Below are 120,065 nucleotides of genomic sequence, written 5' to 3' on the forward strand. Positions count from 1 at the left end.
ACTGATTGCTTACTAAAAAAATCAAGCTTGGTTACTACAGCAGCTATGGATCTGAAGCACTGGTAACTCAGACAGAATTTTATCTGCAGTGTGTGTGTGTGTCTCTATGTGTGTATATTGGGGGAGGTTGCTCACTGAAAGTTGCTGATTGTGTTTGTCAGCATGGTAATCAGATCCATCCCTCTTTCTGGTCAGTGTCATGAGCTGCTCGATATATCAGGAAGTAAATATTCATTGGTATTGTATCGTATTCAGGTGTGTACAAGGTTTCACACATGTGTGCGTGAGCGTCTGTGCTATAATGGTCTCAGTGGTGACCAGAAAAATGCTGATAAGCATGTACGTAGTTTGTGTTCACTGCAGTGGTCTAAAATAGCTGCAGCGCACAGGACATTAATATGCATCAATGTGTAACAAGAGTATGTCTGTGCACGACTGTAACTGCTTCAGAACAGCTTCTAAATCTAGATTATTTTCATCTTCTACTTATATACTAGTCACTGAATTTTGCTGAATGCTTTTAAACATGATACATGCATTAAAGCAAGCATTAGTTGCATAATTAAATTAATTAAATCCAAATATATATCCAAGCATATGTGCTACATAGACAAAAAAATGAATCTGTACATACATTCCACTGCAGTTTGCATTTGAAATGAACATTAGAGGCAGTAAAACACCAACAACCTTTATTCTTTTTGTAAAAGCAAACTAAATGTCGCCACATAAATGCATTTCCGATGAGCCTGAGTTGCATATATGACATGATGTGGATTTGAAAATGTACTGCATAGAATGTATGATGGAATAATAATGATAACTCATAAAACCTACTCTTTCTCCAGCTGCTGTTTTTTTTTTTTTTTTTTTTTTTAAAGTTTCCAGTCACCACCAACATTTTTTTGGTATCATTTTCACAAAATTTCCTGGGCCCCCAGGATATTTTGTTGTACGAATATCTGCAATATCTCCTTAAAAATAATAATTTTATATTACATTTATGTATTTTTTTTTAAACACTTGAAAAGCAACATTTTGAACAAAAAGCTGAGAAAATAATGTTTTTGTCAAAGACCATGTCCAGATTGGATTCAGATTGATAATCAAAACATAGATGGCGTAGATTGAGTCCATCAGCACCCTCAAAGCTTCACAGTCCTAAACCACTTCCTGGCTCGATATTACATTTAGAAAAGTTTTGATTTATATGCTGGATTCTGCTCGGATTATTTTACATGTGCAATGCCATAGAAGAACCATTTTTGGATCCACAAATAAAAACATTCAGTCAAAGGTTCTTTAAAGAACCGTCTCTTATATAATCTGAAGAACCTTCTTTCTCCTAAAAGAATCTTTTGTGAAACAGAAAGGTTCTTTGGATGTTAAAGGTTCCTTATGGAACCATTTAGACAAAAATGTTCCTCTATGGCAGAGGTTCTCAACTCTTTCCTGGAGAGTTTACCTCCAACCTTGTTCAAACTCACCTGCCTGTAACTTTCTATTAATGATGAAGAGCTTGATTAGCTTGTTCAGGTGTGTTTGATTAGGGTTGGAGCTAAACTCTGCAGGAAAATGGACCCTGAGGGCAAGAGTTGAGAACTCCTGCTTTTTATTACGCTGCTTGAGGTACTGTTCAGAATTCAAGTATCCAGGGCGTCACTAAAGGTTAATGCTCTATTGTGTTGGAAATATCCCTCAACCCTAAACCTAACAGATAATGTTAACAAATGCAAAAGTGATATAAAACTACATTTGTTGATGTCGCCATGCTATTTTATCTTCCTTATGTGGATTTAAGCTGTTTTGTCAAACCGGAGTTTCACCAGATTGGTACTGGAGCTCTTCATCACTCAAGTGCAACGCCGTATGAATTAGAAAACTCATGCATATAAAGCTGTATATGTGATGATAGCGTTCAAACGTATCAGTTTTCAAATTGCACAGAATGGTTTTGAAGTCATAACATAATGTTCTGCAAGCAATTGTGTGAAAATTTGGCTTTATTAATCAAAACTCTATACCTGTAAATCATGTCAAAAGGAATAAAAGTTGTCAGAGTTACTGCATCTAGTGCTCATTTCAACTGGAAACTGCAGTGATTCATACATACACTCTTAAAAATAAAGGTGCTTCAAAAGGTTCTTCGAGCGATGCCATAGAAGAACTATTTTTGGTTCCACAAAGAACCATTCAGTCAAAGGTTCTTTAAAGAACCATTTTTGCTAACCTTTTTATAATCTGAAGAACATTATTTGCCACAAAGAACCTTTTGTGAAACAGAAAGGTTCTTCAGATGTTAAAAGTTCTTTATGGAACCATTTAGACAAAAAGGTTCTTCTATGGAATTGTGAAGCACCTTTATTTTTAAGAGCGTATAGGTAAGGTTTTTTTTAGTATTGCAGAAATTTATATAGAGGCATGTATTTGCAATGAGCATGTGTTGAATGATGCAGTTGAGTTAGTCTCCTCATGCTCTCAAAACACTTCATTATTTGAATATATTTATGGATAAATATCACTAAAGCTGTTAACCCTGCTGAAAAACAAACTGCTAAAACCAGCCTAGGCTTTAAGCTGGAAGTAGCTGGTTTTAGTCCTGTACCTTTGTTTTTGTCCAGTTTTCAAAAACTTCAAATGTTTCAAATCAAAGTTTGTACTGTTGTGATTTAGCTAGTAGCTGTTTGGTTTGGTTCATGGCTTATAACACTTTCAACAAAGACTTTTAAAATCACTATGGAGAAAAAAAATGAATGGAAAACATGCTTTTTGACCAACACTGCTGAAAATGAGGACGTTTTTTTCTTTGACAAAATGAAACCAATCAATAAGATGCCTTTAGAAAATAGGGTTCAATTTCATGCTGACTAAGTTCTTAAGAACACAGTGATAATTCATGTTAGCAAATGTTTTTAGTTGGTGCCAAAACTGCTGCAATGCAATGTGATGCTATGCACTCTTATCCGATTTAGACTGTGAAAAAGTTCATGTTGTACAGCAAAGCGTGTGTGTGTGTGTGTGTGTGTGTGTGTGTGTGTGTGTGTGTGTGTGTGTGTGTGTGTGTGTTGTGTGCGTAATCCGTGGAGGGAAAAACTGTAAGAGGAGAACAGCTGATGGATGGGCTTTAGGATGGCTAGAAATGCTCTTCATACTGTATACATACAGGCCGTGTCAGCAAGGTCAAAAGAACTGCAGATGAATGCTTAGATAGAGATGTGTTTGGATGAAAAAATTTGATTTGTATTATTATACTGAATATGCAAGTATTATTGTCTGTGTTGCTGTTTATTTTGAATACAAAATGTATATGGTACTGTATGGTGTTACTTGTATATTACATTTATGTAATAAGAAGGAGAATTGACATATGCACGGAGCGTTCTTTAGAACTTCCGCATAATGATAAGCCAGCTTGTAAACTTCCACTGAAGCTTTATATGTGCTATATATAGGTGGACACTCTTGAGATTCCTCTACACTCTTAAAAATAAAGGTGCTTCAAAATGTTCTTCAAGCGATGCCATAGAACTATTTTTGGTTCCACAAAGAACCATTCAGTCAAAGGTTCTTTAAAGAGCCATTTCTTGCTTACCTTTTTATAATCTGAAGAACCTTATATAGCACAAAGAAACTTTTGTGAAACAGAAAGGTTCTTCAGATGTTAAAGGTTCTTTATGGAACCAGACAAAAAAGTTCTTCTGTGGCATCATGAAGCACCTTTATTTTTAAGAGTGTACTGCCTCGTTCTTATCCGAAACTTCGAAAAATAATGATTGCAACATTGTAAATAATGATAGCAGCATTAACATTCAGTTTCATATTATTTAACAACATATCATTTAAATCCCAGGAGAGTACCTGCAAATTTGTACATTTAAATGCTGACAGCTAAACACTATCATAACGTGTTTAGGCTAACGTTAGCTAGATAGCAATACTTTTCTTTAAAGACATCATAATCGTATTCTTGATTATCAGTAACTTGCCTTCATAGTCATGAACTAATTTTTTTGAATCTTGTAATATTTTAAAGCCTTTATTATTTTTTAAACTCTACAGCTGTGCAATAAAATTCACTTTAAAGATTCACTTTTCATTCATAAAGACGACATGGAAAAAAATGTCTTTTCACGGAAAACGTCTTTATAAGATGTAAATGACATGAAATGACCCATCTAACCAGAAGATGGCAGCAGAGGATCAATCATTGGCTGCAGCTGCCATTTCAACTCCCTAGTTTTTTCAAGACATCTTCCTTTTCGATTTATTATAAAATTACTAGTATAATAAATTGTAGTACTTTCACTGCACTTATGCATATAGTATAGCAAGTATTTTAATATTATTAAAATAAATAAGCTCAGACACAAACAGCCTATAAGGGTGAATTATTTAAATACTTATATATAGTTTACTACGAATTAAGTTAAATATTAATGGTATAAGAATTAAATAATGCACTCAATATGAATTTGAAATATTTGATATAATTTAATAACTACATATTTTAAGCTTTATCTTGAACTGTAAAAGCTATTAAATAGCCTTCATTTAACCAACACAAACGTGTTACTGCTGTAGTTTTGTTACTCTGAATTTAGTCTGAATCATTTGATGCACTTTTTTTTTTTTGCCATTTGTCAGACGTTTCGTTTGGTTATTACTGTCAATCATAGCAATGACTCGCACATATTTAGCCGATTTACTCGCATATTTTTTTAAACTCGCATTTGTCATTCTTGAAACGGTATACATGGACATTTGCTTAGACAAACAAAACTTTTCTTCAACTGTGAATGGATTATGTAGAGAAAACGAGCAAAGTACACTCCTATTACGGCACACTACATTTGACCAGAAATTACTTGTCTAAAACAAGGAAGTAATCCGTGCATATGGTCAATTGTGCTAAAAAGTGATCAGACTTTAAACTTGATTTTTAACAAGATGGTTGAAAAAAAATTCTCATAAATGTGCACTGATTGAGGGACTCGATACCTATAGACCAGAACATCAATGAGACTGGATGGGTATTTTTGTCTTGAGCCAGTTAACAGCCACCTGGAACACCCTAGAAACCACATAGAAAAGCACTAAAACACTTAAAACACCTAGAAATTTCTGGCATACACCAGAACACCTTTAGCACTGTTGCACTTTTGTTTTAGAGATTGTAGTAATTTAAAATTATAATCCAGTACTTTACATTGTGTTAGTCAACACATAAAAATAAGTGTACTTCTTCAAAGCATGATGAGAGATTATTAAAACATAACTTTTTAGATAAAACATTTGATTTTATATTATTACAAAGTGCACTTTTTGAAGTGTGTTAACAAACTTGGTCTTCATGGGCACCTAAACAGCCTTGTATTTAATTATTATTAAACTATCTGTGACAGTTTTTTAAAAACACATTCGGTACAATTAAACATTTCTTTTTCACAAAGGTTAGAATGGATGTCAACCACTCATACTGTTAAAAAAATTATATTTTATGGAGTTCATAAAGATATTTATAAAGTGTGTGTGTGTATAACGTGTGAATATAAAAGCGAGTGTGAGAGAGAGAGCGAGGCTGCAAAGCGTTTGTTAAGACTCTAGAGCGAGCACAAAAGAGGTAGTCTGAAAGGCAATTATGATGCTCTGACATGAATAATACCAAGGCCTCTCATGCAAAATGGGAAGGAAAGATGAAAATAGGCTCTGAAAATCTGTGCATTGGTTCTTTGTTACTGTCTATTCTTCTGCCAATGTTTTATCATGCTAATGCCCCGTCCGATAAAAATAGTTTGGGAAAGACGGGCTTCCCTCATGTAAAAAACAAAAAGTGTGAGAGCTCGATTAGGGTGTCGGGGAGGGTTCGCGCGCCTCTGTAAGTCACTGATAACCCATAAACTACTGCTGTAGGAAATTCCTCTCATCCTCTGTCAGCAACTATTTTCTTTCTTCTAACAGAACCATCTGCTCTGGTAGGATTATACAGCTAATTCTGTGTAAACACTTTCTTTTTATAGAAATCGTATCGTATAGTAGGTCCTATATATATATTCTGCAGGTATATTGTTATTGTTTGTCTACGAAAGTCAGCATTTCCTAAAATAATATAATTACAGCAATTTTTGGTGCTTAAGTGCAAGGTTACCCCTAACCGTATAGGTTTCCCTTGATATATATATATATCTATATCCATTACTGTTTTTCATTTTTAGCTTTACTTTACAATTTCATTTTAGACTTGTTACACTTCATTTTTTATTTTATGGACACATATATAATCAACTATATAAATGACTACCATTCAAAACTATACTCTAGTCCAAGTCTAGTCCAAGGCTACATTTGTTTGATCAATATTTTTATGAATTTTATTACATTTTAAATTTATTTATCTAATAATTTTCAGCAAGTGATGAATTGTTTAGTTGTGCTGCTTAATTTTTTTTTGTTGAAATGTTTTTTTTTTTTTCAGGATTCTCTGATGAATAGATAGTTCAAAAGAACAGAATTTATTTAAAACAGGCAGTTTTTGCAACATAGTAGTTGTATTTACTTTTAATACACTTTTGATCAATTCAATGCATCCTTGCTGAATAAAAGTATTAATTTACTAACAAAAAATTCTTACTCTTAAATATTTTATATATTTGTCTTTAATAAATGTAGGAATTTTAAAAGCAATGAGTTATAAATATTGCTGACGTTGTCTAAAAAGTTTCATTACATGATGGTCATCTTTAAGAAAGCAATCAGAACAAAAAAGTTCCATGTGACTTTGCTATATTCCAAGTTATTTGATACGATAGATTTGAGAGATAGCTTTGTCCACTGATAATCTTTTCCTTCAGTAAGTGGTTAGTTGATTTGGATCAATCCGTTTGTGAATAAATCATTCTTTTGTGCCAGTTCTTTAAATCAGACTGATCTGTTGGTAGTTATCCAATTTCAGACTATTTTCAGACTAGTTGATCATCCTAGAAACACGGATAACTGCAACTGTTAATTTAGATAATTCTATTCTATTCTATTCACTATTAACACGTTTTTATTAGCATGCACACTGAAAAAAACAATAAGCAAATTTACTTATTTTTTTATTTTTTTGAAAGTTTTTGCATGCATATTTTAAAAGTAAAATTTAAGTATGGAATTAAGTAAAATCTACTTAACTAAGGTAAGTAAAATTAGCAAAGGAAATAAGTAAATTTAACGTGCACAGATTAAGTTTTAAGAGTAATTTCTACTTAATTATTTTAAGTTTACACAGTCCTCAATTACAATTCACTCAGCCACGGTTTGTAAACTTTACTCAAACGTCATAGTACTGAAAAAAATGACATTAAAGCATGTGGTTCACTTACAAATATGTACGTAATCGTTACTAACCAAACTTCATTACTTGGCAGATGATACACAATGATAGTAACAATCAGTGAATAGTTTTTGAGTATGAATGGGTCATTTTGAGTAGAAAATGAACTTTAGATGGTATAAAACAGCAAGTTACTTAACCTAACAACAAAAGCAACCATAAAACAGTGTAAATACATCTCGAAAACAGCAAAAAAAAAAAATCCTTATTAATTATTCATGCCCAAGTGCATGATGGGAACAACGGGATCATGACTTAAACAATCTTTGTAAAAATAACAAACAATTGCATTTAAAATATACATAGAAGTTCAAATTCTACAAGCTTAAATTGAGTACTAATATTGAATTTATTTATTTTTCATTCTTGCCTGAACTTAATTATTTAATGTAGAAATTACATTTGTTTTTCTGTATTATTTACTTCATTTTTATCAGTGCATATTACTTAAATATTGGCTGTTTATTAGTGATTATAAAGCACATATTAATGCTTTATTCACAACTGAACAACATCTACTGTCAATAAGCAGCAAATAAGGAGTTTATATAGAGAACTCTGTTAATTAATAGTGAATATGTATTCCCTAATCTAAAGTGTTACCAAATTTGTTTTGTTGGCATAAATCAGTCTATTCGGGTGGATTCAGTGATGTTAATATTTTTGACTTGAATAAAGCCAAATCATTTAGACAGTACTATTTTTTTATAATACTAAGAATTTCTTGTCATATGTGCCTCTGTTTGAAGTCTTGAAAGTTGGAATATCTAAAGGCAGATGGGAACTTATATCAGCTCTCTTTGCTTTCTCCTCCGCCGTCTGTTTGTGAGCTCGCTGTACCTCTGAACTGTTTGCTGATGCAGTGAGTCTGCATGGAGCTGGCAGCTTCCACTACTGAATTATTCATTAGGGAGAAATCTGACGAGCCCCTCCCCCATTATCTTATTATAAACCTTGTGCATCTTGTCCACTCTTTGACTAATATTTAAACACTCTCAGAGGTACAAAAGCTGTCACTGGGGTAGCACCTTTTTATGTAATATCTATGTCTTTAGATACTAATATGCTCCCTTTTGGGATAAAAATATACGAATATGTACCTTTTGGAAGTGACAGCTTTTCTACCTTTTTTCCTGAGCATTAATCTATCTATTAATGCTGTGCTCATGGTTTATTGTTGATTTATTATAATGCATTTACAGAAGGCATTAGAAGATATTTCTGAAAACCTGTAATGCGATGTACAAGTCTTATGAACCACTTTAATGATACTTGTATGGTGGTTTTGCATCTTCTTGAAAGCTTTAGTCGTAATTACAAGTAAAAGCAAGACCAGGACAATATTAACTTTCACAATTTGTCTCCAACAACGACTTTTTTCAGTGAAATAACCCTGAAGGACTAAAGTGATTGCAACAGTTCTTAATTCCAGTAAAACCGTGATTTATCAAGTAGTTGATCCTGATTAATTGGAGATTTGTTACCCTGGTTCACAAAACCTTAAGTAGCATGGGTATATATAGCCAAAAATACATTATATGGGTCAAAATAATCAATTTTATGCCACAAATCATTGGGATATTATGTAAAGATCATGTTCAATGAAGATATTTGATAAATATATCAAAACTTAATTTCTGATTAGTAACATGCATTGCTAAGAACTTCATTTGGACAACTTTTCTCAGTATTTAGATTTTTTTGCACCCTCAGATTGCAGATTTTTAAATAGTTGTATCTCGCCCAAATATTGTCCTATCCTAACAAACCATACATCAATGGAAAGCTTATTATTCAACTTTCAGATGATGTATAAATCTCAACTTCAACAAATTGACCCTTATGACTGGTTTTGTGGTCCAGGGTCACATATGTACCACCCAAATGCATAGTGCACACTAGTGATGTCCTGTTTGTGAACAAATCATTCTTTTGAACCAGTTCTTTTAGTGTACCAGAATAATTCCTGACTACCAGGAAAAATGTTTTAAGATTTTAGTATTTTTTCCATGTCATTACATTGTTTAGAGCTTAAGAAAAAATATATATATAAAATAAACATTTTTGAAAAATGATATTTTAATCATATGTCCTCTGTAGAGGACACAGAACTTAAAAAAATAAATAATTAAAATAAAAAGACATAATGGCAAGATTTTTGTTTTAACCACAAATCATTTTTTTTTCATGCCAAACTTTATATAAAGATAATTCTCAACTATTTTTTAAAAGATATAACAGAATGATTTGATAAACCATTTTTCTTTATGCAAAATGTGTGTAAAATGGCCATGAACAGGTTTTCCCATAAACAATGCATCTATAATTTGCATATTAATGTGTTTTTGGGGAAACATCAATTTCATAGCAATATTGAAATATAATTTATTTCCCTATTCACTTGTTGTGTTTTCCAAAATGTGTAATAAACATGCAGCAAGTCCTGTGTCCTCTACAGTGGACATGCATGAAATTAATCTCCTGTTTCATAACAGAAAGTCATATTTTAATTTGAAACCCCATACCATTTTCCTGAGATCTTGTTTTAGGAGAAACAATATGAAAATTATTCAGATTTAAATGATCATTACAAAATATGATCATTTTCCATAATGGTGTTAAATGTGATCACTAAATTAATGTCAGCCATTTTTAATAAACCAAGGAAAGGTCATGGTCAAACTTCCAAACATTTGGTATCTCTGAAAAGCCCTGAATGTGTTCTGTACAGGACGGCCAGACTTAAAATTGTGATGTGTAAGGTCTCAGAGAAATCACTGAAAACGTATGTCCTCTACAGAGGACAAAACTCCATAGCTGGTAGTCGGGAGGATAACCAGTTTACCAGATCAGACAGAAACGTCTGAAAGAGTTCACGGCTCGAGCAGCACAGATCTACAAGTTACTTAATCAAAACTCACTTTAGGTCATCTGACAGTCACTTCGACTGGAAATAAGCCACAATAGTGACGTATCTGATCCTATAGTGCTGTTTTTCGGCAAATCATTCAGCATACCAATTCCTTGTTTTAACTCAGACCGAAGACCGATGAGCTGGTGATATGCAAATGCATGAATTCAAAACTTGAATAAAGGGAAGATTTTTTTCACCATTATTATTATTTTTATGGTTTCTAATGATTTGCTATTAAGGCTTTATTCACTTTATATGCTGTAAACATGTAAAAACATCCATATTTCACTTGATTATTGGGTGCTTTAATAATATAATTGTGTATGTGATGCCATTGTGTGATTACATAAATGAATCATTGGTGAATCAAATCATTGAAATGAACTGTCCGAAAGAATCAGTTCACAGAAAAGAAACTGAGTTCCAATGCACACAGAAGGTGATTAGTGAACTGCATTAACTTGGAGAAATGATTTGTGAAGTCTGTGTTACAATGTTACTGGTACACTCTCATTGAAGGACCCTTTTTGTCTAAATGGTTCCATAAAGAACCTTTAACATCTGAAGAACCTTTCTGTTTTATAGAAGGTTCTTTGTGGTGAAAGAAGGTTCTTCAGATTATAAAAAAGGTAAGAGGTGGTTCTTTAAAGAACCTTTGACTGAATGGTTCTTTGTGGAACCAAAAATGGTTCTTCTATGGCATCGCTGTGAAGAACCTTTTAAAGCACCTTTATTTTTAAGAGTGTAGTCCATAAGAGTCAGAGGGCTATTGGTATTGTTCTCTGCAGAACAGATGTTGCTGACTCTGTTTCTCTCTCCCTAAATAGCTCACATGATAGTTATAGTCCCTGTCTGGGGTCTAGACACTAAAAATGTTGTGTTATTTTTAAACTTTTATTTTGCTTTTCTTGTCTTTTTACAAAAAGTGTTAAGCTTTAACTTTTGTAGAAGAGCAGGTAAGTTTGTATGAATGAAAAGGAAATGATAAGACATTAAAGAGAGAAAATTACAGTCATTAGCCCTGTGGGTTATGCTTGACTCGCATCAACTAATATGAAAAATGAGACGAAATGATGTGTATTTTTGCTAAATTACATACCACTTGACTGAACTTGAGCAATTTCAAAGTCATTTTTCTTGTTTGTTTGTTTTGTTTTGACAAAGTTCAAAACATTTTTACACTAGGTTAAATTAAAAAGGCAAAATGATCTTTTTTATCTAGATGCTGACCAAATGACTGAATTAAACATTCAGAGAGTGTATCTGAAGTTTGAGAAACTCATTTTTACAGTGTTTTCAGTAATTTTTTTCATCTTTCTCAGCAGAGACAACTGTAAGTAAATCATTTGTTAAATTTAATACAGTTTGAACATGTCAACTATAGCTCAACTCATGGTGTGAATTTGGGTCTACAGGGATTTTGAAGTATTAAAACCACCTGGAGATATTGCAGACCTCATAGCTTCTATGTTAACACCTGTTCTAAAAAATGATGATTGCTTTCATTTAAAGCCATATAAGTTATTAAACACAGAAAATGCTTCTACTCTTGCTTACTTTTTGTACCCAAAATTGAGAAGCCTCCACCATCTTTTATAGCAGAACATCAACATATCCCTTCCTCGTGTTCTGTTCTCTCATTGACCTTATTGGCTGACTGTGACCGTCCTTTGCTACAGTCTGCAGCGTAAGAGAATTTGGGTATTTCGAGTGACTTTCTGTTGAGAAATGCATTGTGTGTGAATATGTTGCATAAAGGTTACGAATGTGTCATAGAATGGAGCCTTCATTGGCAAAACCGAAAAAACAAATACAAAAACAAAGTTTTTGTGTATTTAAAGGCATCAGAAACATCCTACTTTCAAAAGAAAAAAAGTCACACTCATTAGTTTTCTTCACACATCTCATAATGTCACTCTAGTGCTGTTATTAACTCATTTAAGAGGTTTGCATTTAAAGGTTAGTACCTAAAAATTAAAATTATGTTGTCATTCACTCACCCCAGTGTTCTATCATTTATAAAATGAATTTAATTGCTAGTTATCAAAAGTTTTATGGTTGTTTTTTTTCTTTTCATGATCTTTACTTTGGTAGTGCTCTGCATTTTGCAGCTGAAGCTTCTTCCATGTTTTGCGTCACTCTTAACATGAATCTCCTAAACATGTTAAAACAGCAACATTTGCTGCTGCAAAGGAAAAAAGTCATTAAACTAACATTTCGGTCCACAAAATATTTATGGTTTTAATACTTACCCTGATACCATTATTCTAACAGTATGTACAGTATGTTCTATGGCTTTCCTAATTTAAGGGGTTTGTGGACCACTGTTAAGAAAACATTTCGTTCTGCTCATGCTAGAATCCTATTTAATTTCAACCATCGCTGTAATGATAAATGTAATCTAAACTATTGCGAATGAGAAGCATCTGCTATATGACAAATAACCCAGGCAGACACAGATATGGTCAATCAGCCTAGTCTTGTTGTTTTTATGTAGATATTCATATGTAACATTTACAGGTGCAAAAACATACTTTTTGTACATTTGGGTAGATTCTGAAATCGTACTGTAAAATATAGACGTACTGGTAGCATTTAAAACATGAGCAGTATTGCATATTTAACAGCTATAGAAACATTAAATATCTTTAAATCCTTTATATCATAAATACATTACATTTTTTACAGCTTTATAGATGTATTTTTGATCCATTACCTAAATGCAATCACTTTTCAAACAATATAAAAACAGATTTAAAAACATTTTTTTAGTCACAGCATGTTCAGAAAACGTAAATATTAAAAACAAAATAAATATTACAAAGGTAATGGATAAACTATTTAATAGTTTATTCATATTTGACTGTTTTACATTTTAAGATTTTAAATGGTTAAGTTTGTTCAATTGTCTTGTTTAAAAAATGATTGTCTTGTTAAAAATGATTAATCACAAATACAATATAATTGACTAGTAATTAATGGAATAGTTCCATTAATTAAATATTGATCAATTAAAAAGGTCTGTAAAAAAATGCGTAAAATATTTACCTTTTAGATGCTTTTAAAATTACTTTTAAAAGTAACGCCTTACAATATTGTGTTGCTCCCTTAAAAAAGTAACTAATTGCAGTACTTAGTTACTTTTATGCAAAGTAATGCATTACTTTTGCATTTCTTATCTGGGCTGGGTTTGCTTGTTTGTTTTTAATATGCAAAGTTCTATTTTCGGCAAATGTAAAATCCTTTTCTTATCAAAAGTGAAATGAATGAGCCTCAGGCTGAAGGAAATGTAAATTCAAAAAGCTTATACAAACCTTTCAGCTGTGCTGCCATTCTGGATTGCATAGAAAATTGAAAAACTGGATGCAAGAGAAGAAAGTTCACTGTAAAAAAACAAACAAAAAAACATTGTTTTGAGTAAACTTAAAATAATTTGCTACCCTGCTGCCTTAAAATTTTAAGTTCAGTCAGCTCAAATAAGTTTAGTCAACTTGAAATGTTAAGTTGTACTAAGAGACAACTTAGATATTTGAGTTGACTTAACAAAAAAATTGGCTTGTTAAACTTAAAAGCTGGGTAAGTTACCTGGCTGCCTTAATAATTTTAAGTTGAATCAACTCAAATATCTAAATTGTCACTTAGTACAACTTAAAATTTTAAGTTCAGTCAACTCAAAAAAAAGTTTAGTCAACTTGAAATGTTAAGCTGTACTAAGAGACAACTTAGATATTTGAGTTGACTTAAAAAATGGCTTGTTAACCTTAAAAGCTGGGTAAGTTACCTGGCTGCCTTAATAATTTTAAGTTGAATCAACTCAAATATCTAAATTGTCATATAGTACAACTTAACATTTTAAGTTGACTGAACGTTTTCGAGTTGACTGAACTTAAAATTGGCAGCCAGGTAACAAATTATGTTAAGTTGAAAATAGTTTTTTAACAGTGTTCAACACGTCTTCTCCATCACAAACAAAAGAAAAAACAATAAAATAATAGAATAATAGTAGGAAGATGATTACAGTATATATTCTCAGAGGGGAAAAACACAAAGGAGATTGCAACTCTTTCTCATAGAATGTATTCCTTTGTGAACGAGAAATAGTTGAAACTTCAACCTAAGAATCTGAAGTGTCCTCCCCGGATTTGTTTGTCTCTTTGTTCTCCTGCACTTTCCTCTCATTCTGCCTCTCTTGTTCATGTTTGTCTGCCTTCTCTCATTATATGATCTGACTAATTCAAGCGTAGGCTCTTTTCATTCATGTTAAGCGATAGATGGGACTCTTTTCTCTTCCAGCTCTGTCTCTCTCTCTCTTACTGTCGCTCTCTCTGTATCTGTCTCTCGTTCTCTCTCTTTATCTCAAGAGTGTGAAGATTTAATGGCTTCTTGTGTTTATGTCGTGTGTCCTTTTAGGCCCACGTCGTTCATCGCTGGCTAATCGATCAGGACAATAGTGTGAGCTCTGAGCTGCCGGATGGCCAGGGAGTGTGGCACTATGATGAAACAGTAAATATCTGCAACATATATCTAAATTTTTATTCTCATATATACGTATATATATCTATATACATATACATATTGTATATGGACATTATCTGTCACTAGATATGCTTCTGTCATTGTTGTTAGTGTTTTTGGTGTAGTGGTTCTAATTTCATCCGCATTTTTTCTTGTGAATTTAATTTCGGCACCATAAAATTTTATATGTAACATTCAGTTTAACAAAACTGTGGTTTTATTTGAGAGTTTCGTATTACTGTTTGGTGTTGGGCTGGCTTTTTTTAAGTGACGGTAGATGTGGTAGTGGTCCAGACTGGACAAGTTTTTGTTGTTGTTGTTGGTTTCTTTGTTTATTTTATGAGATTTTTTTTGGTTGTGTTCAGATTTGAGTTCTGTTTTTGTGATGTGTGGATTATTTTTGCGTTTATCAGTGTACTCACAGCATAAAAGAGTCCACGGGCAAAAAGAAATTACTAACACATCACTTTTAACATAGCGTAGACTGCATACACGGTATGGGTAGGATACAATAAGGCTAAGGCAAATGAACCTATTTTTCCTGTGGGTTCTTAAGTGTACTTTTCACATGTTTTGATGTGTTACTCACAAACACTTTATCATGTGAACACGTTTGTATCCAGACACCTCTGCATGCACTGATGTGTTGATGTTCATACACTATCCATGTTGTGCCGAGAGCTGAATCTGAGTGGTGAGTGAGGTTCAGTTTGTTTCATCTGTGTTGGTGTTTTTGTGCTGTGATGGTGCTCATTTCATAGTGTGTGTGTTGTGCTGTGGATTTGATGTTTAGTGTAGTGTTAGTGTTTGTGTTTGAAAACAATGCTTTGACTATCTGTGACTCAGGTAAGTCTTCAGCTTTTCTACGTATTTGTCTTAATGAAAAGAGGGCAACTTCTGAATCATGGTGGGATTTTAGAATAGTTTGCATAAATATTATTGCTGTTTTCATGAGCTCAAGGTTGTGGAGAGTGGGGTAAGATGTGTCACTGGTGGATGTTTTGCTGTCCTCTAAATCTGGAGTATAAAATTTTTGTCAAGTGAAAGCACTAGGGATGCACCGTAATGAAAATTCTTGGCCGAAGCTGACCAAACACGGTTGCCAAATTTGTTCACCATATCATAAATTAAATAGCCAATATTCGATTTTTACAGTTTTGTCTTGCTTTTCAAAAAAATAAATTGCAAAACAATTTAAAAATATTTATTTAACACTGAACATTTTTTACATTCTAGGAGACATTATAGCTTACCAACAAAGCACAATTTAACTTAAAATTAATAAGTTAATAATAAAATAATATTTTTTTGGCCATTTTTAAGACCCTTTTCTTGAATCAGGCTTGTGTTTTTAATGTGCAAATAAATGCAACCTTGCTGAGCAAAGGAGAATGTAATAAATGTATTAATAGAGCTGTTGTAATGATTGTTATTATTATTTATGTGCTACTTTTTATTTTGTTTTACAGAACAACAGTAAAATTACAATACATTTTTTTTTTTTTAAATGGCCAAAGAATATTATTAATATTATTGATTTGCTGCTTATTAATAGTTAGATAGTTGTTAAGTTCAGGTATTGAGTAGGATTAGGGATGTAGATAAGGTCTTGTAGAATAAGACCTTAATATGTGCTTAATTAGTACTAATAAATGTCTAATATTCTAGTAATACACATGCTAATATTCAACTACTTAGGAAACTGTAAAATAATTACCGTTTTTATTTATGCTAAAACGTACCATTTAGACGTATTTCAACATTTAAAACAAAAATCGCTATGTTGCTTAGCTAAAAAAAGTACAATCTTTTTGTATCTATTCTATCATTATCATTTTATCATTTAGATTTTCAGACCCCTTAACCTACCCCCAAACATAAACCTACCCGTTTTATCCAGAATATGCATTTTTATCATTTTATCTATAAGCGATTTAGATTTTTAGAACTCTTAACCTACCCCCAAACCTAATCGCACCCGTTTTATAGTGTTATTGACCAAAATATGCAGGGAAATGACCACTTTAGTAACTATATTCTAAACATTTGGATTATGAATAAAATTGATTCCTTTTGTAATTGTAGATATGTTGCGTTTTTGGTGTATTTTATGGTTCTATTTTCACTAACAGCATGGCTGAGAAAATGCCTTTTGTGTCAAAGTAAATATTACATAAGTAATGGTTAAACGGTTGCAGAAATGTTATTAATTTTAAGGGTTTAAAGTGTAGTCTTGTTTAATATTATGTCGGCCTATTCTTCGAAATGAGATAATTTCATATTAAGTAAACGAGAATAAACTGAATAATAATAAAATTAATGCCACAATTTCAGTATTCATAAGGATTGATTTTTAGGTCAGTATGACATCAATATGTCAGTATTGTACATTAAAAGGCTGAAAATACATAAGTATTTGTACATTTAGATGCTGTAAATACATCAGTATTGTGCATTTTAGTGTCTCTATAAATGTAAGTAAATGTATGTTTTGTAGAACCACATTTTACGTAAAATACATTTCCTTTTTCATGAGATCACCTTAATGTAGGATAGTTTATTATTGTTATTTTTTGTAAATATGCATGTTATAGATTAGGGCTGCACGATTAATCATGATTTACGCCTCTGAACGCTCCAGCTGAACGCACGTGATGGAGATTTACTACTAATCAAAGTACCGGCTTCATTGACTAAACGCGCCTCACAACATCGTGCGATTAATCGTGCAGCCCTATTATAGATGGTTTATTCATGGTGTCAGTTAATCACAGACATGCTGACATTTATTGATGTGTATTTGTTTTACCTCTCATTTCTCCTTGTTTAGAGGACAACTTTCCACAACTTGACACATCTTACCCCTTCATTAAAATCCCTAAATGATCTATCCAAACAAGCATAGTACACAAAATGCAAAACATTACGACAGGTTTTTAGAGGCTGGAAGATGTCTACACTGGAAGTGGGTGATACGAGAAAACTAAGGCAGTTCCATAATTATCAATGACACAGTTTGTTCACACTGCAAGTGAGGTGGTGTAATGCACCTGGGTTGTTTACACATAACATGTTTGTGGACTTGTTTTAGGATTATTGCATTCAATTATGAATGTGTGATGGAAGTGTGCATCTTCCTGTAACTGGTCAACATCCACATTTTAAATGGTTACGCAGTATAAACTTTTAAGTTCAAATCAGTCTGCAGTTTGCCAGTAATATAATATTATAGAAGCGGCATGTATAAAACCTGATATTAAATAGTTGGCAATTAGTCCACAAGAGAAAATAATAGTTGGATTTATAAAAATGACCCTGTTCAAAAGTTTATTCATTCTTAATACTGTGTTGTTACTTGAATGATCCACAGCTGTGTTTTTTTGTTTAGTGATAGTTGTTCTTGAGTCTCTTGTTTGTCCTGAACAGTTAAACTGCCTGCTGTTCTTCAGAAAAATCCTTCACGTCTCACAAATTCTTTGGTTTTCCAGCATTTTTGTGTATTTGAACCCTTTCCAGCAAATGACTGTATGATTTTGAGATCCATCTTTTCACACTGAGGACAACTGAGAGACTCATATGCAACTATTACAGAAGGTTCAAACACTCACTGATGCTCCAGAAGGAAACACAATGCGTTAAGAGCAGGGGGTGAATACTTGTTGAACTTAAAGATGAGGGTAAATTTAACTTATTTTGTCTTCTGCGGAACATGTAAGTGCTTTTTGTAGCCTCTGAAGGGCAGTAGTAATGGAAAAAAACTGTTATTTAGGCAAACTAAGAAAAATGTAAATCTCTCCATTTTGTTCAAAAGTGTTCACCCCCGGCTCTTAATGTATTGTGTTTCCTTCTGGAGCATCAAACAGTCATTGTTGGAAAGGGTTGCTGGAAACCAAACAGAAGAACAGCAGGCAGTTTAACTGTTCAGGACAAACAAGGGACCCATTAACGACTATCACTAAACAAAAAACACAGCTGTGGATCATTCAGGTAACAACACAGAATTAATATGCAAGGGGATGTAAACTTTTGAACGGGTTCATTTAAAAAAAGTTAACTATTATTTTCTCTTGTGGACTATATGTAAACATCTTTTATGTGAAAAATCTTATTCAGGTCAGTACTAAATAAACAATAACATGCATTTTGTATGATCCCTCTTATTTTGGTAAAATAATGAACATTTTGACGATTCTGAAAGGGGGGTGTAAACTTTTGACCTCAACTGTAGGTTTACGTTTCCGCTACTGAATAAAAAATAAAATATGGTAACTGTCTTTTTATTTCACAATTTTCTATAGAATTGTGATATATAAACTAATTGCAAATTAAAAAGTCTAGTTCTAAGAAAAAAGGAGTGACCACTAAATAAAAAATAAAATAATTAGGTCTGGCATTATATTTAAAAAACAAAGTAAGGTAATTGCAATTTTTTACTTTAAAATTCTGCCTTTTTTTGTCTTGCAAATCTGACTTTTTTTCTTAGAAATAAGAGATGTAAACTCGCAATTCTGAAACAAAATTGGTTTTATTTCAGAAATGCATCTTTATTTCTCAGAATTGCAAGATAATGTCTTGCAATTCTGAGTAATAAAGTCGCAATTCTGAGAAAAAAGTCAGATTTGCAAGAAAAAAGTTGCAATAACCTTGTTTTATTTTTTAATTCAGTGGCGGAAACAGGCTTTCATAAGTTTTATATATATATATATAGATAGCATAGGATGTGTCAACGTCTCAAAAGTGCTTTGTCAAATACCTGCTTGCAGTTATTAGACACAATTTTTGTTGCACTGCAACAATTAAGTTATTTTAGCAGCATTTATCAAATGCTTAATTACTATGAATTTTAGTTGTTTTTACTGTTACATCAAAGCTTCATAATTTTATTATTATATAAATTTTCTAACCATATTTAAATGGTTCTGGCAATTATTGTATTGTGTGTAAAAATTCTACTGTAGGCTATGCAAAAAATAAATAAATAAATACAGTAGGGTACAAAGTAATTCACCTACTTTATTGAGTAAATAATCTGACGTCCTAGGATTTTTCATTGCGACAATGTAGATAAAACATTGGTCACTTCCAGTGTAGACATGGTTTAAGTCTGTATACAAATATTAATCTGCTCTGTGTTTTCCTGTGTATGTGTTTATTTGACCAGATACTGCTTCTAATAACACAGGTATAAATGTTGATTTATCAAAGTATTACATTTCAAGTTCTCTGATACTCAAGTCAAGTCACATTTATCAAGCAATGTCATGTTTTCTTGCTCAGATGTCTCGAAAATGAATTTACTGTTTGCTTAGGTTCAGTAAATCACTCTTAATGGATAATTATGATTTACATACTGTGTGCAATGTGAGCTGTATGAGTGTTTTAATGTTTGTGTTCGTCTGTGTGAGAGTTGTTCCTTTAGATAGTATGTAGTAAACAATTTAATACACCTGAAACCGCTCATGGAAACAGGGCAGTGAGGAAAAAATGCTATCCAAATCCCTTTTATCTGCCTTTTGCCAAGATATCAAACAGAGTCCAAGTATTAACTGATGTACCCTGCGGAAGCACAGCTTAGAAATGTACAGATCCTTTCAACAAGAGCTGAATTTTAAATGACAAAAGGTGTGTAACAAGTACACTTTACAAATACACAAACGTTCAGAATAATTACACATTTGTAATAATGAAGTACAATTAAAAATATATTAACTTTAAATTAAGTTCAAATCAAGTAGTTTATATATGGTTCATGTTAGTCAACACATCAAAATGTCTACTTCTTTAAAGTATGACAAAAGATAATAATTCATAATGACTTGAAGTGTGCTTTAAAGAGAAATGTTTAATTTGACATTATTGCAAAGTGCACTTTTTCAAAGTACACTACAAGTGCACAATCAATACAATTAAGTGCACTTCTTTTTCACAAGGGTCTAAACTAAAAGTCAAAAACATCACAATTATATGCTTTTGATATTTAAAAAATATTCAACATTCAGTGCTCAACATTTCTCTTCTGAATGATTAAACTCCCTCATTCATTTGAATGAGTTTGAATGAGAAATGAAGGAAACAGAAATGCCAAAATTTACTTTTTTAAGATCTAGGAACTGGAATAAACGTAATAGACGATAAAGGGACAGACAGGCAAACAGACAGATGAGCAAATCCAACGATGGATTTCACAAGGGCAGTTGAGGACAGATAGAAAAATAAATTTTGAGGAAGGTTCATGAGAGATTTGCGCAGGTTGAAGCACACCGTTTGGCAAGTAGTGTTTGTATTGTGAAAATGCCTCTTATCTTACATTTGTTTAATTTAGCTGTTGTGTGGCCCAGGCCAAATGTAAGTATTCCCACATTATCATCCTTGTTGGTGCTGAAACAAAATGCCTGTTAGATTTCACAGTTTAGGTATGGATTGAGGTAAGTGGCTGGAACATTATCAACCATAATTTCAGATTTTAGAGGTTAATTATGGTTTTAATTGAGGAAAAGGAAAGGGTTGAGCCTGCAGGTGATTGATGGGAATGTTCCGAGAATCCACTAGTAGGCTGATCCAGGATCTATGTCCTGCTTAGAATCCAACATCAAGGGAACCAGATTTAGTAAGTCAGCCATGATCAGGAAGACAATGCTGCAGTCTTTAACATCCCATTATTTAACCCTGGCTTTGAATAGGCCCCATTTGTCTTCCAAGGACTGGATGTTAACTAGCAGGATACTTGGCTGGAGTGGTTGCTACGCCTGGACCTCAGCCTTGCATGCTTCTGAAGCACCTCCCATGATGTTTGTTTGTGCATTGGTCGCTTTTACTGCTTTTATTCTGCAGAATCTCTTCCGGAGTAACCTAGTTAATGGAGTTGTTGCTGTAATCCAGTGCTAAGGAGTATTTGATAGTGGTTGTATGTCAAAGCAGCATGTGGTACAATGAAGTGACAGCAGGGCCGAGGAGGATTCCTGTCTGTAGTCATGACTTTCTTGATTTATCACTTTTAGCCTTGGCTAACCTTCAGGCTGATTCCACATCTGAAGCCTTTGTTCTATTGGAAGACCATGTTCAGACCATGCTGGACTCATACAGTCTTAAATCTTGCCCAGGAGGGTCATTATCCTGCAGAGTTTAGCTCAAACCCTGATAAAACTCACCTACACTCCTAAAAATAAAGGTGCTTTAAAAGGTTCTTCACAGCGATGCCATAGAAGAACCATTTTTGGTTTCACAAAGAACAATTCAATCAAAGGTTCTTTAAAGAACCATCTCTTTCTTGCCTTCTTATAATCTGAAGAACCTTCTTTCAGCACAAAGAACCTTTTGTGAAACAGAAAGGTTCTTTAGATGTTAAAGGTTCTTTGTGGAACCATTTAGACAAAAAAAAGTTATTTTATGGCATCGTGAAGCACCTTTATTTTTAAGAGTGTACCTGTGATTTTCTAGGGATCCTGAAGACAATCAGACATTGACATCCATGGCAAGATTTGATGAACCCTACTCTAAAGAGATGGATCAAGATGTCCTCAAAGTACTTGAAAGGAGCAAGTGCAATTAATTTCCAACTTTCAGCTCAACCTTGCATGATTCCAAGTGGGCCCAAAACCTGGGGTAGATTCTGTTGTATTCTCTGTCCCAAGGATGGAACTACCACACATTTAAGAAAGTGTATGGATATTGAATTGGGACGACAAGGGGTGAAAGAAGCATAGAAGAGGCCATCTTTGTCAAGCTGGAGTAATCATTCCTAAATAGGGGTTCAGTCAGCTGCGGGCCAGTCTTGCTCTTGCAGGGACACCTGCAGAGTTTAGCGCCAAACGCGATTATACACACTTTAAACCAAGGTCCTCAGGATTACTAGAAACTTTAAAGCAGTTATGTTGCGACCAGGATCTGGATCTCCAGGACCAGGAATGGACACCCCAGGGTTTGGTGAACAACAGCTGATCAAGACACTCAACTGAAGACAGTGGAATATAGGAAACAAAAACCACTCTATGCCAGCCACCTAAAAGGTGCTAGGAAAACATGAAGGCAAGAACATTTTTGAAGATGTTAACCGCAAATTTGTTTGCTTTTTACGACTTTGAAGGCACTTTCTGGACTCTACATTCATGCTTCCACCCAAGAAACTCCACCTGAGCCTTTTTGCATCCACTTCCTAGTATAAAGATGAACATGGAGGAAATTATCATCATGCATAATAAGTGCATTCTGGATGTTGGGATTCGCAATTATTCCTCTGACCATTAACTGATCACTCCTTACCAGAACCTCAGAGAATGCTGACATAGTGGATCTTGATTTTCATGGTTTAGCTTCATATGTTAAACCTCTGGGATCAACAGATGGTAAAAATGAGGCAGAGGCTAGGGTTTGTTCTATAGGACCTAAGTAGCTTCTAGAAGGGTGCAGAAGTAATGTATTGACTGCACATTTCCAGAAAAAAATTAGCAAAAATTGTACCTTTATAGGTACAACAGCTTGTCGCTAATGCAGTGCCCTTAAAAGGACAGCTTTGTATCTTATCTACCCCTAAAAGGTGCATGTTAGTATCTTAGGATAGTGAAATGTACTCTTAAGGTACTAATGTGTGCCTTTTAGGGGTAAATAAGGTACAAAGATATCCTTTTGAGGGTATTACCCTAAAGACGAGATCTTCCCATGAAGGTGCTATTTTTGCACACTGAGTGTGGCTAGTATGTGGGATGCATATGGCAGACCGTTGTCCAGTGTGGTGCTAAGGTTCTTGGCTTTATGTGGGGAAATGACTGTGCTGTCTATGACGAGCTCTTGGCGAGGATGTTTCTTGGCCGGGATGAACAGCAGTGTGGTTTTCAGTAAATTCCACTTCAGATGATGGGCATTTATCCATGCACAAATACATTTCCAGGTGATAACTTCACTAAGTGATTTAGTGTGAAGGCAGATTACAGTTGATGCAAGTACTGATCCTGGTGGAACACAAAGTTGGTATATATGGAGATGAAGAAGATCCTTTTCATGGTATCTGGTTAGTTCTGTTGTCTACTTCATTAAGAGTAAAGAGGATGATTTGGTGTTAAATGTTTACATTGTTGACTGTTGCTGATAGATCTAAGAGAATGCAGGAGTGATGACAGGTTTGTCTGTACTAATCATTTTATTCAGCTCTAAAAAAATCATATATGGTTAAAAGTATTTGCATATGGATAGAGATGATGAAGGTGACAGTTCAATGGTCTACAAAAGTAACTTTTATAGAAATACTAGTGAGTTGGGGACACAGTCATAGCTTCTTCCACTGCTGCTTCCACTAGTTATGCATGGCTAATGCAGCACCATCTAGTGGCTCTTACTGCTAAGTGCCATCAATTTCCTATGTGTTTTTGGTATTTGCTTATTAACATGCAGTTTAAGTAACAGCAGACTGGTAATGCCATATTGTAAAGATAATTTCTGCATTTCTAAATATTTCCCCAATAGTATTTCAATTCCAAGTTCTCACTGTTCACTAAATGTATTTTACTCATGTTTAAGACATTACACTATTCATTATAGTTTGATTAATAACAAAATGACAAAATGACAAAAAAATAAACAGGATACCTGACAGGATGGGATCTAAAAAAGTTGGCCACTGTTCAATAAGGGACTGAGAGTTGTAAAATGTTAGATTACTGTATGTGCACTCTCACAAAAAAAAGGTACAAAAGCTGTCATTGGGATGCTGTCGCAGGTATACTTTTGTACCTTGTTTACCCTTAAAGGGTGTATATTAGTACCTGAAAGGTACATATAAGTACTTGATAGGGAAATGCTGTTAAAATTACTTATAACAACTTTGTTGAGATAACTTAAATGTCTAACTTAAACTAAAATGGTTACCTAAACTTAGAATTTTAAGTCTTTTTTTAAGACTTTTTTTTTAAAGTCTTTTACTTATTGTAATGTTGAATTTTAAGTTGTGATAACTAATCGCAGTAATCATTAGTACCTAAATAGTACAGCTTTTGTACGTTTTTTCTAAGAATGTGGTTTATTTTTAAAGTGTCTGTATTTATACAAAAGAAAAATGTCAAATATATTTGAATGTAAGGAAGAAGCTGTCTAATATCGATATTGCCAAGAACATTTCAGCTTGAGAAAAAAGGAAACACCTAATGCGTTATAAATAACAAACTCTTAAACTCAAATACATTTTTAGACTATTGAATATTCTTTACACTATTTTTAATGTGTTCACTGCAATTATACAAAGAAGTACAGAGTAACTGTATTTAACATGTACTTACAATTACTATTTAGGGTTAAGGTTTGCTTTAGGGTTTAGTTTCTTGAAATTATGCATGCTTAATAAAACTGTTATTACTATGTAATGACATAAGTCACAAATATTATGTGCAAGTATATTTTCAAATATTTTTCCATCCTTTCCATTTCAACTTGAGAAAAAAGGAAACACCTAATGTTTTGTAATAAAAAATCATGGTTGTGGTATTGATAGTTGTTCACTTAATTCCAAAGGCAAGAAACACATTAAATTAAAAGTCTGAAGTGGTGTATTGTTGTAAACTTTTATTTACAACTTAGATATTTTTTTTCTCCATGTATTTATGAATGGGTCATAAACAGTGTTGGGGAAAGTTACTTTTAAAAGTAATGCATTACAATATTGAGATACTCTCTAAAAAAGTAACTAATTATGTTACTTAGTTATTTTTTATGGAAAGTAATGCGTTACATTACTTTTGTGTTACTTTATAAATCTGGGCAGGGCTTGATTGTTTGTTTTTAATATAAAAAGTTCTATTTTTGGCAAATGTAAAAGCCTTTTCACACCAAAAGCCTTTGAAGTAAAGTAAATTGACGTCTGTACAGTAGACCACAGAAGAAAAAATGTAATCTCTTCAGCAATAAAAAAAGGAAAACAAATGTTAGATTATCTTAAATAATTTTTGCTTATTAGTACGGATAAATTGGATCATCGAAGGTCGGCAGCAAAGACATCGGTTAATAAAATGAGATTAAATACATAAAGAATATTTGTATTTAACATTTAATTATTGCAGATTTGCGTTGAATTTCACTGTTTTTAATAATTTGGAGGAATGCTGTATCTGTTTTTTTAGTGAGTGAGATGAATTAATGCATGCTCGCATTTATTCTAAATCTAAAGTAACATCTTACTCACAATTTCTCTCAACATGGGGACAGGAGAGCTTTTAATCAATAAATGAGGGGAAAATAACTCAGATATTTTCTTGTCAATTAAAAAGTAATGCGTTACTTTACTAGTTACTTGGAAAAAGTAATATTATTACGTAACTCGCATAACATGTAATGCATCACCCCCAACACTGGTCGTAAATATATACTGAAGAGTAGGAATAGCTCTTGTTATTTCCTTGAAAGAATCAAAGACGAGTGCTTTGAATCACCTCTTGATTCCTGAGTCACCTCAAAGGGCCGTGTGATTCACTGCCATTGCAATAAATCCCCTAAACAGGGAATCGCCATAGGAATCCCAGCTTCTCACTAGGAAACTACCAGATTTGTAATTGATAACCTGATCTCTAGATGTAGTCTTGCTCCATCCACTTCTGCAACACACATTTATTTGGATGCATGTTGTTGGCGTAGATGTGCTTTTCCCAGCGTGGGCCTAGGAGAGAGAAGACGGAGGGGCCTTTTCAGGCTGGGAGTGACAGATCTTTTATTGAAAGAGACTGGGCCCCCTCACACACACACACACTCACCATGCCCTCCCCATCCGTGTCTGGGCCATTGTCACCAGGCTTGGTACTCCTGAAGTACCCCCTACCCCATCCCTCCAAGGGTCTTTGTCACTGTAAGTCCTTCTGCAGACTGAAACAGTGCCAAACCTCACACACACACACACATAATGTGTCCTTTTCCCAAAGGCTCATTCAGAAAAGCCCTTTGCTTGTCAGAATGCATCGAGCAGGTCTGCGCAGATCGAGAACGCCCGACGGAATGGAAAAATGGGGAGAGAGAGACTTACGCCATTATCTAGTTTTGGGTAGAAGTGTAAGTGTGTGTGTGTGTGTGTGTGTGTGTGTGTGTCGATATTGACAGCATTCCTCTGGAGATAAACCCTCTGGCCTCAAAGCCCCCAGCCCCACCCAGTCCCTCACAAGTCTGTATATGTGTGTATGTGTGTGTGCGCGCAGGGGGAAAGGGGCAGTGCCCGGACCCCTACACCCAGATAGTGTAACACTGGAAAGCAGTGAGGCAAAGACCTAGAGAGAGAGAGAAAGAGAGAGGGTGTGCTGGGATGCCAACCAAGACCATCATTTGTGGAGTAAGTACTACTTTCATGAAGGTTGCTTCATCTACTTTGTTGTTTTTGTTAGTTCTGCAAGATTCGGGAAACTTGCTCATCCTTCCAGTTGATCTTTACCTCAAAAACTGTATGGAAATATATTTTGGGGCCACTCGAGATATTTCTAAGGCTGTTTTGGTGACACTTTATTTTGCTGTGTCCTTGTTACTTGTTACATGCATTTACTATTGTAATAACAATAAATAATGCATAATTATGCAACTAGCTACTTTAATGTTACACTGCAATTACACCAAGACGTACTGAGTAATATTAATTAATACCATGTTTTTACTATAGGGTTAGGGTCTACTTTAAGTTTTACTTGCTTGAAATTATACATAATGTGCTGTTATTACTACAGTAAATGTGTTACCGAAATGTGACTACACTTATAGATGTGTGGCACCCATGGGAGAATCTGGTATTTGAACCTCAACCCAATCTGTTCATATTTTTAAAGTTTTTTAAACAGAGAAATGACAGAGAGATGAAATTGCATTGTTGCATAATATCCTACCAAGTTGTTAAAACATAATGTTGTAGAATGAAATTCACTGCAAAAAATGCTTATCTTACTTAGATTTTTTGGACTTTTTTCCAGCCGAAATATCTTAAATCAGGAAGGATTTTTCAGACAAATAAAAATTGTCTTGTTTTCAGAACAAACAAAAAAACAAGTCCAAATGAAGTGTGTTTTTGCTTGAAACAAGCAAAATAATCTAAGTAAGAAAAGCATTTTGCAGTGTTTAAGAGGAAACTGTATTGTTGCGAAATGTCCTCTCAAGTCACTTAAGTTGTAACATGAAAATTTAACTGGTTTTAAAAGTAGTATTAACATGATTGCACCTACATAAGTGATTCATAAGAGTCAGATTAGGTATAAACAGCTTCTAAAGATGTACATTTTCATTCTTTACATAATGTGCTAAGGGATATAAAATGCATTGGAAATGTACAGAACATGCATGAAACTAAAAAGAAAGACTAAAGACTACATGAGAGAAAAATGTAAATGGAGACTTTTGTATTGTGCATTCAAGATGCACTTTGTTTTGTGATTTATGCAGCTGTGACACAAACAGAAACAACTTTGCACTTGGTTTATAAAGTGCTGATCAAGGCACAGAGAACCTCTAAAAGATATATTGAAAGTTTCACCTTTGTTTTTACAAGATTAACAGGAAAATGCCCATGAAATATGTCCTCTGATGTAAATTTGTCAAACTAAGTGGCATCCCCAAACAAATGCTTTGATCTAAACCGTTTTTGCCATTACTTTTAGATGACAAGGTGATTTCATGTTCACTGCAGCTATACTTCATCGCACAAATGTTTAACCAAGTCTATTAAAGTCTGTTTTGTATTGTATTTCATATTTTAAAATGTATAACCGTGTTATTTTGTGAAATGTTTTTTTTAGTTAAGTATGTTTATCAAGTAAAAAATGCTACTTGGTTTGATATTTTGTTATCAAATGCAATGAGATTTACAGATTTTTAGATGTAGTTTAGATATGCAAATACATTTTTAGACAACTTTAATGTGTTCACTGTAATTACACAAAGTACAGAGTAACTGTAATTAACATGTACTTACTATTACTATTTAGGGTTAAGGTTTACTTTAGGGTTTAGTTTTTTTAAATTATGCATGCTTAATAAATACTGTTATTACTATGTAACGACACAAGTCACAAATATTACAACTATTATGTGCAAGTATGTTTTCAGCTATTTTTCCAGCAAATTATAATTCAGGTTCTCGTTGTTCATTTAAAATTCAGTTGCAAACACCACTGCAAGCATACTTTCTCAACTGTTTAATATTTGCATATTTGTTTTTAATCTGTGCGCCATCTTATATAATGCAGACATAGTCAGTGAAACATGTCTTCTTGTGTTCCTGTGCATGCATAAAACTAGTTATTTCGCAGGTTTCTCAGTTGGTTTATATGTTAAGTGATACTTTAGCTCTCCACACCAATGCATGCTTTTATAATCCTGAATAATAATCCTTTTATGATCCTGAATAATGAGCCCGAAATGCATCGGGTGCATCATCGGAACTTCCAAGGCAACATGCATTTTGTTCAGCAACTGCGGTTTATGTCTCAGTCAGGATTTAAGTATGAACATACTAATGCATTTACATGCATGAGCTGAATTTTATGGAGTTGTGACGTAGAGTCTCATTGACTGTCCCTCTGTGGGAAACGCACATCACCAACTGCTCTCATATGAGCGGCTGTTGTTTGCTATGCAAGCACAGTTATTGTGATGGATCGCATTCTCCCTGTGTGTGTGTTTCTCAGTGGAGGTGAGTTAAAGTCTGGCTCCGTCTCTCTCTCGGATGCAGTCATAAACACACACACTGCAGTGTTGCGTCTCAGTGATGATGTCATCCTGTCTGCTGCAGTACTTCTGCTCTCAGAGAAAGGAGGAAAGCTGGGGCTGGGTGGAGACATGCTTATTTATCTTTTTTCATCATATTATATGAGGTTTTATTAACCGTTACATTAAGAGTCATTTGCGTTTTGCAAGATTATTCATTGAAAGCTTTAGAATTCACAACGAGGACAGCACTGCATCATTCAAATAAATGATAATGTTTATTTTATATCTACATTACTTCTTTTGAGACGTTAGGATGTCATTTGCAAGACAGCCTATCAATTCTAGCAGCCTGGCTATTGAATCATACAATATTAATAACTCGTCTAAGGTTCAGATAGCTGTGGACATTCATTCTTTATTTATGCTTTATTTTATCAAGGCAGGTTTTTAGTTTTTTTACTGAAAGGGTTCAGAACTGCGTCTTTTGCCTTGTTTGGTTTGTTCTAGTGGCATCTATAGCGGTATGCTGTATAGAGGTGTGGAGAATATAGCAAGCCAGAGGCAAAGAATTAGGTGTGGTCTACATGATCGCCTCCAGTGCCTTATCTGCTGCAAACACTCTCATGTGCAGTGACCTCACATTTTACGCATGTAGAGGACTCCGAAAATGGTTCGGAGTTAAAAAATGCATTACTGAAAAAGGTAATAAAAAGCGAAACCAAAAATCTAGACTAAAACCTATGCCTTAGAAGAACAATTTTGTCTAAATGGTTCCATAAAGAAGCTTTAAAATCGGAAGAACCTTTCTGTTTCACCAAAGGTTCTTTGTGGCAAATAAGGCTTTTCAGATTATAAAAGGTAAGCAAGAAATGGTTCTTTAAAGAACATTTGACTGTATGGTTCTTTGTGGAACTAAAAATGGTTCTTCTATTGCATCGTTTGAAGAACCTTTTAAAGCACCTTTATTTTTAAGAGTGTATCAGGATAAATAACTAAATGCAGTCTTAAATGCACACATTATTACAACATAGAGTCTTCAATATGCAGCAAAGTACATACTTTTAGATTAAAGTATACATTATTGTTTAAAGGTTTTAAAGTCAGAGTTTGAAATGTTTTTAAAAAAAGTCTCTTCTGCTCACCAAGACTGAATTTATTTGATCAAAAATACTGTATACACAGTAATATTGTGAAATATCATTACAATTTAAAAGAACTGTAAAACGTAACTTATTTCTGAGATCAAAGCTAAGTTTTAAAATTCCTTTCTCGTCTTCAGTGTCACGTGATCATTCAGAAATAATTCAAATTTGCTGATTTACTGCTTAAGAAACATTTCTGATTATTATCAGTGTTGAAAACAATTGTGCTGCCGGATATTTCGTGGAAACTGATGCTTTTGGTTTTTACAGGATTCTTTGATGAATAGAAAGTTCAAACAAACAACATTTATTTGAAATAGAAACATTTTGTAATATTATAAATGACACTTTTGATCAATTAAATGAATCCTTGCTGAATAAAAGTAATAATTTCTATCAAAGAAAGAAACGCTTACTGACCCCAAACCCCTTTAGTGTAGTACTCTGAGCTAGAGAGATGGGGGAGAAAAATTGTGCTCCTAATTCTTAGGAGGTCACTAAGTCGTCCCCATGCCAACTCACACTTTGTTGTTGTGCGTGCTTGTCCGTGTTTCCATGTAGTTGTCAAGTATATTTGATCAGTGAACCAGCCCTGCTGCTCGTGAAGGTACACACTCTCACACTCTCACACATTCCCACCGCCGCCACCACAGCAACAACACAACACACGCAATCGAAGAACATCTGAGTCTCAAGGACATGGAAATCTGTCCAAATGCACTTAAGCCACAGAAGTGATTGAATCCAGATCTAAAGGAATTGTTCTATATAAATTGCTTTTTAGAAATCATCTTGGGCTGAAAGTGTGAAAACCTCTTTCAACACTGAGTGTGTTTTTCAGACAGAAGAAATCATGGAATGGTTCATTTCTTGCCTAATAAAGCATCTTAGGACTGGGGTGCCAAACTTTTTTTTGGCTGTTGTTCGCTGAACCCAACAACAATCCCCAGGATGTATTGTTTTGAGAATTTCAGTAAAGGCTTTATGAGCGATTTCAAGCCTGAAACATGAAGAAAGGTTAGCTGAATGTGACACTTTGTTTCAGGCTTGAAATCGCTCATACAGCCTTTAACCTGTAAATAAATATGATGAATTTCACAACATTTTTATTTGCCTGCTTATAAATAGTTATGTTAATTTTAATTTCATTTTAATTTAGCAATGTCATTTCTGTCACAATCTCTCTGCATTTCCTTCCTGAACCCCTAGTTGGGAAACACTGGCTTTGAGCATCAAAGTATGATGGAGAAAATGTGCTTTAGTGTTATTAGGTAAAACAAACTTTGTCTTAACACATAATAATGTGTAAAACTATGTAAGCCTGTTTCTGCCACTGAATAAAAAAAAGGTAATCGCGACTATTTATCTTGCAATTTTTTCAACGAGTTGAGGTTTTACCAGCAGCTAAAATATTAACTTTTCTCTGTCTAGCCATTGCTCCGACCTTTCTTACTCTTTCCTTTTGCAGTATTGAAGTCTATGTCTGTTTCCTGAGATCATCTGAATATATGTGTACTTTAGGTTGACAAAATTCTTTCTCATACAGGAAAAAAACCCTGAAAACAGTATGTTATCTTTGTACTCAGTTGTGTGTCACGTAAATATGTTTTGTGTATGTATCTACTGTTGAAAAGCGTGTGCTTCGGTTTGTTTTAATTTTCAGTGTTTTCTAGTTTTCCCCGTGTTTTGTTGCTGCTGCTGTTGTTGTTTTACTTCAACATCAGTCTTTAAAAAAATCTTAATTTCACCAAATTTTTGTCACAATTGTTGTCTTACTTGACACTCCTCATATGAGAGATTCTGTGACGTTACAACAGTCTAGTGAAGTCTACGGAAATTCCGATGGCTGGCCAAAAAGCATATAGTTTTCATGATATAATGAAGAAAATCTAACTCTTTTAAATTCTACCCTCCTGTATTACTTCCTGTATTTTTCCTCAGGCTGACGCTGCCACCAGTTTCCTCCGTGCAGCACGCTCAGGTAATCTGGAAAAGGCTCTCGACCACATCAAGAATGGCATCGACATCAACACGGCAAATCAGGTAAGACTTCCTCAACTCCCTGTTCTCCTCAGGAGTCTGATTAATGGTTCGATTGAGTCACAGCCAGGCTTCATTCAGGGGTGAAATGTCTGTTTGCAGAAGTGAATCTTCTTACAGATAAACAGCTCGATCTCGAAGGGCGCTCTTGAAGACAAAATGTGAAAGATGTGCGATTTCTAGACGATAAATCTAGCGCACACAAGGCCAGATGACACCAGGTCATTGCGCTCACTTCATTAATTCTGTCCTCAAACTCATAAAAATAAAACTTCCAAAAGGGGGGTTTCACAGCAGTGCCTTAAACAAACTATTTTTGGCACGCCAAAGAACCTTTTAGTGAACAGTTCTTAACAGAACCACTTTTTAGTTGTGGAATCATTTGAAGAACCTTTTCCACTATAACAAACCTTTTGTGGAATAGAAAGTTTCTATATTTTTAAAAATAAAGGTTCCATCCAACCTTTTTGTCTAAATGGTTCCATAAAAAAGGCTGGACACTGCAGGTGAATGGGGTAAAAAAAAATTAACTAATAGTTATGACCTTACTTACCCAGTTGATTGATTACATTGATAATTGCAAACATTTTTTGTATTATAAGTTTTCTAAAATGTTATGTTTAAATATGCATTATTTAATGAAATATGTGCTAATTTGCATACATTTCTAGAACAAAAAAATGTATAATTTATGAGGAATGAAATGTATAAAATCAAGCAAATTATATATGAACAAATCCTTCTGTAAAAACCTTCAGGATATAGACAGGAATAAAAATGTAAAGTTTGGTGTGTGTAAGAGCTACTGAAGTGGAGATTTATGGCTCAGTGTAGGAGAAAAACTCATTTTGAGAAAACGGCCTTTAAAAATATGTATTGTAACTGAAATCCATTGACACAAATAGATAAAGTGCTATAAAAGGAACACTTAACAGTGTCTTTTCTTTCAACAAATTTGACATGTGCATGAAAAAACAGCATTTTTGCCTGCAGTGTCTCCCCTTAACATCTGAAGAACCTTTCTGTTTTACAATAGGTTCTTTGTAGCAAATAGGGTTCTTCAGATTATTAAAAGGTAAGCAAGAAACGGTTCTTTAAAGAACCTTTGACTGAGTGGTTCTTTGTGGAACCAAAAATGGTTCTTCTATGGCAGCTTTATTTTTAAGAGTGTAGTGTGAAGAAAACTTTTAAATTCCGAAGAACCTTCCAAGGATGTTGCATGTTCTTCATGGAAGCATCAATGCTAAGAGTTTTTATTTTAAAAGGGTAGGAGAACTGCTTGTCAGAAGTACCTCAACCTATAATGGGAGTGAGATCCATATTCTCTTGGATTTTGCTCCAGAGATGGTAGGGAGGTGCAGGGAAGAGAGTAATTTCAGCACAAGCCAGGTGTTTGGTATTGAACGCTTTTTCCAACAAAGTTGGAAAAAAGAGTGGAAAAAAGAGTTGGAAAAAAGAGAGCCTTTCAGTGCCACCGAATGTTAAATTCTTCTTTCATGCACATGCTCAATTGAACTCAAGTTGCTTATTGTGCTATGTAAGGGTTTGCATCGATGGTGTGATTTTAGACATTCATTGCAAGTCTTTTCACCTGATATTTGTGCTAAAGAAGCTACTTTACCTTAGAGGACCTCTAGGGGTTAATGATTGGGAATAATTCTCTGTGTTTCCGTGTCTGAAGTGTGCACGGACATTATTGTGTGTACAGTAGATGCTTTCATGTCCATCTTTTCTTCCTTTAGCCTGTTTGTACACTGGCATGTCCTGCTGTGTGGTGGGCCTGCATCAGACCGGCAGCAGTTATTGAGATGATAATGACCTTTGATTAATGACTGCATGTGTTGTGAGTGGTGACTTCAGCGCTTTGCTCCATTTAGCCGTCATACCAAAGTAAACGTGTGAGCAGGTCCACAGATCTCTGGAGAGTGACCCAGTCTACATGCACCGCTTAGCTTTTTCAGAAATCTGCTGCCTGAACCTTGAGCTAGGACACATATACTTTAAAAAAAAAAAAAAAAAAGTCCAAAATTTCATATGCGTTTTTATTTTATTGTTTTCGTATTTGTTATCCTTTCCTATGAGAATGCTTGCTACAGATGCGAAAACACAGAAAATCAAACCTGATCCGAAATGTTCTAATGACGGACGAAAGTTTCTGAGGCAGTGTGTAAACATGACGTCAGGTTGTATTTAGTTTTTAACATGCAAAAAATTCAGAAGAGAATTTTGGACTAAAAATTCTTAAAGCAAGATACATTTACTTGTGTAAGATAATATGACTTGAATTTATCTTGAACTAAATTTATTTTTATTTACTGTATGAATAAAATGTTTTGCTGTCTTTTTTTAGCAAAAATGTAACAATTTACAAGAAAGACATGCAATTTGTCAGTGCAGAAGAAAAACAAACAAAGACACTATGGATATATGCTCATTCTATATTTCCTAACTAAATGTATTGTCTAATAAATTATATTTACATTTTTATTTAATCATTTAGCAGATTTTTATCCAAAACAGCTTACAAATGATGTAGAAGCAATTAAACCTGCAAAATAGTCTAATGCAGTACACACAGCAAGCCTTTTTTTTAATAATAAACAAAAAGAACTAGTAGATAAAATAGAAACAGAATAGAGAGAGCTAGTGTTAAAAGGTTAAGTTATTATTATTATTATTATTATTATTACTTTTAATAATAAATAAAAAGAAAACAAGGTAGATGAATCAAAGATACATTATCTTATATATATATATATATATATATATGTATATATATATATATATATATATAAAATATTCTAAGTACACAAAAAACGTGTTACTTTAGTATCATTTAAAATATTACAATAGTATACTATCATAGTTTTTATTGATATTTTGAATTACCTTTTTGTTTTCATATTTTAATATTTTTAGTTTGAATTTTAGCAATTTTGTTATTTTGCTTATTTAATTCTTCTTTATTCTCCTTTATAAACATTACTACTAATCCTAAAATAAACATTTTAGCTTTAGTACAGTTTACTTTTTATTTATTTCCAATTTTAATGTTCATATTTTTGTATACCAAAATAGTGTCTTTCTGTCTGTATTCAATATATTTATTTACATCACAGGGGACTAGCAACGTGAAATGAGACATACTGTAAATGTCTATTTACATTTACTGATAAATGACTGATGCAAAAGAGTTAATTGGCATATGCAAGTCAGTGTTGTTTTTGACAACCATCTTAGATTTAGTCTTAGTCTTTTGGACTAAAATGCTTCTTAGTTTTAGTCAAATTTTAGTCACTTCTATATGTGATAGTTTTAGTCGACGAAAAGTCAAAAAGGTTTTAGTCTAGTTTTAGTCGACGAAAAGTCAAAAAGGTTTTAGTCTAGTTTTAGTCAAAAAAAGGGAAAAAAGTAGTCTTTTAACAAATTAATGTAGGTCAGTAAGTATTTTGCTGTTGGGTAGTGTCACTTATAAGTTCTGAAAATAGCAGATCTATAGTTCAACACAATGTGAGCTTCCGGATCGACTATTTTCACCAATAATTACAATAATGAAGGAATGTTTTAGAACATAAAAGACAAACACGGATGGAATGCTAAAACGGCTTGCCATACTAGTATAGCAAAGAGTATTTAATGCTAAAACGGCTTGCCATAGCGTCAGATACTTTTTAAGTTTTAATTGGCATGCACAATAAGCGGAAATGTCATGCATTTTAAACGTCTGACGGACCACCCACTAACATTTTCGTCTATTCTCGTCTCGTCAACGAAAACTCACACACGTCTCGTCATGTTTTAGTCATCAACGAGCCATTTTTATCTCGCCATCGCCTCGTTATCGTCATGAAAAAAGTGGCGTCAACGAAATGATTTCGTCATCGTTGACGAAAACAACACTGATGCAAGTTGATCCTGACATCTTTTCCAATGACAGAAACACAGAGTTTGACATCTCCACATCTCCAATATATTTGTTCTGCAGATGCAGCTTTATAACATTTCAGCATTTCTTCATCCATCCATTCTTTTTCTTTGGCTCCTTGGTTTGTTTCTTTGAGTCACGTTGAGATGGGGTGAGTGGTCTCTACACTCAGAGGGGATAATATCAGCAATGTGAGAAAGGTCCAACCTCACATGTCCTGTGAGGCTGAAGGAAGGCTGTGTGAGGTTAGACCTATCCCACATGGCCCGTATTCTTCCCAGCAGAGAGACCACCGGCCTGCCATCCACCTAAATCACCACCATCATAATCATCACCATCCATTGATGTTTTTTGACAGTGCTCTGTGTGTTTTGTGAGAGTGGGAGTGATCTACAAACCCCAGCATCCCCATTTCAGTCTCTTTGGGACGTCACAAAACCGTACTGTTTGATTTAAGATCATAAATCACCTTCAGAGTGAGTCTGCTCTGATGTCTCTTTCCCTTCACAGAATGGACTCAACGGGCTGCATTTGGCCTCGAAAGAAGGCCACGTTAAAATGGTGCTGGAACTACTGCACCATGGTATTGTTCTAGAGACCACCACAAAGGTAAGATTTAGAGCTACAGTGGCCTTCTAAATGCTAAATGCCATTGCATTAGATGCAGCATTTTGAAAAATATTGTGCTTGATTTGGAGTACACTGGTGTGCATTCAATATAATTAAGCACACTGCTTTTCACAAGAGAATGCTTGAATTCGGAAATAAAAAATGCATGTGATTAGATGAAACACTGTTTTCTCTTATAGAAAGGAAACACTGCTCTTCACATAGCAGCGTTAGCTGGACAGGAGCAAGTGGTCACAGAGCTGGTTAACTATGGAGCCAATGTCAATGCTCAGTCTCAGGTGAGCTAATAATGGGGTTAGGTACTGAGTTGCTGTATAATATTCAACTATCTGTGAGTATTCACCTAACGCACGGTATATAATGGGGTTTATGTGTTTTCTTCTCCCCAGTTGGATGTTTTGTAGATCATTTGAACAGTTGAGTGTTTTTGCATGTATGCAGTGTTGCTGTCTAAGCTAAAAATCTGTCTGCCTCCATTGTCATCTGTGTATTTGTGTGCTTGTGTTAGTTTGGTATTGTATCTGCATATGTGTGTGTTTATGTCTGTCTGTAACAGAAGGGCTTCACTCCTCTCTACATGGCTGCACAAGAAAATCACCTGGAAGTTGTGAAGTTTCTGCTGGATAATGGAGCTAATCAGACCATTCCAACTGAGGTAACAATGTGAAATAAAGAAGTACACTTTAGCATGCCTTTAAAAAGAGCGTGTGTTATTGGAAGAATATACTTAAGAGGGATAGTTTACACAAAAATAAGAATGCTGTCATCTTTTACTCACCCTTCCAAACCTATATTGAACACAAAAGACGACAAAAAAAAACTTTCTTTGTGTTCAACAGAAGAAATTATTTTAATTCAGGGTTGAAACAACAGTAAATAGTTTCATTTTTTAGTGAAAAATCACTTTAGATGCTAAATAGACTCTTTAATGAATGTTAATTGAAATTAAATGAAAATGATTTAAATTCATGGTAAATGCAGTTTAGAGTGATTTTTTTTTGTCCCAGTACACTGTAAAAAGTTTTCACCAGATTCAACTTAGAAACTTAAGTTTAGCAGCTGCCTTAAGTTTTTAAGTTAATTCAGCTTAATTTTTCTTTTTTTTAAATTTTAACTTACTACAATAAAAATGAGTTGATATAACTTGTGAGTTGAAATGACTTAAGTTGATTTAACTTAAAATCTTAAGGCAGCTGCTAAACTTAAGTTTTTGAGTTGAAACTGGTGAAAACTTTTTACAGTGTAGGAATTAAGTATATCCAGCCTGGTCTCATTGTTTATACGTTTAGAGGCACAAAACGTAAATTTTTATTGATGCTAATACGTACAATTTAGACATATTTCAACGTTTAAAACGTAAAATATTTACATATCTTTTATTTCATCAAGATACTCGTATCAATGCCTTTTTAAAATCATTTTATTAATAAGATATTTAGATTTTTAGCCCCCTTAACCTACCCCCAAACCTAAACCTAGTCATTTTATAGCAAATATACATTTTTATCATTTTATTAATAAACGATTTAGATTTTTAGCTCCCTTAACCTACCCCCAAACCTAACCCTACCCATTTTATAGCAAATATACATTTTTATCATTTTATTAATAAACGATTTAGATTTTTAGCTCCCTTAACCTACCCCCAAACCTAAACCTATACCCATTTTATAGCGAATATAAAATTATATAAAACGTGCCTGACCAAAATATGCAGGAAAATTACTATTTTAGTAACAATATAGCATAAAAATATTTTTTATAGTCGCCAATCCTACTCCTACCTCTGTCTCTGCGGTGTACAGTAATAAAGAGAAAACATGACAGACAGAAAAGTGCAATCGCAATCACTTATTTATTGCAAGAATGTCAACAGCCGTGCCAAAAAGTAATCCAAATGACGACGCGTTTGCAGCCGCAGTCCTCTCTGGCGGAATACAGTAGGTTTGTTTGAGATTAGGGATGGGCATATCGATCTTAAAGTATCGATATATCGATACTGATGCGAGTATCGAAAGTATCGATACTCAAATTAAATAGTTTTATTTACCAGTGATTTTGTTTATTTAACAAAAAGCAAGGCGTACAATGTACATTGAATTGGATGTTAGGGAATAACTGTGCATGATATGATTTTCCTACTTATCTGAACGCACGCAAATGTTGCAAGACAGAACCAATCAATCACAGAGAGCATTCACTCACTTCAGACAGTGCATTCAAACAGGGCTGGGTTTCCCAAAAGTATCATAAGAAAGCATTGATGCTTTTGGGAACGGCAGCCCAGAACAATGCTTATCAGAGGACAGAAGATAAAAACATGTTTGAGCTATTTCACAATAAACAAACTGAAATTGTAGCCTATGTAATTTGTGCAATTACATTTCTTTAAATTAACACTTAAAGTTCATTGATCATGCTTTGTAGTAATGTTAATATTTCAATATTCATAATTACAAATTCGAATAATGATGAAGCTGTAATTTAGTACATTTAAAATATTAAGTTGTAATATTACACTTAAGAAACAGTACACTTTATATGTTCTTTAGAATGTTAGTCATGAAAGTGGACTCTCTTTAAGTACACTTAAGTGACCTTTTATTTCAGTAGTTTTCTATTATTTGCAAGCATTTTTTAAACATGTACTTTTAAGGTATAAAGTACACTATAAGTGTACAATCAATACAGTTAAGTGGGGTTATTTTTGAGTTGGATCATACTTTATTGCACCAAAAGCAATCATTTAGAATGTTAAGACAACATCTTTAACCTGTTATTTTCTCACAGGTTTATTTAAATATGGATGTTCATGCAAAAAAAAAAAAAAAATCTGAGAATGTGTGTCTTGTGTGTTTGTCTTTCTGTCAGGATGGCTTTACCCCTCTTGCTGTGGCTCTTCAGCAGGGCCATGAGAATGTGGTGGCCCTGCTCATCAACCACGGTACTAAGGGCAAGGTCCGCCTTCCCGCACTGCATATCGCTGCCCGAAACGACGACACCCGAACTGCCGCTGTGCTTTTACAGAACGACCCAAATCCTGACGTCTTAAGCAAGGTTTGTGTACACCTTTTTGTCTTGTTCTTTTCCTAATCAACTGGACATCTAGTAATAAATAATAATAAAGAATATAAAAGTTTAGGGTGAGCAATGTTTTATTTATTTATTTTTTATTCAGCAAAGATGGATTAAAGCAACTGTATGTAGTTTGTGTATTTTTGCGACTGTGGAGCCTTCTACAGTTACGTGAGTGAAATTCATTGTCATGAAGATCCCTGTAGAAATTACAGTGAATAACTTTATATATGCATTTGCTTCCTGCTGTGAAGCAATCTGACCTTTCCGCAGAATTTCAATTTGCCTTTTTAAAAGACATTTTATCATCAGAATTACTTTAAAAACAGATATTTCAATGTAAGAAACTTACATACAGTAACTTCAAATTTATCAAATGTGACAGGAAAAACATTAATAATATTACAAAAACTAAAAATAGATTTAAATTCAAATAAATGCTACAATGAACAAAATCCCTTCTTCCAAATATCTCTGAAACGTATTCAAATATAGAATCTTATGAATAGAATACAGAGAGCAACTTTAGTTGTTTAGATAGAGGGAAAGAAGATACAATTCTAATTTCTACATTTATTTATTTTTCAGACACTGTTCTTTAAAAAAAAAATAAGTATGCACTATATACAAACCAACATTTGGTTTTCAACCACTAAAAATATGTCATATTCAACTATCTGAATATGGAGCGTCATTGAGATCCCCACATCTCTGGTACTGAACGACGTAGGACTTTGAAAATTAAGATTGTAAAAGACGAGTTTATTAGGAATTAAAATCTAAAATCCTATTGTGATATCTTTAACACTTCTTGAGTTATAAGCATGCAAACTGTGAAAAAATAATATTTATAGCACTCAGGCATGTATGTTCAATGCAGTTGTCTTGACAGAAGGAAACAAGATACATTTCTAGCTTCAATATTATTTGTTCTTCAGACATTCCTTTTTTTTAAAAAAAAAGAGTATCAGCTGAGTCCAGAGTGACCCACTTTCTGAAAAAGTGTACAATTTAACGATTTACTCCTGGAGCCATTGAGATTACAGTATATCGGGAACTGAACCAAATAGAGCCTTAGAAATGAAGATGCCAAAAGAAAAGTTTGTTTAGACTCAATATCTAAAAGGGCATTAAGATATTTTTAATATTTCTTGAGTTATAGGCATGCAAACTTTGGCAAAAAAAACTTGAAAAGTGCTGTATCCCCATTTGTTTGAATGGTCACCATTGCACATAATGCAACGAAGATAGCTAAAGTCAACAGATTTTAATAATACAACTATCAATCTCTGTGTAAAAATAACAATATATTACTGCTATCTTTCTGTAGTCATTTTTTTTGTAATTTGGCTCTGAATCTAAGGTGAAAATTGCCATTTTGACCCCTCTCTACAAAATAGTGGATTACTCAGTAAATATTCATCCATGACATATATTATTTTGGCTTTCATCACTATACTGCCCTCCAAAGGCAAAGCGCAGTAACTACACATTTGGTCAAAATTGAGTTAAGGCTTAAAATGGACTTTGTGACATCTGTTTTGTCTTGTGGCAAAGTCTCCTGGTTAAATTGTGTCCCGTTTCAGAGAAACAAGAGTTTTTCAACAGAATTTCAACATGTTTGACTAGCTGCTGTAAAAACTTTAAAGGCATTTTTCTCAGTTTCAGTGTTGGCGTAGTTACTGCACTCTGCCTTTGGAGGGCAGTATACATGTCTATCTTTCTTTAGAAAGAAATATTAGCAAAAATTTGAAGCATGGACCTCTGGTTGAGTTGACATTGAATGCCGCTATACAGTTTACAGAGTTTTGCAAAGATAATGAAGCAGCAGAATAACTGTATTTTACAACAAACAAGGCAAAGTGTGCTGGTTGCTAACTCAGTTTCCCATGATCCTCTGCAGACAGGCTTCACACCACTCCATATCGCAGCCCACTATGAAAACTTAAATATCGCCCAGCTACTTCTAAACAGAGGAGCTGATGTGAACTTCACACCCAAGGTCTGTCTTTTAAACATTTCTACACTGATCCTCTGTCAGTTCTGTGTACACTTATGTTCAAACTAGTGTGGCTTTCTTTCAGAATGGGATCACACCTCTACATATTGCATCCAGAAGAGGAAATGTCATCATGGTCAGACTTCTGCTGGACCGAGGAGCAAAGATCGATGCCAAGACAAAAGTATGGTATAAAGCTACAATTCTAAACTTTAATGAGAGAGAATTTGTTTACACATTTGTTGTTTGCTTGTTGTCTATTTTTATCACAGGATGAGTTGACTCCTCTTCACTGTGCTGCCAGAAATGGCCATGTGAGAATAATTGAGATCCTTCTGGACCAAGGAGCCCCGATACAGGCCAAGACCAAAGTAGGCATACACCCAAACGACAAATAGCCACAAATACATTCGACACTGAGTCCATTCGATTTTTATTTTGTCTTCTAGAAATGAGTAGTTTCATAATTGCAACAAGGAAAAAAAATCACCAAATTGAAGAAGAATTTGATAATATGTTAATCTCTGTGATTTGGCTTACTTAAGTCAATATAAGAATTTTTAGATTTTATTACATTAAATTTTTTGAAAGGTAATGCATCATACAAGAAAAAAATTCAAAAAGTCACATATCTTGACGAAATAATTATTGTATTGAATATTTAATATATTAAATATAAAAAAATTGTAGTTGACTGAAATGCTTTATAACTTTTTTTCTTGTTATTCATGACACTTTGGTTCCCAGTTGTGCAAATGTAACAAAATGCATTCATTAAAAACAAGAATACATTAAATTGAATTACATTTAATTTAATATTTATGTAGTTGAATTACATATAAAATATTAATTCATTTAGAATTAAAAAAAAACTTACACTAGCTTCTCTGTTCTTGTTGCATTATATCTATCTATTTTTAGGCCTCTAACACTAGCTTGCTTTTTCTTTTTTTTTTAATTGTATTTATTTTCTTTTTATTTATTATATAATTTAAAGAAAATCCCTGGATACGTGTACTGCGTTAGGCTAAATGAGAATTGTTATAGCGCTTTATTAAGCATGTTATTGCTTTTTTGATGATTTTGATTGCTTCCTTTGTACTATTTTTTAAGTCGCTTTGGATAAAAGCGTCTGCTAAATATCTAAATGTAAATGGATTACTCAGATTTAACCTAAACAAACTGAATGTGATAATGTTTCTCAGTCAGGGATCAGTCGTGTTGTACAAAAAAATTAAACGGGTAAGAAACAGTAAGATTTCTGCAAAAAAAAATCATGGAATAGTTTATTAATAACTTTTGCATCTATTTAATTTTATTTAAATAGTCATACTTTCAAAATGCATTTCAGTTAAAATATATTGAAAAAAATGTATTTAGTGATGATAAATATATAAGCCTGGTTATTATGCATTTAAAACACATTCTGTTTATTAGTAATACTATAGAAATCTTAAATGTTTCATTTATGCATGACTGACAAATATGCATCACCTTAGGTGTATTATTTTATGTTAAAACTGTGCAATCCAAACCGATGAAAATTTTATATGCAATTCAAATCTTAAAGTTAGAAATATTTTCAATAACCTTAAAACACATCGGAAAAGGTTGTGTAAGACAAAGCACATTATATAATTAAAAAGTAAAAAAAAAAAAAGGATGCTTGATTGCCATAAATTTGAAAGAAAATGCCATTGGCAGCTCTAAATGTTCCCATATGTCCACTGCACAGAATGGCCTGTCTCCAATACACATGGCAGCCCAGGGCGATCATTTGGACTGCATCAGACAGCTATTACAGTACAATGCTGAGATTGATGACATCACTCTAGACCACCTGACCCCACTGCATGTGGCAGCACACTGTGGACATCATCGCGTGGCCAAGGTGCTCCTGGATAAAGGAGCCAAACCAAACACGCGTGCTCTGGTTAGTACACAACTAATGCACACACAATTATTTACCCTGTTGTTTTGGAACCCTGTTGTCTGTTCACTTACAAATAAATGTCTGTCCACTCATGACATGCTTAGAATGGCTTCACGCCACTCCATATTGCCTGCAAGAAGAACCACATGCGTGTAATGGACCTACTATTAAAGCATTCTGCGTCCCTGGAGGCTGTAACAGAGGTGAGAAACAGGATCATTTCAAAGTGTTATATTAATAACATTGTGCTTTATTAAATTAAATTCATATATTTGTAAAAGTGTTTAATTCTTAAATTCTCATCAGTATTATTGTAATATATTTCACTGATCTCCAAGAGTGATTGTATTTGTTTGCTGTGTTGGGGGATTTTTTAAATTGTTATATTTGTAGCAATAACCAACAATACATTGTATGGGTCAAAATGATACATTGTTCTTTTATGCCAAAAATCATTAGGAAATTAAGTAAAGATCATGTTCCATGAAGATTTTTTGTAAAATTCCTACTATAAATATATCAAAATGTAATTTTTGATTAGTATTATGCATTGTTGAGAACTTAATTTGGAGAACTATAAAGGTGATTTTCTCAATATTTTGATTTAATTGCACCCTCAGATTCCAGATTTTCAAATAGATGTATCTCGGCCAAATATTGTCCTATCCTAACAAACCATATATCAATAGAAAGCTTATGTATACATCTCAGTTTTGTAAAATTTAACCTTATGATTCAGGGTCACAATTTACAAAAAGCTACATCAATCAAGAGAGAACGAAGAATATACAGGGATTTATGGAGGGAAAAAAAAAATCTGTCTTCTTACATTAACAGTGTTAAACAAAGGACAATAGTTTGAGTAGTTAGTTGTCATATTTGTGGTTAAGAACAACTGTCATTGAGATAAATGGGAATGCTAATAGATAGCTTACTCCAGATAATATAGACCTCTTTGGAGAAATGGACAATTAAGACAGGAAGCAATAAACAAACTTACAAAGTGCCCCCAAAACGGATACAATGCTCATTTAAAAGAGTGTGAATTCATTTCACTTCAATAACAATATATATATATTTTTAAAAGATATCTTTACCTGAAATTTTTTTTTTCTCACTCTCTGGCCATTCAAGATGTATATGAGTTTTTTTCTTAATGTGATTTGGAGAAATGTAGCTTTCCATCACTTGCTCACCAATAAATCCTCTGCAGTGAATGGGTGCCGTCAGAATGAGAGTCCAAACGTCTGATAAAAACATCACAAGTAATCCACACTACTTCAGTCCATCAGTTAACATCCTGAAAAGTAAAAAGCTGCATGTTTGTAAGAAACAAATCCATTGTTAAGATATTTTTAACTTCAAACCATCACTTCCTGTTAAAGTACAAGGCATCTATATACATTATATTGCTTTCCCTGAATCAGGAGAGCAATATCCACAGATGAAGCACCGTTTACAAGCCAAAACAGTTTTAAACAAATATGTGTGGGGGTTTTGACATGTTTAGTTCTTTCTGTTTGTTTGCTTTCTGTCCTACAGTCAGGATTGACCCCACTGCATGTGTCCTCCTTTATGGGTCATCTGAATATAGTGAAGATACTGATGCAAAAAGGAGCTTCACCACACGCCTCAAACGTGGTAGGCAATATCAACAGTTATGGTTCAATGAGGCCATGTAAACAAGGAATCCCACACTTTTACTGCAAAATGAATATAAGATGTTCTGACTGGAAGATATGCTTGTATAGTATGTGATCATGTACCTGGATATGAATGTGTGTTTGTAGAAAGTGGAAACACCGCTGCACATGGCATCTCGAGCTGGTCACTGTGAAGTTGCTGAGTTCCTGTTGCAAAACGCAGCTCCAGTGGACGCCAAAGCCAAGGTGATTTTCATGTGTTTTTTGTATTTTAGTTTGACATTTAATTACATTTTGGTTTACTGTTTTTATTTCTTAAATGTGGTTTAATGAAAGCTTAGCTAAGCAAAATGAAAAAAAAAAAAAATGTAAAATGCATTTTTATAATAGTCTAATCAAAAAATCATGGTTTAATTATGTTTTTAATTAGTCTATAAAGAAAATAACACTCTCCATGGAACATTTAAATAGTTGATATTTATATAGTAAATTTGTATGAATATTTGAAATAATATTTTCACTTGACACAAGAGTGGTGATGTGCAAAATACATTCTGGCTAGCTTTCCTGAATGTAGAAAGTATTATTTTATGTATTATTTAGTTTTTTAGTTTTTTTGCCAGTACAAACTGAACATATGAAGCACTAAAACATTAACATTATATACATCACAATAAACCCCAAGAGCTTTAATATTTCATATTCTACTGTTATATTGTATCTTATTTAGTTTTAGTTTATGGTAAAATTATGTTGTAAAAAGCCAAAAACTGTTATTCTGACGTACATTAAGTAACATTTTCCTTATGTATAAATAAAACGGCAACACTTTCTACGAATCCCCTATTCGTAGGGTATTTCTAAGGCATTATAATGAATGCATAATGCATTATAAAAACGTATAATATCTTATATCATATTATGAATAATCATAACAATTATAATACCTGATTATTTGAGGTTATAACTTTTAAAAAAATATGATTATTTATAACACACAATGGTGCAAGATATGAGACTTATAATACGTTATAACTATGAGGAGGTAATCTTACAAAGCTATAACCTCAAATAAGTAAAAAATTACAATACATTAAAACTGTTTTTATGAATGCTCATGAGATGATACAACATATTATGCATTATGCATTCATTATAATGCCTTAAGAATACTCTTATAATGTATTATAAATGCCGGCTTCATTTTAAGAATGATATATGGTTTTTAAAATTAATAAAGCCCAAATCCTATGCCTTGTATGAATTTTAGTGTGTCTTTAGGTAAATAAATATTTTTAATTAATAATAAATCAAAACATAAGGCCTGAAATATAGATATAAAATGACAAAAAAAAATAAAAAAAAAAATAAAACGAATAATTTGGCTGTAACAAGTGAGGATTATTTTTTTAGGCAGGTTCAAAGTATTTTTTGTTTCAGTTAATAAAAGCATCACTTTCACTTCCATCAGGATGACCAGACGCCGCTACACTGTGCCTCCCGCATGGGCCACAACGAGATGGTGAAGCTGCTGTTGGAGCACAAGGCCAATTCCAACTCCACCACAACAGCAGGACACACTCCTCTGCACATCGCTTCCCGTGAGGGACACACACAAACTGCCAGCATCCTCCTGGACAAGAACGCCCAGCTCACCAAAATGACCAAGGTACAGTGCCGCACAAATCCAAAATCACCAGCCTGATGCATCAAAGTTGTTAATTGTCTAAAACTCTGTGTTTGATTGGTGCCATGCAGAAAGGCTTCACTCCGCTTCATGTAGCATCCAAATACGGGAAGGTGGATGTAGCAGTGCTGCTTCTAGAGAGAGGAGCCAACCCAAATGCTGCAGGCAAAGTATGAATCAGCTGCACACATGCATGTATTTATATGTGTTTACAGAATGTTGTTCTGTCTGATGAGATGTTAAAAGATAGCATTAGTAGCTGACCAAAAGTCATTTTGGCTTAACAAGCAAATAATTGATATTAAATGAGTAACTATCATTTAATTACAATTTAACATGTGAGATATTACTATACTTACATAAAAACATTACTTCTGTCCCTGTCCTTTGTCGAGGCTGGTTGACTTTGAAACTTAGAATCTTAAAATGTCCAAATGATCTATAACCTGCTTTGTGCGAAAGCACACTTTAACAAACTTTTTAAGAGTACTTATTATGGAAAGATATACTTAAAAGCAAAATGAATATAATGGTTTTAGACAATTAATGGAATGTTAATTGCAATAAAATGAATATGTATTAAAGTTGAAATTTATATTACATGCAGTTAGCTGAACTTTTGTTTAGCTGAGTGCTTTTAAAACCACTTAAGTACATCTTTATATGCTTAAGTACATCTTTTTTATGCTATTATTTTATTAATAGTATATTACTATGTATTAAATATAATAAATATTGTATTAAAATATCAAAATACAAATGTGACCCTGGGCCACAAAACCAGTCATAAGGTTAAATTTTACAAAACTGAAAAGTAAAATAAATAAATAAGCTTTCTATTGATATATGGTTTGTTAGGATAGGACAATATTTGGCTGAGATACATCTATTTGAAAATCTGGAATCTGAGGGTGCAAAAAAATCAAAATACTGAGAAAATCACCTTTAAAGTTGTCCAAATTAAGTTCTTAACGATGCATATTACTAATCAAAAATTACATTTTGATATATTTATAGTAGGAATTTTACAAAAAATCTTCATGGAACATGATCTTTACTTAATTTCCTAATGATTTTTGGCATAAAAGAAAAATCAATAATTTTGACCCATACAATGTATTTTTGGCTATTGCTACAAATATACCCCAGCGACTTAAGACTGGTTTTGTGGTCCAGGGTCACAAATAGCAAAGATATTACACAATTTAATTATACATTTTGTATAGTATATTGTAAGTATACATTTGTACTAATGATTTAGAACATTTAAATGTATTAAGTAACACACTGCAGTTAAAACCAGTTAGTCAACACATCAAAATAAATGTACTTCTTTAAAGCACAACAAACGATTATTAAAACTTACTTTAAAATTACAAAGTGCACTTTTAAAAGTCTACTTAGTTGTGTTAATAAACAGTCATGAAAGTGCACACTTAAGTGGCTTTTTGTTTAAAATTTTAATACATTTGATTAATAATATATTATCTGCAAGTACTTTTTAAAAAATACATATTTTAACACTAGCCCCTGGTTCACAGACAAGGCTTAAGCCTAGTCCTAGGCTGAAATGTCTCAGCTGTTTCAACTTGCACGAACTAAACTAAAAATATATCAGTGCCTTTGTTTTGTCTCAAGATGCACACCAGTAAAGTTTTTTTCTAAGCACATTTATAAAAATTACTTAAATGTCCCAATCCTGGCTTAGTCTAAACCCTGTCTGTTAAACACTATTTTATAAGGATAGTAGTATTTATTTTATCATTCTTATCTATTGCTATAGGTTGGACTCACACCATTGCATGTGGCCGTCCATCATAACAACCTTGATGTAGTCAATCTTTTGCTCAGCAAAGGCGGATCACCACACAGTGCCGCTCGGGTATGATGCTATTTATCACTCCACTAAACACACTGATAACACTCTCAGTCTTAATTATTATTTTGAAGCATTTTATTCCAGCCACAAAGTGTGTTAACCCATTGCTCTTTTTCTTTTCTGATCAGAATGGCTATACTCCGCTCCATATTGCTTCCAAACAGAACCAGGTGGAGGTAGCGAGCAGTATACTGCAGCATGGAGCTTCTGCCAATGCTGAGTCATTGCAAGGGGTCACACCATTACACCTAGCCTCCCAAGAGGGCCAACAGGACATGGTGTTGCTGCTTATCTCAAAGCAGGCCAATGTAAATCTAGGCAATAAGGTAAGATTACTATACTTCAATTTTTGCGCCCTTTTTTTAAAAAAGCAAAGTAGGGCTGCAAAACGATTAATCGCATTCAAAATAAAAGTCCGTTTACGTAAATAGTAGTTTATGTATGTGTGTGTGCGGTGTATATTTAAGTACACACACCTGTATGTATATATTTAAAAATATATATTGGTATATATATATATATATATATATATATATATATATGTTTGTGTATTATATATACATACACATAATAAATATACACAGTACACATACAGTATGTAAACAAACTTTTATTTTGAATGCAATGAATTGCGATTAATCATTTTGCAGCCCTAAAGCCAAAAATAATTTTAGTGATGAAAAGAGCAAAAACAAAGCAAATCTACAGTGTCTTGAATACCAGTGTTTGGCAGCAAAAAGATGTTAAAGAAATCATATAATGAGGATTCAGATTTCTACTTTTTAAGATTTTACATTTAAGATACATTTAAGATTTTTGAAAAGAATTGAATGTATTAAGTAAGTTACACTCTCAGAAAAAAAGGTACAAAAGCTGTCACTGGGCCGCTACCTGTCCAAAAGGTACACTTTTGTGCCTTGTTTACCCCTAAAGGATGCATATTTTAAGGTACAAATTATTATCTGAAGTGTACATATCAATAGCTTTTGCAAAGGTATCGCCCCAGTGACATTTTTTTAACTAATCCATTAATGAATGTTTGCTAATAAAATTATTGTAAAGTGTCATCATTGTCTATTTAGATTTTAAACATCTCAAAAGTAAAAAGTGTATAAAAATTGAGATAAAAAAAGCTACATAATACATGTTTGTATGTAGTCTAGAAGTTTAAGCAATTGAGAATAAAGTCCATTGTGAATAGTCAAAGCAAGTTTATATATATGGCACATTTTATACACAGTGTTAATTCAAAATGCTGTACTTAATGAATTAAAATTACCATAAAATAATTACAACAGATGCATAAGAAAAAAAATAGCTATAGCATGCTATATCCTTTTTTTATGTAATTACACACGTGTTTTGTCTTTCGTCAGAGTGGTCTGACTCCTCTTCATCTCGTGGCTCAGGAGGGGCATGTTGGGATTGCTGATATACTAGTGAAACATGGGGCGTCTGTCTACGCTGCCACACGAGTAAAAACTCCAATCTCTTGTTTTTTTTTTCTTCATGATGATGAACATTAACATTAATAATGATTATCAATGTTGATTCCTCTTCAGATGGGTTACACTCCACTTCATGTGGCTTGTCATTACGGCAATATCAAGATGGTTAAGTTCCTCCTACAGCAACAGGCCAACGTCAACTGCAAGACAAGGGTAAATTAAATTTTGTTTCTGCTTTGTTCAGTTTTGTTTCCTTTTTAAAGCTTTAGACTTTGTCTCAGATGTTGTTCCTTGAAATCTTATTGCATGAAATAAGAATGTTGATATTCAAGCACAACTTTCATAACAACAATGCACAGATAATGTACTCACCCCCTTGTCATCCAAGATGTTCATGTCCTTCTTTCCTCAGTCGTACACTGTAAAAAAAAAAAAAAAAGAAAGAAAAAAAGTTGTTTCAACTTAAAAAAGTAAGTGTTCGTGCTGCCCTAAAAAAGTTTGTTTACTCAACTCAAATATCCATGTTTTCATGTAGTACAACTTAATATTTCATGTTGACTAAACGTAAAATTTTAAGGCCGCATTAACACTTACTTTTTTAAGTTGAATCAACTTTTTGAAACTTTTTACAGTGTAAAGAAATTGGTTTTTTTTGTTTTTTGAGGAAAACATTTCAGGATTTCTCTCTTTATAATGGATATGGATGGCGCCCCGAAGTTTAAACTTCCGAAATGCAGCTTAAATGCAGCTTCAAAATGCTCTAAACGATCCCAGTCGAGGAGGAAGGGTCTTATCTAGCGAAACGATCGGTTATTTTCTAAACAAATTGACAATTTATATACTTTTTAACCTCAAATGCTCGTCTTGTCTCATCTCTGTGCAGCACATGCGAAGTCTGTGTGATTCAGGTAAATACAGTTAGGGTATGTCTAAAAACTTTTTCCCTAACTTCAAAATCACCAACGAGATGGGAGTTTTTAGACATACCCTTACTGCATTGACCTGGATTCTACTGACTACACATTCACTGCGCAGAGACGAGACAAGACAAGCACTTGAGGTTAATAAGTATATAAATTGTCAATTTGTTTCGAAAATAACCGATCCTTCCACCCTTCCTCCTCGGCTGGGATCGTTTAGAGCATTTTGAAGCTGCATTTAAACTGCATTTCGGAAGTTCAAACTTCGGGGCGTCATCCATATCCATTATAAAGAGAGAAATCCTGAAATGTTTTCCTCAAAAAAACACAATTACTTTACGACTGAGGAAAGAAAGACATGAACAATCTTGGATGACAAGGGGGTGAGTACATTATCTGTACATTGTTGTTATGAAAGTGAACTACTCCTTTAAGATCTGAAACTCTGGAGGAGACACGTGGAGCAAGAGAAGCAGGAGTATTTATTTGCTCTTCATTTGCAGTTTAAGAGAAAGAACAGACATGTTTAATAATCTCATCTGTGGTTTTCTTTCATATGGGGTCTGGCTGTGAATCTGTGCTCTTTTTGGGACTCTTAGATGGGATATACGCCGCTACATCAGGCTGCTCAGCAGGGCCATACGGACATCGTGACGCTTCTCCTCAAACATGGCGCACAACCAAATGAAATTACGTCTGTAAGAGCCCAGCCTTTTTTTTTTTTTACTTATTATCATCATTTTAAAATTGTGAAATGCACACAAAAACATCTGTCTCCTATAGAATGGCACATCAGCTCTTGCCATCGCAAAGCGCCTCGGATACATCTCCGTCATTGATGTGCTCAAACTGGTCACTGAAGAGACAGTCACAATGGTGAGTTACAGATTTCAGAACGTTAACCTCATACCATAAATAAATAAAGGCTATTTGTAAGAAAGTATCGTGTTGTAATAAACATTTTCCTTCAAGACCACCACAGAAAAACATCGCATGAGTTTCCCCGAGACAGTTGACGAGATCTTGGATGTGTCTGAAGATGAAGGTAAATACAGCTCTCTTTTTAATGTCATGCTCTGTTTGAGAGTTTGTTTTCCTTTTAATTAAAAGACATAGAATAATTTAAGCTCTTTAAATGAGTGGGCATTTAAAGAGCATCCTGCTCTTGGTTTTTCTAGGAATTGCACAGCTAACGTTAGGTATGAATTTCCCTCTTTCTTCTTTGTGCGGTGGCCATTGTCAGTGACTTCATCTAAAGCACACACACAAACAAACAAACACATTCATTCTCTGGTGCACTTTAAGAATTCTGATTAATGTGTCATTAGCATGTGTGCATTGATGTTGATAAGCCTGCTTTTATTCCTGAAGGTATCTAACTGTTCCAAAGCACTTAACTCTCCCACTAACCTGCTACATCTCCTTGTTCATTTTTTCTTCTGGAGCAGCACAGATTTATTTATAGCTATAATGCACTGTGGTATACATGTAAAATGCAAAAATGTGTTTATTGTCCAGTAACTTATTTATTTATAAAGTTGCTAGAAGAAGTTATATGAAATCAGGCTTTATATTATGAACAGCACTGTATTTCAGCTCCTGGTGTAATTACAAAGTTTAAAGGTGTGTTTGCATAATGTCTTGAAAATGCTTCACATGCATCCAGACTCTCACAAGGATGTGCATCACATGGCTGCCTTGTGCAAATCCAATGCAAAATTTAAGTTTCATCATTCAGTATATATATCCTGAGTATATACATTTGCTATATGCAATGCATTTACCATATGTTTATATAGACTAGGCACACAAACATACTGCATACAGGTACAATATGAAAGACTCTTAAAGTACGATTGAAGCCTGCTTGACCTTATTGTTTTTGAGCTGTTTCTGCTCCACTAGTTATATTGTCTTTGTTTGCAAGACAACGTCCCAAGGGGATGATTTATAAAGACCTTAATGGACATGATTAAGATTAATCTCATTTTATTTGATGAAAACGAGTACAGTTTAGGTATGACAATGCATTTAGCAGCGTGATATCAGTGGAGGCATTGTGTTTTGAAGGTCAAGCATGCCTCTGAATTGCAGTTCATTAAATATGATATAAAACACTCTCACACACAAAAGGTTTCTCATTAATTTGCTTTGATATGTTTTGTTGCAGTATGTTCATCACAAGTCTTTCCCTTTTATTTATTCTCACTCACTTGCAATCAATGTTGGGGGAGTTATTGCAAAAAGTAATTAGTCAATACCAGTGTTGGGAGTAACGCATTACAAAAGTAATATGTTACAGTAGTTTATTACTTTTTGCTGTAACGCGGTAATATAACGCATTACTAATACAATTTGGGTAATAATATTACTCGTTACAATCTCAGTAACGCAAGTTACATCAACATATTTTAACTCAACATTAATTTGTGAATTAAAAAAAGTCCACAAGTAAAATATTTTGTCTTCCTGTTGCTGGAATTCGATGGTTGAGATGACTGCAGAGACGGATTCTACATTTATGAGATGGACGCACTCCCGTTATGGAGAAACAGCACGAGTAACTCCTAGAAACATCTAGACTGGTGCCAGTAACACTAAACTAATGATGAGAGCTGCGGAGTCGGAGAAGAGAAAAAATGACGGACGAGCGCATAAGCAACAAAAATTAAGCTAAAAATGACTAAATCTGTTTTTATTAAATCATAGTCCGCATATAAAATGGATGAATACGCGAAATATATCTGATTTTCAAAACGAAAAGACTGAGTGACATATGCTGCTGAGTTTGGTTCACTTTTGTGTGGAGTGGCGCTCTACGAAAGTTCACGGAAAGGAAACCAAGATGACAGAAATAAAAGTAAACACACTGCAGTTATAAATGATCTGTATGACCAAAAATGACGGAGTTATTCCGCTATTCGATTGCCCCGGCGCCTCACGCACACACAGCGTTGCAAAAGTTGCAGTCTGTTAATTATAAGAATAAAATACAGTCACTGGTCAAATGAAATAGTGCGTACTGCATAGTATCCGTGCCGTCAGCCTGAGCTCGAGCCAAACACATATTTGCTCATGTGAGGAGGATGTTTTATAAGCGCGTTAAGTACAAATCCTGGTTTACATAATAGTTTAGCATTCAAATACATCACGAATATGGACACATTTAATTGGATTGATGCAGAATGAGAGAGGTAGGCTGCACGAGAACAACACCGTTTGTTTTTAGTTTCGCTTTTACCCTCATTCGTTTTGGCTTGTTTAGCAACTTGTATTCTTCATTCTTGTTTTGTTCTGAAAACCATTTAAAATAGCCTATAGGCTATTCATTGTGTTTAATGATTGTACATTATAACACTTCACTTTATTTACCGGTGTTATTTCTGAAAGTATTAATGAGTTTTGTGCTTATCTGTGTTTAACCTAAACTACAACGTAACATTAATAGACATACCGGTAGGCCTACCTAAATATGTTTTTATAATTTTATGCTAGCTATCCTAAACTTAATGTATTATGAGCAGCTATAAACTTTTTTTTGGCATTTTATAATCTGTGGATATTTTGATGAAAGTAACTCAACAGTAACTTAAAAGTAGTGTAACGCATTACAATTTAGTGACAGTAATATTGTAATATAACTAATTACTATTAAAAGACAGTAACTAGTAATATATAATGTATTACGTTTTGGAAGTAACTTGCACAACACTGGTCAATACCTACTAATTACTTTTTTTCATAGTAACAAAAGACATTCGAACAGTAATCACGTCAAACAACTTTTAGCAGATGGACAAGCAGAAGGTTACCAAATTGTCCTTTCAGTTCTGTATTTTTAATAGAAACTTGCTCACAATTATTTTACAGGTTTTTCAACAAGCTGAAAAAAATCGTCACTTTAGTGTTCAATAAGTTAAGGTTTTAAATGAAAGTAATAGCACAAAAGTAATTGTGACGATGATTACTGAAAGTTATCTCACCGCATTACATTTCTGCATTACTCCCCCTTTTTTAAAAAAAGTACTGTGGCAGTACCATTGTACAGTGATGGTTATACCATTGTACTTTGGTGTTTACATAGTACTTGTTAGTACCATCATGGTGCTACTGTCATCACATATTACACTCACTCAGCAGCTCCATATTGTCCAGTCAATATTCACTCAGCAATCATTTCCTGTTGACAGCATGTTCAACACCCTTGTACTAAGTCGTCTTCTCTTTCTTTCTCTTTTCATCCCTCGTTGCGGCAGGCGAGGAGCTACTGGGAAACGATGGTGCCAGGTATTTGAGGATGGAGGACATAAAGGACCATGATGAGGATTTCCTTTCCCCCAAGAATGTTCTAGAGTACGAGGGAGAGTTGCAGTGATGATATTGAAGATCTATCAGATTTAACAAGAAGACATTTGTATAAAGTAGAGAAGAATATTGGTCAGAAAGAAATTACCTAAAATATTTCAAACTAGTTTGCGTAGAACAGATCAGAGCCCAAATTGAGGAAAGGCCACTGAGATGAGTTTTGATGGGACCGGAGAACTGTCATTTACAGATTCCTGTGTGTCAGACTTATTTCTAACATTTGTATTTCTTAGGAATCATTCCCCTGCTCTTCCAAGGATCCCATGTGTGTCTCCTGAAACTGTGCTAAAGGAACATGAAATGGACCAGGTAAGCATGTTTGTTTTATTGCTTTTTTGTTTTGTTTTGTTTTTTACGCATATCACGTACTATGTACTTAAATCTTAAAATTTTAAAAGTTTGGTGTGACTACGTTTTTTCTTTTTTTACTTTTATTCAGCAAGGATGCATTAAATTGATCAAATGTGACAGTAAGTGTCACGATGCAGGCAGGAACACACGAACAACGACGTAAATAAAAGACGTATATTTAATAAATCCAACGGAATACAGGCAGACACAGGAACACCAGGGGAAAACATCCATATAACATTAAAGACCGACAAGAGTACTGGGAAAACACACACCTTAAATAGACAGACTAATTACAAACACAGGTGCAGACAATAAGGGAGAAACCAAAAACACTCAGAACTGCGGGGGGAAAATGGAAAAAACCAACAAGAAAGTCCGGGGGTGTGACAGTAAGGAGATTTATATCACAGAAGATTTCTATTTTAAACAAATGCTGTTCTTTTCAACTTTCTATTCAAAGAAGAATCCTGGAAAAAAATAAAGTACATCATGATTTCCACAAACATTTCAACATTGATGATCGTAAATATTTCTTGAACAGCAAATCAACATATTAGAATGCTTTCTAAAGGACCATGTGACACTTAAAACTGAATTTTTATTTTTTTTTTTTTTGGTTGCACTTTAAAAGTTCCCAGAGACACAGCTGGCAGCCTTAATTTTTAGTTTATAATGTGTCGTACCAGAAAACCTTTGAGGGTGTTGAACAAAAAAGCATAATATCATAAAATGTTTGATCAGAAAAACTGAGAAAAACCTGCAACGTACAGCCAAAGACTTGCAAGATGACCCAATTAAAGGAGGAAAAATATTTCAATGCAGAGAATAAGAGAATAAAACACTAAACAAGTATGGCCTTCATGTTGAGGCATCTTGCCGAATACCAGTCTTGACCAAGAATAACAAAAAGGCCATCTTGAACATGCTAAAATTAATTTGGATAGACCTGTGGAGTGATGTGATCAAACTGGAACTTTTTGGACCTATGTCTGATGCAAAAAAGGCAAAATTTATAAGCAGAAGAACACCATCTCAATAGTGAAACACTGAGGTGGACCAGTCATGTTATGGTGTTGTTTTACTGTATCAGGAAGTGGAAATCATGACCGTTTGAAGGATATCATTGATTCTTTGAAGTATCATGCCACTTTGGCAAGAATTGTGATGCCTTTGGTGCAAAGACTGAAGCTGATGATCAATGGACTTTCCTGCAGGACAATCATCCTAAAGTATACATCCAAATCTACTTGGGTTTGGTTCAGGAATCAGTCATAGAATGTTCTTGAGTGGCCTGTTCAGTCTCCAAATTTATTTCTCATTGAAAATATGTTGTTGAATTTGAGGAAAGCAGTGGGAAAGTGAAAACCAAAGATTATCAGTGAACTGAAAGCTTTTTCAGGTGAGGAATAGGCCAAAATTGCAGTAGAGAGCTGACAGAGCACTTCCAAGCAGCGTTTATTGGTGGTTTTAAAGAATAAAAATTCTGCACCAAATTTTAATTTTGTGGGCTGAATAATTTTGAACATGAACGTTTAGAGCCAATCTTTTTTTTTTTTTTCATTATTCATCAACTTACTTTCTCATATTCACTTAAATTTGTATTAATAAACTTTCTCTAATAGTGTACTGATGCTTTGGTAAATTGTTTTCACAAAATGATGTTCTCTGCAGCAAAATGTCTTGCAGGTCAAGGAGGTTGAATAATTTTGATTGCAACTATATATATATATATTAGGGCTGGGACACGATTAATCGCGATTAATCGCATCCAAAATAAAAGTTTATGATTGCATACTGTATGTGTGTGTACTGTGTGTATATATAATGTATGTATAAATACACACACAAACATGTATATTAAAGAAAACTGAAAATAAAAATTAAATTAAAATAAATAAAATATTTATAATTCTATATATAATCTAAATTAAATACAAATATAACTATCCACACTTAAAAGTATTTTTTAAAGGCTTTACATGTATGTGTGTGTATTTATATATACATAATAAATATACACAGTAAACACACATTTAGTATGTTAACATAAACTTTTATTTTGGATGCGTGTCCCAGCCCTAATATATATATATATATATATATATATATATATATATATATATATATATATATATATATATATATATATATATATATATATATGTATATGTATATATGTATATGTATATGTATAATATTTGTATTTACACATATACAGCAGCACACCCCACTTCCATTGCCAAAGGAGTATGATGAGGATTCGCTGATCCCCAGCAGCCCGGCCACAGAGACATCAGACAATGTCAGTCCGGTAGCGAGCCCCATCCACACCGGGTTAGGTTCCTCCCTCTGCCTAAAATATTTGTGCACATTCTGGCATGAAATTGAAATATCATGCATGAATTGTGCGTTCTCATTGTGCTTATGGTTCTGCAGGTTCCTGGTGAGTTTCATGGTGGATGCTCGTGGCGGCTCGATGAGAGGCAGTAGACATAACGGCCTGCGTGTCATCATTCCTCCTCGCACATGTGCCGCTCCAACGCGTATCACCTGCCGCCTGGTGAAGCCGCAGAAACTTGCCACGCCACCTCCTCTGGTGGAGGGTGAAGGTCTTGCCAGCCGCATTATCTCTCTTGGGCCAGCTAGCATGCAGTTCTTAGGGTGAGGAAACTAGTTTTGGTAGAAAACAAGTTTTTGACAAACCAGAATCGCAGATTAACAAAACTCCTAATGCTCCTGAAGGCCTGTGATTGTGGAGATTCCCCATTTTGCGGCACTCGGTCGGGGAGATCGGGAACTTGTGGTCTTGAGGAGTGAGAATGGATCAGTCTGGAAGGAGCATCGTAATCGTTATGGTGACGAGGTTCTAGAGACCATCCTCAATGGCATGGATGAAGGTTTGTGCTAATTCTTGCTTTACTGACTATTTACAATATATATGAGCAATGTCACATGAGTAGACCATGGGCACAAGGCACAACCCTGCTGTAAAAAGCTGGTCAGTAGGCTGGTTTTAGAGGGGTTTTGGACACTTTCCCAGCCTGGGAGACCAGCTAAAACCAGCTACTTCCAGCTTAAACCAGCTTAGACCAGCCAACCAGCCTAGGCTGGTTTTAACTGTTTTTTTTTCAGCATGGAATACAGTCCTATCTCATGTCTACGAGTGTGATATTGTGTTTATACAACAGTTCGACGGCACGAATGTATAAATGCATAAAATAACAGAACTACTTCCTTCTGCTATGAAATTAAATCTAAAGTTGACAGTTTAATAGCTGAGCCCAAGCCTCCATTACTAATTCAAAAATGTCAGTCCAGAAACTAATAACAAAGGAACATTGAGTTGCTTCATTGAAGGCTTATGTACTACTGTTTTAAAAGCTCACTGTATTATGTAGAGTATTCTGAGAAACAGATGGACTGGGCGAGTGTGATTACCTGCATTTAAAACAGCAATCATTCTTCAGATTGGTCTCTTATTCACGATAAACATTAGATTGAATATCTGCTGAGGAAAGCGTTATCTTTGTTGTAACATCTCTTATGTCGCCATCTAATGGCAGAACAATGTAACTAAAATCATCACAAACACGCACACTGTTTCTCAATACTGAACAGTATTATTAAATACTATTATTTATATAAAATGGTATTTATTGAATAGCAATATTTAATAAACAACAACAACAGCCATCATAAAAGTTGCTAGGCAATTCAGTCAAAAGTACAAAGGCAGCGCTCTGATATATAGCACTGAATTGACATAAATTTGCCAAAACTATCTTTTCTGGAACAAATAATAAATTAAGTAGACCAAAGACTACCATTAGATCAACCCAAAACGAATTATATTTCATGCGTAACCACTACAGAGACAGCAGTAAATTCCAGAAGATCTGGCCGAGGTGAGGCGCTCTCGTGCGGATTTATGAGTGCAGAATGGCCACGATCCAGAGCTATAATGAAAACGCAAATTTTCAAATAGACGTTATATTTATTAGTAAACTGCATATTTGAACTATAAACAAGTGCATTCTCTCCTAAAAACCTCTTAAAACTACATTTTGTGACACAAAAACAGCATTATTTATGAAATTACAGTGGATTTGGGTGTCCGCCATGACACTCGCTGTAAGAAGTAACGCAAGCGAAGTGACATGATTACAAAAGTTCTGATATCTCTCAAATATCACACTCCTATAAGCCAATCAGATTTGAGGACCAGATAGAACTGCTGTATAAACAGTAACATTTGCTGTTAAAGGTCATGTTGCACTCCAAAAAGAGAGAGAAAAAAAGGAGTCTTTTTAGTGTAAAAACAAACTACAGTAATGTGAATCATCATGCCTGGGTAAATTAAAAAATCTTAAAAGTGGTATAATTCTAATTTTGAGTTCTAATGACTCAAAATAATAAAATGCTAATCAATTGGGATTACAAATAATTATTATTTATATTAAAAGAATTTGGTGGAGGCTAAAAATTACTAGGGGCTTCAATTTCTATATGTAAAATATAACTTATTTGTTTTCTTTTGATCTCTCAGACATGATCTTAAAGCAATAGTTCACCCAAAAATGAAACTGTGCTAAAAATGTTGTCAATTTCAGGCCATCCCAGATGTAGATGAGTTTGTTTCTTCATCCGATTTAGAGAAATGTGTCATTCCATCACTTACTCACCAATGGATCCTCTGGAGTGAATGGGTGCCGTCAGAATGAGAGTCCAAACAGCTGATAAAAATCCAGATGGAGTCCAGCCCATCAATGAATGTCTTGTGAAAAGAAAAGCGTGTTTACAAGAAACAAATTCATTATGACTCTCATTCTGACGGCACCCATTCACTGCAGAGGATCCACTGGTGAGCAACTCATCTACATTTTAAGTGGCCTGAGGATAAGTATATTTTCAGCAAATTTAGATTTTTTCTGAACTATTCTTTTAACAGTCTTTGCCATGTTTGCATAAATGTACAGTGTTCATTCATTTGGAGAGTTGTTCATTTATTGTCTTTTCTCTGTTGACTGCGCACTTTAGACCTTGAGAGTCAGGAGGAACTTGTGAAGAAGAGGATCAGGCGGATCATCTCGACCGACTTCCCGCTCTACTTCGCGGTGGTGTCCCGCATCCAGCAGGAGAATGATCTGATTGGCCCAGAAGGGGGTTATCTCACCAGTAAGCTGGTGCCTTTGGTCCAGGCCAATTTTCCTGAGACTGCCGTCACCAAGCGTGTCCGTCTCGGACTGCAGGTGAGATGGGAGGATGATGATGAGGAAGATGTGATGGAAAATGGAGGAAGCTTATCTCCTGTGTACTACCATAATGTATCTGACAGCTTTTAGTTTTTTTGTTGTTGTTTTCCTGTTTGGTCATGAGACATCAAACATGAGGAAACATCTCATCTTTCATCTTTCAAAATGCGTTATGGGCTCAGCACATTTAAGGTTCCTTTGGCATGTGAATGAATGTAATTTTGTAAGTTGCTTAGGTCTCGATGATGGTAAAAATGAATGATGAAGTATGGTAAAATACGGCACGGTGTGGTATCTTTATACTTTCTTCTTAGATAAAACATAAGCTATTTATACAGATGAATATACGTTTGCAGCACGGTAAAAAGTGCTAAAACAATTTGAAAATGATTGAAAGTTTGGTTTGAATGTATGAAGGTAATGGCAGGTTTTGATTGACGGAATTTGACGGAAGTTGAGGATAAAAGACATGAAAGCAAGTTGAAGCTCAATAAAACTGAGTTTTAATTGGATGATGAACATTTTCTGTACTATTACAACTATCTGAAGCACCTTATAAAAGCAAACTTTCATCATAAGATCTTACTGAGTTACTGTACTACCTTTTGAAATTCTAAAAACTTTATTTTTTAAAATTTAAATGCAGTTTTATATTTTAAATATCAAAACCTAGAACTTAGAATGAAATGACTGTGCAGGACTTTTTTTTTTTTTTTGTTTGTTTCTTTTGCCCTGCAAGTGTAACATTCAGCTCATACCAAAGCTGTATTTTACTTGTTTTAACCTACCATTTGTTTAATCATTTATATCAGTTGTTACATTCTTGTGTTGCCTTATTTTTGCTTTTTCTTTCTTTTTTTTTTTTGTGAAAAGTAACCTAATAGTCTAATCATCTAAATGTTTTGATAAACTTGATCAGTTCTCATCGTGCTGAATTATAAATGATTCATTTACCAATTTTTTCCATTTCTGGATGTCAGAAAGTCATGGATGGCATAAAATGAAATTGATCTTAACAGTTTGTATATTTTGTCACAGTAACACTCAGAAGTATCTTTCAAATTCTCATGAGATGTTTCTCATTATTCTTGGAAGATTTGCAGCAGGATTCTCTGACACTGACCGCTGATTCCTAACAAAATGTTAAACTCTGGACCATGACACTCTATATAACAAGCTCTGAGAAAGACTTTCAGTTTAATGTTGTTTAATTCCTCCTTTCCCGATTCAACAGTGTCTAACAAATATGTACATGTTATTTATAATTCATAAAAACGTGAGAACTGGCCAAGGATTTGAATACTTTGAATTTAATGTAGTCAAATTAACATAGCACTCCTGACTCAAATTGTAATTGGCTGTAAACAAGTGATTATAATGAATTACACTCAAAGATCTTCAAAAGCTTTACAACTATACAGGGTCATTTTGTCATGTCTGTGTCTTTTAGTTTCTACTGCAAGCAAATTAATTTTGCACCAGCTTTTGGTTCAGTAATGTTTGTAACTCTTTTTCCATTAATAAATAAGTCTGTTTGACAAGCTAAATTTGGTGTCTTGAATTACATTGTGCAATAATTAGAAAATGGAAATATGTTAGGATATTTTCTGTCTATTCTTTTTTCCTGATTTCTCTCATAAATCTTCCGTTCATACATGAATATACCATTGCTGACACTGCCATATCTATTTTTTCTGAGTCTCATTCCATGTTCTTCTCTTTCACTTTTGCTCTTCCCCACCCCTATCTTTTACTTTATGTTGTACCCTTCTGTTACTGTCTTTTCTCCTCCTCAATCCTTGGCACTCAGGCCCAGCCAGTCCCCGATGAGCTGGTGGCCAAGCTTCTGGGGAACCAAGCCACGTTCAGCCCTGTGGTGACAGTCGAGCCTCGTCGGCGCAAGTTTCACCGTCCCATCGGCCTGAGGATTCCACTGCCTCCCTCCTGGAGGGAGAGTCCGCGGGACGCCGGCGAGGGCGACACCACCAGCCTCCGCCTGCTCTGCAGCGTCATCGGTAAAAATCAGCCAAACATTTTTGCATTGAAAAAAATACTTAAAAAAATACTCAAAACACCTAAACATCCTTTTAAGCAATTTTGTGCTAATTTATTTTAGGTTTATTGTCTTATCCTTTTAGAAAATCTGAAATATTTCCTTCTTTCAGGTTCATGCAATTATAAATCAGTTTTGTTATATTTAAATAAAACTATTAAAAATTAGTTTTTGTTTATTGAAATAAAAAAGTAAATATAAAAAAAATATGAAACTGACTGAAATAAGATGTTTTAGTACAAGTACTAAAATTACTAAAACTAAAATAAAAATAAATTAAAGCTAAATATGAATATAAAAAACAAGAACGAAATTTTAAAAATGAAACTAAAAAATCTAAAAATACTCCTTAATTCTTAAATAAAACTATAAAAAATCAGTTTTTGTTCATTGAAATAAAGTAAATATAAAAAAACGATGAAACTGACTGAAATAAAATATTTTACAACAAGTACTAAAATTGCTAAAACTAAAAAAATTAAAAAAATTAATTAAAGCTAAATATGAATATAAAAAAACAAGAACGAATAAAAATGTCAAAAACGAAAATTTTAAAATATAAAAATACTCCTATTCTTAAATGAAACTATTAAAAATTAGTTTTTGTTTATTGAAATAAAAAATAAATATAAAAACTTTGAAACTGACTGAAATAAAATGTTTTTAGTACAAGTACTAAAATGAGTAAAACTAAAATAAAAATAAATGCAAGCTAAAAATGAATATGAAAAAACAAGAATGAATAAAAATGGCAAAAATGAAAAAAAAATACAATTTATTCTCAAATAAAATTTATAATAATAAAATTAAAAGTTTTGTTTATTGAAATAAAAAATACATAAAAACTACGAAACTGACTGTACAAGTACTAAAATTACTAAAACTAAAATAAATTACAGCTAAATATGAACAAACAAGAATGAATAAAAATGGTTAAATGAAAACTAAAAAAATATAAAATATAAAAATATAAGCTAAATTGGCATATCATTTTATATACTTAGCTTAATAAAACATGAAAATGTAAAAAATAATTCAAATATATGTATAGGAAATGGTAATGTAGAGTGTTTTTTTTATATATTATTTTTAATGTTAATTATTTTATTTACATTTAAAAAAACAGCTTGAACAAAAACTAGAATATCATAGAGTTAGAATTGGAAGCCTGTATTTATAATGCACTAGATGAAGCATGTTACGTTGTTATGTTACGTTGTTAAGTCATCTGGTGCTATAATGCATCATACTATTAAAAGTTATAACCACAAATAGGTAAGTATTTTAATGTAATAATAGTACAGCAATAATACCCTTATAATACACCATAAAAACAATACACCAGAAAAAAAAATGTGTTGCTGCTAGTGACACAGAAATTACATTTTTCAACAAACAATGATGCACTAGGTTTTTAAGGTTAAAAAAATTAATTTATCATCATTTTAAAACCAAACTACCCAGAATTATCAAATAGGGCTCCCGAGCAAGATTCATTTGTAAGCTCCTTTAAAAGTTTATTTCAGTTTTTAATTTTTATCTACACCTCATAGGTGGCACGGCTCCTGCCCAGTGGGAAGATATAACTGGCACCACCAAACTTCTCTATGCCAATGACTGTGCCAGTTTCACCACCAATGTTTCTGCTCGGTATGTACCATAACCTCTACATCATAGGTTAAGTTATTTCAGAAGATGTCATTGTGTTTCGTTTTTATAGCAATATGTTATTATTCGACCTTGGTCGTATTAAAAATCTGTTTTGCTATCTCACAGTTTCTGGCTGGCAGACTGTCCCCGTACGGCAGAGGCAGTGTCCTTTGCCAACCTCCTGTACCGCGAGCTGTCAGCCGTGCCGTACATGGCCAAGTTTGTAGTTTTTGCAAAGATGAATGAAGCGCGAGAGGGTCGACTTCGCTGTTATTGCATGACTGATGACAAAATGGACAAAACCCTGGAGCAGCACGAGAACTTTACTGAAGTGGCTCGCAGCAGAGACATTGAGGTCATATGATAGTGTGTTACATACTTCATATGTGACTCTGGGCAACAAAACCAGTTATAAGTAGCACGGGTATATTTATAGGAATAGCCGAAAATTCATTGTATGGGTTTTCTTTTATGCCAAAAATCATTAGCATTAGTAAAGATCATGTTCCATGAAGATATATTGAAATTTCGTATCACAAATATACCAAAACGTTTCGATTAGTAATATGCTTTGCTAAGAACCTCATTTGGACAACTTTAAAAGCTTTTCTCAATTCTCAAAAGATTTTCTAAATATTTACACTGTAAAAGGTTTTCACCAAAAATTTCAGATTCGTCTGACAATAAAGTTATATCATATCATACCAGATTCAACTTAAAAACCTAAGTTCAGCAGCTGCCTTACGTTTTTAAGTTAAATCAGCTTAAAACTACATCATTTAACTTATTACAACAAAAATTAGTTGATATAACTTGTGAATTTAAATGACTTAATTTAAAACTGGTGAAAACTTTTTACAGTGTAGTTTTTTTTTTTTTCACACCCTCAGATTCCAGATTTTTAAATGTTGTATCTTGGCCAAGTATCTCCTATCCTAACAAAAACCATACATTTACATTTAGACATTTAGCAGATGCTTTTATCCAAAGCTACTTGCAAATAAGGACAATGGAGGCAATCAAAATCAACAAAAGAGCAATGCTATGTAAGTGCTATGACAAGTCTCAGATTAGCTTAATGCAGTATAAATAGCAGGGTTTTTATTATATAGTAAATAAAAAGAAAACTGATAGAATAGAAAAATATTAGAGCAAGCTAGTGTTTTTTCTTTTTCTTTTTTTGCTAATTGTATAAAAAAGATAAAAAGAACACAAAAAGAATAAAGAATGTTTTTTTTTTTAAGAATAGAAATAGAATAGAGAGTGTTAGAGTTAGAGAGTAAAATAAAGACGGAAGAGATATGTTTTTAGCCGATTCTTGAAGAACTCTGATTGAATCGGGTTGGAATAAAAAGTCTGTGAAAGTGATTTTGTGCCTCTTTGGGATGCCACAATACACTTGCAGAATATAAGCTTCTAGATGGCGCATAAGTCTGAAGTAATGAATTTAGGTAAAGGGGTGCAGAGCCAGTGGTGGTTTTGTAGGCAAACATTAATGCCTTGAATTTTATGCGAGCAGCTATTGGTAGCCAATGCAAATTGATGAAGAGAGGTGTGATGTCCGTTCTATTCGGCAGCTGCATTCTGGATCAATTGTAAAGGTTTGATAGAACTGGCTGGAAGACCTGCCTAAAGAGCATTGCAATAGTCCAGTCCCTGGATTGAACAAGGAGTTGTGAAGCATTTCGTGATGTTGAATAAAGCAAATCTGCAGGACCGGACAGTTTTAGCAATGTGGTCTGAAAAAGTCAGCTGATCATCAATCACAACAGAAGGTTTCTGGCTGTTTTTGAAGGAGTTCTGGTTGATGTGCCTAACTGGATGGTAAAATTGTGATGAAACGATGGGTTTGATGGAACCACAAGCAGTTCTGTCTTGGCAAGGTTTAGTTGAAGGTGAGGGTCCTTCTTCCAGCAAGAAATGTCTGTTAGACAAGCTGAGATGCGAGCAGCTATCGTGGGATCATCAGGATGGAATGAGAGGTAGAGTTGATTGTCATCAGCATAGCAGTGATATAAAAAGCCATGTTTTTGAATGACAGAACCTAGTGATGCCATGTAGACAGAGAAGAGAAGTGGAACAAGAACTGAGCCCTGAGGCACTCCAGTAGTTAGAAGTTGGGACAATGGAAAGCTTATTTATTCAACTATTTATTTATTTACATCAATGGAAAGCTTATTTATTCGGCTTTCAGTTGATGTGTAAATCTCAATTTTAAAAAAAATGACACTTATGACTGGTTTTGGGGTCCAGGGACACATATAGACAGGGGAGACCGGTGGCAATTGTAACACACTCAATTCCTCCAATCAGAAACGAGCTAGAGTGATGACACTTGATCTGCACATGCTCAGTAGGATTCTCTCTCTGTCTGTCAAAAAGAAGCATGATCATTTCACCTCAGCAGAACTTTTAAACAAAATACTGATTTTGAGGTTTAAAACGAACTTTTTAGAGAATTGTTCTGAATTTAAAACTTACATAGATTTCATCTTTATTGATAAAGCAAATTAACATGAACAACCTATACTAATATAAGTGTGGCAAGCTAGCATGCAAGGTTTTATCATGGTTGCATCATTGCAAGCACCCTGTTTTTCTGTGTTGACATTCTTTACTGTTTGAAAATGAATCTATTTAAATGTAAATGTAAAACCACATTTAAAAATGATTCATGTTACACATTAAACAATGTGTTGCTTTTTAATCTTTTTAAAGACATAATTTTAACATGATCTCATTGAGTTAATGGTAACACTTTACAATAAGGTTCATTAGTTAAACATGAACTAACCATGAGTAATACATTTGTTACTGTATTTACTAATCTTTATTAACATTAGTTAACAGAAATACAGTTGTTCATTGTTTGTTCATGTTAGTTCACACTGCATTAACTAATGTTAACAAAACTTTAATAATGTATTAGTAACTGTTGAAATTAACATTAACAAAGATTAATAAATGCTGTATAAGTGCAGTTCATTATTAGTTCATGTTAACTAATGTGGTTAACTAATGTTAACTAATGAACCTTATTGTAAAGTGTTACCGAGTTAATATGTGTTAATATGTCTATCTTGTACCATTTCATTAAAGTTTGGTTAAAGATTGTTCTTGACTCATCAGCTGATTAATGTATTTGAGAAAATATATATTTTGCACATTTAAAATAATAATTGTGCTCTTAAAAAGCATATGCACAAGCAACAATTTGAAAAAAATCAAGTAACATTATTAGATACTACAGCAGTAAAGTGATTATTTTGTTGTAGGCTTTTATTTGAGATACAGTAGGTTAATATGACAATTGCCCATTAAGGGGACAATCGTAATACTTTGACGTATTGCACTTAATTTAATATTATAGTCTTGTCCTTATTAGTGAAACTATATGAATTGTATTATTAATTAGTGCACCTATAGATATTTCATATATCAAAATATGGCTGGTATATTTCAAGTAGTCTGTGAGTTTTGAAGGAAAATGTAAATTACAATTGCCCCCGGTCTCCCCTATATGCATAATGCACGTATTGTGTCTTTGCCTATGTGTTTTCAGCAACTGACATTATTTCTACAATAAAATATCATTTACAGGTAAACCTAAAACAACACCAATCAAATTTAAACTAAGAGTTTTTATTCTGACATTACAGAAGTAAATGTGATGTTATTGATGTTTCATGCTGACTTTGCTAGATACAATCAAATGTGATTGATACATGTTTAATGTAAGCTTCATCTGCTGTAAGCCTAAATCTGCTGGCTCTCGTGCGTTGCGTAGGTCATGGAGGGAATGCCGCTGTATTTGGAGTGTTCAGGAAACTTGGTTCCCATAAGGAAGGCGGCTCAGCAGCCCCGCTGTTTCAGCTTCCAAGCCTTCAGAGACAACAGACTGCCTGTGTCTGTCAAGGTAAAGTCATCACACTCATTTACAATACATTTTCATTTTATTTTTTTCCAAATGAGATTCTTACACCCATAGTGAACTAGGTCATAAAATGTAGATTCAGATTTTTATTTGTTATGATGCAATTATTCCATTGGTTAAAGTATGTTGCCTTAAAAGTAAAATTCAAAGCATGAATGAGTTTGTTTCTTCATCAGAGCAGATTTGGAGAAATTCCATCACTTGCTCACCAATGGATCCTCTGCAGTGAATGGGTGCCGTCAGAATGAGACTCCAAACAGCTGATGAAAACATCACAATAATCCATCATTACGATGTTTTTAACCTCAAACCATTGAGTCCATAATCCATAAAAATGCTTCCTCCAGTGAAGAAGTCCATCTCCTGTTGTCTCTCACATTAAAATCCACTGATATTTGTTTAGAGCTGTTTTGGACTCTTGTGAGTGGTGCATATTTTTATCAGCCGTTTGGACGCTCATTCTGACGGCACCCATTCACTGCACATCCACAGAAATAGAACTTGGACAATGAAGAAACAAACTCATAAAAGGGACATGACAGGGGAGGGAATAATGATAGAATTTTCAGATAAACTATTCCTTTATTGAAAGAATTTATCTGTGAAATTTGTGGATACTTTTTCTACTGCCTTCAGCTAATCTGAATTTTCATTTTAATATATTATAAAATATGCTATTGTTTTACATATGCAAAAAATATGTGAATATTTACATACAAAATTAAAATAAAAAACTAAATCTAACACAAAATATGAATGACAACAGGAAGCCATGCTTGACTAAAAGGGAAATAAAAATGACCTCATGCCTATGGGAAAAACATGAAACATTGTTTTTTTTCCCCCGATCATTTAATATTCTTGAACAAATTATTGCCTGTATCATCACATGTTATTGGCAGTGCTGGGCAGCGATTAATCACAATACATTTTATATATATATATATATATATATATATATATATATATATACACACACACACACACACACACATACACATGCATGTATATATTTAAGAAAAATATGGAAATTTTTTCAAAAATATATACTGTATGTGTGTGACTTTATCTATACATAATAAATATACACAGTACAAACACATATATAATTGTGATTAATCATTGCCTATCACTAGTTATTGGTATTTCCACCTCTTTCCCTTTTCCCTAGGTGAGGGACAGCAGTAAAGATCACTCTGGCTTCTTGTCTTTCTTGCGCAAATCAACCAAATACGAAGACAGTCAGCATGTGTTGTGCAACCTCAACGTTACCATGCCGCCATGCATTAAGGTAACAGGGCAAATGTTGATAATCACTGTTCTCACATCTCCTACACAAACAGATGTTCATATTGTTAAATCTAACGCTGTGTGTTTATTCCTTTATAACAGATTATAGGAAGTGACGAGCGAAGGAGAACTCTGACTCCTTTGGCTCTGCGGGAAAGATACAGTGCTCTAAATGAACCAGCCATGGGTAAGATTGCTGCCACACTGACATCTCCTGCATGTTAAGCCCCCAGATCTCATACAACCTTTGCCTGACCCTGCTTTGAATAAGATGTGAGCTGCAGCATCAGATTGCTGAACTCTTGAGCCAATGATGGTCTGGTTTCTGCAGCATCACTGAGCGCCATGGAAAGGACGGAGTTAAAGATGGCTTTAATAGCTGAACAGCTAGGCCTGAGCTGGGCTGGTGAGTGTGTGGGTTTGGATGCACTTCTTCTTCTTCTTCTTCGCTTAACAAGCATAATGCTTTACTGGTCATGTCTTGTCAAGGCATATCTGAATGTTATTTCTGTGCTACATACATACAGAATACAAAATGTTTTGACAAGTCATTTACTTTAAGGTCCAAATTTACCAAAGCTCAAGAACATTTCACATTGTCTAGCGTGTGCAGATGAGAATAAATATTGACTTCCTTTGGCCTAATTTTCTGGCTTTACAAAAAATCATTTTGCACAAGCTAAACTTTATCCATGCTAGAGGCTACATATGGGGGCCCATTCATGCAACGAAATAATCAGTTGAGGAATTAATTGACAAATCAATAATCAATTGAAAAATTAGGAAATCTATTCTATAAGCAGATAAATTGTTAACATTTAAAACAGACAGAACATGCAGTTATAAAACAATTATTGATTTTAAACATTGTATTGAAGCAGATGAATTGATTATTTTAATATTTGCTGAATTCAATGTCATTATTAACTAAAAAATTACACACAAAAATACAAAATGTGGCAACGACGTGAGAATTTAAAGCAGGCATGTCAAATCATGTCATATACTTTCATATCATATATGCAAATAAATGCACATTTTTCTTATTTCACTGCAATTCCATTGCCTGCGGTCTTTGTCAATACAACCGCTGTCTACACATAATTTACATATGCAAATTTAAACACTTGCATATTTATTAAGAAAATTGTCTCTGGTTTAACACTAGAGCATAAATACAGCACTACAGCGTAAATCTATGAAGAAAAAAGAAAATTAATGTGCAGTGCTTTCAACATGTTAGCTTTGTCCACTTGTTTTTATTTTGACACTAATTACTGATTCATAATTTGATTGTTAAATCATTTATTTTTGCTTTATGTATTTGTGTATCCACCAGTTTATCCAATTCATATTCGATTGATTATTGACTTGTCAATTTATTAGAACAGTAGACCTTTTATTGAGTGGCACAAATTTGGCGCTTATACTTATTACATTATGATTTAATCTGAAATGAGCCACATATTAATTCATGCCAGGGCATAATGTATCATATCTAATTCCTGTGCAGAGTTGGGACGTGAACTGCAGTTTAATGTAGATGAAATAAATAAGATCCGTGTGGAGAATCCCAACTCCCTCTTAGAGCAGAGCTCAACACTGCTCAACCTGTGGGCCGCTCGAGAGGGGAAGAGAGCCAAAAGTGAGTGCCATAGAGTCCATTCACTATAATTCTAAGAATACCTAAATTATTTGCGAGCAAATGTAATCTAATTAATCTGTCTCATGTGACGTAACTGTATGAACATGCTGCCATATTTGTTGCTATAAGTATCAGCATGCTTTTAACGTGCAGCGCTGTAGGATTCAACAAAGGTTTCAAAACTGTTGTCTTGCTGCGCTTCAGGCCTTGCCCTTATCATGCAGTCTTTTCCCTCTCACCGTCCTTCTACCTTCCCACTTTTTACCACAGCTTTCCATGCCCCCCCCCCCCCTCCCCCCCCCCCCCCTTTCTAAACCCTGATTAAGAGATTGGGATATTACATCTATTGACTGTTTTTGCTGAAATCTCAGTGATTGGGTTGGAATACATCCTAGTTAAGAAAGTATAAGTTCATGCACAGCTTCAATGAGAAAATCATTTACATTCAATAAATACAGGAGGAGTGTAGGAGAACCCTAGAAAAATGCTTGGCACACTATGGAGAACAATCTGCTTTTGTGATTTATGCGTTTTCCTGAGGAAGAACTGTGGTTGAGATCTGAGCAGGACAATAGTTGTCAGTTCTCTCTGTGGGAGTTGTTTCCTTGTATGACTGCACTTGAAGATCTTTAAGCATGCTTTTAGGCAGTGAGAATTGCCTACTTCTGTACAAAGCTGGCCAACAGCCAAATTCTCATTCAGAATTTTGCTCTTCAAAGCTTCGCTCTTCAAGCTCTTGATTGCTCAAGCTCTTGATTGCTAGTGTGTCAGGATACAGTTTATAAAACAAAGAGGAAGCGCTGAGGTAGTCATTCAGCTACCAGAATGTTGTGTTTGTGATCTTTGTAAACTACGTTCATTTTGGTCTATTACTCTTAACTTAAATTATTGAGAAGTTACATGCAACAATAATTGTTTTGTGTAGGTGCCTCAGCCACTTCAGCTTGCTAGAAGACTGTGCTCTAGCTAGAGCAAAACATTCCTCATTTACAATGAGTGCCATCGCACACAAAGCATGCCGCACAACATTGTCTTGCCCAAATGTGTGCGGCAATCATATTGTGAGGAAAGATTCGCACTAGTTGTGGACTTATTGCCGGGGACTGTTCCTGGAACATCCCTAACAGTGCACATTTTGTATTTCTCCCTAATCAAACACACTTGACTCAGGTCATCAGATCATAGAGACTCCAAGACCTGAAATGGGTGTATCAGACAAATGAGACAATCAAAATATGCAGTGTTGAAGGGCTGATGATGGTGTATTCCTGCCCAGTCCTCCTGAAGAGGATGCCAGTGAGTTATAGGTGAACACAATGAGGTTTCCCTTCTTCGAAGCTGGGGATTTGTTTATTGCTGTCTATGACCAGCCTGCTGAGGGCATAGGAGTTGAATGGCCAGCTACCATGCCATTCAAAGTTTGCAGGTTTTAATACATTCTTGGTGATGGAGGGTGCAATAAACAGGGGATTTTGGAGTGGCCTAAGTTAGAGCAATCTCTGGATGCCTGTCTGGCCCCTGTCCTGGACATGATCTTTAAAGCCAAGGCATCCTTGGACAGAAAACAACCTAGTGTTTCTGCAACTTGTTGCAGAGCTCCAGGCTTAGGGGGCATATCCTTTGAGGAAGGAAAGCTATAGTTAAAGACTTAAAGTGGACTGAAATACACACAGCAATGAACAACACAATGCACCAACCAAGCTGTGGGTCGTACCATGGGATTAACTATGGCAGCTCAAAGGCATCTGTGACTGAACATCTCAAAGTCAATTGATAAGGACCCTATTGTTCTCATATGCCACATCTCTAGATGGGCATTTTGGTTCAGTGGTGGCAGATATGCAGGCTCACTGTAAATCTAAGAAAAAAGGATGAGACTGTTAGTTGTGTCTTTCCCTGTAGCAGTCTCTTATTTTGGCCCAGTTACCTGAAGCTTAAACCGCCCACCTCAGCACTTGATACCTAACAGGTGAACCCAGGAAACAGTCTGTCTGTCACACATTTAATGCCACAGCACCAAAATGTTCTTCAGTTGTAATGAGTGCCAACATGCACTAAGTGTGCCACACAACACAGCTTTCCCCAAATGTATATGACAATCATATTGTTGAGAAGGACTCACACCTTGCCTGGAACTGGAACAGTTGATCACCGCTCTTAAAACCTCCCTAACAGTGCACATTTTTGTATTTCCCCCTAATCAGATGCACTTGATTCAGGTCATCAGATCATTACTAATTACCTGAAATAGGTGTGACAGACAAATTTAAAATCTGCAGTGTTGGAGGGCACCAGAAACAAATTTGATGAATAAATTGATGTCCCAAGCTTTAAAAGTGGTGTCATTAGAATTGAGTTTTGAGCCTTCTAACTGCCCAAATCAAACCCTAACCTCTCTGATCTGTTGATGGTTGTAGAGGACTAGGCTCAGTGAGCTGAATGGAACTTACAACTGACTCTATCACAACATATTCTTCCCCAGTCCTACTGAAGAGTATGCCAGTGAGTTAGAGAAGGACACAATAAGGTTTCCCTACTTCACAGCTGGGGATGTATTGCTGTCTAACAACTAGGAGTTGAATGACCAGCTACCATGCCATGTTTGCAGGTTTTAATGCATTCTTGGGGATGGAGGATGCAACAAACAGGGGATTTGTGGAGTGTCCCAAGGTGGAGCAATCTCTGGATGCCTGTCTGGGTTGGGTTGAATTCGGCACCTCAGCTACCTCACAAATAGCTAAGTGTGTCAATAATAGCCAAGTGTGACTTGCCTTTGCTACTTGCCTCCAGGCTGAGGTGGGTACAGCCATTGAGGAAGGGAAGCTAGTTAAAGACTTGTAGACTGAAATACACACAGCAATGGATCTTGTCATAAAGAGACAACACAGTGCACCAACCAAGCCGTGGGTTGTGCCATGGAATTAATTGTGGCAGCTCAAAAGCATCTGTGCCTAAACATCTCGAAGACAACTGATAAGGACTCCCTACTGTTCTCATATGCCCCACTGTCTCTAGGTAGGTGTTTTGGTTCAGCAGTGGCAGCTTTGCAGGCTCACTGTAAATCTTAGAAAAAGGATGAGGCTGTCAGTTGCCCAAGGCTTTAACCACCCACCTCATCACTGGATACTTAACAGGTGAACCCAGGCAACAGTCTGCCCATTATGCCTTTAGTGCCATGGCACCCCAAGGGACCTGGGCATAGGGGCATCCGACCATTCACAAGCACCTCAGAGACCTTATGGGTGTGGACTGCCCTCTGAGAAGAAGAGGCATGGGTAGTAATTGGCATGCTCTCCAATTTTTCTCCCTTCCCAGGTTCATGGGGGTATATTAGGCCCTGTCCCATCACTCTCACAAGTTTATGTCAAAATAAAACTTCCCAAAACAAGAACACTGCAGAACTGGTGCACATCCTCTGGGTTCTCAATTTGGAGGGGTTGCATAAAAAGGGTACCGTCTGCAAAATGTTGAGAACTTGACTGAAAGAGAACATCTGCTTACCTAGTGTAACTCTCAAGGGAAGGAGAAAGACAGACCAAGGGATTCCCTGCAACTCCAGCTCTTTTACACCTTTTAATGAGAATTGGCTTACAGTGCAAGTAGGTGGGGCTCCCCAACATTGTTAGGTGAAAATGAAGAGAAGCTTATTGGTCGCATAATAGTCTGCCCAAGATTTCCTCTAATATATGATTGATTTTATGTCTTGATCAAGCTTACGAGATGTTTTTGATTCTCTGCCATTGTTTTCCCCATGATGGTAATAAATATGGTGGCTGTAAAGAAAGGTCACGTGACTGAGACAGATTTAGGCACAGTATCTACTAGGGGTGCAACGGTTCACCTTACTCACGGTTCGGTTTGTATCACGGTTTTAGAGTCACGGTTTCGGTACGGTTCGGTATATGTGCTATGTTTAGTATAGTATAGTAAAAAACTATACTGTCAAATAAAAATAAAGAAGAATAATCTAACTACAAGCAACAGCACAAATAAATACAATTGAGTAAAGATACAAATAAAATAAACATATTTTTATGTAGGTCTAACATTAGTTTTTAGGTACAGAAACTGAAAAAATAATCAAATGTAAAAAAGCATTGCAAATTTTACACTATAAATTAAAGCTTAATCTTTATTAACGTTAACAGCTATTCAATAAAGAGCAGCGAGTGATTTCCTTGTTATTGCTGTTTGATTAATATTAAGAAGTTGCGGTCACTTTGAATGTGCTGATCCAGTGCACTGATACTGAACATTTAGCCGGCTATGTCTGCGAGGATACTTACCAAGACGGGCATTTTGACAAAATTTTTGTGTGAATTTGTCCATTCAAACTCAATACTTAAAAGAGAGCTTAATATTTTTCGCGGTTTTGCGCGCTTCGGATGAGAGCACACACAGATCTTCTCACTGCGCGCGAACTCGCGTCTTATGGCTCTTAAATGTTTAAACTGGCAAAGCTTAAAAAACATTACTTTAAATAAAGATAGCAATGTGTGCTGTTCGGGTCTTACCTACACACGCATGCTGTCAGCACCTGGGAGATGACGGAATCACTGATTGCTCATATTCCAGTATACGGCACTCGCACTGAACAAAAATGGTTTGTCCACGTTGTAATGTATTGGGAAGCCAAAATGTGCATCCATCAACAGAAACATACACTAGTATAACCCTGTTTGTTTTACGTGTTGTTATTTAAAACAAATTTTTTTACAGATGCGTTGTCAGATTTAAGTTAAACCGTGGTCCAAGTGCGTACCGAACCGTGTGTGGAGAACCGTACGGTTCAATTTTTTTACCGAGAACCGTTGCACCCCTAGTATCTACATATTTTGAAAGATAAAGATTTTTACACTTAAGCCTAATGACGTTTTTAAATTACTGTTATTTGGATGTCTTTCCTAATAGTGTCTTGAAATCCTTTGGTTTTGTCAGTGGTGTGTCTCTGTCCTCATCCTTTATGTCCAACTACCCTGTCTTCCCCTTCTCCATTTCTCCACCATCTGTGTGTCTCTCACCACTGTAGTGGACAGCCTGTACGTGGCCCTCAAGAGCATTGACCGAGTGGACATTGTGAACATGTTGGAGGGCCAGGGACCACCAACAGGTCAGCAGGGGGGCTGGGAGCAAGATGCTTCCAGGTCTAGGCATCATGAGAGAGACCATCTATCTCCTGGCATCACAAATGGTAAGAGAGAGACATTGCATTGTGACATTCTACACTTTCTTCACTTGTCCCACATGATCCTTCTTTCCAAGAACTGGCTTTTCCTCTCATCCAGCTGGTATCTTCTGCTCAAACCCTTTTCCCCCTATATTTTGGCCATGAACCTAACATTTCCTCTTCCAATTCTGCTGTCACCAGGACCAGAACTGAAGACACCCCTCCAGAACTATGCCATGTTACTATTCTTTGTAGCCTGTCCAATGTTTTGACTACTTTTGCAGGGAAATGTTTTAAAATTCCTCCAAGATCCTCTGTTCCCATTGAAACTGGGAAATACTTAAGATTAGTAGTAGATGCGCTTGTGTGTTTGAATGAGCATTTAGCATCAGACAAACCACTATTGACTGATTCTAAGGTATTTATTCAGTTAAATGTATATTACTGGGTAAAATATGACTTAAGCTGTGATGGTATCTGTGCCTTATAGTTTACTTGATTCGTAAATGAGTGAAAACATGTTTACCCATAAATCCTGTACATCCACAACAGTTCAGCATAGCTCGTCATCACGAGACTGATACGAAAGAATCATTTACCAATGTTGTCTGTCCACATTTTACTCCAAATTTAAGTGTTATGACCACTTTTGCTTGATATCCACTTAAAGATTCCAGAAAGAGGCATGGTCATATAGATCATATAGAGTCTTCTTATACCGAATTCCATGTTTTCAATACATTTTAGCTAGAGATCTTCACCTGGAAGACAGCCTCTGGTGTAACTGGCTCCACCCATCAGAATTATTTTTGTGATCAAATCAAGAAATGTAGTCCTACCATACAATGACAATTTGGACAACTTTAGAGCTTAAATAACATGTTTAACATCGTGCAACAGATCTTGTCAATGCAGCCTAAGTTGTATTTAACCCCAGTTATATAGTCTGTAACATTTCTGTGCATTATCTACCTGATATATGATGAAATTTGGTTCCTTTTTACCTTTAACAAAGGTAACCTAAATAATTCCAGATATCAGTTAATTTAGTAGCATGCTTCCTGTGTTTTGTGGTACCATTTAACATACATTTTTACTCGTACAGAGAGATACGCTTTTTAATAATTGAAAGCCTTAGGCTAGAGTGAAACATTTTAGCTCTGCAGATGCAAAGGGTCCAGTGTAAAAAATACATTCATTGTCATATTCATATCACCCTGAAGGGACATTAAAGGGGTCATGACATAACTTTTCATTATATTATTTTCCCAGAGGTTCACCTATAATGTATAATGTAAATATCACACATAGAGTAGTCATATTTTAGTAACACATGACCATTCTCCACCTTCTCGATGTCGTTATGATTTAAAGGTGCAGTTATTGTGCTTCTTTTCCTTTAAGACTGTAGTGTAAAATAAGTATCAATACCCCTGCCATAGATTATACAACAATGACCACACATCAGTTAATAGCCAGGCATTTGCTGAAAGCTGAATTTCTTATGTGAAGCATACAAATCTGAAACTTACAGATATGAGACTCAAATATTGGCACTCTATTGAACAGCAGACAGGGTTCTCAAGATGCAGTCTTTAACTGTTAAACACGATCACCACTCATTGCACAAAAATATCAATATAACATAAAAAAAACTATTTAAGAAATAGTGCAGATGGACACAAATTCTGCATGAAGCACCTTTGATAGAACAGAAACTGTAATGCCTGCCCCGCTCTTTCCTTTAATACAGTACTGCACCCCCAATGGCAAACCATGGAGGTGTTGACGTATAAAAAAATAGACTGGAATGTGTAGAAAACAAGTTGTTTTTGTAGCTCCTCATTGGGGAGGAAGTTTCAACAGATCTCAGAGAACTTAATTCCTCATGTCATGACCCATTTAAGTGATATTAGATCTCAGATTAAAAGGATTTAGTTGTTGTTCAAGCATATGCTAAGATTTTAATTGTAATGGATCAGCTTTAAGCAAAGCTTCTTGTTGTGGCCACCAGCCACAACCTTTAAAATCATAGAATTCAGCGAAAGGACATTGCACAACATTGATTTTGATGATGTGAGTAATAGGCTGCATTGCATTAGACACTGGCTGAATAGAGAATTTAACTCTAGTGAGGTGTCTCATTACTGGTTATGCCCCTTCTGTGAATTTCTCAGAAACGCCTTTCATTAAGCCAGACACTTTTACTGGCAAATACAATGCTTGTGTCTAGTCACCCCCCTTTTCCTCGCTTCAATCTTCATTCATAAAAACTTGTTAAGTATGTACTGTAAGGACACCACATGCCTGCACAGGCATTCAATATTGCAACCCCTAAAAGAGAGCCCACAGAGTTATTTCCCTGTCAAATGTGTGTTAAACCACCTAGTGCCTCTTTTAAAAGCTAGATTTCTCCTCTGAAATATGCTAGCGAGACCACTTCCACTATCCAGTGCAAATGTTAATTCTTGGTGATTGGATTCGGCTTTGGGCAGTAAACAATGAATGACTCTGAATTTCATTCCCTGTAAAAAGGACTGCTTCCAGAGAGCAGGTCCACACCCTTAGCATGTGAGAGAGAGACCTGACTATAGCCTGAAACTGTGTGCATGCTTACCATTTGTTTATGCACAGCACCGTGGCGGCATCTAGTGGTGGAGCTGTAAGTAAGTTTATGCACTTCATGCAGCTATCAAGTGACTCACCACTTCAAAGGAAGCAGTAGCTCTCCGCATGTTTTCCCGGTTTGCGCATTATTTTGTTATGCAATGTTATTAAAAACTGTAAGTATGTGGAACTGTGGGACTCAATTGAAGGGCTTTTTATAATTCGTGGGTGCACGGTGAAACCTATTAAACTACCCTCTTTTTTTTCTCACTCCTTAAGTGAGTTGCTGGTTGGTCCTTCAGTGGCACAGCCGTAAACAAGTCTTTGGATAGGATCCCATTCTGACCCAACAAGTTTGCCTGGGGCCTGTTGGCACCTACACAACAATTTGGCAGTGTGATGTGGGAGGGACTGATTAGCTGCTTTTCCACTGTCGGGCCGGTGCTAAGAGCGTGCCTGGTCGGGGCCAATGGCCTCGAGTCTCAAGCACCAAGGCCAAAAGTAAGCTGCGTTTCCACTATCGAGCCAGTAGCCTCGCTGTGCAAACCTAAAGGCCGCCCTTTACACACCTCCTTGGATCAAACGTCACGAAACCCCTCCCCTTTCACCGGGGAGATTGAAAGTAAGTCAGGTAGACCACCATAGTGTGATCATCGAACGAGCAAAATGGAGAGAGCCGAAGCGGCTGTTTGTTTGCTCCTTTTAGTGTTTTCTTGGTGGAAGATAAGGCAGCGAAACCAAGATGCGAAGACGGAGGCATCACGCGTTTACGCCGAAAGCTTATGTTAGCTGCAAGGCTAAAAAAAAGAACAATAAAGTGACGTGGAATGTTGGAATGTTGGTGATGTCTGTTCTGATGCAAGAAGTACTCTGCAACAGTTGTTTATGCAGCAGCAATATTTGTAATATATTACATTAATAAATCACTTGAAAAGGAGCTTTGTTTTTATGACCTACACACAAATCTTTCGTCTAACTTGGTATTACATCAAACTAAATGTTGCATACTATCTACACACTACTACAAAAAATAACTACACAGTTGTACTTCTAGTATAATCTTTTATGCCTTTATTTAGGTACAGATACAGGTACAGTGTATGTTAACATGTTATCCAGGTGTGTTGGTGAGTTTTTGTGGGGTTTTTGGACGATGTAAATCAACTTATACATCAGATCTCAGTTTTATAGGATCTTATTTGCATTTGTCCAAATTTAAATAAGAGTAGATACTAATCAGACATGCGTTTAAATAATGTTTTCATCACATAGTTGTCTGTAACAACAGTTAATAGTGTAACTATTACTGAATAGGACCTGATTTACACAGGACACAAAAGGTGCCCCATCAGATAACCATTTAAGTAATGTGCCCATCAAAACTGCATAGATTTCCATATCAATATCTGCCAAATTGAAAAGAGTCTTCTCTGGGCACCGCTTTGTCCAGTGTGTGTTTTTATGGCTTTGTACTGCGCCCGCAATTTCTTCAACTTGTCTCGAACTTGCAATGTAGTGCGCTGGATATTTAGCTTTGCGAGTTCAGCGACAATGTATTTTATCACGTCTTCGTTTTTGCAGACGCCGTCAAACTGGCGCTGTATATTGTCCTCGGCCAAAATGCTTAGAAGAGCCCTGTATTAGTATTACAGCGAAATGCGCATCTTACCTCAGACACTCTCCGCCTTTCACTTTGACCACGCCTCAAGCCCCAGCTGGCCCGCTTTGGCCCAAGGTTTTCGTAGGGCCGAAAAACCCGGGCCATTGGCCCTGAGGAAGCACCGACGAGGCACGATCAGGCCCCGGAAGTGACAGTGGAAACGCGACTGGCCCTGCCACGCACTAGCACGCCCGCTTTTGGCCCGACAGTGGAAACGCGGCTATTGTGTCTTCCTTGGTAGACAGAGCTGCTGCACAGCCTTGTCATTACTTTAATTCCTTATAACGTTTCAGCATCTGTATCAAACCTGTGCTGAAAATCTCTGTGGGATCTCTTCTTTTGTTTGATAAACTCGGGAGATTAAACCATCACCTTCTCTCCTGTATGATCATGAGGCTCAGGCTTTTTTCCATGGCTCAGCACATCTCTGAAATCAGGGGAAGAGGTCTTTAACAACACCCACTGTCTGATTCCCTTGTGTCTATTCTGGCATGGCAGATTCCTTGTCCTGCCTGGTAATTGGTGAGCACTAAAGTGGAGTTCGAGTCCCTGAAAGACAGTAAATGCTTTGTAAGCCCATTCAGCTATGGTTGACTGCTGTTGATGGGAATGCAGAGCTTGTGGCGTCTGTAATCCTGGCATGCAGGTGAGCTGTTCGATAAAGGTCCTATAGGGGACATGTGGAGAATCCCATTAACCCAGAGCACAGAACTCTCTCGGATGTGCAATTGCTTGTGAAAGGTTTGTCAATGCATGTGACTGGAACCAATCTTTGGAGCACTTTCTTACCTGCTGTTTTTCTGTCTGTAATCTCTTCCTTTCATAGTGAGACTTTGGAGTTGCTGATATGGCAGCACTTATACAAATCCTGTAGATCGACACTGAGGGGAAGTGGGGAAGTAGTACCTTGCTCACCTCCTCAATGCCTTCTGCTTCGGGTAGTGTTTATTTTATTTTTTTTCGGTTGAGTAAAGGAAAGAGAAATAAATTGCTGGGAATGTGCTGAGCAGGAAGGGAAGACTAGGGACGTACTGTACTTGTCAAGCTTGGCATGAGGAGGATGCTTTTCATTATATACCACACGCAGTGCTAACAAAAACCAAGACACTCTGTCACTATTTAGGCATGTTTACACCAAGACAGAGAGTCAAATCAACCTTCATTTATTTAGCACAACTGAAACAAGTTGACCCAAAGTGCTGTACAGATTGAAAAATACCAATACAAGAAAAAAACATCATATTTTAATATCAAGATGTCCCAATAACCTGACAGTAGAGTATGGATGAAGCCGGTTTGCACAACCAGAACTGAAAGTAGCCATATTGTCAGCTCGGCTTGCTTTACTTTGCCATGGTTGGCTTTTCCACTGCAGTTTAGTACCGCTTCAATGTGGATGTGATTATAGACTGATCGTTTTAGTTGTGCTACCTCCTCGTCTACTGACCATGGTACAGCCATTTCTGTTTTCGATTGTGACTGTCTCTTATAGCAAATCATTTAAAGAAGTTGTTTAAACAAATGATACTGTGCTGGCTGTTGCTGACTATTAAAATCAAGCAAGTTTGGTGCCTCGTGTCGCAAATCCGGTGTGACGATTCTTTCTGACCAGTCAGTGATTTGCACTGTTTATATGTCACATTTTAGTATCGGTATGGCTCGTTTGGAGCCTCAGCCGAGGTGGTACAAAAAGGGTTGCAGAGGGTTTCCCCTACTAGCCAGTGCTTTCTTTGTTGCTATAGCCATTTACTTTAAACTACTAGCCCCCAGCTTCTCTGGGACAAAAGCAGTAAGTCATTAAGTCAGTAAGTAAGGAAAGAAGTGGGAAAAGGATTTTCAATTTCTATGTCCTTCCCTTACTAGCTTTTGTCTTATAGACATGTATCTACATCATTGTCTGGGCTGCATGAGTGGCCACTACTGGTGGACCCGAGCAGTGGGTCGAATCGGAATGCACTAAACCCTTGATACCTTGGAATGCCCTATTAAGCCTTTTATTATTAATTTTTTATCAGTTGTTTATGCATAATTTCACAGTTCTACATGTATGCTTAGGTTGCGAAGGAAAACATAAACCACTCCACAAACAAAAATGAGAGTCCATATAAACGTACCCCTCTTCCACTTGCTAAAATGGAACGCACTTTAGAATGGCAGTGGGGATCCCCCAGGAGAAGTGCTTTGGGAAGTTTCTGAGAATGCATCTAAGGTCGTCTTTACACTCGGGTTTGGTTTGATTAAAACAAACTCTGGTGCGATTGCTCTGTTAGTGCGGTTCAAGTTTGAATGCAGCCATCCGCACCTTGGTGCACACCAAACAAGCGGACCAAGACCCACCAATTTAGGGGGTCTCTGTTCACTTCCAAATGAACTCCATTGTGGTTCGACAGAAATATGAAGGCTACACAGACCAAAGACATTGTGATCATATCCTCATGCCTTTTGATTTGCATAGGTCCTGTGTTCTTTTTCTTAAAAATTACAATTCGCTAAAGGGAATTAGGACTAAACATACTTGGTCCAGACACTGATCTCATGACCGAAATGTACTTGGAACTTTTTTGCTAGACACGCAATACAATCCAATAAGTACATTTCACAACAGTTTCCTACAGGAATGAACACTAGAGGTGGTAAAACAGTGACAACAATTGTTTTCGTATACAGTTATGATTACAGCTCCATATGTTTCACTTTCCGTTGTTGATCCCTGCCAAATTACTACCCTACTAATATTGGTAGGTTTAGGGTTAGGTGTGGGGAAGGGCTTAGGATTAGGCAATCATGTAGCGATTTCAATGCAAGGGGATAATAATTTGGCAGGGGGTCGAAAATGGACACAACACCAGATGTAACAAGTTTGGTAACCCTGCTCGGTAGCTCAGCTGGTACGAAATTAAACTTGAGATGCGAAATCCTTGGCTACGAATACCTAGAAAAACATGATGACTCATGATGGAAGAGCTGAAAGATAAGCGATCAAAAAAACAAAACAAATGGCATGCCAGTGTAATGGAGGCGCACTAGCAACCAATGCTAGAAACTGCAGTCTTTAGCATCCTTGTTAGTGCGCCCGCCTCCCATGCCGGAGACCAGGGTTCGAGACACACTCAGAACGGTGTAGGGGTTACAGTGGTGCCGTGACCCAGATGGGAGTGAGGTTTAGGGGGGTGAGTGTAACGGAGGCCAGTGGTAGGTGCTGTGCAGGTAAATCTCACTCTCCTGAGACCCAATCAAAACGGGTGCGAGAAGGACCCAGGTGTAGAGGTTAAACCAGCGATTGTGTTTTTACTTCACATTTGCTTTTGTTTACACTATCGGGTAGGTTTAGGTATAGTGCTGATGGTACATTATTTTAACACGTCACGGAAGAACTACGGTGACATACAAAACCAGCATCACATAAAATGTACCATACCTGTTTATCTGTTTCAGGAGCGCCACTCAGTGGACATTTCTGTTGGAAACTGCAGTGATATGTACTTACTGGTACATATTTTGTGTCTCGCAAAAAAGTTCCCATAGGTATGTTTTCATCATGAGATCAGGTTGTCCGGACCAGTACCAATAGAACTGAACTACAAATATAGTTGCACTACAAACTACCTTGTGTTGCACTGTTAACTGAGGTTCTGTAAGTATCTGTAACTTCCCTCGTCCACTTGAAGAAGTGGAACTAACTTCAAAATGGCAATGGGGATTCCTCTTAGGGAAAGTTTGTGAGTGGACCAGAACAAATAGAACTGAACTATAAATGAAAACACACTAAAAGCACAGTGGAACGCACCCAATGTTATGTAGGGGGAGTGAAGTGACACCTAGACACAAGCATCAATGGAATGGGGCTTCAGAGCAATACACTGAAAGATTATATCCATAGTGAGATACTGAATTGATGTTAGGACCTAGATTTTTACATAAGCAGAATTTTAATGGTCATAAGTTCACAAAACCCTAGTAAATTTAAAAAGGACAGCCATGCTTTTTTGTGTGACGTCTTGGAATAGTGGGCAAAATGGCAGGAGGTCTCTGCTTATTCAGGCAGAGCATTAAACCTGTTCCCTTTACCCCATGCTTTGTGTTTTTCTTGATCTGTCACATGCAGCCCAGCCTTCTTCCTCTCCTTCTCCTCCTCCTCTTGTGCACCTCCTCTCTGACCTTTGACCTCATACAGACATCATGTTGACCTCTGGCCCTCATTTATCTCTCTGTCCTCAGACCAGTCGTGTGTTTTCTTTTCCCCCCCAAGCCACCTTCCCCCCTCCAAAAAAAGGAAAGTTATTGCTCTGTTCTGTAATCAACCCCCTCCATCACCAGTTGTATGCTTAGCGCCCCCTACCGGAGGGAGGTGTTTCTGACTCACCTGTCTCCTTTTCTTTCTGTCTCTCTCTCTTGCTCTGTCTCCTTCACCCCAAACAACCCTTTCTTGTCTTTCTGCTATGAGGCCTGTTTACATGCTCTTGTGGCACTTTCCTGGATGTACCTCACACCATAATCTCTGCATGCAAGGTCCAAAAGTAACTTTATGCCACATCTGCCAGTGGCGGGTAAAATTTTAGTGGCCATATGTATCTTTTGAAACTGTGTTTCTGTCTTTTTAGTATAAATTAAATTAATTTCATTACATTGTTTTGACCTTATGACAGTTAAACTATTTGGCCACCTAAATTTTGGTGACAAAATGGTGCTTTGATGACTTAATGCAAGCAATATGCAGTATGTGTTGCCACATAGTAAAAAAAAGATATATTTTCTCACCAAATCCAGTTTTACTCACATTTGACTCTTAACGAGGGTTAATTTTGGACCCTGTCTGCATGCATCACAGGAGGGCATATAGCACGAATGCCTCTCCATAGAAATTTTGATAAAACTTTAGTTTGAAGGGCTCTGAAACAGGACACAATGACAATTCTGTGTGCGTTTCCATAAAGATAAGTGAAACAAAATAGTCACTCTTTAGGTAAAGTTACCTTCACCTAACCTGAAAATGTGCAATTCAGGGAGTAATTATGTTCTGTTATATCTTGATTGTCTTTATGGAATTTGTTATCAGTCTTGTGTGATGCCCTTCAAATAAAATATCACTTTTTGGCATGATGTCCAGCAATGGATCTTGCATGGCATGTCACAGCTGCATGAAGGCCTTGTTTATGCGGTTTGTGATATTTGATAGTTGTTAAGCTCTTAAGCACAGAAATATGTGTCTTTATTACCTTTCTTTTTTTTTTTGACCTTTTTTTGGTCACTGTACAATCACTAATTTATACTCAATGTTGTCATGTTCCTTATGTCTGTCTATTACCTGTGAATTCAGGGTTTCTATCAATAGTTTTTAAGTAATTATAAAAATAAGTATTTTCTCTATTTGTTCACAATTATGCATTTTCTCTGTTTTAGTGGATGTTATGTTTTTTGTTTATTTGTTTATACATGTTATGGATTTGCATCTTTTTTTCTTCAATCCGAAGTAATTTTTGTTTCTTTTGTGGCTACTTTATTGTCTTCATGAGCTTGTGACTTGTGCGTTATTTGTGTTTTTGTGAGTGTATTTTATGTGTCTATGTCTGTTTCCCACTCTGTGTCTGTCATAAAAGGCCTTTAATACACACAAAATGCTCAAGAGCTAATGTAGTACTGAAGTATATGGATGCTGTCCTGTACATAGTATACATACTACATTTTCAGGGCTCATGCTCCTTTTGTCATTTCTATACAAATTATATTATGTGTCTGGTATGCCATAAACAAATTAAACATGGAAACCATGGTTTCTGACAAAATACCATAGTGACTATAGTTATAAAGTAGTTATAAAATAGTTATACTATAGTAAATGTGTATTGGGTAAAAAAGAAAAAAAAAGATGATTCATATAAACTCATTAAGGTTCTTAGAGATATCGAATTAGTCAATTATTATCATTCAACAGCATCAGATAAATAAATTCATAAGCTATTTTTTATATATTAAAAATTTCACCACTTAGCACTAGTTACCATTTTATTCAATCTTTATTCATCTTTTTTGTTCTGAGTATCTTTTCATTCTGTACTAACATACAGAGCATTTTATTCTATTAAATTCTATTCTATTCTATTCTATTCCACAGACCATTACATTTCATTCATTTTTTCCTCCATTCCATATAGTACTTTATGTGTACAAAATGTGTTTCACTCTTCACTCATTGATCACTATACATTTATTTATTTTTAATATTTCAAAGTATACGTTTTTTAGATATGTAACAGTATTGGATTGCAACTAATATCCATTTAACCTTAAATGATTTTTTGGTCAATACAAATAAAGTCCCATTAGTTAATGCATTAACTAACATTAACAGACAACAAGCAGTACATTTGTTACAATAATAAAATTAAACAGATACAACTTTTGATTTTTGTAAAGTTGTAAAAGTTGAAATTAACATTAACTGAGATTAATAAATGCTTTAGAAGTAGTTAATTCATATTAACTAATGTAGTGAACTGATGTTAACAAATGGAACCTTACTGTAAAGTGTATTTCAAAGAAACTACACAGGCATGAGGTCACATGATTGAGTGTATCCACCCTCTGAACTCCCATTCCAGGGCCATGTGGTTAATATATCTCTCTGGTGTGTGTAGTGTGCTCTGTATGAGAGGGCTTATCTGTACGGAGGTCATAAACTGGGGAGAGGAAACAGACTAGCCAATAAGGTCCATTGTTTATGTCAGAGTAAGAATGTTATTTGGACAATACACAATTCTCCATCTCTGAGAATACACATCATTCTCTGTATGGTAAAGTTTATTGGCATTTCTCTCAATGAGTGTGTTTACTCGTACAACAGAACACCTATAACCACCAAAATGAACTCAGACAAAGAATAATAAAAGAGTACTTAGGTGCTTACATGACCTTACATTTTGTTGGCTTATAAAATAATAATTGCTGTTTGTGAAAACTTGAAAACACACTCATCAATGTACTTTTTTTATTTGTTTCTTTCTTTCTTTTAAGCAACATTTATTTTTTATCGGTATCTATATACGTATTAATATATTGCTATCTATATCTATATGTGTAGTTATTGTTTGTTGCTGGTTTGTTGTAATTTAAAGGAGGAGTGTGTAATTTCTGCACCAAATGGAATAGCAAAATAAATAAATAAATAAATAAATATAAAAGGCCTGTTTGCATTGGTCGAACTGCCATTGATCAGGCAACCATATTGTCCCACCCTAACCCTCTTTCATTGATTGAATTTTGCTGAACGCATTGCTCAAACATATAGAGCAATTTCGCAAAAAATACACACTTTTCTTTTAAGGCTGGAGTTTAATTTCCATCTTTTTGGGAAGAACATATTGGACTTACTGGAAGTTTTAGAGCACTTTACTACCGTTTTCCCTCACAAATCTCATAACCTATGTGGATGTATTTTTATCAAAGTTACATGAATGTAATGAGTTCATTCCAGCTGTATTTGTTTAGTACTGTTGACAACTGTGTATGTGTAAGCCCTTGCCCAATGGTCACTGAAGATGATCTCTGCCAGTTGCTTGCATGCATGTTCTATTAGCCTGATAGAGGCCAAAATGTCATGAATGATCAGAGAATGAGAGCATGAAAGATGAAGCATGTGTGTACAGGGTGCTCTGCCCCAACTCCACAGTTCTGAAGGGGTGTCTTATACTTCCTGGTTGGTGACAGTCAAAAGGTTCTCTTTAAATCCCCCTAAACTCTTGTGACAACAAGTGGGGCAGCGACAGTCTTATACAATTGCATACTTGGTGCTACCACAATTGCCTGTGCTCTTGCTGCTGACCCAAAGCTGCTGTAAGCGATATTAGCCAACTTGTTTACTTCCTCCAGACTTACAATGCAACATTTTATGATGCTACACCGCTGCATTTGGTGTTGGCAGCAAGTCCAATGTTGGCCAACTCAAATATGTTCAGAGACATTTTCAAGGTATCTATTTCAGTGATGTCTGTCAGGTACTTGGGACAAGAAATGGCTTACAGCAGCTTTAGCCGTCTTGCAACAACCTCTATAAATTCTTTATTTTAACCCCCATTTGCTTACCACCAAGTCAGTGGGCTTGCTCTCCAATCTCCCTTCCCTAACCCCCCGGTCTGGAGCACATCCCTCCTGGGTTCACTTGTGTGGGGGGCTGATTGGGGGGGCGCAGTGGGGGGCCTGTATCAGTGTGCCTCTCTCTGTGTCACTCCAGGTTACGGGCTGGTCGTACAGGAAGAACTAGTTTCACCGGCCTCCATGCAGTACAGTCTACCTTCGCCACTGGGCAATGAGCCCTACTGGCAGGAAGTGTCGAGCATGGAGTGTGCGCCCATCGCTACCACCGAAGAGGACACACTCATGGAGATGTCTGAGGTACAGGTTTGGCCCTCAGGCAATAGTCCTTCCATTGTGGCCGTAGAGGACTCCTCACTGGAGTGCAGCAATGCTGATGACTCCGAGGCGCTACTGAACAGGAGCCTGGGCCACTCCAGGAGCGGGACTCCCGGTGCAAACGGACCAGTGGGACTTGGTACTCCGGGAGGGTTGAGCGGTTCCATCGAGCTACTTGAGGATCAATCCATTGGTGCGGATTCAGATTACAGTGCTGCTGGGATGCTGTGTCTGAGTGAAGGGGTCAACATCAATGCTCTGGACAGAGGTCAGGGGTTGGAAAGGTCAGAAGGGGCTGTAGGTCAAGAAGTCAACAACATTAAAGACGGTCCGAGTGGAGGTTTGGGAGAAGGAGGAGGCGACGGCACAAACTTAGAAGATAGCATATCTCTCATTTCAGGGCAACAGCGAGTTTATGCTCGGATAAATGAGTCACCTGGCCTAAGAAGACGGGCAGATCCTGGTGAGGACAGGTGAGTTGTCCATTAGGCTCTGAATTTCTTTGTTGACCAGTAGGGGAATCGAAGTTTCATCAGGTAATCATTCTCAACTCTTTAACTCTTTCATTTTGAAGACAGTTGAAAGTGTTTTTGAGTCCATCCAGGTATGCTTAAATGCGTCATTTACATTTGCCCCTGGAAGGCCTCTGTGTTGCAGAGTTGAGTTCCAACCCCAATTAAAAATGCCTTAATCAGTTAATTAAAGTCCTACAAGGCATACTAAAAACAGGCAGGTGTATTGAGGCAAGTTGGAGCTAAACTCTGTAGGACAGTGGCCCTCCAGGACTGAGTTTGGACACCTCTGTACTCGCATCACCGAACTGAACTGCAAAGAACTGCACTTTGAAAAACAGTTTTCCCAAATTCTCTCCATGCCTTGATAGTTTTGAACCCAGACCAATGTTGTGTTGGTTTGGTCGAGATGAAAAAAAAAATGAAAATATTAACGACTAATGACTATAAAAAGTTTCAGCCTCTAGAATAAGAATAGCCCCTTATCCTAACTTATAAATAGACTTTAGTCAGGGTTGTGAGGGATAGAAGTACAGTCACCAGGCTGTGAGGGATAGAAGTACAGTTTTTTTTTTTATTTAACATGCCAGTAATTTAGCTGATGAAGCATCTTTCCAAAAGTTATTTTTAGAAGACAAACTCTTTGCAAGTTTTTAGGTCCAGGAGTGAGACATTCCTACAGAATTTAGCTCCAACAGACCTGCCTTGAAGTTTCTAGTGATCCTGAAGAGCTCGACGAGCTGGTTCAGATGTGTTTTATTCGGGCTGGAGCTAAACTCTGTTGGAGGGTGGCTCGGCAGGAGCAGATTTGGACAACTCTCACTATACCAATTATTTCTGACTGAAAAGTATGAGCCTACCAATAAGTCACATGTATTGGTCAACTTCCTATTCCAAACTCTGTCCTGCAGAGTTTAGCTCCAACCAGCCTCAACACATTTGCCCTAGTTTCTAGAGCAGGGGCGCCCAAACTAGGTCCGGGAGAACCAGTGTTCTGCAAACCCAATGAAACACACACTGTAAAAAGTAATACTTAGATCTAACTTGTAAAAAATGAGCAAATGAGCTGCATTACTTGCAGCCTTTTTTAAGTATAATAAACACTGTAATATTACTTAATACAAATGGAACAAAATCTGTGCTAATCAATGGTTCCAGGATTACTAGAAACTTCTAGACAGGTGTTTTGGAGCCGTTAAACTCTGCAAGACAGTGGCCCTGCAATGACAGGATTGGACACACCTGCAATTATTTATGTAAATGATGAATTGCATGGCCTGTGTTTATTTAATAACTTCTTGATGGAAATAAGACCACCTCCCCTCATAGTCATTACTGCTGACTGCATTGTCATTACCTCTTTCTAATTTTTTATCTCATTTCTCAGGTTATGTGGTGGGTCCTTCCTGTCTTATCTACAGGATCAGGGGGCTCCTGGTTGGCACTCGGCCCCAGAACCAACCCAGAACAGAGTGGGGTCCCTACAATGCTCCCTTCCTAGACAGGCAGTGGAGTCTATGATGTCAACAGTACGAGCCGCAGTGGACTGTGATTCCAAGCAGTCTTGTCTAGGCCAGGAAGCCCTAATTGAACCAGTGCGGGACATGGGGCATTCTGAGATCATCCACGGGCATTATCAGGGAACTCAACCATTTGAGAAAGGACTAGGCTTCCCGCACAGAACAGCTAACATTCGGGGTTGGGAGGACATGCGCCTAAGAGGACAGGTAAGAGTTGGGAAAGATTCAGATTCATTTTATCTGATTTAATTTGTGTTGTCACATATCAGGCACTTTCTGTTGGTTTATGTCTTGACCGGCAATGATATGTTGGATGAGGTTTACTTCAAGACTGTTACCATGTCTTGAACAGTGAAGCAGATATTTATTTGGAATTGTCTATCTTTGGAGTTTACAACAACAACAAGCTGTTTTATAAGAGAAGTCACTAATGGTAGAGCTGTGGAAGTTGGTATCTTCCCACGGAAGTTGGTCTGTTCAATCAGTGCTCAAAAAAGAAAGAAAATATAAGAAATGGAATCCAATACTAAGGGTTTGTGAAGCGCTTAAGGGCCTGATTTAAAAAACAGGACAAATTAGCATTAGAGTGCAATTCCATAAAAGCACCAATGGGAAGGGAAAATTTTGACATTTACTGACAATGCGCACATTAGAGAACACAGACGCCGCCAGATAATTTCCATAATGACCAGTGCAATCTACCAAGAGCAGCGCAAATTACCACCTGCTTTAAGACATGCTTTTTTGGGATGTTAAATAATGGCGCAAATACTAGTAATTTGACATTAGTAAATTACATTGCATGATTAATTTTAACATTCCCCTCCTACAAATGTCCATTCAATGTCCATAGCTCCTCAATAACATCAGGTGTAAAAATTAATGTCCACGCTTTTTCAGCACTAATTCTTCACTGTGTGTCTTTAGTAAATCCTGACAGTACTATTTTAACACCAAAAGACGGTTTGCACTGGTGCAAGCTGTTAATAAATCTGGCCCTAAAGCTTTAGTCGTCGCAGTTTAAGTGGAAGCGTAGAGCACCACTTTACTACTAGTTATAGCACCGTAATTAAACTTCAAAAAGCATGTTGAAAAATATAGTGCAAATTATTAGAATGTACAATGCCTCATGTGATTCTACAATTAACCACAGACAGTTAAACTGCTTGTGAACACATGATGCTGCATTTACCTTAGGAAAGAATTCAATGTCCATAGCTCCTTAAACAACCTTAAAAGAGTGAGAAACAAAGCATGTATCATGCAAACCTGCAAACCTGTCATAAAATAGAAAAGGGAGATGTTAGAAAATGAAGAAAATGTTTCTTGTATCTACTATTTTTGTACAATGTTTGGTTTCAAAGTAAATGCAGATTTAAAATGCCACTTAATTCTAATCAATATTACTGTTTTGCAATTTTAAATGTTACGAAGTTGATGTTTGGGTGGCCCCCTTAGGTCTTGACTTTGCTTGGGGCCCCCAAATTATATGGAATGCTAACCAACATTTGTATCTCTTCGAATCATGTGGTTTCGTAGTGAAAACAAAAAGCTTGGCTTGTGAGATTTGGTTTGTTGTTTACTATTTGAAAAAAAGCATTGCATCAGGCAGATAGCATGGTGGTCATTCAGTCATAGAGGTCAGTCTGACTGTATTGTAGTTTGGCGAACAAGCACCAGCAGTCTGTGACAGACCACATTACAAGTGACTCTATTAAAAAAAACAAGCCCATAGTGGCTTTTAATAAGTGGACATGGATAATTAGCTTTAACAAATATCAATTACGTTTTTGCTTAGAAAAGCATTTTTTTCCTAAGGCTGCTAGAAACTCAAGTGCACACAATTGTTTGCACTTGCTTGTTGTGGCACACACACACACGCACAGAGAGAGAGGGAGAGAGAGAGAGAGAGAGAGAGAGAGAGAGAGAGAGAGAGAGAGAGAGAGAGAGAGAGAGTACACCCAGCCCCTAGATGGACACAACCCATTGGTTTCTAAATATAGATCTTGTCTTCTTCTGTCATCTGAAGGGCTGCTCCTGCTGCAGTGGCTAATGGGGGAGGAATATAAATACATATGGTTTTGAAAAGCATGGACAGTAAGGTCATAAAGTACAATGGTTTCTGAAAGACACACAGTACTTTTACAAGCTGCGAGAATTGACCTTTTTATAATTTGCAAGTCAAGTTATTTGAACTGCATGCTGCTGATTATAATATAATTTAAAAAATGCATTGCCAGAAATGCACTTACAACGTTCACTACTGTTGAAAACACAGGGTTTTTTTTGTTTTTTTTGTTTTTTTTTTTAGATATTAATTCTTGTATTTAGCAAAGAAACATTAAATTGATTAAACTTGGCAATAAAAGTGACATTTATAATGCTACAAAAGATTTCAGTTTTAAATAATTCAGTTCTTTTGACTTTTCTATTCATGAAGAAATCCTGAATAAAATGTCACAATTTTCTGAAAAAATATGAAGCAGCACAACTATTTTTGTATGCAAATCCATAGCAATCCAAGAACTTTAAAAAATCTTACTGATCCACAGCTTTTGAACAGTAGTGCACGTCTGATGAAAAGCGTCTTTGTTTTTAATAACTAACCTGAAATCTTGAAAGCAATCTGACATAAACATTCTGATGAAAGACTTTATTGTGTCTGCAGTTGATGCAAATGTTCAGCTTTGTAATAGCCTATGACATGTTAACCAAAGGAGGCACCTGGTGTGAAAATGCTCTTGTTGAAATGTTAGCAGCTGTTCGTTCACTCACTAACTAAGAGCCACAACAAGAGTTGTCCTCACATTGTGGGTATTTAAAGCATACAGATCACATGTGCAATCAGACACTGAACAGAAGGGAGATGTTTTTGGAAGGCAGAGAGAGAGAGTGCAGTCAAAAAAGGAAGCTAAAGCCAACCACATTCCCAACACAGCTGAATGGAGAAATGACCGAGGAAGGAATAGGCTTGGATTAAGAATTGCCTGCTTTCTTCAAATGAAAGCTGTGGAAAGAGTGGAAGCCTAGGGGAAACTAGGGGAAGACAACATCCTTCCCCATATCTCTGGACCTCAGCTTACTTGTGTTTCTGAGAGCTTGTGAGACAGCGACCGTCACACGATGTGGGCGATGGTGACTGAGCTGCTGTTCAGCTTCGTGCTGTTGGCTTTCATGGTCATAAGCTGCCAGAACGTCTTGCATATTGCCAGCAGCTCTGTCCGATCAGTGTTGGCCTACATTCACATTCAACTGGATCGTGAGCTGGGTGAGAATGAAGGTGTGCCTGATGAAGAGGAAAACGTCACCACTCGAGTGGTGCGCCGCAGAGTTATACTGAAGGTACCGACGACTGTTGTCGATATTTAATCTGGAATATTTCTAAAAGACACTGCCATAAAGGAGAGATAACAGAGACTTCAGATGTAGTAATATGTGTAAGGTTGTAAATCTAGGGGATTACAGTCATACTTGGGTGGTTGGTTTCAGTTTCATTTGACCTCATTTGAGTGCACTCCTGCAAACAAGCATGAAATGCCAGCGGCCTGTAAAAACACACTGCAAAAAATGCTTTTCTTGCTTAGATTTTTTTGTCTTGTTTCCAGCCAAAATATCGAAAAATTCTTAAATCAAGAAGTTAAAATTATTTTCTTGTTTTCAGAAAAAACAAGTCAAAATTAAGTATGTGTGTTTACAGCTTTGCTTAGAACAAGCAAAGTAGTCTGCCAATCAGGTAAGAAAAATAATCTTGTTTCAAACAGAAAACAGGATTATTTTTCTTACCCAATTGGCATATTATTTTGCTTGTTTCGAGCAAAAACATACTTAATTTTGACTTGTTTTGAAGACAAGAAAATAATTTTTACTTGTCTATAAAATCCTTCTTGATTTAAGAATGTTTAGATATTTTGACTGGAAACGAGACAAAAAAATCTAAGAAAGAAAAAATGCTTTTCTTACTTAGATTTTTTGTCTTGTTTCCAGTCAAAATATCTAAAAAAAATAATAATAATTAAATCAAGAAGGATTTTCTAGACAAGTAAAAAATATTTTTTTCTCTTCAAAACAAGTCAAAATTAAGTATGTTCTTGCTTAGAACAAGCACAATAATTTGCCAATCAGGAAAGAAAAATAATCTTATTTTAAACAGAAAACAAGATTATTTTTCTTACCCAATTGGCAGATTATTTTGCTAATTTCAAGCACTTAATTTTGATGAAAATCTTCTGAAAACAAGAAAATAAGAATTTGTAGACATTTTGGCTGGAAACAAGACAAAAAAAAGTAAGAAAAGCATTTTTTCCGTGTGTAGAACAATATTGTGAATGATGTGGCACTAAACACTTGTTTTACAAGTATGTTACAGGTTACAAGTGTGTTTGAGATTAGTGCAATCATTGGCATATGTTGAATTCCTGTGGTACACTCTTAAAAATAATGGTGCTTCCCGATCCCAAGAACCCTTTTAGTCTAAATGGTTCCATAAGGAACCTTTAACATCTGAAGAACCTTTCTGTTTCACAAAAGGTCCTTTGTGGCAAAATAAGGTCTTCAGATTATAAGAAGGTAAGAAAGAGATGGTTCTTTAAAGAACCTTTAACTGAATGGTTAGTCTTTCTGTGGCATCGCTGTGAAGAACCTTTTAAAGCAGATTTATTTTTAAGAGTGTATATGAAATGACACATATTTCATATATATTAACCACTTTATACATTTGGTTGGTTTTATACATTGTATAAAAGATTCCTGTCTGCTGTGCTGACCTCCTGAAGGACACTCCTGAAGAACCTTTTAAAGGGGTCATGAAAAGCTTTTGGGTCAGATTTTAGTTTAGGGGCCAATTTTCACTATTACCTAAGTAATAACCATGACTTTTGCCTCAAGCTCCTAATGCTGTTTATTAATAGTCAGTAAGGGTTAAGTTTAGGTATGGGGCAGGATCAAGGGATGTAAATATAGTCATGCAGTATAAGGCATTAATATGTGCTTTACAAGTACTAATAATCAGCTATATTCTATATATATTCTAGTAATATGCATGCTAATAAGCGACTGGTTAATAGTGAGAATTGGTCCCTAAACCAAAGTGTTGCCCTTTTTAAAAATATGTTTCTTGATGTTCACTAATAACTTTAGTACTTTGCAGCAAAAGAAAAAAGTTTCAGACCTTTCAACAAGTTTTAAGGAGACATAGCACCGCAATATAGGATATATAATCATATGTGGTGCTTTGTCTCCTTTAAAACCTGTCAATAAAGGTCTAAAACTTTTGGTATATATATTTTTAGTAACACAATAGCCTCTTATATTTCAAAAGATCTAAGAAAAATTGTCGAAAGCAAAAGTTCTCCTTTTTAATTTAACTTGAGTAAAAGAACAAAAAGTACTTGATTTTAATCGTACTTAAGTATTAAAATTAAAATGTACTGATTGATGAACAATATTTACTTATTTTGCAATGGAAGACTTATGGAAGAAGACACTTATGTATTGATCTGCAAATAAGCAAAAAAGTGATTTTACTACCAAAACATACACTGTCAAAACACTAAACCTCAGTATATTAAAATATCTAATTAAGTTACCGATAATTCAAGTGTCCAAACAAGTAAAATAAAAATATAACCTTAGTATGTGAAAAAAAATGAAGAAAAACAAAATGTGTAAATGTGGTGACTACTGTATATACAAATGGATGTGCAAAATTTGTTAACATTTTAGAAAGAATGCAATTGATTTATATCAATAGCTGCTATAAGATTAGTTTCCTGGATGAATCATTCATTGTTGTTTTGCAAAAAAAAAAAAAAAAAATCAACTGGTTTATTCAAAAGAATAAGTCAGTTTCTTCAGTTTGAGGGAAAGAACAATATTTTTTTATGAAATATAATGGAATAAAAAGTTACATTTTCCTAAAATAAAACATATTTATTCCAGATACTTAAAAGATAATACAGTAACATAGGTAAAATACTTAATAGATGCCCTAGTAAATATAATGAATGACTTATTTTGTCTAATTTTTTCACATTTGCATTGCTTTCATTTTATGCATTTAATGAATGCATTTTTTCATTATTTTAATCTGGTATTGGCATTTCTATCACCCTGCATCACAAATAAACAATACCAGCTGGTAAACAGTGATGTACTCTTCCCATGATAGACACATGGACCTCTGTATCACAGCTTTACCTTCTGCATGAGTGGTTTGTCAGTGTTTTATTTGGAATTATTTTGTTTTCAAGTATGTAAATTGCAGCTGTTTTTAAAGATGCTCAAGATCTCCTGCATTCTAGTGGTGCATTGAGAAATAAATCTGATGATGCATATTAGTTCATTTCAAATGTGCATTATAATCTCCTTAACAGCAGCTTGAAGCAGTGAAGGTGTGAAATCTGAAACCTGAGAACTTTCAGATCATCATCCAATCAGAGAGAGGCAGTAGGTGTTGCTATCTGACCTGACCTGCAGACAGCTGATGCACACTTTCTCAAGATTGCACATGAGCGTGGTAGTAGAGTAGAGCTACACTGCTAATTTTACAGCTGGATTTTAAATATGGATCTTTTTTTACCTTTAGTCAACATTTTTTAACTAGGCGCAGGATGACCGTGAGCCTGTCAAATCAAAGAGTGAGTGAAGCACACAAAGGACCATGTCGCCTTTTTAAGTTGCTTTTGTCATATCTCATCTAGGGTGATGAGGCAGAGGATCTTCCAGGACAGCAAGTGAGCGAGGAGCAATTTACAGATGAGCATGGCAACATCGTCACCAAAAAGGTCAGCAGTCTCATCCCGCTTCTTTTGCCATGCATTAGCATGTGAATGCATTTCAAATACATCCCAGAAATCATTTTGTTAAGCTTTGCAAATGAAAATGGTCGGGGTTGGTGCTCTGTTCCAAAGCTTAATGAGCTTCCCACGTAGACAGCATTTCAGCTGATGTAACAGCTGTGCCAAAAAGTAGGCTCCCTCATTTAGACCACAGTCTAAGGAAACATCTCATGTATCGTTTTTGGAGAAGACATTCCCAGAATACATCTCGACAAACGTAAAAATGTGAAAGAAATCCATCCAAGATGGCACAGGCAAAAATAGTAACCTTTTCACAGACTTATTAACATTGTAAATTTAGTAAAGGTTATTAAGGTTAATCATTTGTATCATGTGTTTTTAACAGCTTGTTACAACTTTCTGGATTCTCTATAAAAGCCTGTAGACTGATTTTTATGCACTGCAAAAAATGCTTTTCTACCTTAGATTTTTTGTCTTGATTCCAGCCAAAATATCAAAAAATTCTTAAATCAAGAAGGATTTTCTAGACGAGTAAAAATTATTTTCTTGTTTTCAGAAAAACAACTCAAAATTAAGTGAGCTTTTGCTTAGAACAAGCCAAAAAATCTGCCAATGGGGTAAGAAAAAAAATCTTATTTCAAACAGAAAACAAGATTATTTTTCTTACCCCATTGGCAGATTATTTTGCTTGTTTCAAGCAAAAATGTACTTAATTTTGATTTTTTTTTCTGAAAACAAGACAATAATTTTTACTCATATAGAAAATCCTTCTTGATTTAAGAATTTTTAGATATTTTGGCTGGAAACAAGACAAAAAATCTAAGCTAGAAAAGCATTTTTTGCAGTGTGTGAATGATTTATAACAGTTTTTGCCAGGAAAATCAAAAAGATGTGACGTTTACACGCGCTCCAGAGAGCCTCTCTTCTATTCAATGACACATGAAACAAACAAATGCTTGTACAATGTTCAGGTTAATGCAGAAAGAGCTATTCTGTACTGTAATGTCAATGTGTTTTGCCATGGAAAGTGAATTATTCAAACTATAGTCACACAAACTGCAAAGAAGGCAATTTTCTTACTTAAATTTTTGTCTTGTTTTCAGCCAAAATAAATACTAATTCTTAAATCAAGAAGGATTTTCTAGACAAGTAAAAATTATTGTCAAAATTAAGTGTGTTTTTGCTTGAAACAACAAAATCATCTGCCAATGGGGTAAGAAAAATAATCTTGTTTTCTGTTTGAAATAATTTTTTGCTTACCCCATTGGCAGATTATTTTGCTTGTTCTTAGCAAAAACTCACTTAATTTTGACTTGTTTTTTTCTGAAAACAAGAAAATATTTTTTACTTGTTTAGAAAATCCTTCTTGATTTAAGAATTTTTAGATATTTTGGCTGGAAACAAGACAAAAAATCTAAGTGAGAAAAGCATAGTCCATATATTCTCAAATATACTTCATTATCAAATGATCATAAAAGTGTAACTCAATACCTCATCTGTCGATATGATGAATTGCAGAGCCACTGCAAACATATCCACATGGCTATGATCAGATGCTTTCCTAACTGCTGCTTTCTCATCGCTGCCATTTTTGTTTTTGTTGTAGGAAAGCACGCATCATATATTAACATATTTATTTAAATGTCACTCTCTGTATTCATTAAACAGTATATTGCTGCAAAGGTGTTTCCAACCTAATTTTACTTCTTAGCTTTGAATCACAAGCTCTTTTACGTTATGTGTACATAAATAATTTGCTGCAGTTCACTTAATGGCCACCAGTGTCGCTAATTACATCAGTTTCTGAATTCTACATACAGCCAATTTCCATTTCTGAAAACTAGTTAATGCTTAGTGTACTGTGTATTTGCCAGTCATAAATGAAAAAATCACAGCATAGGTTATTACTATTTGCATCTGTTTTTAAATAGTTTAATAATAAAATGTATTATTGCTAAGAATCAGCATAAATTTGTGGAAGCTCATTTCCCCCACTGAATTAAAAAAAAAGGTTGCAACTTTTTATCTCAGAATTCAGACTTTTTTCTCAGAATAGCAAGATTATATTTCGCAATTGACTTTTTTTTTCTCAGAATTGTTAGTTTATGTCTTGCAATTCTGACTTTATAACTTCCAGCTGTGTTTAAATCTCACACTTTTTTATTTTTTTCCTTGCAATTTTTACAGTTTTTCTCAGAATTGTGAGATATAAATTTGCAGTTGCGAGTTATAAAGTCAGAATTGCGCAATACAAACTCACAATTCTGTCTTTTTTTCTCAGAATAACAAATTTATATCTCGCAATTGTGACTTTTTGTGAAGTTTTTACCGTGCAATTCTGACTTTATAACTCACAACTGTGAGTTTATATATGACAGTTCTGGCTTTTTTTCTCAGAATTGTGATATAAACTTGCAATAGTGAGTTAGGATTGATATAAACTCACAATTCTGACTTTTTTTCTTAGAATAGCGAGTTTATATCTCGCAGTTGCATGTTATAAAGTTACAATTGTGAGATAAAAACTTGCAATTCTAAAAACATGCCAGTCTTTTTTTCCTTAAAATTCTGACATTTGTTCTCACAATTGCAAATTTATATCTCAGATTTCGGAAAAAGTAAGAATTGTTGGATATAAACTTGCAATTCTGAGAACATATCAGTCTTTTTTTCCTTAAAATTCTCACAATTCTGATTTTAAAACACACAATTGCGAGTTTATATCTCAAAGTTCTGAGATAAAAAGTTGCATTTACCTTTTTCATTTTTTATTCAGTGGTGGAAAGAGGCTTCCATATAAATCTGTTCATTGTGAAAACACTTAGACTTATTCAGGTAAAAAGTATGAACAGCTGAGGGACAAATAATATTCAGTTTGATTGACACAAATTGATTATATGTAGGATTTATTGATGACAAATATGGCTAAACCTGCATATTGTGAAAAACACATTAAGGTTATTAGAAATATTACGCAAATCTGACCTGTTTTATTCATGTATGAATGACAAATATGTTAAAACTGTGTAATCCAAATCCAACATTTTATGCATTATAAGCATATTTAAGCACTTTAAATGTGCCAAAAAAGGCAGTATTATGCTGAGAAGCTATTGAGGGTGAACTTGACCTTCAACTTATGGAGTTTAAATGGTTTGCGCAATTTCATGTTGACTTCAAATGCTTTTCTAAAGTACATGTTTCCTTTCTGTCAAACATCCCAAGACATTACTTTTGCATGTTTCTTACATTGTTTCTCATCTTCTCCTTGGTTCCTTCTCATGCACCCTCCACCCATCCACCAACTGTCAATGATCTCACCCATCCGTGACGTAGATTGTGAGGAAGGTGGTCCGGAGAGGAAAAGGGGAGGAAGGGGGTCAGGAGCTGATCATAGAGGGTCTGCCGCAGGATATCAATGAGCCAGACGTTGATGGAGAACAGTACATGAGCTATGCCGTCCTGGGCCGTGACAGCAAGGTGGGCTTTTGAGTTAGCTGGGCTTGTTACACCAGGACTGACAGGATGTGGTGGTTTGAAGGAGAATATGCTAGATGCATTAATATAGTTAAGGCCTAGACCAGGAAACACCAAAGTTTTTCCTTTCTTTTCTTTTTCTTTTTTTTTTTTTATGCATTCTAGATCTTATAGAAGATGCAGCCTATAAAAGCAGCCTGAAGATTATAATGTGTCTGCAAGAATGCACCATGAATCCCTTAAAGGAAGTTAAACACTTCAACTTTAGGAAATGCAACAAGAGTTCTCCAGGTTAATGAGGAAAAGAGCATTTGTATGGAAAAATAACTTGAAATATGTTTCAAGTTACTGAACATGCTTTGGATATTGTGAGAAGCTTGTAAGCCTGTATAGATATGCTTTAAACTTAGAATCTTTAATAAATTTGAGTTTTTAGTAATCATATCATTAGAGTTCAGTGCTTACTTTCACCCCGGTGCATCGCTGTTGTACTTTTTCTTGGGCACTTTTTTCATTTCCTGATTTTCTTTCCGTCCCAAAAAGAGGAATCGGTCAGAACCAGAATTAACAATATTCAGTGTGATTTGGGGAAAAATATCTGAACATTGCATTTTGGAGGCCTAATCCATTCTCATTTACTACAGAGAGAAAACAATTTTTGATCCCCTGCTGATTTTGTCTATAATTTTAATGTTAGGTTCATTTGAACCGTGAGAAACAGAATAACAACAAAAAATCCAGAAAATTGCATTTCAAAAATGTTATAAATTGATTTGCATTTTAATGAGTAGAATAAGTATTTGATCCCCTATCAATCAGCAAGATTTCTGGCTTCCATGTGTCTTTTATACAGGTAACAAGCTGAGATTAGGAGCACTCTCTTAAAGGGAGTACTCATACTCATAATAGTACTCATACTATTATTTTTTGCAGTATGCTGTATGTACTGTGCAAACTAGCTGTATGCATGGAATACTGACCTATTACATCTGCAGTATACAGAAATATCCATTTCCAAAATCATCAACCCAAAGTTGGATTATTTTATTTACATTAAATGTAATGATTGTACTATTAATTTCATTTGAATTCATTTCCAAGAACATAACTTGAAATTGCTTGCTAAATGAAACCTACTGAGGTCCTGCACTGCAAAAAAAATGCTTTTCTTACTTAGATTTTTTGTGTTGTTTCCAGCCAAAACATCTAAAAATTCTTAAATCAAGAAGGATTTTCTAGACAAGTAAAAATTATTGTCTTGTTTTAAGAAAAGACAAGTCAAAATTAAGTGTGTTTTTGCTTGAAACAAGTGAAATAATCTGCCAATGGGGTAAGAAAAATAATCTTGTTTTCTGTTTGAAATAAGATTTTTTTTTTGCGTATCCCATTGGCAGATTATTTTGCTTGTTCTAACTTAAACTTAAGAATTTTTGATTTAAGAATTTTGGGATATTTTGGCTGGAAACAAGACAAAAAAAATCTAAGTAAGAAAGGCATTTTTTGCAGTGTGTATTGCATACTACTGTTTAAAGCACTAAATACTGCATATTGTTTCACATACTATTTTTTAAATACTCTGAAAAATGGTAACATCTAAAGTAACTGATTTCATTCAAGTCATAAATAGTATGCAACATCACTAAATCAACCTACATACATTTATATCAACAAAACCATTTTTTGTTGAAGGTGGCAACAAAAAAATGTTTTTTCTTACTCAGATTTTCTGTTGTTTCCAGCCAAAATATCTAAAAATTCTTAAATCAAGAAGGATTTTCTATACAAGAAAAAATGATCTTGTCTTCAGAAAAAAACTCAAAATTAAGTGCGTTTTTGATTGAAACAAGCAAAATAATCTGCCAATGGGGTAAGAAAAATAATCTTGTTTTCTGTTTGAAATAAGATTATTTTTGCTTATCCCATTGGCAGATTATTTTGCTTGTTCTAACTTAATTTTGACTAGTTTTTCTGAAAACCAGAAAATAATTTTTGCTTTTTTGATTTAAGAATTTGTAGATATTTTGGCTAAAAACAAAACAAAAAATCTAAGTAAGAAAAGCATTTTTTGCGGTGAATAGGTAGGTACACTGCAAAAAATGTTTTTCTAGCTTAGATTTTTTGTCTTGTTTCCAGCCAAAATATCTAAAAATTCTTAAATCAAGAAGGATTTTCTAGACGAGTAAAAATTATTGTCTTGTTTTCAGAAAAAACAGTCAAAATTAAGTACATTTTTGCTTGAAACAAGCAAAATATTCTGCCAATGGGGTAAGAAAAATAATCTTGTTCTCTGTTTGAAATAAGATTTTTTTTCTTACCCCATTGGCAGATTTTTTGGCTTGTTCTAAGCAAAAGCTCACTTAATTTTGAGGTGTTTTTCTGAAAACAAGAAAATAATTTTTATTCGTCTAGAAAATCCTTCTTGATTTAAGAATTTGTTGATATTTTGGCTGGAATCAAGACAAAAAATCTAAGCTAGAAAAGCATTTTTTGCAGTGTAACATGCAGTTGAACACTTTTTACAGTGTAAGCACTATGCAGTGTTTAGTGTAGAGCATGTGGTGAGCAATGCAAAAGTATTAATTCTGAACAAAGCCATGTGTGCTGCTTGTGACTTTGAGGAATGAGACTTGTAGATCTGGTAAAGGAAATAACATCACTGGTTCGGTTCATACGTGATTCCTCTTTATGGGTGTCCCAGTTAACCCTCATTGATAACTTCATTTTATGTTCATTATCATTCATTTCTCTATGGTCGATGTCAAATTTCCCTGTATATGCTCGACTTGAATTAAACTTCTCTTTTCCCAGACTGTGAATGTGTCCTTCTGTGTTGGCCTTTTCTGATGCTATTTGCTTTTCTCTCTCTTCATCCTTTCCCATTTATTTCCCCCTGAACCGTGTCTTTTTGGCATTATCTTCTCCATGCTGTCTTCTTATTTTGTGTGTGTTATTGCATGTTCTGCTTATTGAACATGATCTCTTTTTCATTAACACCTCACCTAATTGTTTCACTTTGCCCTCTCCATCTGTTTCGTTGCTCCTTGTTTCCACTCATTCACACTCCCGTCCCTTCATTTCTCTGTCCTCTTCTGGATGCCGCTGTCCTCTCCTCTCCTCTCCCGCCCCACCTGCTCTCCGCCGTAGCCGGATGTTGTGGATGTGAAGAGGGGAGGTGCTCAAATAGTCAAATGTGCGAGTCTGCGGAGAGTAAAGCAGTGAGTCTGACTCGCTTCTCCCTGCAGGTACAGGACATTGCTGCACTTTGTGCTAATGTAATCCTGCTAACCAATGCGATTTAGTTTAAAAATCATATTTTTCCAGCTCAGGCCTGAAGTATTATAGACACTGTTTGTGATTAAAAAAAATGGATTTCTCAGTTGCCAGTTTTTTTTAGCTATTAGCCTCAATCCTAAATATGCATACTGCAAAAAAATGCTTTTCTACCTTAGATTTTTTTGTCTTGATTCCAGCCAAAATATCAAAAAATTCTTAAATCAAGAAGGATTTTCTAGACGAGTAAAAATTATTTTCTTGTTTTCAGAAAAACAACTCAAAATTAAGTGAGCTTTTGCTTAGAACAAGCCAAAAAATCTGCCAATGGGGTAAGAAAAAAAAATCTTATTTCAAACAGAAAACAAGATTATTTTTCTTACCCCATTGGCAGATTATTTTGCTTGTTTCAAGCAAAAATGTACTCAATTTTGACTTTTTTTTTCTGAAAACAAGACAATAATTTTTACTCATCTAGAAAATCCTTCTTGATTTAAGAATTTTTAGATATTTTGGTTGGAAACAAGACAAAAAAATCTAAGCTAGAAAAGCATTTTTTGCAGTGCAGTTACACTCTTAAAAATAAAGGTCCTTTATTATCATTGATTATTCCATGAAGAACCTTAAACATACTTGGAACCTTTCAAATGCAGAAAAGGTTCTTTATAGTTGAAGAAGGTTCTTTAGATTTTTATTTTTTTTTTTTAGGAACTGTTCACTGAAAGGTTCTTTTGGGAACCAAAAATTGGTTCTTCTATGGCATCACTGCAAAAACTTTTGGAACCTTTATTTTTAAGAGTATAGAGCCTTTCTAAGTACCGATAGTTATCGTTCTTAAGCCTAATTTTAAAGTACTACAAATGTTTGTGGAGTTTTTTAATGTTTCTGAAAGCCTCTTAAAGGGATAGTACATCCAAAAAATTTAAGAATTGCTATTATTTGCTCAACCTTATGTTGTTCCAGAGCTGTATGAATGTCTTTCTTCTGTTGAACACAAAGGAAGACATTTTAAAAATAGTTGGTAACTAACAGTTGCTGATAGCTATTGATTCAATAGTGTTTTTTCCAATACTATGGAAGTCAAAGGCTACCAGCAACTGAGTAAATATCAGAAATGTTCATTTTTTGGGGTAAACCATCAGTTTAAGCTCACCAAGGCTTTATTTGTTTGATAAAAATGCAGTAAAAGAATAATACTGTAACATATTATTATGATTTAAAATAGCTGTTTTCTATGTAAATCTATTGTAAAATGTAATTTATTCCTGCGATCAAAGCTGAATTTTCAGCATCATTACTCCAGTCTTCAGTGTCACATGATTCTCCAGAAATCATTTTAATATGCTGATTTGCTGCTCAGGAAAATTTTTTGGATTAATATCAACAGTTCTGATTATTAAACAGTTGTTCTGCATTAAGCAATTTAATGCATCATTTCTGAATCAAATAATTAAAAAAACACTTTTGAACAGTCGTACATTAGTTAAAATGTTATGAATCCATAAACTTATAAACAGATATAGATATACTTAAGAATAGACAACTATAGAAATGTTTATATTATCACTCAATTATAGTCATTATTATTTATATAAATATTATTATTTCAATAAATGTGGAATTTGGGTAGATTGCAAGGTTTTGTTTTTGGTAATGAATGTGATACAATATGACTAATATGATATAAAATAATATATATTTAACTATTTTAATAAATAAAATGAGGAGATAATGCATTGGTCCTGAGAATGAACCAGGTAGCCTTAGGTTGTGAATTTAGATTTATATTTTGAAATTAAATATTGAATTATAATCAAGCAATATTAAGGCCATCAAATCCAACTTGCTTAATATATTAGTTCTGACAAATATAAGTAATATAAGAAATTCTGTTCCAGAACTACACTGATAACCTGCTTAGTTACAGCTAAGTGCATTTGAAAGGAACAAAGTCTCTGTTCGTTTATTGAACAATGAAAGTAAACTGGGCCTAGTAAATATCAGCTGAGTGAGCATGTGTAGGTTATGATAATCAAAGCTGGATTTTAAAATAAAAATGAACTATTTAAGCATACAGATACTAATTTTGTATAAGGTGTGCCTTCGATTATGTTGTTGGGTGCTGTACTTTTTTTTAACCCATGTTTCACCTCACTGCATTAACTCCTAAATTCCTCTGACATCTTGTCCATTTCCAGCTAATATATGAAAGTGTCCAGTTAGCAGTTGCGTGCTCTCTCTCCCCTTTAGCTACAGAATAACTCTTGATTAGACATTTTACCCATGGTCCAAAACATCCTATGTAGAAATGTATACAGGATCCCATTCCTGTCCTCTAATAAGAATATGAATCATACTAAAATTGAAATTGCAGCATTTCTGATTCTTGTTAGATGTTGTGTAATGTTTTTGTATATTTTGCATGCAATGCCATAAAATAACAATTTTTGGTTCCACAAAGAAGTTTCAGTGCACAGTTATTAAAAGAACCATTGTTTTCTTAGCATGAATATGGAACCTTTATTTTAAGAGTGCTAAAAGCACACATTTTTCATCAATTTTGATGTTCTTTTGAGATATTTTATCCTACAGGCAATTTTATTTTCAGAGGTCCTGTACATTCCTTTAAAGAAGTTCACTTCCAGAACAAAAATTTACAGCTAATTTACCCACCACCTTGTGATCAAAGATGTCTTTCTTTCTTCCTTCAGTCGTAAAGAAATTCTGTTTTTTGAGGAAATCAATTGTCATTTCACGATTTTTCTCCATATAGTGGACTTCTATGGTGTCCCAAGTTTCAACTTCCAAAATGCAGTTTAAATGCAGCTTAAAACGATCCAAAATGCGATTGTAAATAATCCCAGATGAGGAAGAATGGTTTTATCTAGCAAATGATAGATTATTATTATTAGTAGTAGTTTTTTATTACAATTTATATACTTTTTAACCTCAAATGCTTGTCTTCTCTTGACTTTACATAAACTCTGTTTTTTCCGGTTCAAGACAGTTAGGGAATGTTGAAATGTCTGCAGCGATGTAGGCTGAATTTAAAAAATGATTTTTGAAGTTGAGGGAGAAAATAAGATGGGAGTTTTTCAACTTACCCTAACTGTCTTGAACCAGAAAAAAAACAGAGTTCAGGCAGTGCAAGACAAGGTAAGCATTTGAGTTTAAATAGCATATAAATTCTAATTAAAAAATAATAAATAACCAATCGTTTCACTAGATAAGACCCTTCTTCTTCAGCTGGGATTGTTTGAAGCCGCATTTAAACAGCATTTTGGAAGTTTAAACTCGGGGCACCATAGATGTCCACTATATGGAGAAAAATCCTGAAATGTTTTCCTCAAAAAAACATCACTTCTTTATGACTGAAGAAAGAAAGACATGAATATCTTGCATGACAAGGGGTGAGCACATTATCTGTAAAGTTTTGTTCTGGAAGTGAACTTTTCCCTTAAGTTTTGTTAACTGGTAACTGGTGTCACTTAGACCTGTATAAAAGCTTGCTGTATTTATTTTTATATTAAGGTATAGTTTGAATAGGAAGGTCATTTATGGTCACTATCTGGTCTAGATGGTTGATCAATTAAACTACCAGCTGAAAGATCAAATACTACTGTTAAGAGCTAGTACACTTTAAAAAAAAAATTAAATAAAAAAATTAAATAAAAAAGCACAATTTGTTGAGCCAACTAATTAAAAATAATTTGTTACCCTTAATTCAATTTCAGTTAGCTCAAATTAGTTTAGTCAACTTGAAATGTTAAGTTGTACTAAGTGACAACTTAGATATTTACAAATAAATAAATAAATATATATATATATATATATATATATATATATATATATATATATATATATATATATAACAAAAAAATTGTTTTGTTAAACTTAAAAGCTAGGTAAGTTACCCAGCTGCCCTAAAATTTTAAGTTGAATCAACTCAAATATCTAAACTGTCAATTGTCTAAACTTTTTTGAGTTGAATGAACTTAAAAGTTTAAGGCAGCCGGATAATCATTTTAAGTTGACTCAACAAATTGTAAGTTCAGTCAACTCAAATTAGTTTAGTCAACTTGAAATGTTAAGTTGTACTAAATGACAACTTAGATATTTGAGTTGATCTAACAAAAAATTGGTTTGTTAAACTTAAAAGCTAGGAAAGTTACCCAGCTGCCCTAAAATTTTAAGTTGAATCAACTCAAACACTTACTTAGTACAACTGAACATTTCAAGTTGACTAAACAGTTTTGAGTTGAATGAACTTAAAAGTTTAAGGCAGCCGGGTAAAAAATAATTTTAAGTTGACTTAACAATTTGTAAGTTCAGTCAACTCAAATTAGTTTAGTCAATTTGAAATGTTAAGTTGTACTAAGTGACAACTTAAATATTTGAGTTGATCTAACAAAAAAAAATGGTTTGTTAAACTTAAAAGCTAGAAAAGTTACCCAGCTACCCTAAAATTTTAAGTTGAATCAACTCAAACACTTACTTAGTACAACTGAACATTTCAAGTTGACTAAACATTTTTTAATTTGAATGAACTTTAAATTTTAAGGCAGTCTGTAAATTGTAAACCTGGTAAATTGTACTCTTAGAAGCTGGTACACTGTAAAAAACAAACAGAAAACACAATTTGTTGAATCAACTTAAAATAATTTGTAACCCTGCTGCCTTAAAATTTTAAGTTCAGTCAACTCAAATTAGTTTAGTCAATTTGAAATGTTAAGTTGTACTAAGTAAAAAATGGTTTGTTAAACTTAAAAGCTAGAAAAGTTACCCAGCTGCACTAAAATTTTAAGTTGAATCAACTCAAATACTCACTTAGTACAACTTAACATTTCAAGTTGACTAAACTTTTTTGAGTTGATTGATCTTAAATGTTTAAGGCAGTCGGGTAACAAATTATTTTAAATTGACTCAACAAATTGTTTTGTTTTTTACAGTGAAGGTCAATTTGGACTTGCAATAAAAACAGCTACCATGCTGCAAAACATAAACCATGTCAAGCTGCTATTGTAGTTTTAAAATCATGATTCAGTAAGATTGCAGATTCATTGTAACCTTCCTTTCTATTTTTCCAACCTAGGACTTGACACCTACACCCAAACCATCCTTCACTGACACATGATGGCCATCAAATAAAGAAGAAAAGTGAAGTAGAGCGCTGGCAATAGGCGATGGATATCGACTACGAAAAGAGATTTTAGGACTTTTTGTAACAAGCAAAACAAACACTAGAGGCTAGAGGCATGATTTCTTATAAAACGAAACCAAACAATGAAAAAAAGCAAGCATTTGAGAAGTGCTTCCTGTAATCTCAATATCAGCATGTGAAAGTGCTGTCGCATGGCCTGCCTTTACATACAGCACTGACTGCAAGCAATTATGAGGTGAGAAAATACTGTTGTACCGCAAGGGCTGAAAAAAAGGTGGGGGGAAGGACTTTGGCCCACTGGATATGGTTTGGGGGCACACGGGACGCAAAAAGCTAGTTGTAGTCGAATCCAGCAAGAGTTTCCTGAAATTTAGTCTTCCAAGCGAGTCCAGAACACACTACTACTGAAAAGGTTTCCCACCAGGAGGAGTCCGACCCTCTCGTACTGGTATTATAAATAATATGCACTCAAATATGATGTGAATGTACTCTCTGTGTGCGTGTGTTCTTTTCCACAGCCAAAAAATGACAACAACCTATGCGATGAATATGCTGCTGTCTCAATACTTGCTCCTGAATTCTTGTTCAGTCCAATAGTATGCGTCTTGTATATTGTAAAGGTATAATTGTGTAGCAAATGAGCTGTGAAGTCCTGTCTTGCCTGAGATATACTAGGCTCAAGGGTTACAATTTGTGCAGTTTCAATGTTTTCAGTGGGATACAGTACATTGGACATACTTTCAAATCACTGTGGGGCTCTAGATGTACACGTTTGCAGCGCTGCAGCAAGATTGGTTTTGTTTCCGTATGCATCGCACACCTCTGTGTCATACGAACCCTGAGCTTCCTCCTAATAACGTCATATGCACAGAGGAGATTTTATGCGTAATATTAACATTTGCGTTATTCACCATTAGCGTGTGACAACTTTTTTCTAAACCCTTATGAGCAAAAAAGCAATAATTTCTGTTTTAATTTTTTTACTATAATTTTTTTTTTGTGACCTAAAAATCTAACCTTTCAGTGAAGTAAAATGTAGATAAAGGCTGTCAGATTAGATTAAAATAATTATTCACAATTAATCTTGTGATATGCTTTGTAGGTAATAATTCGACATTTTTTATTAAGGAAGAAAACAAAAGATTTGGATGCAAAGATATTTGCTAACACTTTACAATAAGGTTCATTATTTAGTTAACATGAACTAACTTCTAAATGACTGAAAATTACTTCTAAAGAATTATTAATTAATCTTAGTTGAAGTTCATTTCAACCTTTACTAATAAACAGTGTTGAGGAAAATGTTACTTTTAAAAGTAATGCATTACAATATTGCGCTACTCCCTAGAAAAGTAACTAATTACATTACTTAGTTACTTTTTATGAATAGTAAAGCGTTATGTTACTTTTGCATTACTTTTTAAATCTGGGCAGGGCTTGATTGTTTGTTTTTTAATATAAAAAGTTACATTTTTGGGAAAGTTATTTTTAAAAGTAATGCATTACAATATTACGTTACTCCCTAAAAAAGTAATTATTTACATTACTTTCTAAGTAAAGCGTTACATTACTTTTGCATTACTTTTGCATTACTTTTTAAATCCGCCATGGCTTGATTGTTTGTTTTTTAATATAAAAAGTTACAATTTTGACAAATGTAAAATAACTTTCACACCAAAATCCTCAGGCTGAAGGAAAAGTAAATTCAAGTCTGTAAAGTAGAATGCAGAAGAAGAAAGTTCAACACTCTTCAGCAATAAAAACAAAAACAAAAGAAGAACAAATGTTAGTTTATTTTGAGTATTTTTTGCTTATTAGAATGGTTTAATTGAGTCATTGAAGGTTAGCAGCTAAGACCCCGGTTAATAAAATGGGATTAAATACTGAATCGTTTTTTTTTTTTTTTTTTTTTTTGGTGTGTGTGACTGAGAATGCATGTTCACATTTATTCTACGGTCCAGATTTCCCATCATCATGGGGACAGGAGAGCTTTCAATCAATAAATCAAATAATACATTACTTTACTAGTTACTTTAATTAAATAACAATTAGCAGTATTTTCTACAACTGATGAATAAATATACTGCTCATTATTCCATGTTAGTTAATGCATTATTGGCATTAACTAATACAACCTTGTTGTAAAGTGTTACCAGATGTTTTCTTATTACTAAAAACAGGACTACTTGTTGTACTTGTCAAGAAGATATTAAAACAGAATAAAATATTTTAGCATATTCAAACTGAATGGTTTTAAGCACTAACTTTGGCAGCCCAAAAATGAATGTTGTTTTAGGTAGACTGAGGCCGTTATGTCCAGAGTATATAACTTAAGCCCAAAGTATACTTCTATGCATACATATGGTCATAAGCACAGACAGCTAAAGTATACTAAAGTAACTGATGCATACGTTGGGCTTTGCAGTGGGATCTGAGGACTTGATTAGTGACCAAGTGCATCCATTTGTCATGTTTCCAACGGCCCACACATTGTGTTTGTGTCACCTCTAAAACCTTTTAAGTACTTATTTTACTATGTTTTCTCCCCATGCTAAATAAGGCTTATATTTTGGTGTGTACTGCTTTACAACTCACAACTCATGAGCTGCAGAAAACTTTAGTAAGAAAAATGTATAAAGGATAAAATCTAAATGAGAATTACACTCTTAAAAATAAAGGTTCCAAAAAAGGTGTTTTTGCAGTGATGCCATAGAAGAACCATTTTTGCTTCTCCAAAGAACCTTTCAGTGAACGGTTCCTAAAAAGAACCATTTTCAAATATAAAGAACCTTTTATGCATTCGAACACTGCAAAATGCTTTTCTTACTTAGATTTTATGTCTTGTTTCCAGCCAAAATATCTAAAAATGCTTAAACCAAGAAGGACTTTCTAGACAAGTAAAAATTATTTTTTTTAAATCTAAATTAAGTGCATTTTTGCTTGAAACAAGTAAAATAATCTGCCAATGGGGTAAGAAAAATAATCTTGTTTTCTGTTTGAAATAAGATTTTTTTTGCTTACCTCATTGGCAGATTATTTAGCTTGTTCTAAGCACAAGCTTAATTTTCACTTGTTTTTTTTTTTTTCTGAAAACGAGAAAATAATTTTTACTTGTCTAGAAAATCCTTCTTGATTTAAGAATTTTGAGATATTTTGGCTGGAAACAAAATAAAAAATCTAAGTAAGAAACACATTTTTGCAGTGTGGAACCATCAACACCAATAAAATTATATTTTTAAGAGTGTAATAGCAATTAAATGACTTGGTTTGCCAATTGTAATCTACCACTACTAATATTTAAGGGGTTAAATAACTTTACTGAAAGGTTAGATTTTTTTTCCCTCATCTTTTCAGCATTACAAATAACATTTGTTACAAGTGTATTTTTCATTGTCTTTTTGTTTACAGATGGTGTGCACTATATATTATTTTTAGGCAAAGCAACACAATCTGTACTGTTTCTTGTTTTTGATGCCAAACATTTTCACTGGTAAGACTGGTAGGCACTCAACTCATGTTTGACAATAAGGTGTGAACACTCCAGACTTCTTAAGCTTGATGAAGACACGTAGCCACTGAGCACTGTGATCAGACTGTTCACTGTCCACAACAGAACAGACCTGACTTCATATATGCACACACACATGCACAAACTAAATAATGTGGATTATCTGGATCTGCACTGGGGTTATTCTTTTCCAACAATTCAACCACTTGTAACTTTCTTTGGGAGGTTTTTAGCAGCAACAGACAGTCCAGTTGTAGAGCTGTAGCACTCATCCACACCTAATCACTATATTATATTATGCAAACAGTGTTTACTCCAGCACTAGTTGGCCATCATCACTACTGATGCCCTAACTGCATGGCCTTCATGCAAACAATCTAATTTTAGATCAGTTATTTGCTTTAATTTATGTAGCATCTGAATACAGCATATAGACTTGAAATTATCCTGTGAATTTAAAGGATGAAATATCAGATATATGCATTGTAAAAAAAAAAAAACACAATTTGTTCAGTAAACTTAAAATAATTTACCCTGCTGCCTTAAAATTTTAAGTTGAATCAATTTAAATATCTAAGTTGACACTTAAACTGACTAAACTTTTGTGAGTTGACTGAATTTAAAATTATAAGGCAGCCAGGTAACAAATTATTTTAAGTTGATTCAACAAATTGTTTTTTACAGTGTGGAAATACACTGCAAAAAATGCTTTTCTTACTTAGATTTTTTTATCTTGTTTCCAGCCAAAATATTTAAAAATTCTTAAATCAAGAAGGATTTTCTAGACAAGTAAAAATTATTGTCTTGTTTTCAGAATAAAGAAGTCAAAATTAAGTGAGTTTTTGCTTAAAACAAGCAAATTAATTGTATTTCAGGCAGACAATGAGATTATGTGGCTTACCCCATTGGCAGATTATTTTGCTTGTTTCAAGCAAAAACAAACTTAATTTTAACTTATTTTTTTCTGAAAACAAGACAATAATGTTTACTTGTCTAGAAAATCCTTCTTGATTTAAGATTTTTTAGATATTTTCGTTGGAAACAAGAAGAAAGGCATTTTTACTTAACATTTTAAGTTGACTAAACTTTTTTGAGTTGACTGAACTTAAAATTATAAGGCAGCCAGGTAACAATTATTTTAAGTTGATTCAACATTTTTTTTTACAGTGTGGGAATACACTGCAAAAAATGTTTTTCTTACTTAGATTTGTTATCTTGTTTCCAGCCAAAATATTTAAAAATTCTTAAATCAAAAAGGATTTTCTAGACAAGTAAAAATTATTGTCTTGTTTTCAGAAAAGAAGTCAAAATTAAGTGAGTTTTTGCTTAAAACAAGCTAAATAATTGAATTTCTAGCATACAATGAGATTATTTTTCTTACCCCATTGGCAGATTATTTTGCTTAATTAATTTGAACTTCTTTTTTTCTGAAAACAAGACAATAATGTTTACTTGTTTAGAAAATCCTTCTTGATTTAAGATTTTTTAGATATTTTGGCTGGAAACGAGGGAAAGGCATTTTTTGCAGTGTAAAAATCGGATTCTGATATATCATAAAAGCATGATACCAAAAATAGGCAATTTATTGTAGCATTACATGTTATGCTGTATCATTGTTATTTAAATCTAGAGTGCCCATGGTTCTTTGTGTGCCACATTTTCAAGCATCACTTTTAAAAAAAAATGTTATTCATGGAATATATTATGAAATTTTATTTTTATATTACATTATTGTTTTTAATTGGGCTTGGATATAAAATTCAGAGACTCACTGGGAAAATAATTTCCCAACCATGCAGTGAAAGTCTTGGATGTAACAGTTGATGTCAGCAAGCTCTTTATTCATATCCTACTTGCTTGCTTGTTTTTTGTTTTGTTATTTTTCCAGCACTTAAGGTTTAATTTCTGGGAAAAAAATAAATAAATGCAGCCACTCTGCTGGCATTGATGGGTCCTCCCTCGAGTCTCTCCCTGAACAAAACTGGAAGCGCACAGATCACAGTGGCTGCGTAAAGTATTTGGGCCAGTCCATTCCAGTATGGTAGAGAGGATACGTCAAATTAGCAATGCAATTGTTTGATGTCTAAGCAATGGTTTAAACCAACCTCTTGCAAAAATGTGAACTGTTGCAAAATGACAGAATATTTATACTCCTATTTACTACAGAATGATTTGAACTCAATATAAACGCAATAGCATATTACTTATGAAAAAGGAATGCAAAATGCACACTTGCACAGAAAAGATGTTTTTAATACATCTTTTAATATATATATGATTATATTTAATTAGAATGCTTTGCACTTGCAAATGGGAATTTATGACCTGCTGTTTGGGAATATGGGAATACTTTAATGTCATGGATGTACTTATAGCATCTTAGCAAACAAGACTTCAGGGGGGTGCCTGTGGGAATATTGAAGCATTGTGCTTCTTTAAAGTTTATTTCGTTTTATTTATGTATTTATTTTTATTGCTACTATAGGTCTTTGAATCAGACAAGATTTTAAATGTCTATATAAATATATATAGAAATATTCAACCCTGTACACCAGCTGAAGATACATTTACAGAATTAATAAAGAAAGAAAAACTCACAAATGAAATTTTGTGGTCACCCTTTTTTTACTTACTGTTCTCTCAGAGAATAAATTGCATTAAAGGAAAATTTCACCCAGAAATGAAAATTTGCAGAAATAGGCCATCCAAAATGCAGATGAGTTTGTTTCTTCATCCGATTTGGAGAAATGTGGCATTGCATCACTTTGCTCACCGATGAATCCTCTGCAGTGAATGGGTGCCGTCAGAATGAGAGTCCAAATAGCTGATAAAAACATCGCAATAATCCACAAAAGCTGTGTGTTTGTAAGAAACAAATCCATCATAAAAAAACCTCAAACTGTCACTTGAGTCCATAATCCATAATAATGCATCTACAAGTGAAAAAGTCCTTCTCTAGTTGTCTCTCACATCAAAATCCACCCACATATTTGTTTAGAGCTGTTTTAGACATAATATGCTCAGAATGCATATTAAAACAGTACAATTTAAGGGGAGACACTGCCGGCAAAAACATTGTTTTTCATGCACCTGTCAAATTTGAGATTTTGGGCTTCTTGGTTTTCATGAAGTGTTTTTTTTTTTCAGACTAGTGGAAAAAAAACACCCAAAAGACACTGTTAAGTGTTTCTTTTATAGCACTTTATCTATTTGTGTCAATTGATTTCAATTACAATACATATTTTTAAAAGCTGCTTTCTCAAAATGAGTTTTTTCTTCTACACTGAGTCATAAATCTCCACTTCAGTAGCACTTACACACACCAAACTTTACATTTTTATTCCTGTCTATGTCCTAAAGGTTTTTACAGAGGGATTTGTTCATATATAATTTGCTTGATTTTATACATTTTATTCCTCCAAAATGGTTTAAAAGATTAGTTTTTTTTTTTTTTTTGTCTGTTCATTTTTCTGAATTATGGAGTGACAAAATGAGATAGCCACAAATTCCCTCTGTAAAAACCTTTGACTCTAATGTAAAAAAAAAAAAAATTAAACCAGAATTTTGAAACTGACTTCATGCAGTGTTTAGATTTTTGTACTACAAATGTATGTAAATTAGTGCATATTTCATTAAAGTATACCTCATTTGGATATTTAAACATTTTAGAAAACTTGTAATACAAAAAATGTTTGCAATTATCAATCTAATCAATCAACTGGGTAAGTAAGGTCATAACTATTAGTTTTTTTTTTTTTTACCCCATTCACCTGCACTGTCTCGTCTTAATGCCAAATGCTTATTTTCCCTTGGTTGCCCTTGGAAGCCCTTTTAAGTGAAGCAACTTGGCATAGTAAACATCTTAACAGGCTCACATCTGGGCTGCCCATGACACAAAGACTAATGGCGGCTTTATTGTACACCAACCTCACAGACCACCCAACTCTAATAATGACATCCACATACAATGTGATGATCCTGACACCTCTACATAACACCCACCCTTCAAATACTTTTCCTTCTTAACACCTTTTAGTAGCACTTATTCTCCCAGCACCCGTCCTGGTGGGGTTTTGGGACATGAAGAAGTGCTTTAATTAGACAAAAGAGCAAAAAAGCAAGACAATGCACTGAGAGGATCTGAAGGCAGGCAGGCTGATAAATTGATTAATTTTTAATAATGACCCATCACTTCTGGACCATGTCCATAATAACACTTTCTCCAGTGTAAAAGTTCATCCCCTGTTGTCTCTCACATCAAAATCCACCCACATATTTGTTTAGAAATGTTTTGGACTGTGTATATATCTGTGCATATTTCTATTGTGATTCAGACATAAAGACTTTTTCAATGAAAAAAGCTCAAATATGATAGAGCACTTGTGTTTTAGCAATAGGTTGAAATTAAAAACATTTTGATGGATTTGTTTCTTACAAAGACAACTTTTCACTTCTTAAAACATTAATTGATGGACTGATGTGGTGTGGATTAGTTTGATGTTTCTATCAGCTGTTTGGACTCTCATTCTGACGGCACCCATTCACTGCAGAGAATCCATTGGTGAGCAAATGATGCAGTGCTATATTTTTCCAAGTCTGATGAAGAAATAAAGTTATCTTGGATGACATTTTCAGCAAATATTCATTTTTTGGGTTAACTATTCTTTTAATGCATTTCAATTATGTATGTGTTCAGTAGGTTCTTATAGCAGCCAATGTCATCAAGCATTTGAAATGTCAGTTTTACTCACTATAAAACTTTCTTTTAACTCTCTATGGTACGGAGTTGCCATATGGCAACAATTAATTTCTACTCATTTCCTTGTTATTCTGAAAAAAAAAAAAAAAATACAATATATTGGAATATGGTTATTGAAAGGGCCAGCCCTAAGGTAGTCAATAATGTGCTGTTTTCAAGTCAGATGACATTTGAATGTTCCTCCAAAACACTTTTTCCTACTGTCACCCTCACATGGAGGACACCAATTGATGTGCTCCTGAAATGGCTGTGATAAACTCATTTCTGAACATTTCTTTTCAGGGTGGATTTTTTTGCACCATCTTTAGTTAGTAAATTACATATTTCTATTCACAAATCAACATTATCTAATATAGTTTTACTGTAAAATGAGAAAATATCAATGTTGCCATTTGGCAACACTGTACCACTATGGAAAAATAGGTATGTTGCCATATGGCAATGCTGTACCACAGTGGAATTTCTCCATTGGGATTTTTTATAGATAGTAACATCAATAATTTGATTGCAGTTATTTATTTATTTGAAGTGTTTATTAGTATAGTTGCATTTATGTATATGGCATATGGCAGCGTTTGAGTTGATTTGTATAATTGAAGTTATTTCAAGTAATAAAAACCTATGTGAAAAAATATTTCATGGTTAGAACATAATGCGTAAATTCAAATAATTTTAAAACAGCTCATTTAAACCAATAAACAAAAATTAAATCAGTAATGCTAAAATTATGATTGCACAAACTACAACGTAAAACAAAGTCAACAAAATAAAATACTGAAATAATGTTTTGCTTTATTAGTTTTTTATATTTCATATAAAAATGTATCAAGCCTGCTGATAAGATCATAAAAAAACACATTTCACAATGCACATCACAATGCATTATACACACAGCCTATGTACA

At 34.7% G+C, this 120,065-nt stretch overlaps 1 protein-coding gene across 2 annotated transcripts; it reads left to right on the forward strand.

Moving 5' to 3' along the window:
* The first annotated feature begins 26,798 nt into the window (after positions 1-26,798).
* On the forward strand, positions 26,799-111,442 carry ank1a (ankyrin 1, erythrocytic a). Of its 2 annotated transcripts, XM_073839607.1 has the most exons (44): positions 26,799-27,096; positions 32,537-32,638; positions 37,071-37,169; positions 37,370-37,468; positions 37,747-37,845; positions 40,062-40,247; positions 42,169-42,267; positions 42,350-42,448; positions 42,537-42,635; positions 44,000-44,197; positions 44,302-44,400; positions 45,740-45,838; positions 45,988-46,086; positions 47,312-47,509; positions 47,599-47,697; positions 49,311-49,409; positions 49,535-49,732; positions 50,783-50,881; positions 50,969-51,067; positions 52,374-52,472; positions 52,558-52,650; positions 52,747-52,819; positions 52,953-52,973; positions 56,031-56,127; positions 56,373-56,448; positions 58,712-58,827; positions 58,930-59,154; positions 59,236-59,390; positions 61,531-61,742; positions 63,556-63,760; positions 65,352-65,448; positions 65,575-65,803; positions 69,236-69,364; positions 70,554-70,673; positions 70,775-70,859; positions 71,004-71,078; positions 72,186-72,317; positions 77,347-77,508; positions 89,979-90,630; positions 92,057-92,396; positions 98,888-98,971; positions 102,323-102,466; positions 105,608-105,705; positions 110,826-111,442. In XM_073839607.1, exons 1-43 carry the CDS (start codon positions 27,070-27,072, stop codon positions 105,680-105,682), a joined length of 5,892 nt encoding a protein of 1,963 aa, XP_073695708.1. In that variant the 5' UTR covers positions 26,799-27,069; the 3' UTR covers positions 105,683-105,705; positions 110,826-111,442. The 2 variants fall into 2 exon arrangements, with proteins under 2 accessions (XP_073695708.1, XP_073695707.1); XM_073839606.1 differs by lacking the exons at positions 26,799-27,096; positions 32,537-32,638; positions 37,071-37,169; ... (35 more) ...; positions 89,979-90,630; positions 92,057-92,396 and adding an exon at positions 95,065-95,531.
* The last annotated feature ends 8,623 nt before the right edge of the window (positions 111,443-120,065 follow it).

This window comes from Garra rufa, chromosome 5, assembly GCF_049309525.1.
Source record: "Garra rufa chromosome 5, GarRuf1.0, whole genome shotgun sequence".
In the NCBI taxonomy this organism is placed as follows: Eukaryota; Metazoa; Chordata; class Actinopteri; order Cypriniformes; family Cyprinidae; genus Garra; species Garra rufa.

Bases quoted from the DNA above. Each gene is read 5' to 3' on its own strand.
- ank1a (XM_073839607.1), top strand. From the start codon at position 27,070: ATGCCAACCAAGACCATCATTTGTGGA. The intron at 40,248-42,168 runs GTTTGTGTACAC...GATCCTCTGCAG, and splicing joins ATCCTGACGTCTTAAGCAAG to ACAGGCTTCACACCACTCCA. The intron at 92,397-98,887 runs GTAAGAGTTGGG...TATCTCATCTAG, and splicing joins ACATGCGCCTAAGAGGACAG to GGTGATGAGGCAGAGGATCT.